This window comes from Watersipora subatra, chromosome 2 (assembly GCF_963576615.1).
Source record: "Watersipora subatra chromosome 2, tzWatSuba1.1, whole genome shotgun sequence".
Classification (NCBI taxonomy): Eukaryota; Metazoa; Bryozoa; class Gymnolaemata; order Cheilostomatida; family Watersiporidae; genus Watersipora; species Watersipora subatra.
Genome location: NC_088709.1, coordinates 64398631 through 64510364, shown reverse-complemented (window position 1 = coordinate 64510364; position 111734 = coordinate 64398631). Strand labels below are relative to the sequence as shown.

Sequence of the window (111734 nt, the reverse complement as noted above, 5' to 3'; positions counted from 1 at the left end):
CATTTTGGAATGAATAAAACTGAACTCTGCAGTTTATTCATAATAAACTGCAGAATTAAATAATATTGATTTGTATCAATCAGAGTAACATTAGAACAGGCAAATAATTATACTTGCATCACAACAGCTTATACTACATAATAGTTAATAAAGAGCCTAGGCAGTAGTTCAGTTTTTATTTAAAAAGCAAATCTGTCTATATATAATTATTATATGAAAAGAACAACTCAGTTTTTGTGTAATTCCTTTGGTAGTTTTTATCTATAAATCTAAACGTTTGTGTGTATTTTTGTGTCTGTACTTCAGTTTGTCCAGCTATAGCTATTAAAATATTGGAGTGAAGAATCCATATTGCAGATGATTTGATCTCAGAACCACCCGGTCACCAGGCAAATGCCTTACCAATTTAGCTACACAAGATTGATGGATTCTTTGGGAGATATATGTCAATGAGGGTCAAAATACATTCCCGCTCTTCGTTACGGCGCAATGTAGCGGCGCTCTTATTAGTAAGCTTACTTATAATTAGCCATTGGCAATGTGCCCATGCAACGCCGAGCATTCTGATAATTTTATATACTTGTAAAATGTATTTTTTTTATATTTGGCACTCTAACCTCAATAAACAGTTTAATATTTTTGTGCCGGTTTAAAGAATTAAATCACGAAAATTAAATTTAGGTAGGATCTTATCTGAAATATTATAAATGTAAAAATAAGACAATTCAAAACCATTTCTATATCTGATGTGCCTAATGGATGACTAGTGCATATAATGCTTTCACATGAAAAAGAACTGCAGTGACCAAGGCTTGAACCTAAGTATTTTGTTTTGTGTCCAAATTTGGGTTGAATAGTCCTCCTAAGCAGTCTGCAATATTATCACTTCATTGTACAGCTACATGTTATTAAAACATTTCTTGGATAGTTTACAACATAAAAATTAATTAGTTGGATAATCTTCATAAGCAGGCAGCCCTTTACAATTTGGGGGAGCGGCACCTCTGAACTCAAATGCCCAAAAACATACACAGAGCAGCCTGGTATCTGAACATCTGTGGCACTGTACCTAATTCCAGCCCTCATTCCCAACTGCCAAACATCGTTGACATCTGTGAGACTGAATATGAATGCAGCCTTTCACTGAATTACTATTACTCGCAACATAAAACATGTCTTACATCTCTCCATCTCAATACATATTTTAGCCTCATCTTATTCTCCTCTTTTAAAAACGAACTTACACAAAATCTTTTTTAGATTTTATTAGAAAGTTGTGGTATTTTTCTATCCTGTGCGATAGTTTTGGATGCTTGAGGTGATCTGATTGCCAAGATGTTTTAAGGTTAAAATTGACAAAACTTGATCACGATTAAGACACTCCAATCAATTTTTAAGCAGACAATCAACCTCAGCAATAGGTCTTTTAAATTTTAGTATCAAATAAAATTCTGCAAATAATTGTTCAAATTTTTGCTATAATTAGAGGCATGTTTGTCCATCTGTCCGTCCAAAGCTACGTTTGAAAGCTAAAAAAAAATTGCTTGAAGCCGGATTCGAACTCACAAATTTTAGCTCAGTAGACCAACACTCTACTACCTAAATCAATCAACCAACATAGGAATAATTATGCAGCTAGCTATCACACCTGACGCTGTCGACTATCCCGGCCCACCAGACTATCAGGGTACTAGTATAAATAATAATAATAGTAACTAATTATAACTACCGACTAATAATTTAATGAAGACTTCTGTTTAGCCAACAACAGTTTAACGAATGGGACCAGCTAAGCAAATAGCTTCCGTTTTACAAGTAATTACAGTTTAAAGACAATAACATTTCAAGAAACAACTGTTCAGCGGTGACAAACTTTTTGTGCGCATTCTTTCAATGTTTTTGTACAGTGTTAAAGTGAACAAACTTAGTTTGCACGCGTGATGCCTCAATTCCAAACCATCGTTGAGAGTAACCACAATTTCTAAAAGTTACGCTTCTAATTTCTACTGACTACAAAGACTATGGGCTAATCTAACACGCTCGCTCGTGATACATAGTGTTGACAAAGGCCCTTTTTAATTCACTCGCACTCCGTCAATAACCAGGTGAGTAGAGTCAAGTTATGATAACAGGTATCATAATCTTCATTGCAAGGCGGGGGCGTATAATGTAACAGCCTATACGAAATTCAGCCACCCAGCCACTTGACTATAACAGCCCAATAAACCTCATGTAGATTTGTCAATAGCGTAGTAGAAATGATAGCAATAAGCAGGTGCTTGACATGACACCAGCCTCCTGTGAAGGCTGTTAGGGATTTTTTGCAATAGAGCTTAGTTTCTCCTAAGAATGAACACGAAACAATATAAGTGACAAACCGTTATTTCACCCTAATACTAACAAACTATCTCCACAAATTTTGTATAGGTCTGGTGAAATACTAAAGGTATCTGTGGCATCACTCATTGTAAATTGGATTTTACAGCTTACAATGTGTGGAGTTCTAAGAATAGACTCTTAGTCCAACTTGTTATTTATCTCCCCTGTATTTTTCTGTGCATAAGTCTTTTTACCGTATCTTTATCATTCCAACCCAATGTAATTATAGAAAATACAATATAAGATATAACAAATAAAAGAAACTTCCTCGTTTGAGGGGAGCAAATGCCCATTTGAATATCTATTGGAAAGTTACATTATTTTTACATAAACTTTAATATACACAATATTTTGATCACTTTAACAGGCAACTAAGGGTTGCACCATAAAATATGCATCTGAATAAAGGTTCATTTCAACAGCTCCAATTAGTAAAACCATTAATTCATCTTATACACAAATAATAAGTTTATTTAATATATTTAATATAATAATTTAAATTTCAGGATAAATACTGTAAGTATTGTTAAGGGACAGATAATATTACAGTAGTTGGAGGTTGTCTGCTCCTACAGCTTATGATTAATTGACGTATGAGTGAGAGCTAAGTTCTGTTAGCAAATGTCACACCCAGCAGGTAAACTTGTTTCTTGACATTTCATTGTCGATGTAATAGTGCAGGTTGCATCGGTTAGTTCCCTCTATGTTGGTGCCTGGTGTACTATTCTGACTTGTCGAATCCCTGTGGGCTCCTTTATTTATGCTGTTAATTGTTTGAGACTGCAAAACACAATAATTCATCTAAATTATAAAAAACTTTATAAATGGACTATGTCTATAATAGGAAAAATGGTAACTTTCAAAGCAGATTTAAACTTTACAGTTTAGAAATGCAACATTTACAGTCAAATCGTTTCCAAAAATCGCAATGAAAAATTATGAGCAATCAAATAGGTTTATTATGCCATTCATCTGTATTAATTATTCTTGTTTTGTTATTGTGTGTGTGTCTGTCTGTTAGTCTGCGTAAACACTATGTATTTACACATTTTTTAGCTGGTTTCATGCAATCTTTACTCGCATATGCTTCGCGTCTTCTGCCAGTTCGCTAAAATATTATTTTTTGTTTTTAAAACTTTATCTGGTTCCTAAGAATCAGCTTTTTAAACATCCACCTGCTGGGCCGTCTGTTTAACAATAAAAAGAATCCTAAGCAAAACCAGGCCTACTGCTAATAAGAACTGAGATCATGCCTTTGATTCCTCAAAGTTTTTGGCCACACCACATAAGGCGAGTAAACTACAATAATTGAGGACCAGAAAAACATTACATTCCACATCATAGCATGAAAAATAAATTAATCCTTAGGTCTCCGTATCCGAGGGTTTCCTCGCTAAATATTTGATTTCAAAACTTTACGTGGTTTCTGAAAACCAGCCCCTTAAACATCAACTGCAGAGTATCTGATAAAAAATGCAAGAAATCCCAGGCATTACCAGACTTACTTGTAGCTTTTTTATGATTTCTGGTTTTACCCTGATAAGCCAATTTTTTTGCATCATGTTCCATCTTTGTGTGTGTAGCAGTCTTCTATTTTCACCAACCAAACTGTTTGGGTAGATTTTTTGATAGCATCATGGTTGTTAATGCCAACTCTTGTATATAATATTATTTAACATATTAAATGTTAAACTAACCTAAAAATAAAACATCAAAATGATTTAGAATAACCTTGTCTATCGTATGGAGACAACAACATCTATGTTAAAACTACATTAGCAGCAAAGTGTAAGGTTATTGCTTTGCAACTTCTTTATAATTCACTTCAGGACATTTTAGACCTGACTGCACATTCATGCGTACTTTGAGAGTTTTAGCATTAAAAGCATCCAGACACAATGAGCTGAAGTGCTACATCTGATTTCAAAGAGTTGGGCCGACTATTGAAACAGATATGTGTTATCATTTGTACTACGGCCCCGCGGTCCATTAGCACGAGTGATGAATCAGTCAGTACAAAATCATAGTGGCTTTCTAACTGTCAGGCATATGCTCTGGCGCTAGAAAAGTAACATAACAACCAGGAAAGGTTACAATGAGGTTTACAGATTTCATATCAAGCGAGATCACTGCTAATTGTTAGCTGACTTCTGAAGACACTTCTGTTTCAACAATAAAGCTCTGTTTTCAAAAAATGTTTAAAACAAACAAAATTGATGACAAGTTTGTGCAGGTTAAAAAGCTGCTAATGATATACATAGGTATCATTTGCACATGTACACTCACACTTGCCAACTAAAAGTGCCAAACCAAATCTAGGCTAAAACTGTCTTTGACTAAAAGTTTTAAATTTGCTGCCCTATACTCAAACCATGCGTTCCAAAATATTTTGCGAGATGCCAGAAGGAGTTGGAGTATTCTATTGCATGTTATTTTTAAATCTAATTATGTAATGTGTATAATTCAGCATTTCAAGCATACAAAACTTGACATAACTCCAACCAAATATTTTTCCATATGAGTTGATTAGCAGTTTAGACTTCTGACAATTCCCTTCAGAGGTTACACTTGGCAATTTCGTAATCAAACATGACCTACTTTTAGCGTCTAACTTTAAATATGAATTTGTCAGCTATATTGATTGTGTCCTTTATAGCCACTGCATAGAGATTAGTTGCAGCGATTAGTTGCTGTCACTTGGCTAACAAAAAATCAAACTTTTTTCCTTTGTTACCTTATTTCTTATTTGTTAGTACTTCTCTACATTAAATGATTTTATTAAAAAAAATTATTAAAAGATGGTATCAAGCATTGATTATAATTATTGATTGTTTTACAAAGAATTCTATTGGTTAGAAGCAAATGATAGCATATATTTAACCACTAGTTGAAAATGTCGAACCACATGCGAACTTGTAATGCGATATTTAGAAACACTTTGACTGCAAAAGTTTAAACCACTTGAGAGTTGCAGTTGATAGGATTATCAAGTACATCTTCAATCTATAATAAAGCTAGCTGCTATTTATAAATGAAATACATTCTTGTGTGTTATAGTCTTGTCTCAAACATTTAGCCTGGTAAATAAATGAGCCTACATATGGAATCCAAGAGACAGATTGACACCCCTCCTCCTTTGCTGCAAATCCCACATGAACTAAGTTATGCAACCTATATCACAACTTGAGAACTGAAATGACAAGCATCAAGTTTTCTGCTTTTTTTATCAAAGGAGAAATATCTTTGATACGATACGAGATCACCGAGTTATCTACTTTGCTTGTCGAATATCATATGACAGGGTTTTTTGGGTACTACACTCTGCCTCAGTTTTTTTCTCAAAAGCGAGCTAGATCGGGTCCTTCTCTCTCAAATATTGAAGCTTTTGGTTACAGGCATATGTTAGCAACTAATAAAATAAATGTTTAATTTTTACTATAATAAGAACCATGGTTGGAGATTGGGAAAAAAGATTACATCAAACTGGGTTTGAACTTGTGACACTTGGCTTCTCGCCTAGCACACTACCACCTGCACAAATCCAATTCCTAACCCTCCAGTGTTTGAAAATTATTGTGCTTGTTCTCTCTACTTTATTGGCACTTCATTGACAGACATCCATGTCTGTCCAAAGGATGTCAAAGATGTTTCGGTGACTCTTGTGACAGATGACACAAGTGACGTGTGCGCATCAGTTTTTCCCAGAGTATCTAATAATAATACATACCACCTTGTAAAAAACGAACACGTTGTCTGGGCGTCTGAAAGTCTGGAAAAGTGAAATCTGAAAAAGCAGGGTCAACTGTAATACAGTAATAACAATATACTGAGAAGCAGGGTTGACTGTAATACAGTAATAACAATAGGCTATACTGAAAGACAGGGTTGACTGTAATACAGCAATAACAATATACTGAGAAACAGGGTCAACTGTAATACAGTAATAACAATACACTGAGAAACAGGCTCGACTGTAATACAGTAATAACAATAAACTGAAAGGCAGGGTCGACTGTAATACAGCAATAACAATATACTGAGATGAATTCTTTGAAAATTCTCTATAAACAGCTTTATGAGATCTTTTGTCATACACATTATTTTTGTGTCAGCATTTATATAAAGGTTTGTCGTTTAAAACATCTAGACACAAAAAGGTTAAGTTATGAATCTTACAGCCGATTCATAACTTAGATTCATAACATATTCTGGTACTCACTTGATTCATAGAATCAATGGAGCTTTCATAGAATCAAGTGAATACCAGAATAAAATGAGTGTCTGCCATATAAGTTACAGCTTATAATTCTTTCTAAAAACATTCACAACCCTTGATATACGTAAAGCCAATTATATCCATAAACCCTTCCCAACCTAACACATCCCTTGTGAACAAAATTGTAAGGCGGACAGCTTGCCATATATGTTATAACTAATCGCTAGTAAAAGATTATACAACGGGTCTCCAAAATTTACAACTGCTGATGTCTGATGAGTAAGTGACTCATTGATAAGTAGGCTACTCACTGCCTTTGTCCTTAACCTTCACTTGATTACGATCCGATCCGTGAAGAGACTAGTGCTTGGTTATCATAGAGCTCTGCCTGTCCTTATGGTCTGCTTTGATATCTGCAGCTGGTTAGGCGTTCTGATATCCATTACCATCCATTACTATCCCCTCTTTTCATGTTCCTCTTGAGGGTGCTCTTTGACCTAAATTAGAGCTTTTCTATTCATTTCCTATGACTGACTTGACAATCTTGCATCCCGTTGCTTTGAATAAAACAAAAACGGCTCAAAACAATGGAAAACATACATATTCGGAATAATATTCCGAAAACTTTCCAAAAATTTTCATATATCATATGAAAACTATACTTTATTAAAAGGTCATTCTAAGAAGTTTCTAACGTTTTCACAGCAGCAACATATAAAAAACCAACTCACTTTATGACCTTTGACTTTTGTCCTGCCTCTTTTCTGTCTAACCCCCTAAGACTGATGAGGGCCTTGTTTAGACCTTGTTTGAACTTGATGCCGATGGTCTTTCAAACCTCTGTACCCAGCACAGACTGTTATACCTGATTTTAAAAGAAAAATCAGCAAGTCTATTGTAGAATCTAGTGAATACAGCTAATAGAAACAATGACATGTTTATGGCTGTTAGAAAGGTCATAACCTCATGGTTGATGACTATATTAGTGTATTATGTTATATATTATAATGATGTAATATAATATATCTTCAATACGTCTATAATAGTGGATAGGTGATTGAAAATAGCAAATAAAGCTTTAATCAGAGTTAACCAAAGAACACCTGACCAAAGTCAGCAAGCTGTGATAAGACAGAATCTTGGCTAGAAGAAAACAAAAAAGGCTCAAAGCACAATAAGAAAGAGACATATTTGGAATAATATTATATGAATGTATGACGTTATTGAAAGGTCATTCGAAGAATTGTCTAATGTTTTCACAGCAGCAACCTGTAAAAACAACTCACCTTATAATCTTTGACTTTTCTCCTGCTTTCGCTCTGCTATTATCTGATTGAAACACGGTTCCTGGTGAGTAAGTTAAAATGTGCAGGTCAATTTAAGGATTGATGGCGTAACAATATGTTTATTTTTGATATACAAAAAAGATGAATATCTGGATTCACATGAGCAATTTATTGTAACAATGAATACATTTTCTGCATCATCATGTTTGACTTTTGCCCCCCCACCCGTTAACAACAGCTCACAGCCCCAATCGGGATACTCTGACCTAAATGTAGCTGCCCCTTTTCCTGACACTTTTTTGGTTTATTCAACTGAGGATACAACAGCGGTCAGGGCAAACTAAATATTGGCTATAAACCAGCTGCCAATACGGAAAGTGTAGAAAAAAACTATTGCACATATATTGCAAGGTCATTCTGAACACTACAATATTGTATTACATTAATCAGAAGAAAGACGATGTTGTCAAAGCGGACATCGGCTAGAAAACCTCTGCTTGAGGCCCTGCAATGGTCCTGTTCATGTTTTTAAGAGAGCGCATTAGCTTTTGCTCTAAGGATAAAGACAGCTGTTCTCTGATACTTGTGTAAGTGGTCTCATTCTGAACACACTATAGAACAAAACCGAGTAGCTCAATCTATGAAAATCATTATTCCTTGCATTCATGTTTAATAACCTTTACCGATAGTATCAGCATAACTATTGTTTTGTCCAATTCGAGTCACGCCATCCACTGTCTGGATTTTCCGATCAAGGTAGCGATCTCACATAGCGTTGCGTTACAATTATTGTGTTTGGCTGAATAACTTAAATTTATGGTTTCATATAGCCAAAAAATTTGTGACGTGCGTGTCTCGACGTAACGGAGTCTTATATAAACTGACATGTTAATCTGATCAAAAAATTTGAAGATCCAGTTCTACGGTGTTGTTGATCCGCGTGTTCAGACTGAATGTTGATCTCTAGTCGCTTATCAAATCAATTCTTTCTTCTCAGCATGTCGTATTAGTTTCAAACCTTCTTCTGTTTGCTACCGTATTTAGATTAAAAATAACTGATCAAATTTGGGTAAAGCATTTAAAGATGTGCAGTTTTACTATTAGATACATGTGGAATAGTGTCAACTCCTTCTGTACAGGCAGCGCGTAGAGATGCCTCTTTAGGTGAGAAACCTCTGAGTTTATCTTAAGCCCAGTTTGAAGAAACAATGACATGTCTATGGATGTGGCTGTGTTGAATGTGTTTGTTCTTATGCTGGTTAGTAAGCTCACTATCTAATGATTAAACTTGATGTCGATGGTCTTTCATACCTCTGTACCTAACACGGACTGTTATACCTGATTTTAAAGGAAAAGTCAGCAAATCTATTTTAGAATCTAGTGAATAGAGCTGATAGAAACAATGGCATATTTATGGCTGTTAGAAAGATCCTAACCTCATTGTTGTATCTGGTGACTATATCAATATACAATATTATATATTGCAATATAGTATGTCTTCAATACCTTTATACCGGATATAGATGAGTGAAAATAACGAATAAAGCTTTAATCAGAGTTAGCTAAAGAAACCCTGACAAGAGTCAGCAAGCTATGATGAGACAGAACCTAGGCTAGATCTGCAATGTCTCCATTATCATACAATAATTTGTTCTCTCGTTTTCTCGTTTACCAAAGAACCAAATTAGCCGGTTTTTCCTAATGGAACTGTAGTTTAAATAAGAAATTAGTCTATCTAATTCCTGAGGTAATGATTCTTATAAAATTAGACAGTATGTGAAAAGGGAAACTGAGGGGCCAGGCCTAGGCTTGCAGAGTTGGAAGCTTTGGTTGAGTGAAACAGGTCAAGCAACTGAGGTCATGTTTAGTTTGATTCAGCCAATAAAAACTCAGATGAGATATGACAACATATTATTTACAATTTTGATTTTTTGCAGTTTAATTGTGAATCATAATGCAAAAGTTGAAATCGTGCAACAAGAAATAACTAGAATTATTTTAACTTTTTGGGCTCTGCTGTGATGGCAACAATAGGTAGAATTCAGCTGTCATAAGGTAGACATAAGGGCAACTCTTATGTTAAAAGCTTGTTGCTTGTTCAATTATATTTCTGAATATATTCTTAGAAAAAACCATGATTAGCAAATATAATTAAAAAACTATCACAGTATGATCGCTATGATGACAAACTATTTAAAATAACATAAACTATATGGCCTACCGTTGCAATAATTCTTTTCGTTATTAATGAAAATTAAAAAGGAACAGAGAAAGCTTCATTGGCCAACAAAAACCAACTGAGAATTCATTTAATGTGGTTGCTTCACATAAAGTAGCATGAACAAAACCTTGTCTTTGAGAGTTAGGTTTTGTAGCTACAAATATGGAGATATGACGACTCTTTCTATGCATCAGTGCCCTAAAACATCCGCTTGCGTAGCCATCCTTACAGTCTATGAATCAGGTATTTGTTTGTTTGGATAAAGGCGCAGCAGAGGGCACCGTGGCCCCAATCCCCCTGCATCACCTGCATGGCTATGAATGGATATGTACCCTTTTACTTATCTTCTCCAATCCCTTCTTATTCAATCATGATAAAACTCTCTATTCAGTTGAGTTAATTTAATCAGAATTTAACTCATTCTAATTGGAATTTTGCGCTTTTTTGTTTTCCAAGAGCTTGTGTTACTTCAGAAAGATTCATCTGCTGACACTGTATTGAATGAATGCTATAGACCCCTAGCTGCAAATCGCATTCAAAAGAGTTTTGAAACACTGAGGTTGAAGTCAACTTGTACTTGCTTAACTCATAGACCCTTACTATAATAAGAGCCTCATCTGTCTGTTCGTCTGTTCGTTTGTCCATCTGTTTGTCTGTCTGTTCATCTGTTCGTATGTTTGTTTGTCCTTCTGTTTGAAGCCATGCTAATAACGTTGGGAAAAAAGATTGCACCCGAGAAAAATCAAACTCAGATATTTGAACTCCCAGTCAACTACGCAACCATCTGTACCACTCAGCCACCTTTCTACAGCTAAGAATAATTATGCACATAGTTATTACACATGACAATCTCTCACAACGCATGAGACTGTCTGGGCATGAGTGTAGTATAAATAATGAAGCTTGGAACTTGGAATCTTGCTTGAAACCGTTGCACTGAAGAAATAATATAGACGGTAATTAAACTGTTTCATAAAAGATCGCTTGGCGTAGGTCTTGAACTCATTACATCCAGATTCGGCAACTGACACTCTACCACTTCCATCATTCAACCGCCTACAAAAATTAAACAGTGACGTTCCGTGAAGTTATACAAATCATGTGTGAAGAAAGAGTTATAAGTACAGACTCACTATGACCTATTTAGTGTGTAAAGGTAGGTCACTTGAAGCACTACCAGACTCAATTGACAATCTTAAAACTTTCACTTTAAATATATAAATGTGCCATGATGTGTCTGGTTAAAAATTCAAGAATCAATCTTTGCATGGACAATTGTCTTCAATCAACTTGTTCATAAATTTTTGTTGTGAAACAGTGTATTAATTTGAAACAATTTGCACTAAAAACAAAATAAATTCCAGGCATCACCAGACTTCGCTAGTGTTGTATAAACATGACGCAATAAATAATAACAAATTTCAAACAAGTTTCACTATAAAATATGAATACTTAATATTTCACTATAAAATATTAAGTTTTAAGTCATTACTATTGACAAAGGCAACAATCAGGCATTTCGCTTCAAACACGAAAAGTCCACGAAAAGTCTGACTCTTGAAACTAGGTACATTAAATTTTAACTTCACTTGCCACTCATCACCACTTGTCACCACTTGTCACCTTACGAGTTGCGCAAATCAGATTTGTATTGATTTAACTTAGCATTCTTTCTTCTTGCCAACATTATTATTATTATTTTACGCAATGAATTTTTTTTATCATTATAGAGTTCTCCTTAATTAGCATTCTAGTAATACCATTATATATATTTATATATAATGTTTTACAGATATAGGCCTATGTCTCAAAAAAGAACATTATACAGAAATTAATTTTGTGAACAGTCTTACAGCTGTTATCACCAACTGTGGTGATACTCTCAATTTTACTGGTGGTTATTAGACCGCATCATACATCAAGTTTTCAATACTTTTGTTAACAATGAACATCAAACATCTTTATAGATATATATTAATTTTATTTACTCTGGGTAATGCCTTTTAAAGAAAATTATACCATGAGCCAAAAAAATGGTAAAGTAAATTTTTTTAGGTTTTTAGCCGTGATCGAGCTTTGCACTCTAAACACTCGGCCTTGGCTGCTCTCTTGTAAACAGCGATGAACTAGAGCTGGTGCTCCTGTAGTCTGATCAAAAGCTAAAAGCATTTACAGCAAATGCTGCCTGCTTTGCTGCCTGAGACACTGACAGCAGCCAGAATTCGGAACTAGTCTACACTGATGGCAACCCACAGAGGGCTCAGGAAGCTTATCTGCTCTCTATTGATAAAAAGTCTGCCTAAGTGGAATAACCAATAGCGGTGAGAGGTGATACACTACTTAATTCTTATTGGCTATTGATGAAGATGAGAAGAAAGCATGCTAGGCCCAATGCAGCAGTTTGCATAGTGGGTCTTGCGTAGCAGGTATTGTATTGAGAGCAGGATAAAGTCAGCATGGCATCGACAGCGCATATAATTTCTCTCTTCTACACAATTCAGGTAAATATAATGCTATTAGCCTTTCTTAGTTTGAGAAAAGTGAAAAGATTTTGTGTTATTTCATTCGACTGTGAATATTGCAATAGAAGTATGTTATCAAGCGCAACCTTTGGACAATGGCAGCAATATGGTATCATTACAAGGCAGCATTCTTTTTGTTTGCATTTGGGCTTTATGTTAAACATTGCTGAGCGTGTCCTAAACACTGCTTTACTCTTACAAACATTTAACTTTTCAAATTTTTGTACTAAAAGCTTGTATTTACATATATGCCGCACAAACATAGGCGTGCTGTAGGTATGTTTATTTAAACTAATAATATTGCACGCCGAGGCGTTTGAGCATATTTGCTCGCTAACCCTGGTGGTTGCTATCACCCGCTTTGTTCATAAACGAGATGACTACGCCTAGCGGGTATCTGTTTCTGCTTCTTTATACTGGTTAAAGTTCAAATCTATCAGCCATTCTATAAATATAACAGAATTCATTTACTTCGAACACTTGCCAGTTGCCAAGCCAGGGTACCTAATCTAGCCCAAAATCCTATTAATAACGCCTGCAGGCGATGGTTTATGGCTATAGCTCTTACCTTACGTAATTGTTTTATGGCCGAAATGTACGCATTTTCCACTCGCGATATGTAATATTTATTACGTGAAGAGATGATTGGTAATGTTTTTGTTTGGGCCATATCTATTCAATAATCTCTATAGCTGTAAAGATGGCAGCTATATACATGTAAGTAAGTTTTTGAACAAAGGCATGATTCGATGACGCTTTTATGCTCTAAGTTTGACAAGCTATCATTTCCTGTTTACAGTTGGTGCTCGGCTACACAGACATCCTACCTATGTTACCAGACAATCTTAGATCTACACTCACACTACCAGGTTTGCTATCTTACAGTAATTGTTTTACCTGTAAAAATGCTTTTACACTTTGGGTGTATTTTGTGCCAAAAATGGAGAGCGGAATGAGCATCAAAAGGAGAAAATCCTTTATGCAAAGTTCAGTAGCGGGAATCTAAAGGAATTTTAACATAGTCAGTAGTTCTTTAAATTCTATAAAAATGCGGGTGTTGGCAAAATTCCAAAATTATTGCTCGTTGTTAAAAATGTATGTTTTAGTCGGTGAGAATTTAAAGGGGGTTGTCATGGGCCATAGTTGACTAAGTCGCCGGCTGTTGCAATCTCAGGCTATTTAAGAGAGGAATTATTGCAACTGTCCTATTATTGTCCAAACACTCGCTTTTATTCACATGCAAACAACCATCAAAAGATAAAAGAGTTTATTGACAATGTGTAAAGATATCAGCATGGTCTAGTGACAAAGCTTGAAATAAGTCTTTCCAGGCTCATAAAACTACATCATAGTTCGCAAAATGTTAAATTGCCTATCAGGTAAATTGTCCCTTTTCATGCTGTGTTATATTCTTACTAGCAAATCTGGTTAATGCGCAAAGGAATGTTAGAATAACTAGCACATATAAATTGAAATTTTTTTTGGTGGAAAGGTCATTGCCCTGATTGTGGTGGAATGAAAAAAAACCTAAAAGTAAATTATCAATAAGTGAGGGTAAGAAATTCTGATACCTCATGCAACAATTTAATTAGAAGTATAATAAAGAACACTAATACGTGTTGCTCTGCTACAAACATTAAATGACCTCCATTTGAACACATTTTTAGCAATACTCTAAATTAGATTTGCATATGATTGCTTCCAGCTATGCCACATTTTTGCCTTCCCTGTTGACACAGCTGTTAGAAGTGAGCTCGTCCTTGGAAATAGGCATCCTTTCTCCAGTTAGAATAATGGCTGCCGAGGGAATAGGCAGCAATTGATTAGATAAATTAGAATAATACAGCAATTATCTTATACAACAAAGTTTGGCCGTAGCCTGAGGTGCTTGAGTGCTGCCGCTAGAAACTTGTCAAAAGTAAATAGTTCTTTGAATGTTCACACGCTTTACAGATGTTACCATTGTGAAAAATAAACAGTTTTTAAAGTAATACACCTTTCCGTTTCTTTTAACGATGAAATGAATCTTTGAGAATTTGATACTTATGAGGAGGGAAAGTTGCGAACGTCGGAAGTGCTCATTGTGTGTTTTGTGTTTCTTGACCGCGACTCTACAACAGATTCATTCAGAAATTCATGTAATAGCTCGGAGTTATGAATGGAAGCGAGGCAGCCATTGTCATGTCAATCAATGAAACAGCTACAATCGCCTACCTCGGATCATTCACACGTGTGCTTTTTGGAAAAACAAAATAAATGTTTTCGAAGGCCCTGTTACATCTCTCCTACCATTCAGCGTCTGCAAGAAATAAATCGAGAACAATTATGATCTATTGTAGAATTAGTAGTAACATTGAAAAGCCAAAACTCTCGCGAACTCATTTCTTGAATGTGCCTATCAGGGAAGCTCTTAACTTACTAAACCAAGCGGATGATTTCAATTAGATGATACATTTGCTGGAGTTGATCTTATCAAAACATCAATATTTTATTGTTTTATCTTTCCTTTGTTGCTGTGTTGAGCTTGGGTGGCATCCCCTATTAGAGCTCTATACATTACATTGAGGACAGGATAAAGGAAATCTCTGGCCTCTGGTCTTACTTAATTTGAACTGTAGCCTCTTTCTATTCTGCAGAGACGAAAAACAGGTCCTCTTTGTTTTTGCACTTAGAATCTTAATTAGTTCATGCTCAGACGAATCCTAATTTATTTGTATCTGTTTCTTACAGCTTTCATCAATCAACCATATTGTTGTTTACTTGTTTTCTTCCACCAATTACAAAATAGTTATTAATGATAATTAACATCGATTGATTTTTCTTTTAGTATCGATTTATTGTTTTTAGAAGATGGACTGGTCAAATTCTACCCAGTTTCAAAACGAGGAGGTCCGATGCGTAAAGCTCAATTACCTTGGAAGTCAAAAATGGCCGACAATACATCAAACCGAAAACTCTACTTCAATTTGGAATCGGAACACGGCGTCGTGTATCGAATTCGACTGAGGAGAAATCAGCACCTTTTCTCTAAGGCTGTCACAAAACGACTTCCCAGTCAGGACATGAACTGTCTCTTCTCCGGTAACATCGTTGGTGATGACAAGTCGAGTGTCGGCATGAATCTCTGCACAGGAGTGGTACGTATGCGATTTTACAAAATAAATAAGACAAGGTTCAAGAAGAGTGTAGCGTTTTGCAGAGTTGATAATCAAGGGATCGGTATAAAAGGGATTCACCAATGAATAGAACAGCTAAACATTGGAAATTAATTAATTCATTAAGCAAATTGGTGCCTAGAGGCTGTTTACATTCCGCGTTGGTGTTCTTTCAGCACGAGGGTCTTGAGCGTACTTATTTTTAGACTATATTAAATAACTCATATTATTTAGCGATGCCAGTAGAATAAGTCGATGTCCTAGCTAGAGACTTACCGTGGTCGTTCTTGTAGGCGAGCATACTTAGTAGCGTTGATGGTGAGTTCCTCCTGGAGCCAATAAGCAAAGAAGAACTTCATAGACATGAATGGCAGCTCTATATGACAAAGGCTCCTGCCGAGATCCGAAAACTTGATTCCAATGGTACAGTCACCTTTATTTAATTTTCAATGAATCGAAAAAAGATCTAAAAATATTTAGAAATTTAACATTAGGCCTAATCAGAAGCAACTCAAATCAATTCAGTTTATGTCACCAAAACTTAACATTTAATAAAAGTAAATTAATTTTATTAAACAGTCACCTTTATTTAATTTTTACCAAACTGAAAAAAGATGTAAAAATATTTAAAAAATTAAACTTTGACCTATTCAAAATCAATTTGATTTATGTCACAAAAACTTAAGGTTTACTAATTTATAAGTTTATGCCAAAAAAGAGTACTAAAGAATAAAATATATAATCTTAAATAATCTTATGAATAATAAAAAATTATAATTAAAATTCTCAAATGTTCATTATAAATTTTACAATTGGCATTTAAGAATTTCACAGATCAATATGCCTACCTGCAGGAGAAGGAGTGGCGGAACAGTTATCTAGAGTCAAAAGGTCAGCTTACTCTCCCTTGAGAATAACCCAGAAGCGCAACATTGAGATCCTAGTGGTGGCAGACAGTACGATGGTAAAGAAATATGGAACAGAGGAGGCAACTACATACATTCTAACAGTTATGAATATGGTATGTCAGCATGTTTCTTATAATAGTTGCCCAGTCAGTTGAGTGGTCCAGAAGTTATAATGAGAATGATGTGAGGGTTCGAGTCCTACATGTGGTAATGTTTTTTGGTACATAGGTTCTATACAATCGAAACCTCAACCTGTTGTTGGTGCAGTCAAAAATCTCTTATGCGTTAGTAAGTAGTAGATTAGTCAAAAATAGGTAATACTAGTAAAACAAGGTCAAGTCAAAACAAGGTCAAGTCTTGTACTTCTGCTTCCCTGAATTTATCGTTTAATAAACTCAGAGAGGGTCAAAATTTTCGTCTGGGACTGAACGATAAACAAAATAGTGACTGCACAATGGCTAAACGCTGTCCAGCGAGTTTACGTGTTTGTTTTTTCGTTCTCTAACCACATTCCTGTTTAGCAACACTTGCATCCCGTGTCACAGCCTTGCATTAAGCAAACTCTTTGTTTCCGCCAATTTATCGGTATTGTGAGCTTGCACATTTGTTAATCGACCGTTATATTGTGCACAACTCGATTAAGTATGATTATTTATAGAGTCGAACTTTCTGCAGTGACTTCAGACCTGTTTCTAATCGTATTTCAGTTTGTGTGACGAGAGGAAAAAGTCAGGCGCCAAATTGCAAACAGAGCCTGAGGGCTTGCGTCTTAGTGCATTTGACACACTCACTTAATAAAGACAGCATGCTGCCCGTGCAAGGTTATATACTATAGTTGCATATGACAGATGGTATATGCCACGCTTTAAATTTTTGCGAATGTTTTGTCTGATTAAAAGCAGCTTGATGACCAGTGGCGGGTTTAGGAATTTTATAAATTTCTTTCAAACCTGGTAGCAATGGCTAGGATGTGACCGATTATCGTTCATTGCTCTGGTTAGAGTCTATAGGTCTTGTAAAAAAGACAATTGGCCTCAGGCTGTACAATTACTTCTAATGGGCCCCCTTCATTAATCTCTGTTTGTTTTTCTGTTAATAACCAGAGATGAAAGGCTGTAACCTTACACTAAAAGCTGACACTCTATAGCAGGTAGTTTTGGCCTGCCTATTACTACACTAGCAAGATTTATGAATGAAAACTGTTAGCTCCCTGGCCTTAGAGCACGTAGTCCTTTATTCTACCCGCTTTTCTTAACCCATTGATCATAAAAGCTAGATCAGTCAAACGGAAATGGAGAACAAAGGCTTCATTTCGTGGGGGAGCGTTTTTTGTATTCATATGTTTGGGCTATTTTCTCGCCTGAGAGCGTCTGCGAGTCTATTGAAAATATAAAGGTGTGTAAATGTGATGTTCATGATATGAAACCAATACTGCTTTCAGGTGTCAAGCTTGTTCAAAGACAAAAGCCTCGCTGTCGATATAAACATCGTACTGGCCGGTTTAATGTTTCTGAAGGACGATGAGGTAGGAATTCTTATCAACCATTCAAAGCGGTCTATTATATCTTACTTTTGAGACCATTCATTGGCTGGACCATTTTTAAAAAAATTTTCAAGGTCATCTTTGCTTGTTTTGTGCTATGTTAGTGCTCAAATTGTTTTTAGTCGGAGTTTGAGATCGGACATAGGGCAGATGAGACGTTGAACAACTTTTGTCAATGGCAAGCATCTCTGAAAGACCAGATACACCATGACCACGCAATTCTCATGACTGGAGTAGACATTTGCGTCAACAAGGACTCTCCCTGCGATACGATTGGTCAGTTTCTGCTTATTCTATTGGTCAGGCCATCTGATTCAAGAATCTTAGTCGCTTGGTTGGTCAAGTCTGTTTACATCAAATTTCTTTGGCACAGTTTGTCTTGAAGTCTAGCAATTATTTCTCCTTAACACAAAAGTTTTCCCTTATTAATCGTCCTTTTCGAACATAAATTTAAACTTTTTGTATAATATCTATTATACTACAGGCTATGCACCTATCAGAGGCATGTGTACATCGACAAGGAGTTGCACCGTAAATGAGGATCGTGGTCTTGGAGTCGCTTTTACTATCGCCCATGAAATCGGACACAAGTAAGGAGAATGCACTTGATTGCGATTTGTATGTTGTACTTTACTAATTTCATAAAATTCTCCGACACAAACCGGATCTGTGTCATATTATGTATAGTGCAAGCACTTGCTGAATGATGTCAGACAATTAGATGAGTCTAAAAATATAAATGCTTACTTTAATTTCATTTAATTAGTCTAAAATCTGTAAATTCTCACGGCTGCCTAGCAGCTTTGCTGACTTCTCAACCTGTTTTATATTGGCTATTACTGAAGGTGTGCGGAGCAGGCGAGCGCAGTTTTCATAACCTTCTTGCCGTATGCTATCAGCTGAGTTTAAATTATTCTCACGCCCAACCGTTGGCTAATTATTATCCACCTCCAAAACATTTAATTACATTATTGATTCTCCAGTATAGATGATTGATCCCAATACAAATGTATTGAATTCTTCAGCTGTGAGCAGTTACTGGCATAAACATGGAATACATATGTATGGTACTTCACTGATGTTCGATTGTGTCGATTTTCTCACCGTTTCTTGTATTCACTAGTAATTTGTTTATTAGGTCGAATGCTGTAATGCATTTCAATGTTGGTGTATTATTTACATATATATACTTATGCAATACGCAACGTGATACGTATACGTATCACACAAGCTTAGAAATCTGTACACGCTTGTGTGAAAGCTAAGGGCTTAAGAGAAAATACCTTCTTGTGTTTTAGTCTGGGAATGGTGCATGATGGAGCTCCTAATAATTGCACGGAAGATGGGAGCATCATGGGACCGTCCCTCGCTACTAGTACTGGAACATTCTTTTGGTCTAAGTGCAATCAGAGACAACTCGATGACTTTCTAGAGTAAGTTTTCAGCTCTTTCGCTAATAGAACATCCATATAAAAAATCTCGAGATGGCGCTCTATGGTTTATGTGCCTACAATATTAAATCATGACACGTTAGAAAAGCTATAGTAAAGGAAGAAAAAGGATTGCATAGAAAATAGAATAAATCAGGGAGAAACGAGTCTGAAATATCAAAATTTCACTTATCCAAACATCAAACAGTAGAATATCGGTTAGAAACAAACGTGCCTGACATATCGAAATTTCACTTATCTAAACATCAAACCGTAGAATATCGGTTAGAAACAAACGTGCCTGACATATCGAAATTTCACTTATCTAAACATCAAACCATAGAATATCTAACAGCAGGCATCCAGTTTCTGATGCGTAGATTGAACACCTGCTGCCGTACCAGTGAATGCTCTTACGTCATTAACTCTACTAAACCCTTCAACAGACAACTTCTCTTCACTTCTAAAGCATATTAAATTATTGTAAATGCCAACGCTGCCGCTGCCGCTACGCTCTGCATTGCATTGTAGATGATTAATTAACGCTCGGTGCATCGACAAAACATCCACAGAGAGAAGCAGAAATTTAAGTTTTGAAGCCATGAGGCTTTGCACTCACGCTGAGAACTCATAAGCTAGTTATTACGCACTACTACTGGTTATTATCAATCCAACATTTTCGTAATTAACTTTCCTCTCGTTAATAGCCATGTTATTTTTTGTTGTTTGTTGCCAGCGTAAACCAACAAAGTTTAACCTTTCTATATCCTTGAATACCGAGTAGAGACGTACATTTCCAGTGCTTCTCAATTAGTGTAGAGATATTGTACCAACTTCGTGGTGATTCAGATGCAGGCCCTTTAGTGCGCAGTTTGTCTGCCAGACATTTTGGTGGCAAACTTATAAAGGTGTTAACTTATAAAGGTGTTAAAAATGATTTACGTAAGTGCATTCCAAAGGTATTTCACACATACATGTAGATATTGTATTATTCCATTTTGCGAATGTCTTTTGTTAGAATTTAATATACTGTACATATTAAACAACCTAATATTAATATATTATTATTAATATTATTATTAATATGATATTGATATCATTGTTATTTTTGTACTTCCTTACAAATATCAGCCAATGATAAATCGATAATATTCTCAGGAGTAAACATTAATCAATAATAAATCAACAATATTATTAGTGGCTAATGGTGCTATAATCTTTACTATAATAAGGGCTATGTACGAAGCCACACTTAAAGGTTAGAAAAAGAATGCCTCCAACAGGATTCAAACTCATGACTTTGGCTATGTAGACCACCACTCTACCACCTGGGCAAATCAGTACTGTTTCAAATTTTAGAATTGTTATACACATACTTATTCTCTGTGCTTTATTGACACGCCTGATTATCTCTCATGGCACACTAGACTGTCATGAGTATTAGTAGATATAATATTTGAAGTTTATTTGAACCATTCACCTGCTCGGTATAATTATACAACCAAAATAATTACTTTATCATTGAACAATTTCTTGCAAATATTACTTTAACATATGTAAAAGTATTTTATTATTTTTGCAAATTGTTAGTTTAGTGTTGCTACAATTTTGGAGTTGTTTTCTTTAACTAGTAGACAGCTCAAGTTAAAGTCAATTATGGTTTCCATGTCTATGAATGTATTTGCAGTAGTCAGCAGTCACGCTGCCTTCTAGAGGATGCCCCAGTCAAGTCTGACATGTACAACAAATCCATATCGGAGCTGCCAGGGCAGGTGTACAGCGGTGACCAACAGTGCAAACATCTTTATGGTGACCAGGCATCCGTCTGCGCTTTCAAATTACCAAATGTAAGTGCAGTAAAATACAAAAACTATGTGTTTTAGTTAGAAAAGCTAACTTTCTATACTCTCAAGTGCAAGCTTACAATTTTACAAAAAGAAACTGCAAGCAACGTTTACAAATTTATTAGATAATGAATGTATATGTAGAAGGTACAATCAGCAAATGCACAGTATTTATCAGAATTAAAGTAATTCTCTATACGTTAGCCGCCATATTTAATTTTTTTAAAAGGCTTCTTTGTATCTCTTTACAATTAAAAAAACACACTTTCATCTGGGTTCTACCTAGTTACCGCATTAGCAAGCAAAAGTCGTCGTGATACATTTTGGCTGACACATATTACCTCATTGGTGTTTGCAGGGAGTGGATATCTGTCGGTACCTGTGGTGCTTCGTTGGTGGCAGCAGATGTGAGACAAAATTTCTTCCTGCTGCCGAGGGTACACCTTGCGATGACAATAAGGTATGCTTTACATAAAGCAATCCTTTCATTAAAGTATAAATAAACATATATATATTTATATATATAAATATATACAAATAATAAGATAAAATATAACATATGCAATAGAAAGTGGACAATAAACATGATGCAGAAGAGGTAGCATTGCTGTTACAGTGGTGTAGAAAAGGAGAGTGTATCCCTGTAAACAGAGAAACGCCTGAGGCAATTGATGGAGGCTGGGATGAGTGGACAGAGTGGACCACATGCACAAGAACCTGTGGTGGAGGAGTTAAAAGTCGAATTCGCTATTGCAACAATCCAAGGTAAGTCATTACTTTAACTGATTCCTTTGCTCTTTTATATAAAATATAAATTTTATATAAAATAAAAGATTATAAAATAAACATTTTATATAAAATCTCCTATAAAATATAAGAAATAGAAAATTTTTTTACACAAGTTCGTATGGTAATGTGCTGAGAGATTTTTAGACAATCTTGTTTTTTCAGAATTAGTTTTTCTCTTTTGTTGCTATCTTTGTCTTCCTCCCTTAACTGTTGCTGTTACCAAAATTGTTCTTAAAATTATTGTTATTAAAATCTGAAAACGCAGCAGCATTTGACTGACTAGGTAACAACTTAAAGAATTATGTCTATTAGTCTGTAAGAACCCAGATTTTTGTTTCATATTTTCTTGCTAAATGTTTTTCCTTCTTTAAAACTTTTACAAAAATCTCTGCTTGATAATCTCTTGATAATCTTGATAATCTCTATATCATCTTGCTGAGACAGAATCAATTCACTATTGTCATGTTTGGTCATACAGTCCACGATACGGAGGGAAATACTGTGAGGGAGAAAGCAAGGAATTTGATCGGTGCAATACTGAGAGTTGTGAGGATGATGAGAGGGCATTTAGAGCGATGCAATGCAAGAGGTACGACGATGAACCTTTCAAAGGACGATACTTCAAATGGTCTCCAGTTGATAACCGATATCTCTCAGGTAAATTCTTTATTGTTTTTTGAAAATATGTCAGCTTAACTGTTTTGACAAATTATAAAATTTTAGGAATTAAATCATTGACAAGCCTTTTGTTTCATCTTGCACAAGTTATTATACAAAATTTAGTATAGCACATTTTATAAATTTGTATTTTTACTTTTGATTTTTTACCATTTTAAAATAAGGTTCTGAAGTACGGTTATCATTAAATTCATAGTTATTTTATTGCTTATTACAGCAGTATCAAATCTATTGCTGCAATGGTTCTCTTATATTGCTAATTGTTATTTTATATCAAAATTGGTTACTTTATTGCAGCAATAGCAATTTTATTGCAGCAATAGCAATTTTATTGCAGCAATAGCAATTTTATTGCAGCAATAGCAATTTTATTGCAGCAATAGCAATTTTATTGCAGCAATTGCTGTAGCAGCAAATTTATTGCAACTATCGGTGTTTTATTGCAGCACTAGACAGATGTAAACTCTTCTGCAGAGCTACCAGATATAACTTTTTCTTCCAAATGAATGATAAAGTCATTGATGGTACTAGGTGTAACTATGACGGAGATGACATTTGCATCAATGGCAAGTGCCAGGTTGGTTTTTCACATTTTACAGTAAATCTCAAATGACTATTTAAACAATTTTCAAAAGTACCTGTGATTTTATGTTAACACGAATTGTTAATTGTTACATAGCCCGTAGGATGTGATGGTAAAATATGGTCCGACGCCAAGGAGGATAAATGCGGTGTTTGTAATGGAAATGGAACCACATGTGAAACAAGACGAGGCTCTTTCACTGGTCAGATAACTCCTCAGAGTAAGTAGTGCCAGTTGAACTTATAGTTTATTTTATGTCATTTTGCACAATGTGATCATTCAAGAGTAAAATATCAAAAAACAAAGTGGGGAAAATTAAAAAAAGAAAGACGATGTAGGCCATCTATGGCTGGGTTTTTGTGAAGATAGAAAAAGTTGATTGAATGTTTTGTACTAGCTTTTTAATAAGCTTCTAAATACAGAACATAAACACTCTGTTGCAGACTATACAACTTTCCTGGTTATCCCCCCTGGCTCACGAGATATCCAACTCAAAGAGATGATAGCTTCTTCTAGCTTTATAGCCATAAAATCTAAAAGCAAGTACCACCTCAACGGAAATTGGGCTATGGATTGGCCTGGCACTTTTGAGTTTGCAGGAAGCCAGTTTGTTTACAACCGACTATACAGTGGTCTAGAAACCATCTACAGCACCGGACCAACCAATGAAACTCTAGAAATTCAGGTATGTAACGGAGGTGTTAAAAGTAAATGGATTTTTATTACGCCATAAACGGTTTATAATCGTTAAACATCATAATATTTTTAAAAAAAGTAATGAACTCACAAACGCTTGCAATACATGATGGCCAGTTTTTATTTATGTGGTAAACATTCTGGCTGTTGGATAAATTTTCGAAATTCCCAAATGCAAAAAGCGGAATTTTTTTGTTACAAAATTCCCATATGCGCAAAGTGAAATGTTTCTTGGTTGAAAAATATCTTCCAGCTAAGTCGCTAAATTTCATTAGAATTTGGCTCATAAAGACAAAAAACGCTAGTAACTGGCATTATTAGCTTTAATTAAATAAATTTAGTAATTTAAAATAAATTAAAAATAATTTAACTTACATCTATAAAAAAACAGAAAAAAGAGTAGACCTGAATAATACTTATTTGTTGTTTAGATGCTGGCGTTAGGCTCGAACCCGGGTGTGCAGTATGAGTACAAGGTACCCATAGATCCAACAGAGGTGCGCTATTCATGGGAGGTAACAGCTACGTCCTGTAGCGAGCAGTGTGGAGGAGGCTACGAGGATGTGTCAGCAAAGTGTCTCACGAACAGGGGAGAGCTGGCAGCAGACGATCAATGTGAGACTGCAAAGAAGCCAATGGTTGGAAGGTTCAAATGTAACACAAAGCAGTGTCCAGCCAGGTGAGAGTTTGTCTTAATCCTTATGAGAATTGGCAATGCATAGCAGGTGGTTGGCAATCTATAACAGGTGGCCAGCAATCCATAACAAGTTGGTCAAATTTGAAATTTTTACATCATTCAATTATAGCTAGTGGTTTTTCCAATGTTTACTCTGATTGGCTGTACGAGTTATCTGTGGAGAAATTGTGATTAGTTAATGTATGACTTTATACTGACATGCATAGATATTTTTGCATATAGTGTAGTACGGACACTACTATTCAGAAGTTTGCGATGAATGTGACAAACATTAAAACATTATTAGTAGGCCAAGCTAAAAAATGTTCAAATACTAATGCATAGTCAAAAGTTTGGATCAATGACCTTTTACCTTCAACACATAACATTGTTGATTTATTTATGGTTTTCATAAAACTTGTGGTCGCTGTGTAGATGGGTGCCCCAAGAATGGATGGAGTGCTCAAGACCCTGTGGCATTGGAAAACAACGGCGTGAGATCTACTGCATGCAAAGGTTTGATATCGGAGATGATAGGCGAGTAAAAAATAAATACTGTACTGGAAAACGACCTCCTAAAGCCAAACGATGCAATCTGAAGGAATGTAAACCAACGTGGACAGTTGGCAAGTGGTCACAGGTGAGAAATGCTAATACATATATTAAATTTACGGTATACTGGAAAAATGAGTGGTTTCAAACCAAATAATTCCTGATGTGATAGAAAAATGTTGCAAATTTTGTAACGAAGACTGTATCATTTCAGTGCTCGACAACGTGTGGTAAAGGGATGCAGAGAAGAGCTGCCTACTGCACTTCGACGTCTAAAAAGAGTTCAGTACTCAATGATGACCAATGTGATCAGCAGACAAAACCGATCGTTTACCAGGCCTGCAGTAACAGAGACTGCGCTGTTGATTGGTACATTCGGCCATGGAGCCAGGTGAGCACCATATTTTATTCTGTCACAGCTATTATTACCATCGATGTTAAACAAACTTTCGTTTGTCGATTTCAATAGGCTGCTACATGTATAAGTATACAGAAGAAGGTCACCCACTGTTGCCTCTCATTTCAGTCATCAGCCCTGACAAGTCTAGACAAATGATTTGTCAGTCAGCTGAGTTAATTACGATCTAAGACAGCGTTTCTCTATTTGGTTTTCTAGCTGAATCTCCTCGACAAAAGAGGGCAATTTTGCACCTCTTTGTTTTTAATGAAACAGAAAATGCTTAAAACAATGAAAGGCAGACATATTCGGAATAAAAAGACAATATGTTATTGGAAGGTCAATCTAAGAAGAGTCTAATGTTTTCACACAGCAGCAACATATAAAACACCACTCACTTTATGATCTTTGACTTTTTCCTGCTGAACCATATATACACACTTGTGGTATCAACACATCTTAGCTAGTATAGTTTTCTTGGACATCATACCATTTTTGCACGTCACAAAAAAATCAGAGGTAATGAACTCACTAAATTATCAAACACTGCCAATACTAAGGTCAAAGGTTATCACTTAATAGACTTTCAGGTTTACTGTATAATCTATAAATACTTTTTACATGCCATACATACACCTGCAACTGACACCCAAAAGGTTAAAAATGTTAGCCCATTGCATGGCAGCGTGTTGGTTTGGTAACACAAAATAATACAAAAATTTATTTGTTTGATAGTGTTCAGCGAGCTGTGGTCAAGGTACACAGAGCCGAGAAATTGTCTGTGTGAGTAGAGAGGAGGGGAGCGGTCCCGACTCCATCGTAGAGAATCAGCTGTGTGAACACATACGGAGACCTAAGGCTTTGCTTCTTCAGAACTGTCAACTAATGGAAAAATGCCCGGAGTGGAGCACTGGCTCTTGGTCAGAGGTACATAGCAAAAGTTCATGACCTTTGTTTGACCATTGAAACAAATGTAACTTGCCTCACCACAAGTCTGTTAGATTGCTTGACATACATCTGATAGATTGCTTGACATACGTACATCTATTAGATTGCTTGGCATACATCTATTAGATTGCTTGACAAACATTTATTAGATCGCTTGACATACATTTATTAGATTGCTTGACATACATCTAGTAGATCATTTGACATACAAATACATAAATAATTAATTACAAGCAGTTTTTTTAATAGTTAAGTAGAATAATAGACTATGAATTCATGTTTCTTTGGATCACAGGCTTTTTAAGAGTCTGCTATGAAAAACATAACTTCCATCGTGGATTTTTGCATAATAGTTGCACCTAAGCCATATTTCATTTGAATGAAAGTGTGTGTTTTAATAAGTCATCAAAAAGTAATGATTTTGTGTTCAAGTTAAAAAATGCTTGACTTTAATTTCGACGTTTACATTTTGCAGTGTGCATCCACATGTGGAGAGAGCGAGAGACGGCGAGCTGTATCCTGTTTAGCAAGCAATGGCTCGTTGTCCAGTGGCTGTGACCAACAAGATAAACCTTCAGAGCTCCAACGATGTCACTTGCGCTCCTGTCCAACACCAAGCACCACCTCGCCTTCTACAATAAAAGACAGCACCGCCATCTTTTTAACTACGACATTGGCGAGCACAACCAACTCTTGCGTAGACACCAAGTCATGGTGTGACTCGTTGAAGAAATATAGATACTACTGCATGCGATCGTACTACCGCAGCGTCTGCTGTGAGACTTGCAGTCAAGGATGAATTGACGCTAGAACACTGAGACAAGACCCTAGTCATTAAGAAGTCTGCAGACGAGATTTAACCTGTGCTTTGCGACTGTGATGATACATTCCTTTTTGTACGACGCTCTGACACTTGCGGAATATTGACACTATCTTCTTTTCAACCATGACTTGCAACATTCTACAGACAAACGTTTTGGAGCTCCGCAAATCTCTAGTATTTTATTATAAGTTTGTTTAGAAAGCCTTGATAATTCGGAAGCAACCGTACTTGTCTGTTTGTATTGATCTTTGGCCATGTAGCATCGGTACTCAGAGCAGGATATTTCACAGACGGAGATAAGAATGAGACTACCCACAGTGCGACCGCTGATAATACTTTCCATACATAGAAACTTCTACACATTTGTACAGTTCTAATAGCTGCACCGCTTCTGACACCATGTTGTGTTTCGCCAACTACTCTACATTCTTTTCACAGATATTAGAAAAACGATTGTTTCAGTCAATCTGGTCACAAACATTGAGACAATAGTTATTCCATAACAGGCTTGTGTTAGTTTCCGGCATCATATTCGTACCAAAACTCATAATTATTACTTGTATATTTATTATTATGATTTTATACATTACTATTAAGTATATTTTCATAAGTTTTGTACAGTGCATCATTTTTCTCTAGTCTCTACCATTTCTTTCTCAAAAAGCATTTTGTTAAATTTATGTTCTATTTATGTACACAACTATACTATTTTGTTACAATACAAACAATTTTAAAATCCCTTGCTGTGGATATCAAAGTTTACGATTAAAAGAAACCATGCTAAAAGCTGATAATCCAGTGAAAGAAGTTGTAGACACATGCAAACCATCTCAATGAAATTAGATGAAATTAATGAAATGTAACTAACCTGGTTGAACTATTGATTTTTATTACATCTTCTAAAAAATGACACACGGATGTTACGAACCAACTTTCCATGTCTACATGCATGTAATACTATCTATTCATTACCAATTATTTTATCACTCAATATTTAGGGAGATTGGTTCAATGAGAATCCTTTTAATGGTAGTTCTCCAATAAGATTCTTCCAAAGATGATGAGGTCAAAAATGAGACCTATTGATTGATTACAACAGTTGGTATTTGGCATGGAAGCCATTCCATCTGTTTTCTTCCGAGAATCTTTTAAATTATTCTATAGGATCATAGAACACCGCTAACTTACAAGTGAATTTAATTATTAACCTTATATAGGTCTAAACTTTTTTTAAAGATTTTGTATTCTGCAGTAAGTATTTAAATAAATTAAGCAAGTTTGGGTGTTCTACAGCACACAAGTAATTATACGATTAGGACAGATTTGGTAAGCAATCGATAATAACTAAATGTAGAAAGTAGGTCTATTTTTAGCCATATCTTAATTTTCTAATATTTTGTGATTAACAATAAGGAAATAGCAACAGCGTTTCTAGCCTTTGTTAAACTCATTAGTTCTTGGACACTGATAATTTCATTTACCAATTGACATTCCTATTGTATTCGCTGACATTTGCTGTTGTTTATACAGGGATCACTGACCGGTAGGGGCCCCTAAGCTATTTACTATCAAGAATGTAGTATATTGGTTGTACACCGTGTATAAAACAGTTTATACAAATAGAATTTTGTTTATCAAAAGAGAGCGTTTATAATCCTAGCAACCAACTGATTCCAATAATCCTTATTGTGTTTGCATGATCTTTACTATAATGAGAGTCTGTCTGAAGCCATGCATTGAGCATTAGAAAACAGAGCTTTCAACAGGATTCAAACTCATGACTTTAAGGTTGGTGGGCCAACGCTCCACCACTTGCACTAATCAGCCACCTCTATATAACGGCTTTTCTTTAAGCTATACACCAATCTACAAAATTGTTTTTTTCAAAACAGATGCTAATTTTGTGTTTGTATACCCTTTGAAAAAGTTTATACAGATAGAATTTTGTTCATCAAAAGAGAGAGTTTAAAATCCTGGAATACAACTGGCCTTCTATATAAAAACAAGAGCGTGTGTGTTAGTTTGCTGTCTGTAATGCTCTCCCGCCACAGTTACAGGCTGAGATAAAAGATCGTACATACACGGAATTCGAACTTGCAATATTGAGTTTGGTAGACACTCTATTACCAGTACCATTAGAACACCTTTTGTTGCTACATAATGACTATGCAGGAAGTTATTCTCTGTGCTTTATCAGTACTAACCATGATCTCTCACGGCACACTAGACTGCGAAAGAACTAGTATACACGTATATATAAACAGTAGAAAAGCTTTATAGATAGAAGCTATTTGAGCTTTATTTTTTATTACATTTATATTTGATTATATATGTTTCATTTATGTTTTTATTATATTTAATATGTATTAATATTTAATATGCACTAATTTCATTAATCTTTACTACAATAAGAGATGGGTTTGTTAATCTTTTTGTCTGAAGCAATACTTGGAGCGTTAGGAAACCAGATTGCTTTCAACAGTATTTGAGTTTGCAACTTTTAGTTTGGTGGATCAACAGTCTATTACCTGTGTCAATCGACTGCCTTCCCACATTTTTATTAATTGTGCGCATAGTTATTACACCTGAGGATCTCTCATGGCGCACTAGACTGCGGGGTATTAGTTTTTATGTCGGCTGCAAACAGTAAGCATTTTGTTCTGAATTTTAGTCATTGTCGAACAAGTTTTTGGAGAAGACATTTACTAGTAACTACTAATATAAATGAAACAAAAAGAAATGTGAAGATTGGCAGACCTTTTCTTTAACAAACTGCGGTGTTATAGAAATGTTCTAAAAACAATTTACGGACGCTTTCTAAACCAGAATTCAATTCACAAAAATATTTTATTATATTTATTTTTATTTTAGTATGTGATCAGTTGCAGCTGTTGCTATATTACCTACTTCAGATGTGACCTTACAAAAAATTCTCTAGCACTGCGACCGTAAAAAAGAGAATGGAAATAGAAAAACCAAATGCAAAACCAATCTACTTCACGTTTCTTACACCCTGCAAACAAAATCAATAATAATCATATAGTCATACTTATCACTTGTATGCAGCAAAAAAGAGAGCAGCCGCTGCCTAGTGGTTCAAGTGCCTGACATATAAACAACAGGCTGGTGTTCAATTCCCTAGATGTGCATTACAATTCCATTGTAATGCACATCTAGTAGCAAGTTGAGAAAATTTAAAAAAACTAAAATTGGAATGATTGATTGTGACAACTGTATTCATTGTAGGTCTGAAGATGTACTGTGTTTTTTATGGAGGAGTTTCCAAGTATTAAAGGTGAAAAGTGGGCAAACTTAAAAAAACAATAAAATCCTTGCTTTGATGCGAGGTGAGCATTTATCTAACTTCATCAGTTATGTTATAATTGTCATCAAGTGGTTGATGAGCCATTGTAGGATATATTGTGTTACAACTATTCCCTAAAACACCTGACATGTAAACACAGGTTTGAGTTCAATTCTCAAAAAGGTCCACTGGTGGTGACAAAAATGACATCCAACTTTAAATCGCTGCAACTGGGCATGCTTCCAGTTGGTGAGTTTCCCTTGCCACGGGACTCAGACATGTTCAGCTAAGATCATAGAGCTATTGTTTGTGTAACAACGCTCTAAAAACAGGCAAAGCCTCTGCTTGCACAAGAGCCATCATACTCAATCATTGTAGGATTTCTTACCTTACATACAAGCAGCAAACCATCGTTAACAAGTTAATGACCTTAAACATTTTTGTTAGCAAATATTGTCACAAATGCACAATTAAGTATTAGTTATGATACATATACTTCATAAAAAATTATTTTGGGTAAAACACAATTTTGATGCAGAGCCAGTTTTTAACCAGTTTTTAAAAAACATGGTTTTTAAAAAGTTTTTTAAAAACCAGTTTTTAAAAAATATAACAGGTGTGATAAACATAGAACAAATGTTAAAAACTGCCAAAACAAATAATTGATAATGTAATGATGTTCTATAAATGACAAATCAATATGTATATTGAAACTCGTTCTAGTCAAGTTGATATCTATTTTAAACTCATCACATTCTCACTAGAAACTTTATTGGACACTTGGTTATTCGATACCACAGTTGTAAAATGGTTAGAGCTTAAGCTAACAATGCATTTTATAAACCTTGTAGTCAATAACATAATTATTATTTTATCATATATCCCTAAAACAGTGGGTGATTAAATAAAAATACATAATGAGCCGCCTGTACTTTTGTGAAAAGCAGTAATATCAAAAATAAAGTACACGTGCATAGGACAAGGTGCTCTGTTTTCAACTTGAGGAAAAATTTGCAGTTTCAGGAAAATCTGGTAAGAAGCTAATAGAATTTAAATCACAACTAGACTAGACTGAAATATATAAATTCACTAAATTGGCTATTAACAGAAGCTGTAATTTTAGAGGCATTTGAATCTAACTCATTAACCTTTTTGTTGCTGAAATGGCTCTTCTAACATCCAACATAAAAAGGGTAGATAACTCCTATCTCACTGCAAGCTAGCACATTTAATTTACATGCACTTCCGGCTGAATTGAAATTTTACTTAAGGTTAAAATATAATTTGAAAAACGCAAGTTTTAACCATAAAAATTCTGAACTGCAAGCTCTGAAACAAGTTCTCCCAAAAAGACAAGTTATGTAAAAGATACCAAAATCATGGCTGCTTTTGATTTTCTCTTAACTTTAAAGACTTATCTTTATTTTAGAGTATTTTCTAGATTTTGACCAGGAATGTTTAAGCTTTCAAATAAGGGTAGTATTAGTTTACTATAAGCAGCTTTATTGATGTTAAATGCCCTGTTCGGTTGAGTAGTGATTTTAAAAGTTATTTTTAAAAGGATCACAAAAAAGTTAAAAAGGTTTTAATGATTAAAGTTTGTGTAAAGGAGGCAGCAGCAACTTAACCAAAGAATGCTGAAAAAAGATTTGTATATTCTGATTTGCAGGAATGAAGACTGAACTGCTGAAAACTCCCTTTTTAATATGGTTTCTAGGCAGAAAATTCATTCTTCTCATGATAATTTACTGCTAAATTGTTTCTATGGCAGATTGTGTAATCATTTGATAAAAACAGACTATTGAGGCCTATTGTATTTTAGATAATCATCTCTTAAACATTTACTATACCCTTTATGGTGCATAGGAAGTCTACAGCTCTTGGATTCTGTGCTTAAGGGAGATTACTGATGATTGTCAGGAAATATGTTTTCTTGTCATTTTATTTAGATCTAATGACCACCAAGAAAAATACTGGTATCGATTATATTGATATATATACATGTAGATTGATTTAACAACAAACAAAGTGACGAAGACGAGCAACTGCAATGTAATTATTTTCCATGCTTTCATTAAAATATGCATTTGTAGAAACATAATTATCACCCTTTGTTGAGTTTTCTTCTCTTTGGCAAGTTGTATCCGCGGTAACACATTTTCTGCATTGCAAAAATCTGCCCATATCTATTTGCATTGATTTAATTATTTATTTTGTATCTTGGAAGGCTGTAGTTATTAGCTCACTAAATAGAGGGAATAACTCCCATTAGATATTTGCTATGAAGGCATTTTGTTGAAAGTTCTACCTTGTGGTGGAAATAACTTTACAATACATACATGCATGTATTAGCTAAGCTGTAATACCTACATATGAGCATTTTCAGCACGTGCAGCGCTGTCAACCTAGATGACACAAAGCAAGATATGTGGTTTAGGTTCATGTCTTGCTTTTCAGTGATAGACCAGGAGAAACATGGATCCCGATCTCGCCTATCAATGCTTGACTATTCAAGCTTTATGAATCAGTGATCTACATTCATGGCTTGTAGGATAGTAATACACAAAACGAGACATCAATGCTGGGCTTGGGTGTCGCAATCGTGCTATCTAGCCTACTCGCTCGAACGCTTTTCACATTTCCTGAAATATCAAAAGACAACGTTCCAGAGAATGTAACATCCGCATTCTTAGATCCCAAATATACTTGAAGCTGGCATGTCTTGGAGGAAATGTTACAAAACAACCTAGTCAAAGCAAGATTTGATTTAACTTCTAGATTTTCGCCTGCAGTTACCATAATAGGAAGTGGTTTGTAAGTCAACAGCTGGGAGCTGACCAGTTTCCGTCTTTGAATGATATACTCTTAGGCAGGGGTAAGTTCTGCCACCTCTTGTGCTGGCAAGGATTTTTTATAACGACTAACTTATTTTTCTTGGTTGGTAATAATTCTTTTACTCACCATGTTCAGTTCACCGAATGATAGTATAACATTGAAATGTTTCAAGTGTATAGGCGCTTTTAGTGGTATTCTAATACCACAGACCAGTAATAGCATCTTTGACTGTCAACCATGGGGTTGGTGGTTCGAGTCCTGCTTAATGCTGATCTGACAAAAAGCTCTTAGCAAGCTTCCAACCCTAAATTGCTGGGTCTTTCGAATCTAGGCCATAACTTGGAGGCCCCGTGTACCACACCGACATCATGGGCATGTTAAAGATCCAACTCTGTCCTTCGCAAATTGGGCGAGTTAAATGGCTACCTGGCTCTATCAAACTGGACACGTTGCGAAATGCATCCCTTCAGGTTAGTCTTACAAGCATGCATCGCTAAAATGCAAGTCATTGTCAATTTTGACGGACAGCCAGAAATAAAAATACCACAGACCAAATCGATTAGAAAACTAGTAAAAATAAAAGAACAGTCTAGATCCCTAAATAAATACCAGAGACATGTTCCTCACATCTTATTCAAGGTCCTCACATTGTGCTGGCTATAATATCTTACATATGTTTGACGCTAGATAAATGATGTGCTACCTCAAATATCTACGCTGGTGTGTGAAATTAACTGGAGCCTTTACTAAAAAACCAAAACTTTCATTTGCAACATTGTTAGTCATTGTGAATATAGTCAATAGCCATAAAATATATATTAAATTAATCTTCATTTTCTCTTGATTTCAAATACGTAAATCAAACAGCTGTAAGATTGTTTTTTTAATGCTTATGTAGGCTAAATTCAGAGCATTTAATTTTTAATGGTTGGAGATAACAATCTGTAGAGATATGATCCCGCCAGATACATTTTTATTCCTTATTTCAAGTCATAATCATGTTATATGAGTTTTAGTGACTTGTTATGTTTTATGAATGTTAGTTTTCCAACAAAAGGGTCCAGTTTTTTTGCACATTCCTGTAGATGAGACATCTTGTCAGATAGGCATTCCTGTGAGCTAATAGCAAAGATTCTGGAAAGTGCCAGTACAATAAAGTAGAAGATATTCTTGCAAGCTTATTTATTAAATTATATGTATAACAATAGTATAATCAAATATGGAATAACAGATTACGCAAGAATAATTTACCCAGACTAAATGAGTAACCAGTATAGTGTAAGATCATAGAATAGCTATATAGATGAAGAAAGGCCTTCCAATGGAAGCGGCCTGTCTTTGCATAAAGCAAGCACTCACCTCAGACTCATTCATACCAATCTAATATCGTAACCTGCTAAAAAGTGTTTGCAAGAATTCTACACCCTGAATAAATGTTAAATGGAAGCTAATCGCCGGCATCATCATCACCATCGCTGCCGAGTAGACCCGCATATTTATTTTGCACAGCAAAATCTTGACCTTCTCTTTCCTTGTACTGCGGCATCTCATCAAGGGACTTGGGGAGTGGCCTTTCCCGTTGCTCCTTGCGAGGTCTCTCACCTGCCATACGCAACCACTTAACTCAGAACCAGCAAAGAGATGATGAGATATCCACTTTACATTAGAACCAGTCCTATGCTACAAAGCCGTGAATGGTTACATATCTAACGTTACACCAAAGCTGGAGTTGTTCCCCTATGCTTTTCTCCAGATTAATTATTGTCGGAGAGATCTTGGAACATCTCTTCGATGACCAAAATGTTTTACTCATGCATCAATAATAATAATTCAAGATAGACTGTAAGTTTTGAACATTCAATACCGTATGTATATTGTAATGTATCCTTAATTGATTTTACTAAAGGTATTTTAGTATTGTAGACAAAAAGACTTTCATCAATGACTTTCAAACTAGCTAAAAAGAATCCAGTGTTGAGACAGGGAAAAGCTGATGAAAGACCCAAAGAGCAACAACCTACCTGGGCGTGACGCGGGTGGTCCCTTGCTCCAAGCATTGGCACGAGGAGCTTCCCTTTGATAATCCCTATCTCTGTTATCGTATTTTCGATCAGCTGGAGCAGAATCTAAAGTAAGAGAACTGAGGCTATGTACTAAAGTGCTGTTTTACTGCCGTTGTTCGGAGAAAAAAATGATGAATTCGGTAGTGGAATGGAAACAAAAGTGAGGAAGTACCAGAGCACAAAGATGAACCATAAAATTATAATTTATGTGACGAAGCGGAAGGTGATAATTACTAAATTACTGTGGATATTAATTATCAAAGAGCACGCATAATGGTTAACTGATAGCAAATTTTTATTTCAGTAACAGCAGCAGATAATATTACAGATCGGGGTTCTATAATATATATCTATATATATATATATAATACATGGTTCTATAAATATTTTCAAGTGGCGAAAATGGATGAAAGATTTGCTATTTTTGCAAAATATCATCCAAAAACACTTAAAAGATTATACAATTACAGCGGACGCACCCACAGCACAAATAACCTGTTCCAAGAGCGTTTATTTCACATGGAATCTACGTTATAGGAAGCGTAAAATGCCTATTAATAGACTAATCCTTTCCAAGATCATCCCAAACTCACCCCTTTGGCCATACAAAAAGGAAAAACTAAACTTAACTAAATTTAATGATTGTACAGTAATTGTGATATTATTGTTTCACATTGTCAACTTTTTTTCATTTGGTTTAGGGTTCAAGATTTTACTTTACGTTAATGTAAATCAATTGTTCTTCCATCTTTTTCTAGACATCACGGTTTATGTTTAAAAAAAACTGCATGTCAAAAGTAAAACAAAAATACATATCTACTATAGTAATAGCGGGATCTGTCTGTTTGTCCGTTTGTCCAGCCAGGGTTAAAGGTTAGGATAAAAGATAGCTTTCAATGAGAATCCAACTAACTGACACTGAGATTGGTAGACCGACTGCCCGACACATATTCATATTCTCATCTCTCAGAGCACTAATTCACTCGAAATTCTAAATTCAACTTACCTCTACCTAAATCATCTTCCGCTGCTGGTCACAAAAGAACAATTTATCAAGAAGCTGTTTTGTGGAACACTCTGCCTATTTCTATTCGCAGTATACAAAACACGTTAGGTTTCAAGAGGAGCTTAAGGGCACGGCTATTGAGATGATTTTGTTAACTATAATGTTTAATTAATTTTTGCCTGTAATCTGCCACCTGGGTCCGCGCTAAATATTAGCTTTTGCTATCGCGCACGTGACCTCATCATCACCTTCTCTGGATGCTCGTTGTTTAGTTTTCATTTCTTTTGTATATATTTCATATATTATCGATGAAATAAAGCAAGCAAACAAACAAACATGCACCCATCAACCACTTTTAAATATTTCAGAATACTTATACACGTACTTATTCTCTGTGCGTTATCGTCACACCTGACGATCTCTCACAGCACACTAGAGCCTGTTTTCTCTTCCGAGTGTGGCAAGATACCGATATTTTTAAGGCTAACTATTGAACTCTTGTTATTCAAATCGAATTTGAGAATTTGCACCGAATGGATGCTTTACGTCATGGCATTTCTTACATAATACGAAGCAGAATCTTAACATAAATTATTTACGTAAAAGGAAGTTTCCATTATAGAACGTCTACTGTATATTTAAAATCACTCATTTTTTGAACTTTATTACCTAAAGTCTGTTCGTTCAAATTCCTTATTCACGAAAGAAAAGCATGCATTGATGAATTTTAAACAGATGACTTCCGAGAATAGAAAACTTTTACGGATTTTTAAAATTCCCAATTTGCATAAAGGAAGCATTTCTTGCTGGTCATTCCCCAAAATGTGCAAACCAGCCAATGATGCAATAATATAACCACCAGTCGAAAGATAAATATGGATAATAGCCTTTCATAGTATTTGCGAATTTGCTTCAACCTTATGTCATATTATCTGCTATGCCGGGTAACCATAACAACGTAGTGTGATGCCTACAATTGTGGGGTGAAAATGTTTAGGAATGGTGGCCAGCAAAAGTACTTTTGTTTCATGTTCACGCATCGGCTACTCATCAGCATCGACATTGTACGTCATAAGTTGGTGTTTTGCCGAAAAAATGACCGCCTTATATCATAGTTTGGCGCTAGCATCGCAAATGTTTTTCCCTTTAAAACCAGTGTTTTGTTCTAACAGGGTAATAATTGCCGAAAAACAAAATAGCATGATTATATTGGTATAAATATGTATAATTTTAAAATGCTGTCAGTTAACATTTCAACAACATTTGTCACACACTAGCACGCTATTATCTCCACTCACAAATAGGCATATAGGTACAGCTCTGACAGACGCAAACATCAATGTATTTGCGGAGAGACTGGGTCCCTAACACACCAAATGAATACGGCGAAAAAAGTGCTCTCAATCTACCTCTTGACTCAATAGGGCGCTCTTTTCGCAGGCGTTCTTCTATTTCTCGCTCTCGTGATCCCGTGTCAACAGGTTTGGCTTCACCGAATATTGCGGCAGCAGTTGGCTTTTTCACAGAACTAGCCTGCTGTTCAGGATGCCCATTCGGTTGTGACCTATCAGATGCTGGCTGCTCATTGTATACCTGTAAAACACCTTCGCCATAACCATAGTCGAGTAACATGACAGTCTCAGTCAAACGAACAGTCGGGGAGTCTAGCATTCACCGTCGACTGCAAAAGCAAGCTCAAATAAAGCTGCTACCTGCAGTACAAACATTCTAATCTTGCTAGTTCATCAAATGTCAACTGTTTCAACTTTCAAGAAACTTTAAGATGTAATTACTTCGGGTGTAGTCAAATATTTGCTCACGTTTCATATGAGTAATTGGTATGATAGAGGTGAACTTGCACAAAATTTTAGTAGAATTTACCAGAAAGTATCAGTATTTTTCTATCATTTGCCATTGTTTTGGATGTTTGAGATGATCTGACTGCCAGGATGTTTGATCAAAACAAAACCAAAGGCTCAGACCATCAAAAATGCATTTATGACGTCCTTTTTAGTAGGGTTTATCAGAAAGTATCAGTATTTTTTATCGTTTGTAATAGTTTTAGATGCTAGAGATGATCTAATTGTCAGATGGTTCAGGATTAAAATTAACAAAGCTTGGTCATGGATTATACGCTCAAATTTAAAAAAAGTGCGATTATGACATCTATAGCTGCAAAGAGACCAACAGAATAGAAATACGTAATGCTGCAACTTGAACACAATGGCCGATATCAACTATAGCAACTAGTAATGCAAGTTCGCATGATTTTCCTTCTGAGCTCTTTAATCAAAATTAAGTTTTATCGATTTTAACCTTAAAACATCCTGGCAGTCAGATCAGCTGAAACACCAAAAACAATCGCAAATGATAGAAAAATACTGACACTTTCTGATGAAATCTACTAAAATCTTGCGCAAGTTCATCTTAAATATGGTTTCATTGTATATTACTTCACTGTATATTACTTCATTGTATATTACTTCATTGTATATTACTTCATTGTATATTACTTCATTGTGTATTACTTCATTGTATATTACTTCATTGTATATTACTTCATTGTATATTACTTCATTGTATATTACTTCATTGTATATTACTTCATTGTATATTACTTCATTGTATATTACTTCATTGTATATTACTTCATTGTATATTACTTCATTGTATATTACTTCATTGTATATTACTTCATTGTGTATTACTTCATTGTATATTACTTCATTGTATATTACTTCATTGTATATTACTTCATTGTATATTACTTCATTGTATATTACTTCATTGTATATTACTTCATTGTATATTACTTCATTGTGTATTACTTCATTGTATATTACTTCATTGTATATTACTTCATTGTATATTACTTCATTGTATATTACTTCATTGTATATTACTTCATTGTATATTACTTCATTGTATATTACTTCATTGTGTATTACTTCATTGTATATTACTTCATTGTATATTACTTCATTGTATATTACTTCATTGTATATTACTTCATTGTATATTACTTCATTGTATATTACTTCATTGTATATTACTTCATTGTGTATTACTTCATTGTATATTACTTCATTGTATATTACTTCATTGTATATTACTTCATTGTATATTACTTCATTGTGTATTACTTCATTGTATATTACTTCATTGTATATTACTTCATTGTATATTACTTCATTGTATATTACTTCATTGTATATTACTTCATTGTATATTACTTCATTGTATATTACTTCATTGTATATTACTTCATTGTATATTACTTCATTGTATATTACTTCATTGTATATTACTTCATTGTGTATTACTTCATTGTATATTACTTCATTGTATATTACTTCATTGTATATTACTTCATTGTATATTACTTCATTGTATATTACTTCATTGTATATTACTTCATTGTATATTACTTCATTGTATATTACTTCATTGTATATTACTTCATTGTATATTACTTCATTGTATATTACTTCATTGTATATTACTTCATTGTATATTACTTCATTGTATATTACTTCATTGTATATTACTTCATTGTATATTACTTCATTGTATATTACTTCATTGTATATTACTTCATTGTATATTACTTCATTGTATATTACTTCATTGTATATTACTTCATTGTATATTACTTCATTGTATATTACTTCATTGTATATTACTTCATTGTGTATTACTTCATTGTGTATTACTTCATTGTATATTACTTCATTGTATATTACTTCATTGTATATTACTTCATTGTATATTACTTCATTGTATATTACTTCATTGTATATTACTTCATTGTATATTACTTCATTATATATTACTTCATTGTATATTACTTCACTGTATATTACTTCATTGTATATTACTTCATTGTATATTACTTCATTGTGTATTACTTCATTGTGTATTACTTCATTGTATATTACTTCATTGTATATTACTTCATTGTATATTACTTCATTGTATATTACTTCATTGTATATTACTTCATTGTATATTACTTCATTGTATATTACTTCATTGTGTATTACTTCATTGTATATTACTTCATTGTATATTACTTCATTGTATATTACTTCATTGTATATTACTTCATTGTATATTACTTCATTGTATATTACTTCATTGTATATTACTTCATTGTATATTACTTCATTATATATTACTTCATTGTATATTACTTCACTGTATATTACTTCATTGTATATTACTTCATTGTATATTACTTCATTGTATATTACTTCATTGTATATTACTTCATTGTATATTACTTCATTGTATATTACTTCATTGTATATTACTTCATTGTATATTACTTCATTGTATATTACTTCATTGTGTATTACTTCATTGTGTATTACTTCATTGTATATTACTTCATTGTATATTACTTCATTGTATATTACTTCATTGTATATTACTTCAATGTATATTACTTCATTGTATATTACTTCATTGTATATTACTTCATTGTATATTACTTCATTGTATATTACTTCATTGTATATTACTTCATTGTATATTACTTCATTGTATATTACTTCATTGTATATTACTTCATTGTATATTACTTCATTGTATATTACTTCATTGTATATTACTTCATTGTATATTACTTCATTGTATATTACTTCATTGTATATTACTTCATTGTATATTACTTCATTGTATATTACTTCATTGTGTATTACTTCATTGTGTATTACTTCATTGTATATTACTTCATTGTATATTACTTCATTGTATATTACTTCATTGTATATTACTTCATTGTATATTACTTCATTGTATATTACTTCATTGTATATTACTTCATTATATATTACTTCATTGTATATTACTTCACTGTATATTACTTCATTGTATATTACTTCATTGTATATTACTTCATTGTGTATTACTTCATTGTGTATTACTTCATTGTATATTACTTCATTGTATATTACTTCATTGTATATTACTTCATTGTATATTACTTCATTGTATATTACTTCATTGTATATTACTTCATTGTATATTACTTCATTGTGTATTACTTCATTGTATATTACTTCATTGTATATTACTTCATTGTATATTACTTCATTGTATATTACTTCATTGTATATTACTTCATTGTATATTACTTCATTGTATATTACTTCATTGTATATTACTTCATTATATATTACTTCATTGTATATTACTTCACTGTATATTACTTCATTGTATATTACTTCATTGTATATTACTTCATTGTATATTACTTCATTGTGTATTACTTCATTGTATATTACTTCATTGTATATTACTTCATTGTATATTACTTCATTGTATATTACTTCATTGTATATTACTTCATTGTATATTACTTCATTGTATATTACTTCATTGTATATTACTTCATTGTATATTACTTCATTGTATATTACTTCATTGTATATTACTTCATTGTATATTACTTCATTGTGTATTACTTCATTGTATATTACTTCATTGTATATTACTTCATTGTATATTACTTCATTGTATATTACTTCATTGTATATTACTTCATTGTATATTACTTCATTGTATATTACTTCATTGTATATTACTTCATTATATATTACTTCACTGTATATTACTTCATTGTATATTACTTCATTGTATATTACTTCATTGTATATTACTTCATTGTATATTACTTCATTGTATATTACTTCATTGTATATTACTTCATTGTATATTACTTCATTGTATATTACTTCATTGTATATTACTTCATTGTATATTACTTCATTATATATTACTTCATTATATATTACTTCATTGTATATTACTTCACTGTATATTACTTCATTGTATATTACTTCATTGTATATTACTTCATTGTATATTACTTCATTGTATATTACTTCATTGTATATTACTTCATTGTATATTACTTCATTGTATATTACTTCATTGTATATTACTTCATTGTATATTACTTCATTGTATATTACTTCATTGTATATTACTTCATTGTATATTACTTCATTGTATATTACTTCATTGTATATTACTTCATTGTATATTACTTCATTGTATATTACTTCATTGTATATTACTTCATTGTATATTACTTCATTGTATATTACTTCATTGTGTATTACTTCATTGTATATTACTTCATTGTATATTACTTCATTGTATATTACTTCATTGTATATTACTTCATTGTATATTACTTCATTGTATATTACTTCATTGTATATTACTTCATTGTATATTACTTCATTGTATATTACTTCATTGTATATTACTTCATTGTATATTACTTCATTGTATATTACTTCATTGTATATTACTTCATTGTATATTACTTCATTGTATATTACTTCATTGTATATTACTTCATTGTATATTACTTCATTGTATATTACTTCATTGTATATTACTTCATTGTATATTACTTCATTGTATATTACTTCATTGTATATTACTTCATTGTATATTACTTCATTGTATATTACTTCATTGTGTATTACTTCATTGTGTATTACTTCATTGTATATTACTTCATTGTATATTACTTCATTGTGTATTACTTCATTGTGTATTACTTCATTGTATATTACTTCATTGTATATTACTTCATTGTATATTACTTCATTGTATATTACTTCATTGTATATTACTTCATTGTATATTACTTCATTGTATATTACTTCATTATATATTACTTCATTGTATATTACTTCACTGTATATTACTTCATTGTATATTACTTCATTGTATATTACTTCATTGTGTATTACTTCATTGTGTATTACTTCATTGTATATTACTTCATTGTATATTACTTCATTGTATATTACTTCATTGTATATTACTTCATTGTATATTACTTCATTGTATATTACTTCATTGTATATTACTTCATTGTGTATTACTTCATTGTATATTACTTCATTGTATATTACTTCATTGTATATTACTTCATTGTATATTACTTCATTGTATATTACTTCATTGTATATTACTTCATTGTATATTACTTCATTGTATATTACTTCATTATATATTACTTCATTGTATATTACTTCACTGTATATTACTTCATTGTATATTACTTCATTGTATATTACTTCATTGTATATTACTTCATTGTATATTACTTCATTGTATATTACTTCATTGTATATTACTTCATTGTATATTACTTCATTGTATATTACTTCATTGTATATTACTTCATTGTATATTACTTCATTGTATATTACTTCATTGTATATTACTTCATTGTATATTACTTCATTGTATATTACTTCATTGTATATTACTTCATTGTATATTACTTCATTGTATATTACTTCATTGTATATTACTTCATTGTGTATTACTTCATTGTGTATTACTTCATTGTATATTACTTCATTGTATATTACTTCATTGTATATTACTTCATTGTATATTACTTCATTGTATATTACTTCATTGTATATTACTTCATTGTATATTACTTCATTATATATTACTTCATTGTATATTACTTCACTGTATATTACTTCATTGTATATTACTTCATTGTATATTACTTCATTGTGTATTACTTCATTGTGTATTACTTCATTGTATATTACTTCATTGTATATTACTTCATTGTATATTACTTCATTGTATATTACTTCATTGTATATTACTTCATTGTATATTACTTCATTGTATATTACTTCATTGTGTATTACTTCATTGTATATTACTTCATTGTATATTACTTCATTGTATATTACTTCATTGTATATTACTTCATTGTATATTACTTCATTGTATATTACTTCATTGTATATTACTTCATTGTATATTACTTCATTGTATATTACTTCACTGTATATTACTTCATTGTATATTACTTCATTGTATATTACTTCATTGTATATTACTTCATTGTATATTACTTCATTGTATATTACTTCATTGTATATTACTTCATTGTATATTACTTCATTGTATATTACTTCATTGTGTATTACTTCATTGTGTATTACTTCATTGTGTATTACTTCATTGTATATTACTTCATTGTATATTACTTCATTGTATATTACTTCATTGTATATTACTTCAATGTATATTACTTCATTGTATATTACTTCATTGTATATTACTTCATTGTATATTACTTCATTGTATATTACTTCATTGTATATTACTTCATTGTATATTACTTCATTGTATATTACTTCATTGTATATTACTTCATTGTATATTACTTCATTGTATATTACTTCATTGTATATTACTTCATTGTATATTACTTCATTGTATATTACTTCATTGTATATTACTTCATTGTATATTACTTCATTGTATATTACTTCATTGTGTATTACTTCATTGTGTATTACTTCATTGTATATTACTTCATTGTATATTACTTCATTGTATATTACTTCATTGTATATTACTTCATTGTATATTACTTCATTGTATATTACTTCATTGTATATTACTTCATTATATATTACTTCATTGTATATTACTTCACTGTATATTACTTCATTGTATATTACTTCATTGTGTATTACTTCATTGTGTATTACTTCATTGTGTATTACTTCATTGTATATTACTTCATTGTATATTACTTCATTGTATATTACTTCATTGTATATTACTTCATTGTATATTACTTCATTGTATATTACTTCATTGTATATTACTTCATTGTGTATTACTTCATTGTATATTACTTCATTGTATATTACTTCATTGTATATTACTTCATTGTATATTACTTCATTGTATATTACTTCATTGTATATTACTTCATTGTATATTACTTCATTGTATATTACTTCATTATATATTACTTCATTGTATATTACTTCACTGTATATTACTTCATTGTATATTACTTCATTGTATATTACTTCATTGTATATTACTTCATTGTGTATTACTTCATTGTATATTACTTCATTGTATATTACTTCATTGTATATTACTTCATTGTATATTACTTCATTGTATATTACTTCATTGTATATTACTTCATTGTATATTACTTCATTGTATATTACTTCATTGTATATTACTTCATTGTATATTACTTCATTGTATATTACTTCATTGTATATTACTTCATTGTATATTACTTCATTGTATATTACTTCATTGTGTATTACTTCATTGTATATTACTTCATTGTATATTACTTCATTGTATATTACTTCATTGTATATTACTTCATTGTATATTACTTCATTGTATATTACTTCATTGTATATTACTTCATTATATATTACTTCACTGTATATTACTTCATTGTATATTACTTCATTGTATATTACTTCATTGTATATTACTTCATTGTATATTACTTCATTGTATATTACTTCATTGTATATTACTTCATTGTATATTACTTCATTGTATATTACTTCATTGTATATTACTTCATTGTATATTACTTCATTATATATTACTTCATTATATATTACTTCATTGTATATTACTTCACTGTATATTACTTCATTGTATATTACTTCATTGTATATTACTTCATTGTATATTACTTCATTGTATATTACTTCATTGTATATTACTTCATTGTATATTACTTCATTGTATATTACTTCATTGTATATTACTTCATTGTATATTACTTCATTGTATATTACTTCATTGTATATTACTTCATTGTATATTACTTCATTGTATATTACTTCATTGTATATTACTTCACTGTATATTACTTCATTGTATATTACTTCATTGTATATTACTTCATTGTATATTACTTCATTGTATATTACTTCATTGTATATTACTTCATTGTATATTACTTCATTGTATATTACTTCATTGTATATTACTTCATTGTATATTACTTCATTGTATATTACTTCATTGTATATTACTTCATTGTATATTACTTCATTGTATATTACTTCATTGTATATTACTTCATTGTATATTACTTCATTGTATATTACTTCATTGTATATTACTTCATTGTATATTACTTCATTGTATATTACTTCATTGTATATTACTTCATTGTGTATTACTTCATTGTGTATTACTTCATTGTATATTACTTCATTGTATATTACTTCATTGTATATTACTTCATTGTATATTACTTCATTGTATATTACTTCATTGTATATTACTTCATTGTATATTACTTCATTATATATTACTTCATTATATATTACTTCACTGTATATTACTTCATTGTATATTACTTCATTGTATATTACTTCATTGTGTATTACTTCATTGTGTATTACTTCATTGTATATTACTTCATTGTATATTACTTCATTGTATATTACTTCATTGTATATTACTTCATTGTATATTACTTCATTGTATATTACTTCATTGTATATTACTTCATTGTATATTACTTCATTGTGTATTACTTCATTGTATATTACTTCATTGTATATTACTTCATTGTATATTACTTCATTGTATATTACTTCATTGTATATTACTTCATTGTATATTACTTCATTGTATATTACTTCATTGTATATTACTTCATTATATATTACTTCATTGTATATTACTTCACTGTATATTACTTCATTGTATATTACTTCATTGTATATTACTTCATTGTATATTACTTCATTGTATATTACTTCATTGTATATTACTTCATTGTATATTACTTCATTGTATATTACTTCATTGTATATTACTTCATTGTATATTACTTCATTGTATATTACTTCATTGTATATTACTTCATTGTATATTACTTCATTGTATATTACTTCATTGTATATTACTTCATTGTATATTACTTCATTGTATATTACTTCATTGTATATTACTTCATTGTATATTACTTCATTGTATATTACTTCATTGTATATTACTTCATTGTATATTACTTCATTGTATATTACTTCATTGTGTATTACTTCATTGTGTATTACTTCATTGTATATTACTTCATTGTATATTACTTCATTGTATATTACTTCATTGTATATTACTTCATTGTATATTACTTCATTGTATATTACTTCATTGTATATTACTTCATTATATATTACTTCATTGTATATTACTTCACTGTATATTACTTCATTGTATATTACTTCATTGTATATTACTTCATTGTGTATTACTTCATTGTGTATTACTTCATTGTATATTACTTCATTGTATATTACTTCATTGTATATTACTTCATTGTATATTACTTCATTGTATATTACTTCATTGTATATTACTTCATTGTGTATTACTTCATTGTATATTACTTCATTGTATATTACTTCATTGTATATTACTTCATTGTATATTACTTCATTGTATATTACTTCATTGTATATTACTTCATTGTATATTACTTCATTGTATATTACTTCATTATATATTACTTCATTGTATATTACTTCACTGTATATTACTTCATTGTATATTACTTCATTGTATATTACTTCATTGTATATTACTTCATTGTGTATTACTTCATTGTATATTACTTCATTGTATATTACTTCATTGTATATTACTTCATTGTATATTACTTCATTGTATATTACTTCATTGTATATTACTTCATTGTATATTACTTCATTGTATATTACTTCATTGTATATTACTTCATTGTATATTACTTCATTGTATATTACTTCATTGTATATTACTTCATTGTGTATTACTTCATTGTGTATTACTTCATTGTATATTACTTCATTGTATATTACTTCATTGTATATTACTTCATTGTATATTACTTCATTGTATATTACTTCATTGTATATTACTTCATTGTATATTACTTCATTGTGTATTACTTCATTGTATATTACTTCATTGTGTATTACTTCATTGTGTATTACTTCATTGTATATTACTTCATTGTATATTACTTCATTGTATATTACTTCATTGTATATTACTTCATTGTATATTACTTCATTGTATATTACTTCATTGTATATTACTTCATTGTATATTACTTCATTGTATATTACTTCATTGTATATTACTTCATTGTATATTACTTCATTGTATATTACTTCATTGTATATTACTTCATTGTATATTACTTCATTGTATATTACTTCATTGTATATTACTTCATTGTATATTACTTCATTGTATATTACTTCATTGTATATTACTTCATTGTATATTACTTCATTGTGTATTACTTCATTGTGTATTACTTCATTGTGTATTACTTCATTGTGTATTACTTCATTGTATATTACTTCATTGTATATTACTTCATTGTATATTACTTCATTGTATATTACTTCATTGTATATTACTTCATTGTATATTACTTCATTGTATATTACTTCATTGTATATTACTTCATTGTATATTACTTCATTGTATATTACTTCATTGTATATTACTTCACTGTATATTACTTCATTGTATATTACTTCATTGTATATTACTTCATTGTGTATTACTTCATTGTGTATTACTTCATTGTATATTACTTCATTGTATATTACTTCATTGTATATTACTTCATTGTATATTACTTCATTGTATATTACTTCATTGTATATTACTTCATTGTATATTACTTCATTGTATATTACTTCATTGTATATTACTTCATTGTGTATTACTTCATTGTGTATTACTTCATTGTGTATTACTTCATTGTATATTACTTCATTGTATATTACTTCATTGTATATTACTTCATTGTATATTACTTCATTGTATATTACTTCATTGTATATTACTTCATTGTGTATTACTTCATTGTGTATTACTTCATTGTATATTACTTCATTGTGTATTACTTCATTGTATATTACTTCATTGTATATTACTTCATTGTATATTACTTCATTGTATATTACTTCATTGTATATTACTTCATTGTATATTACTTCATTGTATATTACTTCATTGTATATTACTTCATTGTATATTACTTCATTGTGTATTACTTCATTGTGTATTACTTCATTGTGTATTACTTCATTGTATATTACTTCATTGTATATTACTTCATTGTATATTACTTCATTGTATATTACTTCATTGTATATTACTTCATTGTATATTACTTCATTGTATATTACTTCATTGTATATTACTTCATTGTATATTACTTCATTGTATATTACTTCATTGTATATTACTTCATTGTATATTACTTCATTGTATATTACTTCATTGTATATTACTTCATTGTATATTACTTCACTGTATATTACTTCACTGTATATTACTTCACTGTATATTACTTCATTGTATATTACTTCATTGTATATTACTTCATTGTATATTACTTCATTGTGTATTACTTCATTGTATATTACTTCATTGTATATTACTTCATTGTATATTACTTCATTGTATATTACTTCATTGTATATTACTTCATTGTATATTACTTCATTGTATATTACTTCATTGTATATTACTTCATTGTATATTACTTCATTGTATATTACTTCATTGTATATTACTTCATTGTATATTACTTCATTGTATATTACTTCATTGTATATTACTTCATTGTATATTACTTCATTGTATATTACTTCATTGTATATTACTTCATTGTATATTACTTCATTGTATATTACTTCATTGTATATTACTTCATTGTATATTACTTCATTGTATATTACTTCATTGTATATTACTTCATTGTATATTACTTCATTGTATGTTACTTCATTGTATATTACTTCATTGTATATTACTTCATTGTATATTACTTCATTGTATATTACTTCATTGTATATTACTTCATTGTATATTACTTCATTGTATATTACTTCATTGTATATTACTTCATTGTATATTACTTCACTGTATATTACTTCACTGTATATTACTTCACTGTATATTACTTCATTGTATATTACTTCATTGTATATTACTTCATTGTATATTACTTCATTGTGTATTACTTCATTGTATATTACTTCATTGTATATTACTTCATTGTATATTACTTCATTGTATATTACTTCATTGTATATTACTTCATTGTATATTACTTCATTGTATATTACTTCATTGTATATTACTTCATTGTATATTACTTCATTGTATATTACTTCATTGTATATTACTTCATTGTATATTACTTCATTGTATATTACTTCATTGTATATTACTTCATTGTATATTACTTCATTGTATATTACTTCACTGTATATTACTTCACTGTATATTACTTCATTGTATATTACTTCATTGTATATTACTTCATTGTATATTACTTCATTGTATATTACTTCATTGTATATTACTTCATTGTATATTACTTCATTGTATATTACTTCATTGTATATTACTTCATTGTATATTACTTCATTATATATTACTTCATTGTATATTACTTAGACTATTGGTTCAGCGTTGACAACACGCACAACAACCGATAGACGCCTGACATCACATGTCTGCTTACTGAGACATACCTGACGTTCCACGTTGGTCCTGATGTCCCGAGATGCAAATGACGAGCCGGAGTCCCGATCTCTGCCGGAGCGGTCTTCCTGTTGCCGCCTCAAACGTTCTTCAATTTCTCTTTCCTTGGCAGCTGTATCCACTGGCTTAGCACTACCTGTGGGTGCAAACAAAGTCAAAATTAGTGTCATATAAAAAACAACATAACCAGAACAGCAGCTCACAGCCACTAACACAGAAATAAAATAGCCAGATCAGATGATTAAAAGAGTGAGGGTGAAAACTTTTTTAAATTGAATGAACTAGAATGAAGTAGAAGAACAATGGTGTAATTACAATAACAGATTTTGATACAGAAAGAATCTTATACTGAAATATGTATATATATATATATATTTATATACACTAACATGTAAAACAAAGTTTTTGATGGTTTAAACAGAACATATATTAATATTTAAAAGGTGCATGAAATACTAAGAACGGTCGAAAATTAAAAAGTTCACTTGGAAAGATAGAGACACTAAAACAAACCAAAAACAGATGGAGCGGCTGGTTTAGATGCAGCTGACTTCTCTGAGTCAGCGGGCTTAGATCTTGGTGCTAACTGAAGTTTTGGCCTCTCCTTGGGACCTTCAGCACTTGCCTGCCTATCATAGCCTGAGCTTCTTTCATCATACCTGATGCAATGAGGGTAATAGCCATGACAATACATGACGATCATAAAGCCAGAACCAAACCAATTAAAAACAGAGAGCATAACAGGAAGGGAAAAGAGAGTTAGGAACTTAGCGGGACTAACAGGATTGATAAACATTGGATAACGTGACATGAGTCAGGGATAGATGAAACGCACAATGATCAAATTTATAATACTTGTAGGAATGCAAAGAACGATCAGTGTCACTATAATATCCTGAGAAGTTTAGAAATATTTTTCGTTCAAAATCTCAAATTACCGTACTTTCCGGACTATAAACCGCAACCCTAAATGAGCCGCATCTGCTTTATTTTCCAAAAAACGATAATAAAACAATACATAAGCCGCACCTTTGTATAGGCCGCAGAACTCAGGACCGTGCTTTTTAACACGGCAGCAATTTTGCTGTTTAAAACGAAACAGTATCTAACGGCACTGTTTCGTATTAACCGACGCTTTTTAACCTAACGCTTTCTAACCTTTTTAACCTGTTGCCTAACGGAACAGTACCGTTAGGCATTGTTTCGTATTTTCTTTCACCGCTAGAGGAGTACAACCGGAGATTCCGGTTAATGCACCCTAGCGATGAAAGAAAAAGCCACAGAATAGCCGCACCCTTATATAAGCCGCATGGCTCAAGTCATCAGAAAAAAGTACCGCTAATAGTCCGAAAAGTACGGTATTTGCTTCAGCAAGAGAGTACAGTGTACATTCTAAAATGTACACTGTAGATTATGAATTGAGAATTATGTCCTAAGGGAGACGTATCAGCAGCAGGTGAAATCGTTAACATATAAACAACTAAATTGTAATCAAAATCAATTTTCATGTGGAGTCATTTGCAATCAGATGGAATGCTTGCGCAGTGCATCGGAAGGGAAAAGTGACAGGTTAGTGACAGATATTACGTGATGTTACAGGTTAGTGACAGATATTACGTGATGTTACAAGTTAGTAAGAATAGTGAATTGTTGTCGATATAATTTGTACAGACAATTATCAACTCATAAAAAGTATACTTAATGATGTGGACAACGCATGATTAACTGTTTTTGTAGAGATGTGTTGAAGACAGCATACTATTGATCATCAAATATGAATATCAAGCCTAACTTATGACTGGGCAATGCTATCCATATGAGCAGCATTATATGGCTATTGCAATAACTCATTGGTCAAAACAGTTTAACAATACTTAGTTTTAATCAAACTTGTTCAAATATTATGAAAATAGCACACAAAATCTTCTGCTTTTAGCTGGACTAAAAACCCAAAAACAACAATTTTTTCAACTTTTTGTTAAACAAACCTAGGTAAGGTATTGCGAATGTAGCAGCAAAAATCTTCATTTTTTTGTATTTAAAAGCTTCACAAAATAAAAAGGCCAAAATAGTTTTTTCTATTTAAAAATCTTTATAGCTCGAGAACACAAATTAATGTAAGAATTTGGCAAAACTACATATAGCAAAGCACACTACCAACTCCTGATTTGTAACTTCATTCCAATGAACATCTTTGAAGCGCCGTCTTGAAAAAGTGCGTGAAATGCAGCCACACGTTATCTTATACTACTAAAACTTTTAGGAACTATAACCTTCACATGACCTTTAGAAACTATAGCATGATATCTGTAAAGGACAGAGAGGGCTACACAGAAGCGGTAATTTCTTTAGAGTATCCAGGAAGCGAAAGAGCAACTTTAGCTTAAACATGCTCTAATGTTAGAATCACGAGCGCAAAATGTGAGAAAAAGAAAGACAAGCCAACGAGTGAGACTCTGACAACGACCCATTATTCCTACGCGGCCCTCGATAAGAGACGTGTGGAGAGGGGTGGTTATTAGAGCCCGCTCCATGCTTAGATTGGTGAGAACAGAAAAGATAAACAGTGACCAGCAGGGGTGCACTACCTTCCATTTCTATTGTAACCATCAGAGCGCTGAGCTCTTGGCTCGCTGTACTCATTCCTTCGGTAACTATTACGGGGTGGACTGTAGTCCCGCCTATACGAACTGTTATACCTGCTGTCACGTCTCCCATAGCCCGAATCCCTGTCATCATAGCCTCGCCTCGAATAGCCCGAGTCTCTATCCTCATGGCCTCTTCGTCCATAGGCCGAGTCTCGCTCATCATAGCCTCGCCTCCCATAGTCGGAGTCTCTATCATTGAAGCTCCGTCTCCCAAAGCTCGAGTCTCGCTCATCATAGCTAGGTCTGTTATAGCCTGAGTCTCTATCATTATAATTCCTAGAGCTAAAACTTGAGTCTCTGTTGTCATAGCCTTGCCTTGACCCATATCCACCGCTGCGATCGTCTTGGGATGCAATCCTGTGAGAATAAGCACATAATTCTCGCAATAAAATTCTCTAAGATTACAGCGAAAATGGGTGTAACAAACAAAATAAATAGAACATTTATTGACGAGCAAAAGCTCGTTTTCAAAGTATTGGTTTACAAATGTATGCTAGGTTAATTTTTGAGCTTGACCAGGCATTTAAATATGCTGACAATGCTGTAACAAGAAAATTGTGAAATATTGCCAATTGCGACATTTTACGAGTACTCGGTAAAATAAAATAAACATACAAGAAGTATTATGGGAAGCTCAATGTCAGTGGCTGAACACCATAATAGAAAAGATTTCATGTAGGATTATGCCTATGTTATAAGCCTATGTCAGCGTTAAGCTAATACAATTTTGGTTGCAAATGGTTAAATAGGAACACAAATTTTTTTGATTGAATGGGAGGGTTTCAGAATAGAACAAGCAGTTTTTCTAAATACGAAAGGGTGGCTGCAAATGTACCTGTAAGAAATATATGTTACATCGGTTTGTGCTTAGCCAATTCGCAAACATCGGCAATTTTGAAATCAATTGCAAAAACATTATTTTCGTGTAAAGCGCCACTCAACAAAAGAGACGACCAACTGGCCAATTTACTTTACTAAACCTAACATGAGGACACACAATCAACTATGAATTGCTTCAACTGTAATTCTCTTTTATTTATCAAATTCTCTTTTATTTATCAAAAATCAGTGTTTGTCTTTTGTTGGTTTCTTTCTTGCTCCTCCCTGTGTCCAGTTTTTAAACCTAGCGATGAAAAATCCGCAATGCCAAGGATTTGATCTCAGTTCCTTCAGGTCTGAAGCTCAGCGATCTAACCCACTGCTCGACGATCATTCAACTGAGTAGAGCGATGAATAATTGTGATTACCTAATTAAAATACTCACACTCAAGTGCTTAGAATTATTTAACTAGCATAACGATCAACTAATGGCGAGCTTAATAATTACGCGTAGGATTGTTATAGTAAAGATTTAGACTACTAACTTACAGGTAAGTTACTCAAATTCATTGGGTAATTATTTTATTATCTGTACAACGCCGGGCATTCAGCTAGTACATATATATATATATATATATACTAGGTGACTGCTGGTGTTGACCTGGTAATAAAAAGTCTTTATACAGAAATCTATTTTCATTTAACATATAACAAGTTTCCATTCTTACTTTTAAACTTCATATCATGAGAAATTGTTCTATGCAGTTCAAATAAATTGAGACAAAATAAAACAACTGTAAAGGTTGTCTAACAACTGTAACTTTTAAATTTCATATCATGAGAAAAATGTTTTGTTGAAATTAAAAGAAAAAATGTAACTGTAAAGATGTTTAAATGTTAATGTGAAATAATTAGCAATAGCTAAATAAACTTTGTTTTGCTATGATTACAATGGAAAATTATATGGTTTACAGTTTTGATATTAATTGTTTCAGTGTTAGTATCGTAAGGCGAAGATGCTGTAGAGTGGTATAGAAATCAAACCAATAGTAATTATCTAATGCAAACACTCCCTGGTAATAATCATCAAAATTTTATATACATACTGTACATATTAAAAATTAGTAATAAAACAATACGGGTAAAGATCTCAGAAACCATGGTTGAGTCGGGGGTGTGAGATTTGGAGTTATCTACACTAGCAGAAGAAAATTTTCAGTTATTTTGCAAAAATTTTTTTGATTCTAGCTTAATGACAACAGATGTTATGGTCAATAAACTGAATGCACGTTCACCATCAGCGCGAAAACATGTTCTGAGAAAACTGGTGTTAAAGTTTAAGAAACGAAAACCAATGCACAATTTTGTTTAAATTTCAAAACGTCATAGCAACCAATATCAAGAAGATTTGATATTTATCTAGATTTCTGTATTTATATGTACAAAAAATCATGCTAAAATTAAAAATCTTAACAGATTTTAGCTAGCTGTCATAGAAATAGCTGTATATCTATCAGAAAGTGTATTACTTATTCTTAATTTTGCAGATATTAAAAACGGCTTGGCAGTATCGCGATTTTGAGCACAGCCGTAGTATCACCAACAAAGCCTTAAACAAATATTAACAGTAACATATTGCACACCATTGGACACTATAAACTCTAATCTTGTAAATTCGAATAGTTATTCTTGTAATTAAATCTTATAATAATCATATAAAATCAAATAATTATTCTTATAATTAAATATTATAATAATAAGAATCGTTAAGAAATTATCATCATCATTCCCTTTTCTTTCACTGCTTTTGGCATCAGTTGGAATACCAAAGTACTCATAAAAGTATCCAAAATGTCAGAATTATGTTTAAAATCGACAAAAACGAGTCGATTACTTTTATCAGACGCCTTTTTTAGGACTCCCTGTTTAGCATAGCAACGGCTTCAAGGTTTTTTTCCCCGATGGTTAGAGACTTCTATTGGCTAAATTGACTTCAGATTTGGAAAGATCACTCTTTGATTGGTCTGGATGCACGTGTTGCTAAAATCGTTACCATTATTATAAATTCAGCTAGTGAAGCTTCAAAGTCGGATAACTCAACTTCGTGATTTGCGACTTAACCATGGTTTCTAAGATCGCGACCCATATGTTAAAGCACATAAATTCTATCAGTACTGTTTCAGCTTATTCAGTATCTTGGCTTTCAAATGAGCCATTGTTTGACATGGTGAGGCAGACACTGGTTGGTGTTTATAGGATTTTCCCAGAGGTTAACCACAGAAATGTTCAATGGTATAGACTCGCAAATTATGACGCCACAATTTTCATATACGGTATTGTGTGCTATTAACGCTTATTTATTAACTATGATAATGATGCTAGTAGCAGGCGAAGGTAGGACAGCTCCAGAGAGCCAATGAAGATGGCAAAGGAATCAGTGTTATTAGCTTTCCATGCACAGATTATTTCTATGACAAATAGCTCAAATTCCAAGCACCATACTATGTTTTCCGATGATATTATGCACTAACCCCCTCTTATTATGGTGATGTTGAGGGGCACGACCGAGGCTAATTAATTTCAAGCATTGTGTGATCTCGTGAGAGTGCAATTTAATTGATGTGATTTCATTACCTTTATCAACGACAGTATATTTATTGAAGCATAATCATATTTAGAAAGAAACATGGAAAGCAATACGAATTCTTCAAATAACAATAAGCAAACTCTAACAATTACCCGAAATCTATCAACACAGAACATGTGTTTGTATTGGTCGGGCGTTAGCACGATCCCCGGGCATTGTTTATTATCTAGAATCCTAGTTTATTATTAGCGCTCTCCGGGTTTAAGAGTACCAATCGTCACAGAAAAGCGCAGCCTCAATGGCAGCGAAAGGGATTGACGACCTAAGGCTAAATGCTAATTATGACATCACATTGTGGGAACCACAACCAAGTGTTTTTTTTATTGCAGGACATACTTTTGACACCCTATTTTTCAAAGTTCTATTATTATTTGTACTGAATATAGGCTCATTCGAAAGCCAAGACTCTGAAGTACTGAAATATATCATGAAAGTTCTGATATAATTAACGTGCTTTAACCTTAGTAACTATAGGTACCTTTAGTATAGCAACTTTAGTGTATCTAGTGGTTTTGATCTGCAAAAAATGTAACATTACAATGTACTACCTCCAGTATGTACCCTGGGAAGTTCTTACCTTAGAGACAGACGTATAACATAAACGTTGAATCTAGCTTAAAATGAATTTAGCTTACTAAACACATAATTAAAGTTTCAGTATGTATTTTTAACTATTTTACTAAAGCTAAGTTTTATTATGTATTTTACTAAACTTCAATTTTGTCATAGGCTAAAATTTTATCACTTATCTGTTTTCGAATTTGTTTCTACTATAACTTATAACGCTGAACTGAGATAGCGAGTATCGTATATACAGTGGTGTGCATAAACTTGGAATCACATTGTTTTGTTCACTCTATATCGAATGGATCTTCCATTTGCTTTCTATTTTCCCGCCAATTATGATGCCATGCCAGATATTATATATCAATCTGATCAGCAGAAGATGTGCTTTCAAACAATGCATTGATTGATTTAACACAATCATTTCTGAGTGATTTATATTAATCCTATTAAACAGATTAGCAATTTTATCTGGTCTTGTACGTAATCTGGTTATAACAGGTTAGCACAAACCTTCCCAGCTGAGAAAGTTTACTGCTTGTCAAATTTCAAAGAAAGTGAAATATCCTAAATCCCATCATGATGGCATTTCAGTTATGCAATTTGCTGACTGTTGCATATTTAAAGCAGGACATTTGAAGTCTTATTCATTCTCAGTTTAACTTTGAACTCAGTTTGACTTTGAACTTTACCATGCCTAAAGTGTTATCTACAGAGAGAAGAGCCATCATTCTGCACCTTCACAAACAGCAAAAGACCCAAAGACAGATAGCTGCGGAAGTTGGTTGTTCTCAGAAGGCAGTCTACACAGCAATCAAGACTTGGACCTCCAATGGCAGTCTTAAACCCACCTACTCTGCTGGACGACCCAAGAAGACGACTATCCGTGAAGATCGGTACCTGGTACGAAGATCCCTCGCTGACAGACATCTGAACAGTACTCAACTTTGTAAGGAGATCAAGGACAACAGAGATATTGAGATTCACCCCAGTACAGTGCGAAGAAGACTGCTTGCAAATGGTTTGAAAGGCTGCAAGGCAAGGTGCAAGCCCTTAGTTTCTGAGAAAAAGTGAAAACGTCGTCTAGAGTGGGCTAAAGATAAACGGTTCTGGACAACAGCCCAATGGCAAAGGGTCTTGTTCAGTGATGAGTCAACATTTACAATCCAAAACCACTCTGGAAATTGTTATGTGAGGAGACGACCTGGAGAGGAGTACAGCCCGGCTTGTACGCTACCAACCATCAAGCACCCTACTGGAGTCATGGTATGGGGTTGCATGACAGCTTTTGGTGTGGGAAGACTCTCCATTTGTGAAGGCATGATGAATGGAGACAAATACATCAAGACCATGGAAGATGTCATGCTTCCAAGTGCTCGGAGCCTGTTCACCAGCAATGACCAACCCTGGTACTACCAGGATGACAATGCACCCTGCCACCGTGCCAAGAGAGTCAAGGAGTGGATGACCAGAAGTAATGTGAGGGTAATAGACTGGCCAGCACAAAGCCTTGACCTGAATCCCATTGAAAATCTTTGGCAGCGTATTGGTGTGATAGTCAGCAAAGATAAACCAAAGACAAAACGGGAGCTCATAGAGAAGATTATTCATGCTTGGCATCACATCATCACTCCTGAAGAGCTCAGAAAGTTGGTAAACAGCATGCCTCGACGGTGTCAGATGGTGATCAAGAACAAGGGCTGGCCAATAAAATACTAATGCTCAGCTCAAGACACCTTACCAGTCCTTCTGAAGACCAACGATAACCCAACGGCCCTTTTCAGGGCCACCAATTTGTATAAAAGAGTTTGTTTGTATCCTATTTTATCAATTTTCACTAACAACGTTCATAGCCTGCAATAAGTCTGCCTTTCGGTAGATCCACCCCCCCCCCCCCAGCGATAAAAATCTGAGAATATTTTCGAATATTTGGCATCATCTTGTTCTTCAGAATTTTCCCTTTCAAATGATATATATATATTGATGGGGGTTGAGGCACTTAACTCCAAAGAATTTCTTAGACAACAGCATATAAACATACATATTTGAAGATTTAACTGGTGATTCCAAGTTTATGCACACCACTGTATAATATATCTTTTAGAAATTGTGAAACGGATTTCGGCAAATGGCATATTAACATTTTTTGTTACTTCGTCATGATCGGTCTACCAAATTATAATTTTGAGAGAAATTTTTGTTGATATCGTATGGTAGAAAAAAAGTGAAAAAACCACCCTCATATGGTGAGGGCGAAAAAACATCATGTTCCATACAGTGAGATGAAAATAATCTTAACAGGGGCATGGTAACCCGAGAGCGCATTGTATTAACCCATTGTAGCCCCATGCTAAATGTGTACTGTTTTTAATAATAAAAAGCACACATTTAGCATGTGCAAGTTTCCACACAGGGATAGTGCAGCGACGCAGCCCCATATGGCACTGCTATGCCATCATGGATACATCATGCCATCATGTCGCACTCATTCAATTGTGATTCAGCGATGCTGTTTGGAAGCGAAACACACGCCATTTTTATGCAATGGAAACGGTCTTAGCGACCAACAACATCACGTCGGCGCACAAGTTTCCTGTTGCTTCAATGAAGACATCCCTTGACTGGTGTCGCACAACAGCCGCTCTACTCTAGGTATAATGCCCTAAGGCCACATGCCATAGCGCTTCTGCACTGGCCTACTCAGGTGTCGCTGCACTATTGCTGGATGGAAACTTAGTAATGGCCTCTCAGATGACTCTCTCCCTAAGCAAATCAGGTAACAATGATGCCTTTCATAAGCGATGAACTATTTACCAAATACAGAATAGATGTGGCCTTCACCCGGTGAGGATAACTCTTTTTGGCCAACTTACGTGTTAACACTAATAGTTTGTTTGGCAAACTGCCTCAGAATGAAACTACATTCCTCAGAATGACCTTTGGCCAACAGAATAGAGAAAAAACTAGAGGTTCACTTAGGGTGGATGCGCCACACGCTTCATCTACTTATTAATAGCTATTTTAAAATCAATAGCTTGAAACACTATCAAAGCGTTAAAAATAGTCATTTTAAAAATAGCTATAGCATTCAGAACTCCCGAACCTTAAATTGTTGACAAATAATGTCACGTACAGAAGCTGCATAAGCTAGCTAGTTTTGCTTCACTTCTGTGTGAAAAAGAAAGCATCATTCAGTCACAGTATTAGTAAGATATACCATCTGATGCCAATCACCTTCCATTAGGATAGCAAATTTGGGAAGTACTTCATTTGAAGGGTTAATTCAATAATTACAGTAGTGCGCAAAATAAACTGGACCTCTTTAGTAAAAACTCAAATTCTCACTTACAACATGTGAATTTAGTTAATAAATATAAATTAGATATTACACTAATCCTCATTTTTGTCTTGATTTCAAACACATAAACTAAACAGCTGTAAAATAATGTTTTCGAATGATTATGTAGGCTAAATTCTGAACATTTGATTTTTTAACTGGTTAAAGATAACAATCCGTACAGATATGATAACAATCCGTACAGATATGATAACAATCCGTACAGATATGATAATACTGCATACATTTTTATTTGCTTATTTTAAGCCGTATACATAATCATTCAAAGACATTATTTTGCAGCTGTTTGTTTTACTTATTTGAAAGCAGGACAAAATGATGATTAATTTAATATATAACTTACGGCTATTGACTAAATTCACAATGAGTAGCAATGTTGTAAATCATTTTTGCTCGATGTTACAAATGAAAATACGCCTTCAACTACTGAATAGGCATTGTAAAACTTCTCGCCCTTATCATCCAGCATTAATGTAAACAATCTAGGGGTTAAACAGCTGTAACTCTCTCACACCGTTATGACAACCTACATCCCTCATATACTGCACAAACCATTACTTTATATTATGACCGCTGTTCGTTAGCAGCGACAGTTTGGGACAAACATTTTTCAAGTATATTAAAATAAACTTCTCTACTACAAAGACCAAAGTTTAACATGACCAAGGAAAAACAAATTTCATTTTAGCTGCAACCTTAACTTAGTTGATCTGAACTGCAAAAAGCATAAGTTTTAAATTTTACGCAGCATTTAACTTTTTCCCAGGGTCAGTAACAACCTGTTTATGTCCATTTTGCAGATTCCTAAAATTTAATGGAGCTACAGTTGGCTCTAATATAAGTGATAGCCTTAAACAGGCCGATAGAAGTAGCATACGTCAGCTGTTAATCTCCTTAATAGCTACCCATGAATCAAACTTAAGGAACCCTGAATAGTGGCATTCACTAAATGCCAGCTTGGATAAGATACGGAGACATGCATTACAGTCACGATACGGACATGATAGCTGTTAAGAAGAAGCTTGAGAACGCAGATGCCTGTATCTCAAAAGGAAATGAGACGGACATTATGCGGAGGTCAAGCAGTCCTTTGGTTTGGAGGTAAGCCATAAATCATAAGTCCCATTCATTTGCTGCTACCCACTTCTATTCCATTTGCGAGTGGCAATAGGAATAAATTATAACATTACATCCGCAGAAGAAAATATAATTCCATTATCTGATTTGCATTGAAGAAGCAGAAGAGGGTGATTTCAATTTCACTACCTGGGAGGACCTCTGCTCCAGCTGTCAGCTGTGTCTGCTTCACTTGGACCAGCATATCTGTCACGAGACGTGCCAAAACTCCCATCCCGCTCATCCCGATTTCTTCCAAATCCACCATCTCGATCTTGTCTTCCAAAGCCGCCATCTCTGTCATTTTTTCTAAAGCCTCCATCACGTCCTTGAATCGCGAAACCCAATGATAAATTGACTATAGTGAACTTGAACCAATAGTAACAAATCTTAGTAATCTGATACAACTAACCTTATCATTTTATGGGTAAAAATTAAACCTTAAACATTTGAATTGACTTACTGATACAGTAGACGCTCCTATAACATTAAGTTAAGTGTTTTTATTTTGAATTGCCAGAAAGGTAACCTTAGAGAGATCATGGAATGAATGAAGCTATTTAAATTTATTTTACGCTTCGTATAAGGTAAAATCCTTATAACGTAAACGTTCTTGGAATGGATTATTTATGTTGCAGGAGCACCTGTATTTTGATAGAACCAAAAAGGGCTAAATGACGAGTACAGTAACCGGAGGGTAAGATTACTACCACCAAGATTTCAAGTGTCACAATTGATTAATGCAAAGCTTATTGACTGAAAGATTATAAATTGATTTTGCATTTTCATTAGTTTTTCCTTCCAAATTACCCATTCCTACCTATTAATCAAAGCAGTCCATTTCCACAACATGAAAACAGTTTTAAAGGACAGCAAATGAATGCCAATACAGTTTGATGTTGTCATCGAGGACTACTACAAACTAACCATTGAAAACATTTTTGAATGGACCCTTTTGTTGCCATGCCTAGTCAGTCTACTATAGTGCAAAAGTAAATTTTCAACACAATATAGCTATACAGGCGCTTCTTAGCAATAGATTCATTCTTGCTTACCTACGATGCTGTCAAAATACACTACTGATGAAAAAAAAACCACTGAAAATTTCAACTAAGTAGTTAGTTTTATTACTCAGTAAATTCAGTACGAAACCATAAACTTTAAAAGATAGGTATTTAACTTTTAGGAAAAGTTGGCCGGATGAATTTTTTAATTAAAAAAGTTTTCGACTTGACTTTTTCCTTATTCTTCATTCTAATTATTTTCCGAAGTTGTGCATGCTGGTGCCCAAAGCATTATACATGGGCATCATGAAGAAAGCTCGTTGTAAACATGATGATCTTGAAATTTTGCCACCATTGTAAAACAAAGTCAATTTGTTTCAAGCCCGTGGTTTTTTGAAACACTTGCTTAAAATGGCTCAAATAGGATTTAGCGAGTGTTCACCTGTACACACCCATGCAAAATCTATCAAGTGGGTTTAGTTTTCCTGACTAAAATAAAATTAAATTACAATATTAACAGAATAAAACTATCTGTAGACTATAAGCTTCAAAATACATGCTCATGAAAACTTATTATTATCCAGAAAACATTCAATTGGGTAATTTAACAAAGCAAACGATTCATAATCTTTGAATCATTTTACTTTAAAAGCTAAATAATAAGTTCTATTTAAATACCGTAAGATGACGTTTCAGCGGACGATGCCGCAGTCGTTCGCCAATCATCGTCAGCGTCACCTTCACCCGTTATTTGACTACGCTCCCCGCCTCTACCATCTCTGTCACTTCCAAAACCACCATCACGTCCTTTCGGTGTTGACAAGTCAACTTTCAACTTTCTATTCATATACGTTTCACCATCTGATCTGAGAGCTGATGCTAATGATTGTTTGTCACCAAATTCAACGTAGCCATAGCCTTTCATTCGGCCACTTTCTCGAACCAATCTAGCACTGATGACATTCAACTTCATATTTCTGAAATACTCACAAAGTGACTCTTCGTCAGCATCATAAGAAAGATTGCCAACATATGTGGTATAAGGAGGGCTGTCAGGTAATTGACTAATGTCGATTTCTTGTCTCGCAGCTCTGGGAGCTTGGGGCAATGCCACTTGCTCAGTTTGTATTGGGTAACTGTCTTCATTGTCTTCAACTTCGTCAGCCCATGAGCTTGCTTTTAAAGTAACAACCTTTTTTCCGTCTATTGGATTTGGTGCTCCTTCACCAAGAAACGCGTTCAGTTGCAGCGTTTTCCCTTTTTGTCTTTTACCTTTTTTTTGAGTAGCCATGTTATTCAACACGAGACAGTAGTCCTAAATTCTGTCGAAGATTGTCGGACTATGTCGTTTTAACGAAGAAGTGAAACATTGAGTTCGAATTAAACTAATGTGGGAATTTATTTGAAAGTTACGAGTCAATTATATTAACGGTCATATCTTTCGTAGTAGTTCAAATGCAAGAGCGAGCCAATTTACAGGCTTTATTACTACGCTACAGCGTGATACGGTATTAGAAGAAGTTGGTCTTCGGATCTATTTTAACGAAGAGGAAGCAACTTCTTGTAAGTTTTGTTCTCGTCAAAGAAACACGGGCACTCGCTCAACTAATCATATTCGCCTTTTCCACGCAACAAGATGAACGATAGCTGCTATTGGTTAAATATATTTTATATTGCGCCAATAACAACATCGATGTGTTCCGTAACCAAAGAGCGGAAGAAAGCTTGATTTTAATTTCACACTATCGTGCTCTGAATAGCGTTTTGTGTACATCACCTTTTCTGAAGCAGGACAATTACCTTTTTCGTGCACAAAATATCGACAATGTAAAATCAGTCATATAGCGAATTGTTTACTGAACAAAATTGACTCACTATTAAATGCTTATGCGTGACTATCATAATTTTTTATCTGCTAACTAAACCGAGTACAGATCGCACTTACCTGTATAAGAGAGAGCGTGCTTGCATTATACTATTTGGGTTAGGAATTATAAAGCAACTAATTTTAAGTGAGCTTAATTTCATTTTTTAAATAAGCATATAATATAGACATAACTTTGTGAAGTCTAATTTTATCATACTTTTATATATAGCTTACGAGCTTTTTATCCTAGTTAAATTAATAACAATATTTATTGTAGTATTCGCTAATCCATTATTTGCTCAATATTACTTTGATATAGCAATGAAGCAACAGACTGATCAAGCAAAGGTACTCCCAGAGTTAAACCTTTATAACTTTGAGGAAGATGAATTTGCAGGAAGTAAATATGTACTTACCAGCCCGAGATCATTAGAGGCATGTGATATGCTTGGTGTCAAGGTGAGTAGAGTAAGAGATAACAAAATTTTGTAAAAATCTTCAACTTTCGCATAACCTTTTATTATGGCAATAGTTTTTCCTATATTTTAATATGCCCATATTTAGTCATTTAAAAATAGAAAATAACGAACTTTCTTGATCAGTGTTATAGCAAAATATATTGCAGGTGTGAAGATGTGAAATATTTCATGTTTTGGGGCATGAAAACCTGCAAATATCATTTTTTAGCCGCTGCAACTAATATACAAGCCACTAGCAGACTTTCAAGATGAGATGCGACAGCAAGGTCTGACCTTTCAGGAAGCTTACACTGAGTATGATCACTATGAAAAGGAGAGGCAGGGTGAGCGGAGCCAATAATGTTTAATATCTTTTCAAGAATTTGGCAAGTAGTGTGAAGACGGATCTAAAATCGTTTGCATGATGCTATCATATTGCTTTGTTTCTATTTTGTGTGCAATACGACAACAGGCTTTGCCTATCAGGTCATGGTTTTAACTTCATAACAAACCAGCCAGCTATGATAATTTCAGAGAAACCTAGATTCTCAAGTTTAAAACTAATGTTTATACCTTCGAGGATAATTGTTTATACATTTACGGGAATATCTGTTGTTGACTCACAGCAAAGCTTCGGGAGTGTAGGGACTACAGAGACAAGATGATACGAGACAATGTCTTTAAACCATCTGAAGAAGTGCAGCCAACATTTGAAAGAGGAGAACCCATGAGAGCAGAAGAATATCTTGGAGTGCATGATGTCAGAGCTAGGGATGAGCCTCATTCAATCAAACTTTTTGCTAATAGTCGTCTTAAAAACACCTCTGTTTTCTCCAGTGGACTCAGAACTAACCGTTCAAACACCAACAATGGTTATCAGATCGACCAATCATTATGCAGCCATGACCGATTGGATAATGCGAACGGGCATAGCAATGGTTTATCAGGCGACTCCACTTTAATCCAGAGATCTGGTAAGTATATCATGGTAAATTATACTCGTGGTTTAATTATAATTAATCTAATTCCAATTTAAATTAATTATAATCGTATTTGTGTGTGAAAGAAACTGTGAAAAAAACATATATTAAGTTTGAATTTGTTTGTTTCCAACAACTTGAAAAATAGAATGAGTTATTTCAAACAACATTGGAAAACTAGAACCTCCTGCAAAGAATTTTACCTTTCGTGGATCCTCAAAATATAGGCTAAAGATTGTGCTGGTGTAACAACTCAGGAAATACATTGGTCAACCAATAGTTCAGCTGGACAGTAGGTAATATCTACTCAACCAATGATAATCAGGAAATATATTTGTTCAACCAATAACAATCATAGAGTATATTAGCTCAACCAAAAACAGTCAGTAAATATATTTGTTCGACGAACAGATTAATAATCAAAGAATATATTTATTCAACCAATAACAACTGGAAAATATATTGTTCAATCAATAAACATACTCAGATAATTAAGCTTTTTGATTGGTTGCATTTTAATTGGTTCATCACCAGAATCTTTCGCCAGTTGGCAAAAAGGCTGGTTCACCGAGGTCACCGCTTACAAATGTTTAATAACTTTAAAAGAAACCTTTTATCTACATGAATATAACTTTGTTTATAATGTGCTGCTCTAGTGAAGGGCAATACTTCTAGTTGAATGTAGTTCTACATTCTTGTTATAAATAGAATTATGTATTTTTATATCACTTTTTAGGAATGTTAGGATATGGGGATTGTATAGAGGAATATTTATCAGCTAACATGCATGTACTTATATGCATGTACATGCATATATATATATATAATAGATGTAAATATGTATATATATGAATATGGTTTTAAATAGGTAGTGCTAGGTAGAGAACTCTATACTAAAGGAAATATTAGTAGAGTATAAAGTAGTTATTGTTTATAAATAACAACACTAATACTTACGCCATTGCTAAAACGCTGTTTTGTAATAGTCTACTCGAAGGCCTCACACCACGACCTCCCTCAGCAGTAATGTGGTGCTGTTGTTTTGCCACTAGAATCTTAGGATTTTCATAACATCAAATAACAGTATTCTTTTTACTGTATATTTAAATACAATTATATATTATTATCGCATGCACATTATAACTAAACTTATTAGTTTCAAGTCCTGTATAATTTCTGCTTTTACCTTTATGACACCGCGTGGTACTACCTTTTTATTTATTCATTTTATATTTTTCTTTTTGGTGGTACGATACAAAAACATTTTTTTCATAAAAATGATTATGAACCGAGCTATATATATATATATATATATATACAATGTATATAGCTTGTTTGAATGGTGGGTATTTTTGTAGGCCTACACATTCACATACCTTGTATACATTGTATAAAGGATAAAAAATAACTTTTTCAGTGTTTTTTATTCAGTGTTTTTTATCGCTTATCAGATTTCTTATCTTTCCGCTTATCACAATTTTTGACTGGTGCTAAGCTCGGTTACATCTCCTGTGTGTATGAGGTATTTCCTAGTTGATAAGTCATAGTTTTATGCTCACGCTTCCGTGTGTGGTGTTCGGTAACCAGAAAGGTAAGCAGAAAAGGTAAGCAGGAAGATAAGGTCACTGAAATAAGGTTTATCAAAGGTCACTGAAACAGGTTTATCAAAGGTTGTATATAGCCGCTTTGTAAGGGTAAATAAAAACTATATTTTTATTTTAGAAACTAAGATATCTGTTTGATTTTTAAAGATGTGTTGTGTGTAGCGATATTGCTTAAGGATAGAAGTCTTTCAGAGCATGCAATAGATGACTGCCAGCATCGGTTGGAAGGGTACTCCAGCAGGCGTGGCATGGAGTAGACTGTTTCATTAGGGAATAACAGTCTGAATAAACAAAAAGCTATGAAATTAAGCATTCAATTAGCTAGGATTACCATTGAGTGAAGTATTTATTGACAAACTAAGCGCCCGTTGCCTATCCCGTATCGAATAACAAGCTATTGTGAGGAAAGCTGGTCGAGGAGTTCGCAGTAAACAAGCGACCGTCAGCGTTACGCTGTTCTATCTCGTTGTCTTGACAGCAAATTGAGTTTCGCTGGTGCTTAATGTCTATTCCTTGTTTGTCAATTCTCATCATGAATAGGAAATGAATTAAGAGGCTATCGCTCCTTTACATTGACTAGGTCCCTTGGTAAAGGCCTTCAATCCCATGGGATGGCGCTGTTGCGATCTTTTGGTTTTTTTGTGGGATTTATCTGCACATCGCTGATGAGCCTTTGCGGTTGAGTCTATCTATGTCTGTATGTAAAGATAGGATTGGTGTGCCAGCTCATGATATGAAAAGCACAGCTAGGGGGACCAAAAACTTTAGTCATTTGATAATTTTGAGGTTTGCATGTTTTAGTTTTTAAAATTTTATTTTATATTTTAAATTACCCAATTTTTAGGAATATTCTTTTACTTCGTGAAAAAATTTATGTATTGTAGTTTTTTTATTTGTTTTCTTTAATTTTTAACAAATATCTTTTATCGCACAAAGTACTGCAGCTGTGGAAGCTGAACTGTGGGGTAACGATAAATAATCGTATTATATCAAGCCAACGATTTATATAATCAAACGAATATTCATGTTTCCATTTCTAACTTTTTTCCTCGCTTGTCAATCTGCTACGTGACACGTGAAAATGTTACACCATATATAGCTGAACAGTTAGCTCCAGTGGAGTGAAACTTTTGCAAGCCAGACTTGTGAATCTTTGATTAAAGATTTAAATCTTGTCATAATCTGTTAATCTGTGTCGTTGCACAATAAAGGGTCAATTTTTAACAAAATGTACTGAGAGCTCTGAAGTAGAATATAAAATAATTTTGATGTGTGATCAACAACTTAGGTTTAAAGCTACAGCGAGAGTATAATGGAAGTAAAATAACATAAGAATTTGTAAATTAGACTTGAAAGATCCACAACAAAAGTTTAAAAGATCAGCGATTTTGGCCATAGCTGCTCTGGGTTAGCTTTGGGTCATAGGTGCTCCGCTTAGTTGAGTTCAGGGTCGAGTTATATCAAGGTCAAGATTAAGGTCGTATCTGTTTAAATAAAAGCTGCTGATCTATTGGGATGTTGCTACATCATGCATCAGTTTCTTTCCTTAAATAATTCACAGCTTCCCCTATACTGTTTTGATTCTCTAGTAAGCGTTCGCTGGCCCATGCTTTGACAAGGACAAGCAGGTGTATTCGTATGTTAGTGGGGACAGGGGTAGCAAGTGATGCAGTATATTCATAATTCACTGGCTTTGGCACGCTCCTTGTTAGTTTTCAAAGGCAATATCAATAGAGTCTGTATAATTAACAATCAATCTTAGCATAGGTAAATTATAGTATAGTAACTGTATTCTTGAGCTGTGCACTAAACCTTGCGCTGGGGGAGTGAAGGCACGCGTATTACATACCATTTGGGAAGGCTTGCTTTCCTTTCAAATTCTTGCGTACACACACACGATTTTTTTTGTCATAGTGATACGCTGTCAGGAACTGGTGTGACCTAGCGGGCCTGATCCTGGTATCAGCTCGGTAGATCACAAAAAACTTTCAAAATATTTGACAACTTTTTTGATTGAATGAAAATGTTTTAAACGATCAGCTGAGCTGCAGTTTAAACTTGTTAAATTTACGATTGGTTGTTCAATAATGATAACCGATCAAAGTAAATCAAACACAACTTCATTTTCTCACACATAAAAAGTTAATTTTTACTATGATAAAAGCCATCTCCTTCCATCTGTCTGAAGCAATGGTTAGAGATTGAGAAAAATAATTGTATCATACGAGACTCGAACTCTAGCACTCGCATCAATTGATCACTTCCTGGCACCTAGGAATTATTGTAGAGATGGTTATTTTCTGTGATTTATCGGCTCACATGACGATTATTTACAGCACAAACTGCCATAGTACTAGTAATTAATAAAAATGACAAACGTATTTGCATGCATAATTCATTGTCGATCAGTAAATGAGTTCATTTGCAAAGCAAATTGTTAGTCACGAAAATCCGCTGACAGCTAATGATAGCTAGTAGACATGCAGCTTTACACATCAACTCCTGATTGCAGAGGTCAATAGTTCAAGCCTTGGAGTCTTCCAGCTTTTGTCTCTAGTTTATTCTCCGTTGGTATCTGTGGAGTGCTATGTTCATAGTAAACATGTTCGTAGTACTCTCTATGTTCATAGTAAACATGTTCGTAGTACTCTCTATGTTCATAATACTCTCTATGTTCACAATAAACATGTTCATAGTACTCTCTATGTTCATAGTAAACATATTCGTAGTACTCTCTATGTTCACAGTAAACATGTTTGTAGTACTCTCTATATTCACAGTAAACATGTTTGTAGTACTCTCTATGTTCACAGTAAACATGTTTGTAGTACTCTCTATATTTATAGTAAACATGTTTGTAGTACTCTCTATATTTATAGTAAACATGTTTGTAGTACTCTCTATGTTCACAGTAAACATGTTCATAGTACTCTCTATATTCACAGTAAACATGTTCATAGTACTCTCTATGTTCATAGTAAACATGTTCATAGTACTCTCTATGTTCACAGTAAACATGTTCATAGTACTCTCTATGTTCATAGTAAACATGTTCATAGTACTCTCTATGTTCATAGTAAACTTGTTCATAGTACTCTCTATGTTCATAGTAAACACGTTTGTAGTACTCTCTATGTTCACAGTAAACATGTTCATAGTACTCTCTATATTCATAGTAAATATGTTCACAGTACTCTCTATGTTCATAGTAAACATGTTCATAGTACTCTCTATGTTCATAGTAAACATGTTCATAGTACTCTCTATGTTCATAGTAAACATGTTCATAGTACTCTCTATGTTCATAGTAAACATATTCATAGTACTCTCTATGTTCATAGTACCCTCAGAGTAATGGAACCCTTATCCCCCACAGCCTTACAATAAGCAATTAAAAATAAATTGTTGGTGAATAAGTGGTTTTACTTTGAAAAATGTAAAGAATTGGTCATAAATCATCTTTCCACCAACACTCTGTTACCTCATCAAAGTTATTCAAATCAGACTAGCTGACTACCTTCTCATGTCAACGGATTATCAGAAGTACTTATGCTCAGAAGCAAAATGTTTTGAAATCTTGCGAACTTAACAAGAAACATAGGTTAGATTTGAAGGTTATTCACTTGCAAGCACTTTTTTAACGATTCAATTGTCCATGTTTGTCTATCTTCAACAGCTTAAACTTCTGGTAGGAAAATTGTTGACCAGCGTGCCTGGTAGTTCGATGCTGGTCCCATTCAACTTCCGCCGGTCTCATCATTCACACGGGAACAAAGTCTATGAAAATGGTTGTAAGAATAGATAATAGATTTGCATTTAAACTAAAAACTTGGAAGGCAAAATAAATCTGGTTAATTTTACTTTCCACTTCGTTTGTATTTCTTACATGGCAATTCTTTTTAATTACAGACCAGCACTCATGGCGAAGACACCCTCCGTACTCGGAACGACACCTTAGCAAACATTCAAAAACTTCAGCTGTCTCTCATCCGTCAGCGAGTGACGTGCCACTACAACCTGCAGGGGGATACAAAAGTCGATTTATGCGGGAGAAGCTAGGTCTCATACCCCAGCCTGTTGCCGCAGGACAAGGAGACACGCAGTTTACGTCGTCGCTACCTTCGCATTCAGGTGGGTTCTTCATATCAGTACTTGTCAGGATGGCAAGAAGAGTTGTAATTGGTGCTGTTGTTGACTAGTGTAATGAGAATCTCTGAATAATTTGTGGACGATCATGAGTCATGTCATAGAATTCTTGATGTGACATTTTGATTGAACTGATTTCTGACCCTCTTCTATGGCTCAGCTGTTTTGTTTTCCTATACAGCTTGACAGAAGTTCAAGTATTCTTGTATCTGTATACCGATACTTCGTTTTATTTATAGTGTGTCGTTTTACTTTGCTTATTCTGCCAAATGTCTGTTGTGGGTAACAGCATTGACATTCTAATTATATAAATGCAAAAGTTTTCCGTGTGTGGAGAGGACAAATCTGTTTAAAATTATTGCGCAAATCTTTTCTTTCACTGACATTGTTTCGTAAGTTGGTGAAAATGTTTGTTTGAGCTTTTTGCTCCATGAAGGAAATCTCTTTCCTTTTTATATTGTTGCTGCCTTGCTTAGCAAATGGCAGCATTTATCTGAATTGATGTTGGTTTAAACTTCACCAAGCACCTTTGGTTTTTATTTGCATGCTTATATAGTACGTGCCGATATTATTTCCCTGTCTTTATAATACTAATGCTATCAACTTGTTAAGTACTATATTTTGGAATTGCATCCAGTCCCATTGATATTTTAGTTGCAGTCGTCCGCATAATCTTCATCTACTGATTAACTCTAGCGTACACGCCTGTCTTGTTTGCTTTGTTAATATTCTGGGATTTGTTTGTCACAAAATGGCTAGTAGAAACTCATAAAACAGCCATTATCTTTTTTAAAACTTCCTGAAGAAGCGTTATACATATTTGTTCAAATCCTGTAAGCTTATCAGTTCATGTGTTGATTTGTTTTAGATGATGCGTATAGGGCAGCATACACTGCTCACCGCCGGTCATACACGACAGACGGGGTGGGGGCGGGTCTAAACAGAACATCCACCCCGTATGAAGGAACGATGGCTAAAACTAAAACTGCTGATAGGTCGTTTGGTACCATAAGTGATATCAATTCCGCTAATAGCCCTAGAGATGAGGTGGAGTATGGTGCAGATCTGGCTCGTCGCAGGTATATAACTTAGTTCTAAGTCTATACCAGGCATGACCCCATTGACTCATTGTCTAACCCCTCCTATACGTGAGATGTGGATGTAAAATGTTGTACTGAAGCCTTTTTATCCACAAAATGTAAATACAGTACTCCTCGCTACTTCGCGGCTTACCTTTTGAGGTTTCAGTACTTCACGGTTGAAAAATGTTCTTAAAAAAATAAAAAGTGAATTAATTAAAAAGATACAATATAAAAATTGAAATGCATAAATATACATATATCTAATATATAAATCCCATTAATCTCCTAAATAAGGATTGCTGTACTCCGTGTTGCTGTACTCCATGTTGCTGTACTCCGTGTTGCTGTACATAGCTTGTCAAAAGATGGTTGCGTTTACACTCCCCCAGTTTGGTTAAGCTCTTCATATGTTAAGATTACTATCAGTAGTGAAAAATGTCATAGAGAAGTTGAATAATTTACTATTATATCCACTATATTACCATGTCTATGCCGACATTCCTCGCTATTCCTTCATAGTGCAGATAACTTCACTTTCATAACTGTTCAGCTATAACACTTTTTATTTAGCTGCGGTTATTCGGAGTTTTCTGCACTGTTAAAAATAGATACTATGGCTCTATTTAACAATAATATTAATGACTAAAAGTTACATGAATACACCTAGTTTTTTGCCGTTAGCTTTTAATAATCACAGACACTCCGAATAACATCGTTTTCTTAAAAAATTGCATTTGAATGACATATTCTGTAGGGGTAGACAACCCATGGTAGGTTATCTTTAATTAGCATAGGTTCATAAGAACTTATAGCTTTGATGCCTTTTTTGCTATTAAATGACTTCAAATATTTGTAGATTTGTAATCTATATATATATATATACAGTCAAACATGGATAACTCGTCCACGGATGGCTCGAACACATGGTTAATTCGAACATTTCCTTTGGTCCGTTCCCACGTAATGATAAATTGCTATAGATAACTCGAACTCAACACTGTTAATTCGAACTGTTTTTTTGCCCAACGGCTACCGAAACGGTTGTTATCGCTTTAGAAAATCACTTTATTCAAAGCCATAGAGGTAAACTTCATCTTTTCGTAATTCATAAGCGTCGTTATTACCACCATCGGCAAAATATTTTTGTCAACGACTTTTCTAAAAGTTTGGTGAAATTTGATTTATACTGCGATACGATGAATAGCACGGGCTAGCCGGGTCATGCGCGCAAGGATTTTCGCCACGCACATACAAAACAAAAATCACATGTTGTTTTGTATGTGCGTGGCGAAAATCCTTGAGTGCGTGACCCGGCTACCCCGTGATGAATAGTTTTCCGACGTTGATTCCGTGTTGAATCAACGTCGGAATGTTGAATGTTTAAAACGTCTTAAAAAATGTTGTAATTAAACGTATACGTTGTCTGAGCTACAAAAAACTATTCATCGTTTGACCTAAACACAGAATACGTGTGTACATTCAATAAGTATCTATTAAAAAAGCGTGAGTGATATAGAATGTACCGTAAAACCTCGTAAAACTTCTAATTGAACTGCCTCGGAGTGTTGCTCTTAACGAATCACAGGTAAAGTAAGGTAATCTGCATAAACTTCAAGAAAAAACGGCAAAATTGATCGTGGGTAAAACCCCAGAAGAAAAAAATGTCTTTTCTTTTGAGCATTTCAACAACGATCAAGTTTTGCCAATGTCACTCTGAAAAACGTCCTGGCAATAACATCACCTCAAACAACAAACCAATCTCAAGTGATAGAAAAATCTCTATACTTTTTCATGAAAACGTTTTAAACTTTACATTAGAAGCATTTAATTTGAAACAAGCCATTTGTGCTTTTGATTTATATTATAGTTTGTATATGTACATGTATCTACTAATAAATAAGTAAATATATGGACTTGTGACAGTGCTCTGATAACTTGAACGCTCTGATAATTCGAACACTTTTGCTCGGTCCCTTGAAGTTCGAGTTATCCATGTTTGACTGTATTTCTCAAAGTTTGTCATCGTTGTATTCATGTATGTCCAGCTGTAGCTATTAAAATCTTGGAATAAAGATTGCTTTGATCTCGGAACCACCCGTTCACCAGTCCGACACTTTACTAACTGAGCTACAGGAGCTTAATAGATTGGCTAGGCAATATATATGTTGCTATATGGGAGCAAATATGCTACGCTTTCGGTCACGACACAAAGTCATGGCTTACCGTTGCGAGAGGGGTAGCCCTTATTAGTAAGCTTACTCAAATTATCCATTGGCAATGTGCCTGGCTAATGGCAAGTGACAGGCAACTCTCATTACCTCTCATTGTTCATAAGCTGATTTTTAATACCCTGGCAGGTAGCACAGTTCATATTTGTATATTTGTTACACTGGAAACTTCGGAAACTCGTTGAACGCTGATAATATAAGGCCGGGTTGGTGTAGTAGCAATACGTCACATACGAGCTTAGAGGCACTGCTCTAAAGTTACACTGGATGTTCAAATTTACAAATTCATTATTTGATATTCGATGACTTTTTGCGTCAGGTTTGGATTATCTAATAATAAAAGTTTACCTGATGTGCGGAAGAGTAAATGGTGTTAGCAGCTTCATTTGCCCTCCATGCTCACTAAATGTGCAATGATGTTATTATCATGCCATGATACATTCTAAATGATACTCTGATATGATGTCTGATGACGGAATAATAATAATGTTTATAATGGAACCAAACAGGTGGTTGAGGATTCTCAGCATCGGTTGGTAATCGAAATGTGATCAGCTCATCAAGGACAAGGCATACATTCTACTAGTTTACACTCGCTATGTTTCCATGAGGCGGTTAATCCGCAAGTCTGCATCATTCACATGGTGGAAACAGCAAAAATATGCAAGTCATGCGAGTTTTGTTATTTGCAGATTTTCACCAAATGTTTCATGGTTGCCAAAGGTGGAAAGGCTTTTACGAATGATGGGCAAGAAAATGCTATTCTATTTTAAACATTGCCCACATTTCGGTCATTCTTATTACAATTTGATGAGACAGGAGTGCATCGCTATAATCTCTGGCGTAGAGTTCATTATCGTTTTTAACAAAGCGTCCGCGTTAATCCGCAACACGGCAATGTCCAATGAACACTTATCTCACGGTAACTCAATGTGCGCACAACTCCAAATCAGCATTATCTGCATCATGGAAACATAAAGATCGCCTGGCAGTTAGTTGTTGAAAGATGTATTCATCTGCGATCCCTCGATTTTGAATATATGAACTCCATTTGTGAATTGGGAATGGAGGCTTTCTATGATAATAGCTCTATAATTGTACTGTGAAGTTCTATCAACTTGGTCAGCTGTGTCTGCGCCTTATTGCTGGAGAGCCCAGAAGGTTAAAAAGACACTCAACAACTGTAGCCAAAATGGAGAGTCTGCAACCCCTATCAACCTTCATGCTAGAGGCCGAGGCTTCAATCCTAATCTCTAGCCTGAGAGTTACATGCTTTATCAAATATGTACTCGACAGTGGCATCCCTTAGAAGATCAATTGGTTGTTTGGTGCCTCAAAAACTGTTGGGTGTATGTATTATTCAAAAACTGTATGTATTTGAATTATCTTCATGATAAAATCGTTGTTTGTGCAGGCTCTAAATAAAAACTAAAAAATTGCCGACGCATACATGTACCGGAAGTTCCTGCGTATAAGTAAAAAATTTGACACAGAATTTCAAACCTAAAAATTGAAAATCCATCCTGGACTTATACAACAGTAGCGCTTTTGTTATGACACGAATTCTAGTAAAATTCAATTTCAAAAAACCAATGCAAATCAAAATTACATGATATGACATATACATGTAGAGATTTATTCATAAAATAGTAAAAAACTAGTAATCCTACTCAACATGAGGTGGATCAAACACAAAGTCACATTCTTTACCATTTAAATCGTCATCGCAAGGATTCTGATCTGGAATAACGTTTCTTTTTCGAATTTCATGCCTTTTTCGTAATATTTGCCTACAAGCCCACACTTCGATAATTCATTTGACACACCCACTATCATCCATCATTTTTCTTGTACATGAGTCAGGATTCCTGACAAAAATATGTCTTGCGGCTTGGCTTTTCTGTTAAAAACATGGGCCAATACGATGGTGAAGTATTGTTTTCGTGCCTTGTGGTCTTCACTAGAACTGTCATATCTTGTTCTTTTGTTCATTGTTGTACGTTCATCGTTGTTTATTGTTGTTCATTTTTTTGTGCCGATGGCACAAAAAACATGGGCGTTTTTTAATACCATGTTCTCAGCTACGCATCGCCCATCTTTGATGCTGACTGAACTATTAGCAAACAAATGATTTGAGCCAGAGAAGGGGGTCGGCTTATACGGAAGGTACATGTCAAAACCAAGATCTCTAACGCAAACTTTAGGCCTCGACTTATACGCTGGGTTGACTTGTACGCTGGATTTACGGTGTATCTTTAATGTAAAAGGAAGAAACTAAAAACTTGGGCAATCAATATCTCTTTGTCGTGTCCAAAAACATTTGGCCAAGTTCATAGAACTCTACAGTGCAATGGAGGCCTCATAATACAACAGCGTCTGTATGAGGTTTCTTTCCATATTGAAAAGTTAAGGGATTACAGCCAAACAACTCAATATCACTGGCAAATGGTGTGTTATACATATATACATACATTGTAGGAGAACAACTTCAGCGTATGCCAACCTGGAAAGGGAGACAAGTACTTTGAGAAACTTGTAAGTGGTCGTTTCTGTGGAATTTTAAGTCGTACTATCATCGGTTGTTGATATATCTACACCGCCTTATCTGAGAAAATGGCATTTTAAGACAAGCATTTGGAATCGCGCACTAATAGCATTGCGCCGGCATTTTAAATGCTTCAGAGAAATTTCTTATTAATATATCGTGGGAGTAGAGTTGGTTTGGTTGTTTCTTGGTCTCTATAATTATGATAGTCATGCTATACTGTATCAGTGCAGAGTGGTAAGAAAATGTTTATATTAGAAAAAACTTATCACAATATATTCACAATCATCCTATTACTAGTTGTCTTCTCTTTGCTGGTCAATATGTTTGGACTGAGCCTTCATGTATAACACAAGTTGTTAACTTCTAGTTAACGATATAACTTGGGGTTATCTTCCCTTTGTAATGATTTTTCACCTGCAGCAGTCATCTTCTCTTACAGAGTATCTCGGTATGAACCTGGCACGGATGTGAACATGAGCCGTAGTCTGAGTCTCACCGACCTCAACCAGCCTGTTCTGATTCCTCGCCAGTCGTACTCGACACGTAGAGCTGGCAGGCATAATAGAGGCTACACATCGGATGATGAGTATACAAGTGCTCATAGGCTGCGAGCAAAAGTGAGTGGCGTTAGAGTTTTGCATCTCATAGCTTGCCTTTTGCTTCCTACACATTGTTATGTTATAAAATTATATATCATTATATATATAAATATTATATTATTATATTTATAATATTATAAAATTCAAATTCAAAAGTCAGTGTTTTAATGGCCTTGCTTTTGAAACCACAGGGGAACTATGAGTGTCACTGGAGTTGTAGGCTCCTGTGCTATTCAAGAAAGTTGATTATTCACTCAAAAACCTTGGCCGCTCGTGTGGGTCAAACTCATATATGCGAGTTGAAAAAGACTCCACTCTTAATTTTACATTGTTATTAAAACATAATTGCCTTGTTCAGCAGAAGGCAAAAATGTAACTTTTAGTACGTGTCAAACCCACAATCCCCTACTTAGGAGGCAGATGCCTTATCCATTAGGCCACAGAGGTACTGTTGGCAATAGCCAAAAACAATCATGAAACATAATTCTTGTGTTATTCCATGCTAACTAAAAATGTAAACCCTGGTGGGACTCGAACCCACAATCCCCTGCTTAAGAGGCAGATGCCGTATCCATTAGGCCACAGAGACACTGTTGACAGTAAACAAAGACAATCATGCAACAGAATTCTTGTGTTATTCCATGCTAACTAAAAATGTAACCCCTGGTGGGACTCGAACCCACAATCCCCTGCTTAGGAGATATCTTGTTCATTAGGCCACAGAAGCTCTGTTAGCTATAACTGAATAGGCAATCTCTTGCTTAGAAGATACCATGTTCATTAGGCTGCAGACGCTGTCTGTTAGTAAGGGAGACAACTATAACTTGTAATGCTAAATACACAGATGTTTCTATAACATCAATAAAGAGATTATCTCGATTGTAGATTTCATGTTCCTGTTGCATTATTGCTGGTTGCATAAATATCAATCACTTGACACGATGTGCACCTGCAGGAAGCAGTTCGTGCTGAGGATATCTTGTCGAGGGCACTTGAACGGAGGCAGCAGGAAATAGAAGCTGATATGCGTGAAGAAGAGAGAGAGTACAGAGGTCAGGTGCATACCCTAAGGAATGACCTGAGAGAGATGCGCGTGGCTGACACGAGGTTCAACTCTGAGGTGTGTCTCAAGCCTATTGTTGAGCCAGCTGTCTTGTAGCAGTATCCATCTTTTCTCCCAATGGTTGAATATCTTGGGTTCCTTTCAATGTTTCAATATCCGTGTTACATTCATCTTGTTACGAGCTCTAGCTTCTTCACTAGCGTCTTTCAAGTCTTTGGTAGGTTTGTATCACTTTACAAACTATCCTTCGTTTTTTCGTGACGTCATTTTATCGTTGTCGGCCATCTTTATAGACAATTTTATTATTAAAAACACGGAGCTTTTGCAATGAATCTTTGAAAATGATGCTTTTTTGCGATTTTTTTATTATAGTATCAAAACAACACCAAAAAGTACCATTAAATAAAAGAATAACGATCGTTTTATACAAATATGGCGGCTTTTTCGTGAACGAGCGCATGTGCAACCGGCTTGATGACGTCAAAAAAACGATGGATACTTACCTGGAGTGGTACAAGATTTCTCATAATGTTCTGTTGTTAGTTTTGGGGGGGGGGCATGGTTAACCCTTTCTTGCATGACGTCCTCATATGAGGACAAAATACTACATCCAATTTTTAAACTTAAAAATTAGAAGTTGTTTTTCCTTGTATCATTCAATCAATATTCTACAAATTGTTCTCTCCTGTTGTACTGTTATTGAGGTCATAAGAAGTAGGTCAAGGCCTGGAGGGAAATCTGAAGTCAGGCAGCTGTGCAAAAGGTGAGTTTGCTAATTATCAGTGATTCTTTTGTTATTTCTTCAGTTCCTCTTCTTATTAGAAAAGTGTCTTTTTTTTCTGAGCTTGATCAGTCTTTCAGGTAAATGATTGAAACATAACAATGTTGTTCACAAGCTTGTAAAACTTTCAAAGTGGCTTAAATGAATTGTCCTCATTTGAGGACATCATGCAATAATTGAATGAAAATTCCATTATGCATAAAGTCTTCACTAGAAATTTTGTTGATAATAACACTGTCTACATTGTTTTAGTCTTGCTGAAGTTTCTGCATCTCTCAACTATGAGTAGTCAGCGCTCCAGAAAAGCAGCCTCTGAGGCACTGCAGGCTATTTTATGCTCAGACTCTGAAGATGGCTACATTTCATCATCGGGTGACTGCAGTGATTTTGACGCAGACTACAATGTGAATGCTCCAGAGGAACAGGTTAGCGATGACTCTGACTGGGAATACTCTGCAAACACTTTCAGTTTGAGCAGTAAAAAATTCTATGGCAACAGCAGTTTGAGTTCTGTCTGTTCTCCGCCTTCTCAACCTTCTACTTCAGCCGTCGCAACAACTCCTTTGCCACAGAAAAGAAGAAAAGTGGCCGTTGGGTCGACTTCTGGTTCTTCAGCATCTACTTCAGCTGCAGCTTCACAGGAGCAAATGTGTAAGACACCACCAGTTGCTAACTCTACACCTTCAACATTTGGTCGAAACGAAGCAATACCATCAACCATTATCAAAGCATCAACTAGTTGGACAATCAACAATGACAACGACTATGCGCATAACGAACCTGTCTTTACTGGTAAACGTCAAGTAAACCTTGCAAATACTGAAACACCAGTCAATATATTCAAGCATTTTTTTGACAATGACTTGCTAGATGACATTGTGTATAACACAAATCTGTACGCCTCGCAGGTAAACATCAACTCTGCATTCAATCTTACAAGAGGGGAACTTATGGTTTTTTTGGGGATAAACATTGTGATCACCTACATAAGATATCCAAGATTACGGATGTATTGGTCCAGCAACCAAGGAACTCGATGTGGATTGATTGCTGATGCAATGAGTGTCAATAGATTTGAAGCCATACGCCGTCACCTTCACTTTGTAGACAATGAAAAGCATGATGCAAACTCTACTGATAAAGTATGGAAGCTGCGCCCTGTGATGGAAGCTCTTCGGAAAAGGTTTCTTACAAGTGTAGATGCTGAAGAATGTCATAGTATTGATGAGCAGATGGTTCCTTTCACTGGCCAGAGTGGTCTAAAGCAATATATCAAGAGTAAACCAAAGAAATGGGGTTACAAAATATGGGTGAGATCAGGTGTGTCAGGCTACGTTTATGACTTTGAATTGTATCAAGGAGCAAGCGGTAATAGACCTGAAAAAGTCCTAGGACTGAGCCCAGATGTTGTGATGCGGTTATCAGACCGTTTGGCTGGCAAGAACCATAAGGTTTACTTTGACAACTTGTTTACAACGCTGGAGCTGTTGACCGAGCTAAAGAAGAAGAAGATATATGCTGTTGGTACTCTCCGCAAAAACCGGCTATGCGGCGCAGATGAGGTTTTGATTTGTGATAAAGGTATGAGAACAAGAGGAAGTGCTACCTATGCTACCAACAAAGACAACATCACCATTGTGAAGTGGAATGATAACAATTTTGTCTACACTGCAAGCACATTTGTTGGCATGCAACCAACCAGCGTAGTACAACGATGGGACAAAAAAGCAAAGAAGCATGTAGATGTTATCAGGCCTCGTGCTATTGAAGTCTATAACAAACATATGGGAGGAGTAGATTTAACAGATTTTCTGATTTCATGTTACAGGCACAGCCTGAAGCACAAGCGTTGGTATTTACGTCTGTTTTTTCACTTTGTAAATGTCACAATTGTGAATGGATGGCTGATCCATCGCTGGGAACATGGAGACAGCGTTGACTTGCTTGAGTTCCGCAGCTCTGTGGCACAAGCGCTAATTACACAAGGCTGGACAATGTCAAATCAAAGAAAAGGGAGGCCATCAAGCTCATATGTACACCCTCCTTGTCTAACAAACATCAGAACGAGGGTACCAGATGAGATCAGGTAAGCAAAGTGATCATTATGAAATTTTCATTTACTGAATAGTCTTGAGTTTACTAATAATTTTAGTAAAAGTAATAGTTTACTCATTTATTTTAAAATTTTTACTTGTAAGAATGTTTATTTAGTCAGCATGTGCATATTGCTACAACCCTACAACTTAAAAGCTCACAATTTTCACAACACAGGTTGAATCACTTTAGATACAACCTTGATGCTGGACACTGGCCAGAAAAGTCAGCTATGAAATATGCAAGCCGATGTGTTGCTCCAACCTGCCACAGCAAAACAAGATACTTGTGCAGAATTTGCAAAAAAGCTCTCTGCCCAGAATGCTTTGGAGCATATCATACCAAGTGACTTTGTCTGATTACAGCCTATAATGCAACCAACTGTTGTTTGTCCTCATATGAGGACAAAGCGCATTGTTTCATAAATGCATGGCGTCCCCATATGAGGACATTAATTTTTACATATGTATAAGATGGGGTGGAAGTAAAATAATAAATGTTCTGTGTATTTTGTGTGTAAATGTGCAGTTTTTGCTTGCTTATTCTCCTCTAGCTCAATGGCAACTATATTCATGCAAGAAAGGGTTAAAGATGAATGGGATTCCCTAGCAGTTAACTGATGACCTCATTCTACATAAGAACTGGAGAAAAAAACTTACCACACCAAATACATCATTTGAGTGGCAGCAGCAATGTTTACATAGTTAGCATGTGTTGATGATCTTGTTGCTACTAAATGCAACACTCTATAAAATTCTGCATTGCATTTTGTTAGTCTATCCCAATTTTTACATTTTCGATAAAAACAATAGGTATTGTTACAATAAATTTATTACGCTTTATTGACAAACTGATCAATGATATATATATATATATATACTAGTCTGGTTATTAATCCAAACTGTCATTTAATATAAAACTTTAGGAAGCAAATATCAATTCAATATAAACAGTTTTAAAAACTTGTGTGAGTGTGGTAAACCACCATTCTATGAAATCATGTCTTTACGATAAGATTTATTAGGATTTTACCTTGCAGCCTGAATTATTTGAAACTGTTGTATGTTTACAATTTAAATCTGTTCAGCATACAAGGTCTGATCCAAAAGTTCCCGGAGTGGAGTTGTATACATTTGCATATTCGCACGATGGAAAAGCCCACTGCAGCGTTTGCTGGGAAGCATCTATGGAGTGTTGTCACAAAATTTTGGGTTGCTATGACACGCGTTCTCATGTGAGCTGACGATATGTCGTCTGTCAGGTACATCCGTCGCTTTTAAAAAAAAGTTTATCGTCATGTCTAATAAACCGGAACGACGTATTTGCATTAAATTTTGTGTGAAATTAGGGAAAACAAGTACTCAGACAGTTGAAATGTTAAATATTGCTTTTGGAGATGTTGCTCTAAAGAAGACACAAATTTTTTAGTGGTACAAACGTTTTTGTGAAGGTAGAGACAGCACTGAAGATGAAGCGAGGTCTGGCAGACCAGCGTTGTCACGAACCTGCTCGTAAATCGACAGTGTGAGGTCACTAATTATGACAGATCGCCATTTAACCATTACATTAAAAAATATCTTGAGAGACTGGACTTGGTTTTGAAACTGTTCAAAAAGTTTTAACTGACAATTTAAACACGGGACGAGTCGCAGCAAAGTTCGTGCCACGCTTGCTAACTGATGACCAAAAAGAGCTCAATATGCACGCTTGCAACGATTTTAAGGAAGCTTTCACGAATGATCAAAAATTTATTTTGAAGGTCATAATATTCTTGTCGTCCTTAATTTCACACAAAATTTAATGCAAATACATTGTTCTGGTTTATTAGACATGACGATAAATTTAAAAAAAAAGCAACTGATGTACCTGACAGACCTTGAGATATCGTCAGCTCACATGAGAACGCGTTGTCATAGCAACCTGAAATTTTGTGAAAACACTTCGGAGGTGTTTTCCAGCAAACGCTGCAATGGGTTTTTTCCATCGTGCGAATATGCAAATGTATACAACTCCATTCCGGGAACTTTTGGATCAGACCTCGTAATACTATTTTTTATGCAACTTATTGCCTCACATCGGGCTGTTATATGTCTTTGTTATATGTCATTACTTTTACAGATGGTAAAAGTAATGACATATGTGTGTATGTACCATATGTATGAATCATATGTATATGATAAACATTTGTTGGTTTCATTTTCAGGTGTGGACATGTACTTGTCACACTTGCTTTAAGGATCTGGTCTTCTGTAATTAGGTATTATATAATTACACTGTAGTTTGATGTGCAGTACACATTGGAATAAAAAAAAATGTTATGTATGAGAAGTGCCAGGTGACCTTGACCTTTGTGTTTCAGTTGGGCGTTCTTGATCAAGACTGGGAGTCACGCAAGTGGCGACCTCGACATGATAGAGATAGAGAAATTCCGATCAAGCACCTGTCCAACGGTGTTACTGATTATAGTAACTCTTTTTATCGATCATCAAATGGTCAAGTTGGGCATGATGTTTCATCTCTATACCGACCGAGACATGCCACAGCGTACTCAACTTGTCATGACGATGAGACATTGGCTGATAAGACTAAAAGGGAACGGAGGGTTGAGCTGGCCCGACTTCAGGCAGGTCTGTCAGGTGCTACTACTTGTCCTTGGATGTGGGTGATGTTTGCCAAGTACTCTTTACCAATATCTGATGGTTAGGTTTTTAGTTCTGCATTTACATCAAGATTCTTTCATAATTAGCTCAGCAGGTAAATATAAATTTGCTCAGCAGGTTAATGATCATATAATTTTTGCTGTCCGTACAAGGTTTGTCTAATTTAACAGTTTTGTGTTTATGCATCTCACAATTTTTTTGCCGTGTAACGAAAAACATTTTTTATTGATTACCAACACCAATAAAAGTTTATACCTACATACATGTATATGTCAAACTAGAATGCTGAGGGCACATTTATTAGACACACAAATTGTGTTACCAGAAAATTTCTAGGAAGGGTGTTCATGTATTATATCTCACAAAGAATGGATATGAAAATGATGTTACATTTTTATCAATGGTTCTATCTAAATGGGGTTGCTTCCCCTCTAAAACTTCTGATATGTACTGGCTTGCCTGAGCCCATGCAATAATGACAGTAAAGCTAATTGGCACATATTTCAACACCTTTAGTCTCAGACAATTTTAATGCAAATTTTATATGATACTTTTGATTGGCAGTTAGAAAATATACATGTGTGGATAATCATATACAATGTAATGTGCAAAATTACTATCCTCAAGTTGTAGGCTTTCGGGTGTGCACAAAGGTGTCTGTTTATTTTAAGTGTCTTACAGAGAGTGCAAGGTATATATGTATACATACACTCTGCACATATACACACATCTAAAAGATAATTACTTAAGTAAAGTGAATAAAGAGTGCGCAACACAAAGTATGGAGTTAAAACTTTAATTGGTTTGAAGAATTGTTTGTACTTAGCTTTTAGCTACTGTCAGTTTTGAAGATGCAGTCTATCCTCTCATCAGCCTGTATGAGAGGATAGACTACATCTTCAAAACTTTTAAGATGTCAAAGTAGCGGTCAAATAGGGGTGACGTTATAATAGAGGGTAGCACTCTATTTTTCGACCCTGTTCTCATAGTAGCGTTCAAATACAGGTAGCGTTCAATTAGAGGTGGGCGTTTAAATAGAGATGGCGTTCAATTGGAGGTTTTAGGGTATGTAACTGTGTGTTTGTCAAAGCAAATCCTTACTACAGACTTATTCCAATACAGTCATAATTTGACAGCTTTACGTGTTCGGGGAATAAGCTCATATGTCAATTCACTGGTATCTCAAATTAACTTTTCCTTTATAAAATAACTAAATACGAGCATAACATATATGTATAACATATATGTATATATATATATATATATATATATATATAACATATATACATATACGTTATACATATATGTTGTACATATAATATGTTATACATATATGTATAACATAATATACCGCATATATACTGCAATTTGTTAGAAGTAGAACTAAAATCACAGCGCTCAACATTAAATGGGGCTGTATAACTTATCTTGGTTAGCTACTACATATATAGCATCAAATCACGCACTATCACTAACAGTTTTATATAATATTCTGTTTCACTCCAGAGACGCATAGCAGCTGAGTTGGTTGGCTAATAAATTATTTATCACTCAGTTGAGGAGCTGGAGGCGGCAAGAGTACTCTCACAGAAGTCAAGACTTCAGTCAGAAAGAGTCCGAAAGGCCTTCCGTGAGGCTCTCTCCAAGAACGTGCAGAAGTGGAATCATAAGGAGACAGAGAGATACCAGAGTAATCGAAAGGAGGACGAGGAGGATGTGAGTTAATGCAGAAATTTTCATTCACTTTTCAGAGTTTTGCCTTTGTAAGAAGTTGTGTGGAAGAATTGTTTGGGTAAATATCTCTCTGCAGTTGTTATGAGTTATAACAGACAAAGGTTGGTGAGTTGGTTGGTTGGTATAGAGCTTCTCTTGAGTGTAGAGGTTGTGTATCATTAACTAAATGTCTGCTTTCACTAGGCATTAAAACATTAATTCTATTTGAAGTATTTACCATCCAATACAACTTATACCTGATATTTAGCAATGAACTTAAAAATAAAAATATGGATTTGTTAAAATTTAATGAAGTCCATCTTATTCCTTTCATTCAGTATGCACAGGATCTCAATTTATCCTCTTGAGATGCTCAGTTCTTCATGGGTTGTGTAGTCAAAACAACATGGAAGTTGTTACGCAGCACCAAGTTGCAATGATGGCACACCAACCTCCTTTTTCACACCAGCCTTCACCACTACGGATACATGCCTACACCATAATGTTGTCACCAATCTCATGGCAGTCCCTAGTGCCAACTTGTATGCAAGCCACATCAGCAGCCTTGCTGCTACACAATGGTCTCTTATGCCCAGACTACCACACACAGATTTCCTATCACCAAAGGCATGGTAACCCAATAGCCTAGCCCACTCACTTTCCTCATGGAGGCCTCTCTAACTGAGCATCGCCTGTTAGATAGTCCCCTACTTTCCTGTGAAAATCCTGCTTTTCAAAAGCCCTGGCTTTTCATGAAAGCCAGCCCCTGCATTACTGGCTAATCACAGAAAAACCTTGGATATTCACGTAATATTCCACAGGTTGATTTGTGAGAATCTTTACCATAATAAGACCTGCGTACACCGGTCCGAAATCAGGCTTAAAAGTGGGGAAAAAAGATTCCTTTCACCTGGGTTCAAACCCATGACTTTTGGTTTGTTAGGCCAACACTTTACCCCCTTCACCACTCGACCACATTGCCTCACTATGAATTATTGTGTAGTTAGTTATTACCCCTGATGATCCCTTATGGTACACCAAACTGCTGAGAGCACTACTAGTGCACAGCAATATTAAAACTGGCAGTCATTGCTTCTCTTACTCTGTTTCAGGATGATTCCTATCAACATATAGAGGAAGTTCTAAGCAGGAGTCTCAGTTCTGGCAATAGCTCTGGCAATGAGAGGGCATATCCACGCCCCACTCGACCTTCTGCAATTGAGCCGCCTCATGCTCGTGTCTCCAACGGCCACGAGGAGAGAGAATTAGATAGGTTAAGAAACTCTCTGAGAAGAGATGAAACTTACCTCTCAGAAGAGGCTGTAAGTGTATTTGAGTTGACAGGCCTTGTTTCAGTCCAATTTGCTAGATAACTTGCTATAAATTCAGCAAAATGAGATAGTTGTGTTTTTTGAAGCAGTCTTTCTTAGTCGGTGTTGGAAAGTCTATAATAATTCGTTTGAACAGAATTACCCGATCCCATATGACTATGTTCGTCAGCTCTATCAGTGATTTCTCGGAAAAGTATGATTTCGTGTTATTTCTTACTCCTCACTTATTTTCTAATTTTATAAAAATCAACACTTAAAGATGTTGAGCAAATTAATTTCTTCCTTGGCTGAATGTTCTGATAAATAATAAGTCAAGTTGGCTTTGCTCTTTGGTAACCGAGGTAACAGGAGAACAAGTGAGCGAAAAGCTTTTTTACAAGAATGCTGACAATACCAGTTTTGTGACATCACAACATGCTGACTTTACTCTACTCTGCTGACTTACTTGATCACATTTTTGTTAACTCTAAGAAGTGATTGGTTATTTTCAATCATCGATATTCGGTATAGATGTATCGAAGATATATTATATTATAATATATAATATTATATGCTAATATAGCCATCAGATGCAACCATGAGGTTATGACCTTTCTAACAGCCATAAATACGTCCTTGTTTCTATCAGCTCTATTCACTAAATTTGAAAATAGATTTGCTGACTTATCCTATAAAATCAGGTATAATAGTCTGTGCTAGGTACAGAGGTATGAAAGACCATCGACATCAAGTTTAATCATTAAATAGTGAGCTTACTAACCAGCATAAGAACAGCCACACTCAACACATACACATGCATAGACATGCCATTGTTTCTTCAAACTGGGCTCTAGATACACTTGAAAGTTTCTCACCTAAAGAGGGATCTCTACACGCTGTCTGTACTGAAAGAGTTGACACTATTCTAAATCTTTACTATAATAACTCTGTCCGAAGTCTTTAAATAGTAGTGATTTTCAAATTGTCTACCGTAAAAATTGCCACCAAACAATTAAATAGCTACCCTAGGACACTTATATTTCGCTAGTATTTAGTTTCGTGAGTAGCATACAGAGTAAAATTTCGCTGGAACTTAATTTCGCAGCTGTGATGAGTGTGAAAATATAGTGATGTGAAAATAAATGCAGTGGAACAAACATTAGATTCCTCAGGTCCAGTCCACTGGTACAAAATATTTTTCAATTTGGGACTACCGTACTGTTTGGACTATAAACCGCACCTTTATATAAGCTGCATGTGCTTTATTTTCCAAAAAAAACAATAATAAAACAATACATAAGCTGCACCTTACTATAGGCCGCAGAACTAAGGACTGCGTTTTAACGTGGTAGCAACTTTGCCATTTAAAACGGAACAGTGCAGAACGGCATAGTTTCGTATTATCCGACGCTTTTTAACTTAGTGCCTAACGGGACAGTACCGTGAGGCATTGTTTCGTATTTTCTTTCACAGCTAGAAGTGCACTAATTGGAGATTCCCGTTAGTGCGCCCTAGCGGTGAAAGAATAAGCCACAGTGATTAGCCGCACCCTTGTAGGCCTCCCTATAAGCCGCATGGCTCAAATAATCAGAAAAAGTAGCGGCTAATCGTCCGAAAAGTACGGTAGTTTGTATTTGTGAACCGCAGGTAGAAATGTGTAGGCGAGATCAATAATGCAATTTGATCGCTTGCTGCAGTTTGTCTCCTGGACTATCAATGACGTCAAGGTCCCTGCCGCAGTGACTGATGTTGTACCAATATTAGAATTCAAGTATTTATAGCACGCGGTGCCGTGGTGGCCATGGCCCCGGGTTGTTATTGCTTTTGGTAGGTAATAAAATTCATCACCACAATAATTATTATTCAATTTTATGACTTTCCCTACCAGACTGTCATCCTCATCAGTTACAAATTCAATAACTAAACTAATATCATCATCTTCTTCATTTGTCTAGGCTTTTCCAAAAAAACTTATTATCTTTATTTGTTTTGCCAAGCTGCTCAGTCGGTGTATTAGCTATAATGAGTTTAGCAAAACTTGCCCAATGAGCCAACCACACACGAAAATTTGCCTGCATTTCTAATATGACGATTTTATTGTGAATATCAATGAAGAAAGCCATTTAATTTCGCGTTTTCGCTCGTTCGTTATGATAGTTTAGTTTCGCTCATGAAATTTTCGCGAGAGGCTGTTGCCGCGAAAACGCGAAAGTTAGATGCCGCGAATACATAAGTGTCCGAGGGTATATCATGAAGCTCTAGGTATATTGAAGCCCAAATCTTGATGCAAGGTACAGTATAATTGGGTTACCTGACCACTAGTCTGCTCTGTATTGTCTCTGATAAGATTAGATCTTGTTGTTTGAAGGTAAGAAAGCACACTTTGTTGAGCTCTCTTTCTCCAAGGGATTCGGATGACCTCGCTGACTTGGAAGCAGCATTGGAAGAAACTGAGGAGAGACTCTCTTCATTGCAGAACACTCCCAGGTACTGCCCCCTAGCACACATTTTTATATATCTTTACTAGCTATACAATATATAGTTTTTTATTAGTCAAAGAGACTATATTTCTATTTTTACATATGCTACAGTATCTATGTCTATCACGGTTAACGGTTAACAAAACTTGATTGCTGTTAAAATGATCAGAAGAAAAATATGTGCAAAATTACGCCACTATTGTTATCAATGTGAGAGTTGCTATTGGCTATTGCGTTAAAATTGTTACGTTATACGTCTCTATTCTGTCTGTCTCTACAACTATTGGCGTCATAATCACACTTTCGTTTGATCTGAGCGTTTTAACCATGATCAAGGTTTGTTGATGTTAACTTTGAAACATCCTGACAGTCAGATCACCTCAAACATCAAAAACACTCTCAAATGATAGAAAAATACCAATACTTTCTGATAAAATCAACTAAAATTTTGTTCATCTTTGGGCCTGTTACACATGAAAAAGATTTTTACACAGGCCAATATTTGACACTGATACATCTAGTAGCATCAGTCGTCAGGGTTACTACTTGCGGAGATTGTTTTTTATTTTTATGTTTCATACGTTAATTTTGAGTTGGCGACTATCAAAATTATAATCATTCTTTTCATGGCCGATAAGAAAATAGAAAATAAATTACCTTGACCTTCATTGGCCGATTTATTGCTCATACGAATATTATAGGAAAACAACAGGGACATATGAATCATCATGAGACATTGGTGTGCATGTATACAGTTGTGGCCAAAAGTATTAACACCCCCTACCTTTGTTACCTAGTCCATGTAGCAATAATTAGACTACCTTTGAATAAATTTTACTAACTGCATAATCTATTTGAACCATGCATATTACACATCATTAGAAAACTGAGAGTTGAATATTTGTAATGAAATAAAACCTCTAACAATAAAACCATTTTTACTGATGAATTGGCTTCAGATATTTACTCCAAATTTTGTTTAAAAAAACTCCGGTTTCACAAGCCCAGAGATTGCTGGAATGTTTTAGATAAATATTTTTAAGAACGGAAAATTTTTGAGGAATCATTTGATCTGTATATTATACATATCAATAAATATACATAATACCATACAATATTATTGTATGGTCTGGGTACATAATGGCAGTAACAGAGAACAAACGTAATTGATCACGAAATGATGAGATGTGTTAATAGTTTCGGTTATGACTTTAGTTGCTATGCATCAGTCCTGATGTTCCCTTTCAATCAGTGATGTCCTTGACATCAGCCGTCTAGCCACATGTTAGTTGCGGCAGATGTCGGATTAGCTGTGGATTAGAAACACAATAGACTGGCAAACTAGACCTTGTAAACTGACAGCAACCCGCAGTCAGTTGCTGTTTGTAGTTTTTCTTACAGAGGCAGGTATAGATGAAACTAGGGATAGAGATGGAACTTAGTTGTGGGTATTAGTTGTGAAATTTTCTACATGTCAGAGTTTGTGGTCCTCATTTTACAATCGACAATCTGGAGTTGATAACTTTTAACACTTGATAAGTTTTTCGACACCTGCAATCACTCACACTGCCCAATGATGCCATAATAATGTAGTTTCAATGTTAAAAATGGCTGTTTCCTGTTCAAGGCGATGATGCGTTGCAGTTCTCTGTTCAAGGTGGTATCTAGTTTAAGCTTATGTTACGAGTTGTTGCCTCTCCATGTGTGGTAAATATTTGTTTCATTTATATTGATCCCTGCTTTTGTCTACTTGTGTTTTATGCATCAATTATAATCTTTAATCTTGTTTATATAATGAAGTGAAAATCATTAATTACTAAAAAAAATCCTGGATTATAAATTATTAGAGAAGAACGAAAGGCAGAACCTGTAGCTAATGGAGGAAAAAGGGACAAATCTGATGAACGAGCAAAAAGAGTGAAGAATGGAACTACTAGTGATTCGAAGTGAGTGATAACGAATCAAGATATTTGAATACATATTTGCATAGTCTACTACAAATATGCATATCCAGTGCTGTTATAGTGAAAAGGTAAAGGTTGTCGTCGCTTTGGATTTGCTTCCTCTTGCATCTTATTACCCATAGATCGGTTGTACTATTAATACTTTATTAGTTTAGTAGTATGCATCCACCAGAATGCTCTATTACACGCTTACAGGCAGCCTGGCAATGCCCTGAATTTCGTTCATCTTCAATCAAATAGTCCATAGGTGGGTGTTTAAGTGGCTGGTTCTTAGGAACCAGATGGAGTTCTAAAACAAAATATTTTTATTACATATGTATAGCATACATAGCATAGACATCGACCGAAAATGTGGAAACACATAGCATTTACTTAGACTAACAGACACACATGCACACAATTACAAGCTGATTTATTAATATAAATATGTGACATTTCTGATTTGCTGCAATAATTAACTGCATAAAGCTTGCATGTATCTTAAATTTTTATTTGTTTCTGTTAAAAAAGAAGATTTTATGGGCTACTGCTGAATGCCCTGTGTTGCTCTGGTGATAAAAAACAGTTTATAAACATTACCTTACCTACTACATTCCCTTTACACTTCACTACCTGCAACTGTTTATAAGCCATTTTTATTACCCGTGCAATGCCAAACATTCAGCTGGTAATCGTTACGTGGGACGCAACATCGTTATGCGTATTTTAACCGATGTCATGAATATCTTCACTGTTATTGATCGAATGTGTAGTCTAGTGGGTAAGGTCACCCCTCAATAACTGGAGGTTTGGAGATCACAACCACAGCGGTGTGGATTTTTCGTTCCTAAAACTTTAGCGCTATAATTATTCACATGGACATACAGATGAACAAACAAAAGACAAACACTTAAATTTATATATATATATATATATATATATACATGTAGATTAAAACATATGTCCGTCCAATCTATCAGATGAAACCATTATATATATATATATATATATATATATATATATATATATATATATATATATATACAGTCAAACATGGATAACTCGCCCACGGATAGCTCGAACACATGGTTAATTCGAACGGTTTCTTTGGTCCGTTCCCACGTAATGATAAATTGCTATAGATAACTCGAACTCAACACTGTTAATTCGAACTGTTTTTTTGCCCAACGGATACCGAAACGGTTGTTATCGCTTTAGAAAATCACTTTTTTCAAAGCCATAGAGGTAAACCTCATCTTTTCGTAATTCATAAGCGTCGTTATTACCACCATCGGCAAAATATTTCTGTCAACGACTTTTCTAAAGGTTTGGTGAAATTTGATTTATACTGCTATACGATGAGTAGCACGGGCTAGCCGGGTCACGCGCGCAAGGATTTTCGCCACGCACATACAAAACAAAAACAGCATGTTGTTTTGTATGTGCGTGGCGAAAATCCTTGAGTGCGTGACCCGGCTAGCCCGTGATCGAATAGTTTTCCGACGTGGATTCCGTGTTCAATCAACGTCGGAATGTTGAATGTTTAAAACGTCTTAAAAATTGTGGTAATTAAACGTATACGTTGTCTTAGCTAAAAAAACTATTCATCGTTTGACCTAAACACAGAATACGTGTGTACATTCAATAAGTATCCATTCAAAAAGCGTGAGTGATATACAATGTACTGTAAAACCTCGTAAAACTTTTAATTGAACTGCCTCGGAGTGTTGCTCTTAACGAATCCCAGGTAAAGTAAAGTTATCTTTGCATTAACTTCAAGAAAAATCGACAAAATTGATCGTGGGTAAAACGCTCAAAAGAAAAATATGTCTTTTCTTTTGAGCATTTCAACAACGATCAAGTTTTGCCAATGTCAATCTAAAAAAACGTCCTGGCAATAACATCACCTCAAACAACAAACCAATCTCAAGTGATAGAAAAATCTCTATACTTTTTGATAAAAACGTTTTAAACTTTACATTAGAAGCATTTAATTTGAAACAAGCCATTTGTGCTTTTGATTTATATTATAGTTTGTATATGTACATGTATCTACTAATAAATAAGTAAATACATGGACTTGTGACAGTGCTTTGATAACTTGAACGCTCTGATAATTCGAACACTTTTGCTCGGTCCCTTGAAGTTCGAGTTATCCATGTTTGACTGTATATATATATATATATATATATATATATATATATATGTAGATTAAAACATATGTCCGTCCAATCTATCAGATGAGACCATTTTACAATCATAAAGGTCACAGACTACCACCCTTTAGGCCTATCGTATTGTAGAATTTGGTGATTGTGCAATTTTATTGGTCTAGCCAGTAATAGTTTGTGGCTGAGCAATGGCAGTTATGCATTATCACTTTTGTATACCTTGAAATAACCCACATACATTGATACCATATGATAAAGATATTGTGTAGAATCTTTATAACGTGGACGTTGAAGAATATTGTAGTTGCAAATACATAATTTGTACATAATGACAGATCGATAACAAGCTTAAAAGGGAACATGTTATTTGGTGTGTCAAATATTTTCATACACACAACTTGTAACCGTGTTTGTAAATTGCTAGGTAAATTGTCTAGAAAGGAGCCTTGCATTTTCATGTAAAACCTTAGAATCCAATTTCTAAGGCTATCTATAGGCGAGTCATCTGGTATTACAGGAAGGGGAGGGCGAGGCTAAAACACTCAAATCAAGAACTAGTGGAAGAAAGAGTGCGAGAAATGAGGGCCTCTCTCGAAGAGAGAAGGAAAAAGGTGAGTTTCCGGCTAAGGCAGGGGTGGGCAAACCTTTCAAAACCTTTTGAGCCGCATTGTCTTTTAAAATTTGGTGGCCGAGTCAGCGCAAGATATTATACGTATAAAAAACTGCATTTATTAAAGGTACAAATGAAACATAATATGGAAAAAACATTAGATATATTCAACAATGTTTTATGAAAGCTTTGCACATATTCATATGTTTGCTTCAATTGGCAACATAAACCAAATTTTTATAGGCAATAGGAAATGAGTTATACACCTCGATTTACCACAAACTCGGTTTAGATAATGGCCATTGTGTTATGTAACGGCCATAAATTTGCAAATTAGTAGGTTACATAATAATAATAATCCATAAACTGTTGCAAAGATTTAGTCAAAAAAAGTGACAAACAAAAGTGTTCATAATTAGTAAGTTATATATAATAATATATCAAATGCTACAAATATTTATTCAAGAACAAGTGACATAAACAAACCATACTTATATTACATGCAGAAACAAAAATTAATATTTTTGAAACAAATATTCGCATCGTTTGCTCGGCCAGCTGTGTTCTCATTGTTGCTACCGATGGAAAGAACATCTTCTGGTTGTTTTACACCTTCCACAATGTCTTCTAGCCTCAACTGTTCTTTTGCCGTGCTGAACTAGTCTATATTGGCGTCCAAACAATTTTTTGAGCAGAGCAAAACTTATGCGTTGCATTTCGCTTTTAGCCCCATGCCCTAAGCACAACTTAAAACCTAAAACCCTAGGTTTTAGGCTAGAGCCTAAAATTAGTTGCTCATGTACCATCGTAAATGTAAACCATTTTTCACATACCTCGAAGTACCAAGACCGTGTTAAACAAGGAATTACTATATATACAGCTATTAATTATTTCTATGACGTTGCTTTCAAGGTTTTAACGGAAAAAACTGAAAAACTTTGGAGTTGGAAAACGGACTTTGATAGGAACAAAAACATCGAAAGAATGAATTGTTATTGATGTAACCGAGTCATTATTAGTACTATTTTTTTGACACTTTTCTACTGATCACTTGCTATTATAATCGTAAAGATCGAAGAATGTCAAAGTGGCAGTCCAAATGAGGTCGCGCTCAATTAAAGGTGGCGTTCAATTAGAGGTTTTACGGTAGGTTAAGTTAATGTGTCTCTCCTAGTAAGTTACACAGTAAATGTAATATTATTCGAGTTGATAATGTTGATACTTGTTATGCATAACTACACTTGCATTTGTCTGACTGCAGCTGATGCACAAGCTGAAGGTAACTGACAGACAAACAGATGAGCTACGAGCCGCAAGACTTGAATCGGAGAGACGTGACAGAGAAAGGAGGCAGGAAAGGGCCAATCGCAGGTGAGTGGCTACCGCTGCTGAACTCTTAAAACTGCTGTCAGCAGCTTTTGAGTAGATTTTTAAACATTTTACCAGTAATGAATTTGTATTGCTTGTCATTATAATCAATATCTGTGTGAAGTTGTATTTGAAGTTGTCTATACATTGCTAGAGTTGGCAGTACATAGCTGGGATTGTCTATTCATTGTAGCTGTTGTTAGGTGTATGTTTGCTACTAATGACAGCTGGTAGCGTGTGTGTAATTTGAGTAATAATGGCATCAGTTATTGTCTAAATATATATTCCCACGACCAAACACGAGCGGAGCGATCATTTGAGAGATTTATGATAAATGCATGTGCACACAACTCATGAAAATTATTCATCAACACCGTCGCAAACCCTTGTACCGAAATCTCATCAACAAATTTAACCATTTTTCAATGGAGTCGTTTAAGTATAATAACGATACAAAACACATATAAACCTATTTAAATATGTTACCAAGTCTTGGAAAATTGTCGATAATATCTTAAAACTTACCCATCTGATCGGATTATACACAAATAGACAAATTAATTCCGCCTGAAATTGTTATTAAAACTTGACAAGCCTTATTTTTATCGAAATTAAGACCGGCAAACGAAACACCGAGCGACAGAGAATAAAACGATTAAGTCGTGCGCATTTCACGAAAAAAACTGTACACATTTCACCAATCTATAGCATTGCCGAAGGTTTCTAATATTTTTCCGTTTTTAATATCTTGCAAAAATATTTAATTATAAGAATAGTTATTTGGTTTTATAAAATTATCATGTGAATAATTATTTGAATTTATTTGTCCGAAGGTTTCTGTAATAAACGTAGACCGTTCGAGGCGGAACCCGATTTACAGGTACGAAATTGTGGTACACAGTCTATCAGCCTATGTTTTTTCCCAATTACCTAATGTTTCATTAAATTATTTAAAACGTTAGCCAAAATTCTTTACATCTTATGTACAAGCTAAGGCCGAACTACAACGCCCCTTTATGACGGGCGCATTTTTTATTTTACTCCAGTTTGCAGAAAACTTCCAGACGTGTGAACGCTCATACTTGCTTTCTGCTAGATCGCTATCAAAACCATTCTACATTCAACACAACCAACTTTCAAACTGTGTATATTACACAGAAGCTTGCCATTTTACTTCTAATATTGCATTTCAGAGATATAATAAACATATTTCCTTATTGCTGTTGTTAAATTACATACATTACAGTAGGTTAGGCCTACAGCTTTAATTAGTATTCATTTTATTGTTGTAAAACATAGGTTTGAGATAGTAGTAGATTAGGTGTGAATTTTTTACAACCTTTTGTTTTGCATAATTGACTTTGAATTTAATTTCAAAACAACTTGACAACTACCATGGACATACAACTTTCCAGAACACCACGTCATGGCCGATGCAGTGGCTGTCCACGTGTCTCTCAATTATTACAGCTCAATACGAGGATAAATAGAAGGTCCTCACAGCAACCATCAACATCAAATGCTGATGTTCAACAGCACGCTACTCAAATTAATAACAACAACTCATCTGATTCAGAGAATTCTTTAGTAGATGTTGTAGGCGATGTAAATGACGTGGACTTGGCAGCCCCTTTGTTTCCAGATGATGATCATGATTTTATGGACATCATTGACCATGAAAATATTGCACAAAACAATATTGCTCCTCCCAATGCTGCCCCCCTTCATCGCATTCCTCATTTTCAATCTTTAGATTGTCCTGATTTTCAAGAACTGCGTAAAAACTTTCTAGGCAGACTTGACAACAACATATCACAGCTCACATGTACTGCATGTAATGAGAAACATTTCATTACATTCAATGCTCAAATACAACTATGCCATACGTGCCAACAAGTTCCCCTGTCAAATTCCTAGATTACTAGAATTTTCTTTTTGAAGTCGTGCTCCCTCAAATTTATTTTATGTCAACTCGAACAACTCTCATTTACACTATACTCTGTCAATTCCTGCTGACAACTACTTTTTCAACAACCAGCACTACCCTTTCTTTTTTCCATAATCACTTATTCCATTATCAGGTCGTGGGCTGTATGACAGGGGAATTTCTAGTCTATATAATGTGAAACATTACGTAGCTTTTTATACAGTAGACTCTCCTACAACGTAAATAATCCGTTCTAGGAACGTTTACGTTATAGGGCTTTTACATTATACGAACGGTAAAATATATGTAAATTGCCTAATCCATTCCGAGATCTTTCCAAACTCACCCCTTTGGCCATGCAAAAAGGAAAAACTAGACTTGACTTTTTTAATTTGTGGGATGTACCGTAACTGCAGTATTATTGGTTTGCCTCGACAACTTGTCTCCTTTTTTTGATCAATTTTACTGTTTTTATAGACAACGATTGCGGTAATTTTACAATAAGTTGGTGGGGAATGCACATTCGACGTCCATTTTCAACGATTTGTTCATTTTTTTTGACGGAAAGTCTACTCTGGAAAGTAAAGCTAATAACAAATATTTTATACGTCTACAATAAAGCAAAATGAAAATATATTTCACTATAAAAAGGCTATCGGTATCCAGGGGTCAAGGTTAGGATAAAAGATACTTTCAGCGGTCTACCAATCTGAATGTCTAACTCGTGACATTCAGATTGGTAGACCAATGCTGTAACACCTGTACCAATCGATGGCCTTTAAGTATTTACGGTATTAACAATTGCACAACTACCTATTCTCTGTTTTGTCGACGTTCAAAGTTTTTACAAACATCGCAATTTTTTGAATGAAAATAAAAGTTGAAGAAAAAATGTAAAGACTTACACAAATCATTACAATGTGTACGTATATATGTACATATATGTGTACGTATATGTGTACGTATATATGTAAGCCTAGTTTTAATTTTTACTAGTTCCAAATCAATTATCAATATATTGATAAGCCTGCACTTCTACTTGTCTATCTGAAAAATATGTTGCAAATAAGACTCCTTTTGTTGATTATTACTTTATCAATATAGTGTTTTACATGTAAGATGGTTTTCTTGCGAAGTCCTATGTAATACACCTTTTTTAATGTTTTTTTGCCATTGCATGCAGTATTTATTAGGATAAGTTTTTAGGTTGTGGAATAGATTAAATTAATCAACGTATTCTTATGATAATATTTGCTCCAATACTATATTATAGTATATGAAACGAATGTCAAAAATTAGTCAACTTCGTCTGTAGCATTTAAACTGTATTGTAAGAAACAAAGAGATACTTGTACAGTGCAACCCTTAGGATACGATTACCCTGATATACGATTTTTTCACAATACAAAGCGGAACATGATGATTTTTTCACCTCACCATACGAATCTTATTTCACCATGCGAATTCAACAAAATTTTCACCCGAGTTCAAATTTGGCAGTCGGTGTGCTCATTACGTATGTCAAAATAACAAAGACACCGAAATTCTGTTCACCGAAAGTATTTTCACAACGCTTGTAAGAGACACGATGCCCGACTTCTCTCAATTCAGCAATTCTCGTGTGTAAAATGGTAATATTTTCCTTTTAAAACCAGTAGCAAAGTTGGAGTTGCGATCACTTCAAACAGAAAGTGAGTGGTCAACTTCTCAACCTTCTAGCAAAAATCTACTTTATGAAAACAGCATCTTTCGCATTTTTTTCGCTGAATTAGGTTGAAAAAGGTTTTAAACAGCTCCGCTATAAGTTATAGCGAAAGCAAAGGCAGAAACTGATAATGATAAAATTTTAGTGATAAGTTGAAATTCAGTAAAATAGTTCAAAGTTACATACTGGTAAAACATAGCTTTGAGTGCGTGTGTCAGTAAGCTAAACTTATTTGAGGTGAATTCAAAGTTTATGTTATACGTATGTCTGGCTTGAAGGTGAGAACTCCCTACGGTATGTACTGCGGTACATTATAATGTGTCATTTTATTACAGTTCAGGACCACTAAATACACTAAATACGCTAAAGTTACTGTAGGTAACTATAGTTACTAACGGTTAACATACTATTTTGTTACTAATTTTTATTATGTACAGTACTTATATTGTATAAAATTTTGACGATTTTTACCAGGAGATGTTTGCATTATATAATTACTCTGGTTTCTATACCCCTACATACGATTTTTTGCGATTACGATGCCGACCCTGGAACGGATTAAAATCATATCCTGAAGGTGCACTGTATATCAATATTTTCATACGAGGTATATTTTGCAGAATTTAGAATTTTTAAAATTTGGCACAGCCATTAGCAGGTCAGTTATGTCTCGCCAACGCACTGGTGGTTGTATATTTAGTATGTAAAACCGTTAGTTCTGGATAGTTTTGCTCGCAAGTTTATACTCATTATGTAGAATCTTGAAGAACTCAGCGGATAATAGCAAGAAAAAACAGAATAAATCTACTAGTGGGAATCACTCAACCCCTGTCCAGCGTCATGTACAGCAGGTGAGGATTTTAGGCTAACTCTCCTTAAAGCACATAAATTACATAATTTTTATATTGTATATTACAATACATCAGAGTCTTGGCTTGTGAATCAGCTATTGTTTGCCATGGTGAGACAGACATTGGTTGGTGTTTATAGGATTTCCCCAGAGCTCTACCGCAAAATTTTTTACTGGCATAGGCTCGGACATTGTTGGCACAATTTTCATATGCGGTGTTGTGTGCTCTTACCGCCTATTTTATTGCTTACCGCTTATATTTATCAACTACGATAATGACGCTAGTGTCAGGCGAAGATAGGACAACTCCAGAGAACCAATAAAGATGACAAAGTAATCAGTGTCATTAGTTCTCCATGTACAGATTATTTCTATGATAAATAACTCAGATCTCAAGCACCATACTATGTTTTTCCGATGATATTATGCACTAGCCCTTTCATTTTATTGTGATGTTGAGGGTCGCGACTGAGACTAATTAGTTTCAGGCATTGCGCGATCTCGCGAAACTGCGATTGACATATAGTCCTAGGGCCACGCAACCCGCAGGTCATAATTTAATCGATGTAATTTCATTACCTTTATCAACGACAGTACATTTATTGAAGCATAATTAATTAACCCAGAACATGTGTTTGTATTGGTCGGGCGTTAGCGCTATCCCGGGCATTGCTGATTATCTAGAATCCTAGTTTATTATTAGCGCTCTCTGGGTTTAACAGCACCGATTGTCACAGAAAAGCGCAGCCTCAATGGCAGCGAAAGGGATCGACTACCTAAGGCTAAATAATAATTGTGACATCACATTTTGAGAACCTGAACCAAGTGGTTTTTTTGCAGGATATACTTTTGACACCCTGTTTTTCATAGTTCTATTATTCTTTGTGTATTGAATATAGGCTCATTCGAAAGCCAAGACTCTGATGTATTGAAATATATATAATAAAAAAATTATGTAATTTATGTGCTTCAAGTAATCATTTTGACACTATTTGTAATAAGGTCACTAAGTCATTGACTCTACTCCAGTTCTGAAGGCCATACATAAACTCAAAGTCTGCCATAGCATTTTATTATCAGTTTATCTTTTGCCGTATTGTTTACGGTATACACATTTATTATAATCTAGCTCCAAAATATGTCACAAATGATTTATTTTTGCAAAAAAGAGCATTTCAACTAATTGTAAATCTGCATCATATTCCAGTGTATCTTATTCCATCAAATGATCTTTCCAAATCTTTGCATCTTTTCACTCTGCCTATGCTAAATGTTCATTTTACTTCAATTCAAAGTTTCAAGATTTTTCATGCTTCGTGTCCTCGTTTTTTACATGACAATTACAGGTTCTCAACACATTTCAACTTTAGTGATATAGACAAATTGCATAGAACTTCTACTAATTATTTTGAAAATATCATTGCCAGCTGCTTTAACAGTCTTCCACCTAATATCCCGTTCTCTTAGCCGAGAAATGCATTTTAAACACTATTTGTCAGACTATTATTTGATTTTAGTAGCTAACTTGCTTTGTTCTGTTTTTTTTTGGTTTTATTATTGTTGTATGGCATAATTTGAAAAAGATTTTGACTTGAAATATTTGAATTAAAATTATTGCCAATAGAAATTATTGCCAATAAAGTAATATATATGTGTGTATGTATATATATACTCTCGTGCTACAGACATATATGCATGTATATGCATGTATATATATAAAATTTATTGCACTACAATATTGTTTTGTATGGTTTGCAGTACAATCAAAAGCGCAGCTTCAAATCTGAGCAAACCACACTCGTCAGGTGCTAAAGCCATGCTCTATACACTATACATACACACACATATATACATACAGTAGACGCTTCTATAACATAACTAATCCGTTCCAGGCACGTTTACTTTATAGAGAGTTTACATTATATGAACAGTAAAATACATGTAAATTGCCTAATCTGTTCCAAGATCTTTCCAAACTCACCCCTTTGGTCATGCAAAAAGGAAAAACTTTACTTAACTCTTTTAATTTGTGGGATGTACCCTAACTGCAGAATTGTTGGTTTGCATCAACAACTTTTCTCCTTTTTATGATCAATCTCACTGGTTTTATAGACTGGGATTGCGGTAAATGTAGAACAAGTTTATGGGGATTGGGGACTGCACATTTTCGACGCTTATTTACAACGATTTGCTTATTTTTCTAAACAGCAAAGTCTATTCTGCAAAGTAAAGCTAATAACAAATATTTTGTACGTCTACAATAAGGCAAAACAACAAAATCATTTTACCATAAAAAGCAGTTCTGCCTGTTCATCGTCTATCACTATCCAGCGGTCAAGGATAGGATAAAGATAATTTTCGATGACCTTCCAACTCGTGACATTAAGACTGGTAGACCAACACTGCAACACCTGCACCAATCGATCGCCTTTGTATTTATGAACAATTGCTATCCTATTCGCCTTTTTGTCAACACATTTAACGATCTATTACGACGAACTAGAATGTCGTAAAAGTTATATATAATAGATATAACGGTAAACGCACTGCGTTTTTTCTACCGCAAGTGCGGCGAAATAAACTAACATTCAAATGTATTTTGAAAACTTGCCTGACTTGACACTTTACGTTATAGGGAATTTTTTACGTAGTAGGAAACAAAAACTTCACATAAATATTTTATATTATCTTCATGTTATCTGGAATTTACATTATAGGAGTGTCTACTGTACATACGTATGTATGTGTGTGTGCATGCATGTTTGTGTGCGCGTGTTTGTGCGTGCATGTTTGTGTGCATGCATGTTTGTGTGCGCGTGTTTGTGTGCGCGTTTGTCTGTGCGTTTGTCCATGCATCCGTGTTTGTATTTGTGCGTGTTTGTGTGCATGTATAAACTGTATATGTGTGTGTGCGTGCGTGTGTGTCTATGTGTGTGCGTGCGTCTAACTCATTTAGTTTCTATCGATTGTTTTAGCATGTTAGCCAGCTGATTTTTTAAGATTCAAAGCACAATTCTGTGTAGTGATTCTAACTTGGTGGTTGAAAACAAGCAGTAGAAGTAAATCAGTTAATCACTCAAATCAGTCACCATCGTATGAAGTATCAGGTTGTTGACCAATCACAGGTTCTGACCTACAGTCAACCTACTGTCTTTTTGTTTGTCAGTATCTATACAATAGCGCCTATCGATCAAGCTCAAAGAGATTCAATCATCACCTACTATGGCATGTAGATAAAACTTATTATTATGAACTTGCACAAAATGTTAGATTTTATTTGAAAGTATTTGTATTTTCCTATCATTTGCAATCGTTTTTGACGAATTGATTGACAAAACTTGATAGCGGTTAAAACACTCGGAAAAAAATATGTGCGCAATGAGGTCACTAGTGGCAATCGTTGGTTAGTTGATAATGTCTGTTGTGTTCTTGTTGCAGCATTACGCGTCTCTATTCTGTCGGTCTCTTTGCAACTGTTGACGTCATAATCACACTTTCGCCTAATTTGATATCAAAGTTATGATCAAAGGTTATGATCACACGTTATGATCTGAACGTTTTAACCACGATCACGTTTTCTCAATTTTATCCCTAAAACATCCTGGCAATCAGATCACCTCAAAGAACGAAAACAATCGCAAATGGTAAAAAATATCGATACTTTTTGATAAAATCTACGAAAATTTTGTAAGTTCATCTATAAGCCTGTTCAATCTTTATCAGTGTATCTTTAACATTAATACAGACCAGCAGTAGTATTAGTGTGTACAGCTATAGGTACAGCTATGGTGTACGGCTATAGTGTACAGCTATAGTATGGTGTACGGCTATAGTGTACAGCCATCACTAATGTACAAGCCAGCAGTAAACCCGACGATGCGCGCAATTTCTTTAACTTCCAACCAAATAGCTTGCAGGTGGGTGTTTAAGATGCTGTTTCTGAGGAACCATATGGAGTTGGGAAACCAAATATTTTAGTGACGTAGTGGAAGGCACAGAGAATATATATGCCTGTGAAGTTTGGATAAAATCAACCAAAAATGTATAAACACCAGCGTGAATGCAGACTAACAGACAGACACAGTGTGAAAGTTTAATTTATTGATAGAGATATCTTTTAAACTCGACTTGTATTATATAAGATAAATAAATACTGTCTTTGCAGTCTGGAGTATTGAGTCATAGGTTTTAGTCTCCTTGATTCACACACCTTTTATTCACGCACCATTTTATTCATGCACCATTTTATGCACACACCATTTTATTCACGCACCATTTTATTCACACACCATTTTATTCACACACCATTTTATTCACACACCTTTTATTCATGCACCATTTTATTCATGCACCATTTTATGCACACACCATTTTATTCACGCACCATTTTATTCACACACCATTTTATTCATGCGCCATTTTATTCACACACCATTTTATTCACACACCATTTTATTCATGCACCATTTTATTCACGCACCATATTATTCACGCATCATTTTATTCACACACCATTTTATTCCCACCTCACATATCTTTACCACTTTTTGGGGAGTTTTCACATGGTATTTTAGTACAGAACTCTATGAATGACGCGGAGGCAAATTGTTTGTGTGGATATACATGTATTTTAGCACTTACCTTTTCGGGAAGGAAACCAGATGTCCCAACCTTTTTACCAATGCTGATGTTCAATCTGATTAAAATTAATCTTTTTGTTACAAGCTGAAAGTTGGTTTGAGAATGCTTAGTTAATTATGAATCAGCTTTTTCCCTTGTCAACTGAAAAAAGAACAATTAATTTCTGTTATATTGTAGATGAAACCCGTTAGGACTTCCGCAGTCGTCACACCTTCGAGGGGTCGCGATACGTTCGATAAGAAGGTGCTTAAAGCTGAACTAAACAATTGGGTCAACACGGGTCACAGATCGCAACGCTCCAGAAGTAGGTCAGCCAATAGGAATCACTCTCAGTTTACCCTTACTTAAACTGGTAGCGACTTTTTTGAAGCAATATAGGAAAATGTGTTTGACTACTACACATTGCATGTTTGTTTTTTGTCAGTCCAAGTTTTTCGCCTTTTTGCTAACAGAATAATGTGATATGAAAGGTTGACAATGCTTAAATGTTTGAAGTCACTTCCATTTTTTTTCATTTTGTGATGATTGATTTTTTCATATTTTTATATCCATTACAAATAGAAAAAATTATAATGCTATTATGCGTGTATAATATATTATTTATTACTTACTGTTTTTGACTTGATTTTGCTAACATCGGCTCACAGTTACTGATAGTGTTGTGTGAATATACAATTTTTGTAAGCTTGGGGCTTACAATATAGAGGTTTAACATGAGAGTGTTCAAATTGCTTTATTTTCTTGCTCATTTGTTTGCATCCGTTGAAATTGGCCTAATAAAGTTCAGCCTTATCTCTTCAAGGACCAGATTGGTTTAACATTTCAGAAAACCTTGAGCAGGCGAAATACTGATGAGAGAATCTAGTGGTAATGGCTAAAAACTCTGCTAAATGTTCTTGTCTGACTTATTTTACAAAAAATTTCATTCAAAAGTGATCTGATCTGTGTGCATGGATTTTGTTGCTTTTTGAAACTAAATTTTAAAATATTTTGTCATCACTGAACAGTTACAACCATTTATCATGCTGATGGTGTTTTAGGGTTTTTAGTTTTTGATTGATGCATCATCATGACAAGCCATTGGTACGATATAATTCCAGTGATAAACTCTGCATTGAACCGACCAACTTTGTATTTTCATAACTCCATAGATAATCTTCTACAGTATTAACGAGTCAAATCTGATCATTTGCGTAAAATTAGGCTGCGATTTGCGGCAAATTATCTATGGCTTTACTTAATTGTCCAAGAATAATAGATGAAAACAAAAACGCTCTGATATTTGAGTCCCTACTATTATTGCTTGACATGCAATTTCCCTTGTTTTTAGCCACTCTTAAAACGAATACATTTCAAATGCAAAACTAAATATCGGAAGAAAAGATGCTAACTCATTTGGATTTTTCCAAGTTATACCAATATCTTGTTCATCATACACGGATGCTAAAATAATACATTGTCGTTTTAAATGTAGGAAAGTTAATTGCTAAACTTTCTGTTATTGGCCATTTAAATCCAATATTGAACAACCATTAGTAATAGAGAAAACTGTTAAACTTCCTGTTATTGGCCATTCAAATACAATCGTGAACAGCTATTGTTGGCTCTTAGCAACTAGCCACACAACCAATCACTACTTGATTCTTGCCAAACCTCAGAGATGACAGTTTATTATTATTGTTTACAATGAACGATTTCTTTTTATAATTTTAAAAGTTGTGCGTTTTTAAAGAAAATGCGATGAATCACTACAACGTAAACACCATTACAATCGGAGATGGCACTAGGGAAAGCGACTATATTTGATGTACAAAGTTAGAAGATGAATGAAATTTAATGCGGAAAACAAGACATTCTGTTATATAACTTACCTCTGATATTTAGATTTTATTATGAGCAAATAAAATTCATAAATACATTTAGCTCAAGTCAGGTGTTTGTACCTGCTATCAAATAACTATGAAAACCAATACAACCTGCATCATGGGTAGGATTGTTGGTGATTAAACTGGAAACACCTGCTCCACGCTGGGGGGTGAATCTAGGCATCCTGTTGGAACGAAGTAATATACCCACCAAAGAGTTTGACTGGACTTCCCTTTGAGTGTGCTGTGGCCACACTCAGAGGGACCACACTCAGAGGGACCACACTCACTCAAAGGGGCCACACTCAGAGGGACCACACTCAAGGGGCCACACTCAGAGGGACCACACTCAGAGAGGCCACACTCAAAAGCAAGGATCAACTTATCCTCCGGCTAGCTGCCGTAGCAGACCAACGATAGCAGTGTCTCTGGACTGGTTTCTCCTCACTGGATTACATCTCTGTACTGCCGAAAGAGGGAATCTAGTAATACAATAGCTATTGTTCCTTAATATATTTTGCATGCAATTTGATGGAAACGGCACAAATTTCGGCGACAAAGCCTAAACCCTAAAACAGTCATTGTCAAAAAGACAGACTACAAGAGAGAATAAATACATAAGATAACAAGGTGAGACATTCACCCAAAATTGTCTATGTGAGGAGTTGGTATAGTGCTGCTGTAGTGTACCAGACCAATGTTTACATGCCATTCGTAAAGTACAACAGTTTAATGGCATCGTATTTTTTTTCCAAACATTATTTTGATAATATATTTTTGTTAATAATAAACACACCAATTATGTTATAGTGTGATACTCTACCTATGATTACTAGTATGTATATCATCTAAGTTATAGTATGATACTCTACCTATAATTGCCCACAAGTGTATTACATCAACCCTACCGGTGGCTACTGCGTATGTACACTCTACACACAGCTTAGCTAAATAACTGTGGGTTTTTGTCATTCTATCATTCTGCACTCAGATTTGAGAAGCGGTGTTCTTTAAGCAGCTGCTCATATCCTCGCTGCCACACACTTATCCAGGATTTTATCATTCATAGCATCGTTGCACCGTAACAGGATATCATCAGGTCAACATGGCAAACTTTGTTCATCCAGTAAAAACAAACAGCTAACATCGCTATTAATGCTTACACAAACATATCTTCTGATGAATATGGGAAGGGGGCCAGCACCGCTCGTAAAAAAGTTACTCTAAGCCATGCCTAGTCTCTGCACAGATTGATAGAGAAGGCAGCAGAGCTATGGAGTCTGGCGTAGAGCCTTCAGCTAATGGAGGGAATGACGCAAGATTGAAGGATATTACAGCAGAGTTAAAGTAAGATGTTTTGAAGTGTATGTGAGAGCGTTACAGATTTCAAATATTTAAACCAGTAAAAGCATTTTTAATGGGTTCCTTCGTAAAAGTTGACATGACGAGCTGAGGTAAATGCTGTCAACATTTATGGCTTCCTTAATAGTTTCAACTACAGTTGTCTTATGAGAGACAGCTGAAACTGTGATGAAATGTTAAAGCCACAAAGTGCTTGTTTGCAAGTGCTTTGCAAGTTTTCATCTAGAGTTTCCTATACTAAAACCATTGTAACTAAACAGGAAGCTGCCGCATCCTATAAGGGTCAGACTCACCAAAATTTGACTAACTCAAAATCTGCTTATATAAGTAGCAAACCGACAGTTTGTAGATCTAGTATTCGAGTGTAAAATCTGATTGTACCATTGTTTGCTGGAGATGGTACCAAGCATTAAAACTGCAAATCATGTTCCGCTTGTGATACCGGTACACCAAAACTATAGCTGCTGTTGTTATAGATGGTTGTGGAATCTATATCAAAATCTCATTTTGTCATAGTGTGTGTGTATTCTGTATTTGTGCATGTATATGCGTGCACATATGCGCACACGCGTGTGTATGCTTGTGTGCATATGTCGGAAAAAATACTCCATTTCAAAACTTTGTCTAGTCCCTGGGAACCAGCCTCCTGAACACCCACCTGCAGGCTATCTGATAGGCGACACCCGACTTACTGCTAGTATGAAATAAACATTCATCAGAAAGTAAAACTAAACCCTCTGAGCAAATCAACTTTGTCAACAACCATCTGTTTTGCTGGTGCTCAATTTGAGTTGCAAATTTGTTGAAAAAAAAAGTTGCATTTAGTATTTTTTACGGAGTGTGGTAGATTATTTTGTAAATAGAGTGAATTACAGATATTACATAGAACGGTTAAACATTAAAACATTGAAATTTGATACAATAAAGATGTTTAATTATCATTTTTACACGTTGGATAACGTCATGCAAAATATTATATAGCAGAAAGGTCACATAAATGGTGGAGAACGCACAGCCCATCTGAATACTATCTCTCTTATAATAATAATAAAATAATATTATTTTAATAAAAAAATATTTAGAAGAAAGGTACCACAGAGGTATTAAATGTCATCTTTCTTGCATTCTAGCAACTGCTTGCTGAACAAAATGTTACTGCATATGTAACATGTATTATGTAACATGTACTATGTAACATGTACTATGTAGCATGTACTATGTAACATGTTATACATAATAAGTAATATGTATTATGTTAAACGTATTACTGGTAATGCGCAATATATGATATGTAATATACAAAGCATAATATTTAATATCTAATATGTAATATGCAATACATAACATGTATGTAAACTATCAATAAATGTATTGAATTCATACAAGAGGCTTCAAACTAATCAAATGACGTAATTGTTGTTCGAATTTATTAGCACAAAAGTATCCTCCATCTTTGGAGTTATGGTTGTAATAAGTGTTATTCCAGTAAGAATGCACAACTCCATAAAATGTGCTTACAACTAGCTTCTTGAAGTTGTCAATTCCAAGCATCAACAGCCAAACGAAAGTTGGTTTGGACAACCCAATTATTGTGGCCATACATTCCCTTCTTTTAATTGCTTAGTTCTTTCACTACTAGGCAGTAGAGTTTCGATTAGTTAAGTTTTTATAACAAAGTTGTGTTTGATTCACAGTTATGTGATGTTTCAAAAAGTAGCTTTTTGAAACATGTAATATTTCAATTTACCATATTATGTAGTTTTTGGAAAACTCATAATATGGTAAAGTGTCTTTTGATGAAGCCCAGTTCTTTTCTTCTGTCTGTGTTGACAAAAAGCCTGAACAGAAACTCGCAAAGGCGAGTAGTCAGCGAGTCAGCGTTTATGTTCACTAATTAATTGCACCAGTAGAAAACCACGCTGATGTAAACTGTAAACTTTAGCATTAGATTAATGAGCAGCAGTTCAAAGGTCATCGTTAACCTATGATGTCTCGCTGAACATTATTATTGTAGACTACAATTCTTCATTAACCGTTGGAAGCCTTTTGAAAACAGCCCAACATTTCTGTGTGGGAATTCTGAGTCTAAGCAATGGTAAATAAAAACAGAAGACCGTATCTGATTTCATCTTCTGCCCGTATTTGGTAGACAATTGGCCAATTACGCTGACTTATAGGTACTGGTAAACGGCAGCGTATTGCAATAGCAGAGAGTTATTAACTTTCAAATTGCTCTCGCATGCCGAGACCCAAGTGTTCT

The 111734-nt window shown here is 34.3% G+C and overlaps 3 protein-coding genes across 5 annotated transcripts; 2 read left to right on the top strand and 1 right to left on the bottom strand.

Moving 5' to 3' along the window:
- The first annotated feature begins 16147 nt into the window (after positions 1-16147).
- LOC137387263 (A disintegrin and metalloproteinase with thrombospondin motifs 18-like) lies at positions 16148-27635 on the top strand. The gene is made up of 18 exons (XM_068073607.1): positions 16148-16202; positions 16634-16800; positions 18129-18212; positions 18353-18506; positions 18715-18820; positions 19529-19663; positions 21348-21513; positions 21863-21964; positions 22121-22269; positions 22772-22950; positions 23418-23548; positions 23651-23774; positions 24154-24239; positions 24682-24929; positions 25362-25566; positions 25693-25869; positions 26611-26802; positions 27299-27635. Exons 1-18 carry the CDS (start codon positions 16160-16162, stop codon positions 27620-27622), a joined length of 2772 nt encoding a protein of 923 aa, XP_067929708.1. The 5' UTR covers positions 16148-16159; the 3' UTR covers positions 27623-27635.
- A 7321-nt stretch (positions 27636-34956) lies between these two features.
- LOC137388954 (eukaryotic translation initiation factor 4B-like) lies at positions 34957-64740 on the bottom strand. Of its 3 annotated transcripts, none has more exons than XM_068075464.1 (8): positions 64098-64740; positions 62566-62743; positions 53852-54268; positions 51777-51922; positions 51254-51399; positions 38264-38447; positions 35807-35911; positions 34957-35387 (listed from the first exon to the last, which is right to left on the bottom strand). In XM_068075464.1, the coding sequence occupies exons 1-8, from the start codon at positions 64708-64710 to the stop codon at positions 35233-35235; spliced, it is 1944 nt and encodes a 647-aa protein (XP_067931565.1). In that variant the 5' UTR covers positions 64711-64740; the 3' UTR covers positions 34957-35232. The 3 variants fall into 3 exon arrangements, with proteins under 3 accessions (XP_067931565.1, XP_067931566.1, XP_067931567.1); XM_068075465.1 differs by having other exon boundaries at positions 53963-54268; XM_068075466.1 differs by having other exon boundaries at positions 35330-35465.
- A 468-nt stretch (positions 64741-65208) lies between these two features.
- Positions 65209-107039, top strand: LOC137387324 (apical junction molecule-like). Its single transcript, XM_068073704.1, has 18 exons — positions 65209-65431; positions 65606-65745; positions 65974-66088; positions 66371-66718; positions 72238-72459; positions 73343-73553; positions 78263-78319; positions 78772-78949; positions 79887-80051; positions 85229-85496; positions 87085-87245; positions 88355-88564; positions 90921-91039; positions 92880-92978; positions 95664-95757; positions 97018-97127; positions 101514-101607; positions 106425-107039. The coding sequence occupies exons 2-18, from the start codon at positions 65608-65610 to the stop codon at positions 106593-106595; spliced, it is 2760 nt and encodes a 919-aa protein (XP_067929805.1). The 5' UTR covers positions 65209-65431; positions 65606-65607; the 3' UTR covers positions 106596-107039.
- Positions 107040-111734: the final 4695 nt, after the last annotated feature.

What these genes read in the sequence shown, in the direction of transcription:
- LOC137387324 (XM_068073704.1), top strand. Translation starts at nt 65,608, where the DNA reads ATGAAGCAACAGACTGATCAAGCAAAGGTACTCCCAGAGTTAAACCTT. An exon ending in CACTTTAATCCAGAGATCTG is followed by an intron (nt 66,719 to 72,237) that starts GTAAGTATATCA and finishes TTTTAATTACAG; the next exon opens with ACCAGCACTCATGGCGAAGA. An exon ending in GAAAGGAGGACGAGGAGGAT is followed by an intron (nt 87,246 to 88,354) that starts GTGAGTTAATGC and finishes ACTCTGTTTCAG; the next exon opens with GATGATTCCTATCAACATAT.
- LOC137387263 (XM_068073607.1), top strand. Translation starts at nt 16,160, where the DNA reads ATGACAAAGGCTCCTGCCGAGATCCGAAAACTTGATTCCAATG. An exon ending in TGGTCAGATAACTCCTCAGA is followed by an intron (nt 23,775 to 24,153) that starts GTAAGTAGTGCC and finishes TTGAGTTTGCAG; the next exon opens with GAAGCCAGTTTGTTTACAAC. An exon ending in CAGTTGGCAAGTGGTCACAG is followed by an intron (nt 25,567 to 25,692) that starts GTGAGAAATGCT and finishes GTATCATTTCAG; the next exon opens with TGCTCGACAACGTGTGGTAA.
- LOC137388954 (XM_068075464.1), bottom strand. Translation starts at nt 64,710, where the DNA reads ATGGCTACTCAAAAAAAAGGTAAAAGACAAAAAGGGAAAACGCTGCAA. An exon ending in CGCTGAAACGTCATCTTACG is followed by an intron (nt 62,744 to 64,097) that starts GTATTTAAATAG and finishes TCGCGATTCAAG; the next exon opens with GACGTGATGGAGGCTTTAGA. An exon ending in ACCACCCGCGTCACGCCCAG is followed by an intron (nt 35,388 to 35,806) that starts GTAGGTTGTTGC and finishes TGCGTATGGCAG; the next exon opens with GTGAGAGACCTCGCAAGGAG.